The 109,251-nt window shown below is 38.6% G+C and overlaps 1 protein-coding gene and 2 pseudogenes across 4 annotated transcripts; 2 read left to right on the plus strand and 1 right to left on the minus strand.

Moving 5' to 3' along the window:
* The first annotated feature begins 12,960 nt into the window (after positions 1–12,960).
* Positions 12,961–87,482, plus strand: LOC309629581 (proline-rich protein 23A-like). 2 transcript variants are annotated; one of them, XM_082393705.1, is made up of 2 exons: positions 12,961–21,848; positions 26,268–34,301. In XM_082393705.1, the coding sequence occupies exon 2, from the start codon at positions 26,767–26,769 to the stop codon at positions 27,535–27,537; it is 771 nt and encodes a 256-aa protein (XP_082249831.1). In that variant the 5' UTR covers positions 12,961–21,848; positions 26,268–26,766; the 3' UTR covers positions 27,538–34,301. The 2 variants fall into 2 exon arrangements, 1 of the variants encoding a protein (XP_082249831.1); XR_014245117.1 differs by lacking the exon at positions 12,961–21,848 and adding an exon at positions 78,912–87,482 and having other exon boundaries at positions 24,855–28,432.
* On the minus strand, positions 54,656–58,375 carry LOC309629586 (histone H3.3A pseudogene; annotated as a pseudogene). The gene has a single exon. The product of its transcript is annotated as a histone H3.3A pseudogene (transcript).
* LOC309629578 (proline-rich protein 23C pseudogene) lies at positions 77,242–78,915 on the plus strand (annotated as a pseudogene). The gene has a single exon. The product of its transcript is annotated as a proline-rich protein 23C pseudogene (transcript).
* Positions 87,483–109,251: the final 21,769 nt, after the last annotated feature.

Consider the following 109,251-nt stretch of genomic DNA (forward strand, 5'->3'; position numbering starts at 1 on the left):
AGCAGAAATTCTGCAAGACAGAAGGGAGTGGCAGGACATATTTAAAGTGATGGAAGGGAAAGATATAGAGCCAAGATTACTCTACCTGGCAAGAATCTCTGTCAGATTCAATGAAGAAATAAAAAGTTTTAGAGACAAGAAAAAGCTATGAGAATTCAGCACCACCAAACCAGCTTTACAACAAATGCTAAAGGAACTTCTCTAGTCAGGAAACACAAGAGAAGAAAGACCCACAAAAACAAACCCAAATCAATTAAGAAAATGGTAATAGGAACATACATATCGATAATCACCTTGAATGCACATAGATTAAATGTTCCAACCAAAGACACAGACTGGCTGATTGATATAAAAAATAAGACCCTTATATATGCTGTCTACAAGAGACCCACTTCAGACCTAGAGACACATACAGACTGACAGTAAGGGGACAGAAAAGTTATTCCATGCAAACAGAAATCACAAGAAAGCTGAAGTAGCAATACTCATAACAGATAAAATAGACTTTAAAATAAAGACACTTATGAGACATAAGGAAGGACACTACATAATGATCAAAGGGTCAATCCAAGAAGAAAACATAACAATTATAAGTACTTATGCACCTAACATAGGAGCACCTTAATACATAGGCAAATCTTAACAGCCATAAAGGAGAAATCAACAGTAACACAAAAATAGTGGCGGATGTTAACACCCCACCTACATCAATAGACAGATCATCCAAACAGAAAATAAATAAGGAAACACAACCTTTAAATGACACAGTAGAACACATAGGTATAATTGATATTTACAGAACATTCCACCCAAAAGTGGCAGAATACACTTTCTACTCAAGTGCACATGGAACATTCTGCAATATACATCACATCTTGGGTCACAAATCAAGCCTTGGAAAATTTAAGAAAACTGAAATCATATCAAGCATCTTTTCCAACCACAAAGCCATGAGATTAGAAATCAATTACAGGGGAAAAAACACAGTAAAACACACAAATACAGGGAGGCTAAACATGTGCTGCTAAATAACCAAGAGATCACTGAAGAAATCAAAGAGGAAATAAAAAAATACCTAGAAACAAATGACAATGAAACAACGATGATTCAAAACCTATAGGATGCAGCAAAAGCAGTTCTAAGAGGGAAGTTCATAGCACTTCAAGTAACAAGAAAAATCTCAAATAAAAAAACCTCAAGGGGCTTCCCTGGTGGCGCAGTGGTTGAGAATCTGCCTGCCAATGCAGGGGACACGGGTTCGAGCCCTGGTCTGGGAAGATCCCACATGCCACGGAGCAACTAGGCCCGTGAGCCACAATTACTGAGCCTGCACGTCTGGAGCCTGTGCTCCGCAACAAGAGAGGCCGCGATAGTGAGAGGCCCGCGCACCGCAGTGAAGAGTGGCCCCTGCTCGCCGCAACTAGAGAAAGCCCTCGCACAGAAATGCAGACCCAACACAGCCATAAATAAATAAATAAATAAAAATTTTTAAAACCTCAAAATAAACCTTACACCTAAAGAAACTAGAAACAGAAGAACAAAGAGAACACAAACTTAGTAGAAGGAAAGAAATCATAAAGATCAGGGCAGAAAGAATTGAAACAGAAACAAAGAAAACAATAGCAAAGATCAATAAAACTAAAAGCTGGTTCTTTGAGAAGATAAACAAAAATTGATAAACCTTTAGCCAGACCCATAAAGAAAAAAAGGGAGAGGATGCAAATCAATAAAGTTAGAAAAGAAAAAGGAAAATCACAACTGACACTGCAGAAATACAAAAGATTAGAAGACACTAATACAAACAACAATATGCCAAAAAAATGAACAACCACGAAGAAATGGACAAATTCTTGGAAAGGTACAATTTTCCAACAGTGAACCAGGAAGAAATAGAAAATATAAACAGACCTATCACAAGTACGGAAATTGAAACCATAATTAAAATTCTTCCAACAAATAAAAGTCTAGCACCAGATGGTTTCACAGGCAAATTCTATCAAACAATTAGAGAATAGTTAACACCTATCCTTCTCAAACTCTTCCAAAAAATTACACATGGAGAAACACTCCCAAACTTGTTCAACGAGGCCACCATCACCCTGATACCAAAACCAGACAAAGATATCACAAAAAAAGAAAATTATAGACCAATATCACTGATGAACATAGACGCAAAAATCCTCAACAAAATACTATCAAACTGAATCCAACAACACATTAAAAGGGTCATAAAACATGATCAAATGGGATTTATCCCAGGGATGCAAGGATTCTTCAATATATGCAAAACAATCAATGTGACACACCATATTAACAAATTGAAGAATACAAACCATATGATAATCTCAATAGATGCAGAAAAAGCTTTTGACAAAATTCAATACCCATTTATGTTAAAAAAAACTCTCCAAAAAGTGGACATAGAGGGAACCTATCTCAATATAATAAAAGCCATATATGACAAACCCACAGCAAACATCATTCTCAATGGTGAAAAACTGAAAGCATTTCCTCTAAGATCAGGAACAAGACAAGGATGTACACTCTCACCACTCTTATTGAACATAGTATTGGAAGTGCTAGCCACAGCACTCAGAGAAGAAAAAGAAATAAAAGGAATACAAATTGGAAAAGAAGAAGTAAAACTGTCACTGTTTGCCGACGACATGATACTATACTAGAAAATCCTAATGATGCCACCAGAAAACTACTAGAAATAATCAATGAATCTGGTAAAGTTTCAGGATACAAAATGAACGCATAGAAATCTCTTACATTCCTATACACTAGCAACAAAGGTCAGAAACAGAAATTAAGGAAACAATCCCATTTACCATCGCAAGAAACAGAATAAATGCCTAGGAATAAACCTACCTAAGGAGAGAACAGACCTGTACTCAGAAAATTATAAAACACTGATGAAACAAATGAAAGATAACATAAATAGATGGAGAGATATACCATGCTCCTGGATTGGAAGAATCAATATTGTGAAAATGACTATACTAGGCAAAGCAATATGCAGGTTCAATGCAATCCCTATCAAGTTACCAATGGCATTTTTCACAGAACTAGAACAATAAATTTTACAATTTGTATGGAAACACAAAAGACCCCAAATAGCCAAAGCAGTCTTAAGAAAGAAAAAGGGAGCTGGAGGAATCAGGCTCCCTGACTTCAGACTATATTATGCAGCTACAGTAATCAAGACAGTATGGTACTGACACAGAAACAGAAATATAGATCAGTGGAAAAACACAGAAAGCCCAGAGATAAACCCACACACATATGGTCACCTTATCTTTGACAAAGGAGGCAAGAATATACAATGGAGGAAAGACAGCCTCTGTAATAAGTGGTGCTGGGGAAAAGGGACAGCTACATGTAAAAGAATGAAATTGGAACACATCCTAACACCATACACAAAAATAAACTCAAAATGGATTAAAGACCTAAATGTAAGCCAGACACTATAAAACTCTTAGAGGAAAACACAGGCAGAACACTATATGACATAAATCACAGCAAGATCCCTCTTGACCCACCTCCTAGAGTAAGGGAAATAAAAACAAAAATAAACAAATGGGACCTAATGAAACTTAAAAGCTTTTGCACAGCAAAGGAAACCATAAACAAGACAAAAAGACAACCCTCAGAATGGGAGAAAATATTTGCAAACGAAACAACTGACAGAGGCTTAATCTCCAAAATATACAAGCAGCACATGCAGCTCAATATCACAAAAACAAACAACCCAATCTAAAAATGGGCAGAAGACCTAAATAGACGTTTCTCCAAAGAAGACATACAGATGGCCAAGAAATACATGAAAGGATGCTCAACATCACTAATCACTAGAGAATTGCAAATCAAAACTACAATGAGGTATCACCTCACACTTGTCAGAACGGCCATCATCAAAAAATCTACAAACAATAAATGTTAGAGAGGGTGTGGAGAAAAGGGAACCCTCCTGCACTGTAGGTCGGAATTTAAATTGATAGAACCACTATGGAGAACAGTATGGAGGTTCCTTTAAAAACTAAAAATAGAATTACCATATGACCCAGCAATCCCATTGGTGAGCATATACCCTGAGAAAACGATAATTCAAAAAGAGTCATGTACCACAATGTTCATTGCAGCACTATTTACTATAGCCAGGACATGGAAGCAACCTAAATGTCCATCAACAGATGAATGGATAAAGAAGATGTGGCACATATATACAGTGGAATATTACTCAGCCATAAAAATAAACGAAATTGGGTTATTTGCAGTGAGGTGGATGGATCTAGAATCTGTCATACAGAGTGAAGTAAGTCAGAAAGAGAAAAACCAATACTGTATGCTAACAGATATATATGGAATTTTAAAAAGCAGTACTGGTGAACCTAGTGGCAGTGCATGAATAAAGACGCAGATGAAGAGAACGGACTTGAGGGCATGTGGGGGAAGGGGAAGCTGGGATGAAGTGAGAGTAGCATGGACATATATACGCTAACAAGCTGCTGCATAGCACAGGGAGATCAGCTCGGTGCTTTGTGACGACCTAAAGGGATGGGATAGGGCGGGTGGGAGGGAGGCTCAAGAGGGAGGGGATATGGGGATATATGTATATGTATAGCTGATTCACTTTGTTGTACAGCAGAAACTAGCACAATATTGTAAAGCATTTACACTCAAATAAAGATGTGGGGGGAAAAAAGAATAAATCTAACAAAACAAGCGTAAGGCTTATATACTGACAACAATAAAACATTGAGGAGATTAATTAAAGAAGATCTAAATATATGGGGAGACATTTATGATTCATGACTGAAATCATGCTCATGATTTAAAGATTCAATATTGTCAACACAGCAATTCTTCCCAAATTGGTCTGTACATTCAGCATAATCCTGAAAATAGAGCAGGCATTTGTCAGAAATTGACAAGCTGATCCTAAAATTCATACGAAATGTAAGGACCTAGAATTGCCATGATAATGTTTAAAAAGAACAAAGTTGAAGGACTTACACTACTCAGTTTCAAATCTTACTCAGAAGATACAATAATCAAGACAGTGCGGTATTGGCACAAGAACAGTCATATAACCAACCTATATATAGAAAACCGTAAAGACTCCACACAAAAACTACTAGAACTGATAAGTGAATTCAGCAAGGTAGCAGGATACAAGATTAAGCTATGGAAATCAGCTGTATTTCTTTACACTAACAATGAAATATCCACAAGGGAATGTAAAAAAACAATACTTTTCAAAATCGCACCAAAAAAATGCTAAACCTGAACAAGGAGGTGAAAAACTTACAGGCTGAAAACTATGAAACATTAATAAAGAAAATTAAAGATAATTCAAAGAAATGGAAAGCTATCTCATGTTCTAGTATTGGAAGAATTAATATTGTTAAAATGGCCATACTACAGAAAGCAATCTACAGATTTAATGCGATCCCTGTCAAATTTCCCAGGACATTTTTCACAGAACTAGAACAAATAATCCTAAAATTTTATGGAACCATAAAAGACCCAGAATTGCCAAAGCAGTCCTGAACAAAAAGAACAAAGAAGGAGGCATAAGCCTCCCAGACTTCGGACAATACTACAAAGCTACAGTAATCAAAACAGTGTGGTATTGACACAAAAACAAACATATGGATCAATGGAACAGAATAGAGAGCCCAGAAATAAACCCACACACCTATGGTCAATTAATCTTTGACAAAGGAGGCAAGAATATGCGATGGGAAAAAGACAGTCTCTTCAGCAAGTGGCTGGGTAAGTTGGACAGCTGCATGTAAATCAATGAAATTAGAACACTCACTCACTGTCAATGTTACTCTCTCATTTCGTTCCACTTTACACTTCCCCCTCCCCATGTCCTCAAGTCCATTCTCTACATCTGCGTCTTTATTCCTGTCTTGCCCCTAGGTTCATGAGAACATTTCTTTTTTCAGATTCCATATATATGTATTAGTATATGGTATTTGTTTTTCTCTTTCTGACTTACTTCACTCTATATTACAGACTCTAGATCCATACCCTCACTACAAATAATTCAATTTCCTTTCTTTTTATGGCTGAGTAATATTCCATTGTATATATTTGCCACATCTTCTTTACCCATTCAACTGTCGATGGACACTTAGGTTGCTTCCATGTCCTGGCTATTGTAAATAGTGCTGCAATGAACATTGTGGTACATTACTCTATTTCAATTATCGTTTTCTCAGGGTATATGCCCAGTAGTGGAATTGCTGGCGCATATGGTAATTCTAGTTTTCGTTTTTAAAGGAACCTCCATGCTGTTCTCCATAGTGGCTGTATCAATTTACATTCCCACCAACAGTGCAAGAGGGTTCCCTTTTCTCCACACCCTTTCCAGCATTTATTGTTTGTAGATTTTTTTATGACAGCCATTATGACCAGTGTGAGGTGATACCTCATTGTAGTTTTGATTTGCATTCCTCTAACGATTAGTGATGTTGAGCACCCTTTCATGTGGTTCTTGGCAATCTGTATATCTTCTTTGGAGAAATGTCTATTTAGATCTTCTGCCCTTTTTTGGATTGGATTGTTTTTTTTTGATATTGAGCTGCATGAACTGCTTGTATATTTTGGAGGTTAATCCTTTGTCAGTTGCTTCATTTGCAAATATATTCTCCCATTCTGAGGGTTGTATTTGTTTTTATTTCCATTTCCCTAGGAGGTGGGTCAAAAAGGATTTTGCTGTGATTTATGTCAAAAAGTGTTCTTCCTATGTTTTCCTCTAATAGTTTTATAGTATCAGGCCTTACATTTAGGTCTTTAATCCATTTTGAGTTTATTTTTGTATACAGTGTTAGGGAGTGTTCTAATTTGATTCTTTTACATGTAGATATCCAGTTCTCCCAGCACCACTTATTGAAGAGGCTGTCTTTTCTCCATTGTATTATCTTGTCTCCATTATTAAAGATAAGGTGACCATATGTGTGTGGGTTTATCTCTGGGCTTTCTATCCTGTTCCATTGATCAATATTTCTGTTTTTGTGCCAGTACCATACTGTCTTGATTACTGTAGCTTTGTAGTATGATATGAGGTCCAGTAGCCTGATTCCTCCAGCTCCGTTTTTCTTTCTCGAGGTTGCTTTGGCTAATTGGGGTCTTTTGTGTTTCAATACAAATTGTGAAATTTTTTGTTCTAGTTCTGTGAAAAATGCCATTGGTAGTTTGATAGGGATTGCACTGAATTTGTACATTGCTTTGGGTAGTATAGTCATTTTCACAATGTTGATTTTTCCAATCCAAGAACATGGTATATCTCTCAATCTGTTTGTAGCATCTTTAATTTCTTTCATCACTGCCTTATAGTTTTCTGCATACAGGTCTTTTTTCTCTTAGGCAGGTTTATTCTTAGGTATTTTATTCTTTTTGCTGCAATGGCAAATGGGAGTGTTTCCTTAATTTCTCTTTCAGATTTTTCATCATTAGTATACAGGAATGCAAGAGATTTCTGTGCATTAATTTTCTATCCTGCTACTCTAACAAATTCATTGATTAGCTCTAGTAGTTTTCTGGTAGCATCTTTAGGATTCTCTATGTATAGTATCATGTCATCTTCAAACAGTGACAGTTTTACTTCTTCTTTTCTGATTTAGATTCCTTTTATTTCTTTTTCTTCTCTGATTGCTGTGGCAAAAAATTCCAAAACTATGTTGAATAATAGAGGTGAGAGTGGGCATCCTTGTCTTGTTCCTGATTTTAGTGGAAATGGTTTCAGTTTTTCAGCATTGAGAATGATATTGGCTGTGGGTTTGTCATATATGGCCTTTATTATGTTGAGGTAAGTTCCCTTTATGCCTACTTTCTGGAGAGTTTTTATCATAAATGGGTGTTGAATTTTGTCAAAAGATTTTTCTGCGTTTAGTGAGATTATCATAAAAAAAATTGAAGAATTTTTTCCTTCAATTTGTTAATATGGTGTGTCACATTGATTGATTTGCATATATTGAAGAATCCTTGCATTCCTGGGATAAATCCCACTTGATCATGGTGTATGATCCTTTTAATGTGTTGTTGGATTCTGTTTGCTAGAATTTTGTTGAAGATTTTTGCATCTATATTCATCAGTGATATTGGCCTGTAATTTTCTTTTTTTGTGACAGCTTTGTCTGGTTTTGGTATCAGGGTGATGGTGGCCTCATAGAATGAGTTGGGGACTGTTCCTCCCTCTGCTATATTTAGGGAGAGGTTGATAATGATAGGTGTTTGCTCTTCTCTAAATGTTTGATAGAATTCGCCTGTGAAGCCATCTGGTGCTGGGCTTTTGTTTGTTGGAAGATTTTTTTTATCACATTTTCAATTTCTGTGCTTATGATTGGTTTGTTTACATTTTCTATTTCTTCCTGGTTCAGTCTCAGAAGGTTGTGCTTTTCTAAGAATTTTTTCATTTCTTCCAGGTTGTCCATTTTATTGGCATAGAGTTGCTTGTAGTAATTACTCATGATTCTTTTATTTCTGTAAGGTCAGTTGTTACTTTTCCTTTTTCATTTCAAATTCTGTTTGAGTCTTCTCCCTTTTTTTCTTGATGAGTCTGGCTAATGGTCTATCAATTTTGTTTATCTTCTCAAACAACCAGCTCTTAATTTTATTGATCTTTGCTATCATTTCCTTCATTTCTTTTTCAGTTATTTCTGATCTGATCTTTATGATTTCTTTCCTTCTGCTAACTTTGGAGTTTTTTTGTTCTTCTTTCTCTATTTGCTTTAGGTGTAAGGTTAGGTTGTTTATTTGAGATGTTTCTTGAGGTAGGATTGTATTGCTATAAACTTCCATCTTAGAACTGCTTTTGCTGCATCCCATAGGTTTTGGGTCACCGTGTTTTGTCATTTGTTTCTAGGTACTTTTTGGTTTCCTCTTTGATTTCTTCAGTGATCTCTTGGGTATATAGTAGAGTACTGTTCTGCCTCCATGTATTTGTATTTTTTACAGTTTTTCTTTCCTGTGATTGATATCTAGTCTCACAGCGTTGTGGTCGGAAAAGATACTAGATATGATTTCAATTTTCTTAAATTTACCAAAGCTTGAGTTGTGACCCAAGATATGGTCTACCCTGAAGAATGTTCATGAGCATTTGAGAAGAGAGGGTATTCTGTCGTTTTTGGATGGAATGTCCTATACATATCATTTAAGTCCATTTTCTTTAATGTATCATTGAAAGTCTGTGTTTCCTTATTTATTTTCATTTTGGATGATATGTCCATTGGTGAAAGTGGGGTGTTAAAGTCCCCTACTATGATTGCATTACTGTCGATTTCCCCTTTTATGGCTGTTGGCATTTGCCTTATGTCTTGAGGTGCTCCTATGTTGGGTGCATAAATATTTACAATTGTTATATCTTCTTCTTGGATTGATCCCTTGATCATTATGGAGTGTCCTTCTTTGTCACTTGTAATAGTCTTTATTTTAAAGTCTATTTTGTCTGATATGAGAATTGCTACTCCAGCTTTCTTTTGATTTCCATCTGCATGGAATATCTTTTTCCATCCCCTTCCTTTCAGTCTGTATGTGTCCCTAGGTCTGAAGTGGGTCTCTTTTAGACAGCATATATACAGGTCTTGTTTTTGTATCCATTCAGCCAGTCTATGTCTTTTGGTTGGAGCATTTAATCCATTTACATTTAAGGTAATTATCGATATGTATGTTCCTATTACCATTTTCTTAATTGTTTTGGGTTTGTTTTTCTGGTCTTTTCCTTCTCTTGTGTTTCCTGCCTAGAGAAGTTCCTTTATCATTTGTTGTAAAGCTGGTTTGGTGGTGCTGAATTCTCTTAACTTTCGCTTTTATGTAAAGGTTTAAATTTCTCCATCGAATCTGAAAGAGTTCTTTGCCAGGTAGAATAATCTTGGTTGTAAATTTTCCCCTTTCATCCCTTTAAATATGTCCTGCCACACCCTTCTGTCTTGTAGAGTTTCTGCTGAAAGATCAGCTGTTAACATTATGGGGATTCCCTTGTATGTTATTTGTTGCTTTTCCCTTGCTTTTAATATTTTTTCTTTGTATTTAATTTTTGATAGTTTAATATGTGTCTTGGTATGTTTCTCCTTGGATTTATCCTGTATGGGACTCTCTGTGCTTCCTGGACTTGATTGACTATTTCCTTTCCCATGTTAGGGAAGTTTTCAACTATAATCTCTTCAAATATTTTCTCAGTCCCTTTCTTTTTCTCTTGTTCTTCTTGGACCCCTAAAATTCGAATGTTGGTGTGTTTAATGTTGTCCCAGAGGTCTCTGAGACTGTCCTCAATTCTTTTCATTCTTTTTTCTTTATTCTGCTCTGTGGTAGTTATTTCCACTATTTTATCCTTAGGTCACTTATCCGTTCTTCTGCTTCAGTTATTCTGCTATTAATTCCTTCTAGAGAATTTTAAATTTCATTTATTGTGCTGTTCATCATTGTTTGTTTGCTCTTTAATTCTTCTAGGTCTTTGTTAAACGTTTTATGTATTTTCTCTATTCTATTTCCAAGATTTTGGATCATATTTACTTTCATTACTCTGAATTCTTTTTCAGGTAGACTGCCTATTTCCTTTTCATTTGTTTGGTCTTGTGGGTTTTTACCTTGCTCCTTCATTTGCTGCATATTTCTTTGTCTTCCCATTTTGCTTAACTTACTGTGTTTGAGGTCTCCTTTTTGCAGGCTGCAGGTTCACAGTTCCCTTTGTTTTTGGTGCCTTATCCTAGGGGTAAGGGTTCAGTGGCTTGTGTAGGCTTCCTGGTGGAGGGGACTAGTGCCTGTGTTCTGGTGGGTGGGGCTGGATCTTGTCTTTCTGGTGGGCAGGGCTGCGTCCATTGGTGTGTTTTGGGATGTCTGTGAACTTAGTATGATTTTAGGCAGCCTCTCTGCTAATTGGTGGGGTTGTGTTCCTGTCTTGCTAGTTGTTTGGCATGGGGCGTTCAGCACTGGAGCTTGCTGGCCACTGTGTGGAACTGGGTCTTAGTGTTGAGATGGAGATCTGGGAGAGCTCTCACCAATTGATATTACATGGGGCCAGGAGGTCTCTGGTGGTCCAATGTCCTGAGCTCAGCCCTCCCACCTCAGAGGCTCAAGCCTAACACCAGGCCAGAGCACCAAGACCGTGTCAGCACATGGCTCAGAAGAAAAGGGAGGAAAAAAAGGAATAAATAAATAATAAAAATAAAATAAAATAATTAAAATTTTAAAATAAAATATTATTAAAATAAAAAAATTTAAAAATAATAAAAAAAGAAGAGAGCAACCAAACCAATAAACAAATCCACCAGTGATAACAAGCACTAAAAACTATACTAAGATAAACAAAAAATCAGAAACAAGTCAGTCGCAGACAGCAAACCCGAAATCTACCATTGCTCCCAAAGTCCACTGCCTCAGTTTTGGGTTGATTCTTGGTCTATTCAGGTATTCCACAGATGCAGGGTACCTCAAGTTGACTGTGGGGATTTAATTTGCTGTTCCTGAGGCTGCACAGAGAAATTTCCCTTTCTCTTGTTTGTTTGCACATCTCGTGCACTTAAGGTTTGGTTTTGACCCCACCTCTGTGTGTAGGTTGCCCTCAGGCTTCTGTTCCTGCCCAGACAGGATGGCGTTAAAGCAGCAGCTGATTAGGGAGCTCTGGCTCACTCATGCCGGGGGGAGGGAGGGGTATGGTAGTTATAATTGAAATGCAGGGCAAGCCTGCAGCAGCAGAGGCCAACATGATGTTGCAACAGCCTGAGGAACGCCGTGTGTTCTCCTGGGGAAGTTGTCCCTGGATCATGGGACCCTGGCAGTGGCAGACTGCACAGGCTCCCGGGAGGGGAGCTGTGGATAGTGACCTGTGCTTGCACACAAGTTTCTTGGTGGCAGTGGCAGGAGCCTTAGCGTTTCATGCCTATCTCTGAGGTCTGAGCTGATAGCCAAGGCTCGTGCCCATCTCTGGAGCTCATTTAGGTAGTGTTCTGCCTTCTGTGGGCAGACAGGGAAGGAATCGCCTCTCCTCGTGCACCCCAAAACAATGGTCTCTTGCCTCTTAGGCAGGTCCAGACTTTTTCCTGGACTCCCTCCCGGCTAGCTGTGGCACACTAGCCCACTTCAGACTGTGTTCACGCAGCCAACCCCAGTCCTCTCCCTGGGATCTGACCTCTGAAGCCCGCACCTCAGCTCCCAGCCCCCACCCGTCCTGGTGGGAGAGCAGACAGGCCTCTCGGGCTAGTGAGTGCTGGCCAGCACTGATCCTCTGTGCAGGAATCTCTCCACCTTGCCCTCTGCACCCTTGTTGCTGCACTCTCCTCCATGGCCCCAAAGCTTCCCCTGACTCACCCCTGCCCCACCCCACCCCCGTCTCTGCCAGTGAAGGGGCTTCTTATTGTGTGGAAACTTTTCCTCCTTCACAAGTCCCTCCCAGCAGTGAAGGTCCTGTCCCTATTCTTTTCTCTGTTGTTTTTTTTTTTCTTTTACCCTACCCAGGTGCATGGGAATTTTCTTGCCTTTTGGGAAGTCCGAGGTCTTCTTCCAGCGTTCAGTAGGTGTTCTGTAGGAGTTGTTCCACATGTAGATGTATTTGTGGGGATGAAGGTGCTCTCCACGTCTTACTCCTCCACCGTCTTGAAGGTCCCCCCCCACTTCTATTTTTTAAAATTCCATTCACAATACCACTAAAAAGAATAAAATAGGAAGAAATTTAACAAAATAAGTGTAAGGCTTATAAACTGACAATAATAAAACATTGCAGAGATTAAATAAAGATGATCTAAATAAATAGGGAGATATTTATGATTCATGATTGAAGTCATGTTCATGATCGAAAGACTGAATATTGTCAAAATAGGAAGTCTTCCCAAATTGAGGTATACACGAATCCAGCAGGCATTAAACAGAAGTTGACAAACTGATACTAAAATTCATATGGAAATGCAAAGGACCTAGAATTGCAATGACAACGTTTAAAAAGAACAAAGTTGAAGGACTTACACTAATCAGTTTGAAATCTTATTCAGAAAAATACAATAATTAAGACAGTGTGGTATTGGCACATGAGTAGTCATACAACAGGTCAATAGAACTGAACTATGAGTCAAAAACAAATCTTTATATTTATGGTCAATTTATTTCTGACAAAAGTGCCAAGACAATTAAATATAAGAAGCATAGTCTTTTTAGCAATTGAATATATACATTCAAAAACTAAACTTAAACTATTAGTTCACACCATAGACCAAAAACTAACTCAAATTGGATCATAGACCTAGATATAAAAACTAAAACTATTAATTTATTTTAAAAAAGGGAGGGGGGAATATTTATGACCTTGGTTGAACAAAAGGTTCTTAGATTCAACACCAAAGTTACAATCCATGTTTTTATTTGATATTTTGAGGGTCATCAAAATGTAAATGCTTGCACATCAAAAGTCACCAATAAAAATTTTTTAAATACACCTAAAACTAATATGTCAATTATAACTTGATAAAACAAGGGAGGAGAGGTCATAAAATGAGATAAAATATGGGCAATTATATATCAGATAAAGGACTTGTATCCAGAACATATAAAGAACTTTTACAACTCAAAAATAAGGCAAATGAGAGAATTTAAAAATGGACAAAAGATTTGAATAGATACTTAACCATAAAAGATACACCACATAGGCTTAGCTAATACACTCATGAGAAGATATTCAACATCATTAGTCATTAGAGAAATGCAAGCTAAAGCCACAATGACACACCAAAACACACTCACTAGAATGGCTATAATCAAAATACCAAGTGCTGGTGAGAATGAGGAAAGACTGAAACCCACATGCATTGCTGGTGGGAATGTCAAACGGTACAGCCACTTTGGAAAACCATTCCATGGGTTTATTTTTAAGTGGAACATAAACTTGCCATTTGACTCAAGAATTCCACTCCTTGGAATCTATGCAAGAGACCTGAAAACATATGTCCCCACAAAGACATGTATAGGAGTGTTCATAGCAGCATTACTCATAATAGCCCCCAAATGGAAATAATCCAAATGTCCAAATAGTGATGAATGTACAAAAAAATGTGGTATTTCCATACAGTAGATACTATTCCTCAAGTAAAATGAAAGAACGACAGATACAACATGCTACAACATGGATAAAACATAGATAACAACTGCTACAGTAGGAATAAACTTCCAGAACAGTATACTAATTGAAAGAAGCCAGATGCAAAAGACTACACATTGAATGATTCATTTCTATGAAATATCTAGTAAAAAAGGCAAATTTATAGAGACAGAGGCAATCAGCAATTACCTTGATCTGCGGTTCTGAGGAAGGATTTAATTCAAATAGGCATAAGGGAACTTTCTGAGGTGATGATGTTCTAAAACTGGCTCTGATGATGGTTGCCCAACTCCATAACTTTACTGATAAGCGTTAAGTTGAAAAAAGAAAAATTAACATCACCTGTGAAGAAAAAATGTATATGATGTGTCTCCAGAGAAAGACACAGGATCACTTATTAGTGTTTAAGGCAAAAATACATAACTTTAATCTTATTATGAGGAAACATCAGAGAATCCCAAATTGAAAAACACTAAGAAATAACTACTTAAAATTTTCAAAAATATTAATGGCTTGAAAAACAACAAAAGGCTAAGGAACTGTTCCAGATAAAAGTTAACTATGGAGACATGACACCTGAAAGCAATACATGATCCTGACCAGCATCTTATAGGCAAAAAAAAGAGGGGGGGGGGCGGGGAACTGGATGAAAGTAGTCAAAAGGTACAAACTTTCAGTTATAAGATAAATAAGTACTAGGGATGTAATGTATAAGATGATAAACATAATTACACTACTGTATGTTATACATTAAAGTTGTTAAGAGTGTAAATCCAAAGTATTCTCCTCACAAGGAAAAAAATATTTTTTTCTACTTCCTTAATTTTGTATCTATAGGAGATGAACGACTTTCACTAAATTTACTGTGGTAATCATTTCATGATGTACATAAGTCAAATAATTATGCTGTACACCTTAAACAGTGCTATATGTCAACTATATCTCAATAAAGCTGAGGGAAAAATAATAATGAAATAAAAATTTTTTAAAGTAGATACAAAGATATATAGATTGAGATATATCATAAAGGACATTATTGGTGCAATTGACAAAATTGGAGAATGGACTGTGGATTAAATCATGGCATCAATGTTAAATATTTTTAATTTGATAAATGTTCTAAAGATATATAAGAGAATATTCTTGTTAGCAAGTATACACTGAACTAATCTGGGGTAAAGAGTCCTAATATATAAAACTTAATAATGATTCAAGGAAAATACATATATATATCACCATATACCTCCTGTGGTCTTTCTGAGAGACAGGAATAAAGAATAACAAAGCAAATGTGACAAAATGTTAAATGTTGATAAGGGATAAATGAGAGATCTTTATATTATTTTGGCAATGTTTCTGTAATTTTGGAAATATTTCAAAATAAAGCATTAAAAGTACAATAAAACAGCAAGAGATTAATACATCTTTTCTTAAACATCTTTATTGGAGTATAATTGCTTTACAATGTTGTGTTACTTTCTGCTGTATAACAAAGTGAATCAGCTATGTGCATACATATATCACCATATCCCCTCCCTCTTGCATCTCTCTCCCACCCTCCTTATCCCACCCCTCTAGGTGGTCATAAAGCACCAAGCTGATCTCCCTGTGCTATGTGGCTGCTTCCCACTAGCAATCTATTTTACATTTGGTAGTGTATATATGTCAATGTTACTCTCTCACTTTGTCCCAGCACACCCTTCCCCTTCCCCGTGTCTCAAGTCCATTCTCTACATTTGTGTCTTTATTCCTGTCCTGCCCCTAGGTTAATCAAAACCATTTTTTTATTCCATATACATGTGTAAGCATACAGTATTTGTTTTTCTCCTTCTGACTTACTTCACTCTGTATGACAGACTCTAGGTCCATCCACCTCACTACAAATAACTCAATTTCGTTTCTTTTTATGGCTGAGTAATATTCCATTGTATAAATGTGCCACATCTTCTTTATCCATTAATCTGTCAATGGACACTTAGGTTGCTTCCATGTCCTGGCTATTGTAAATAGTGCTGCAGTGAATATTGTGGCACATGACTCTCTTTCAATTATGGTTTTCTCCAGGTATATGCCCAGTAGTGGGATTGCTGGGTCATATGGTAGTTCTATTTTTAGTTTTTAAAGGAACCTCTATACTGCTCTCCATAGTGGCTGTATCAATTTACATTCCCACCAACAGTGCAAGAGGATTCCCTTTTCTCCACACCCTCTCCAACATTTATTGTTTGTAGATATTTTGATAATGGCCATTCTGACCAGTGTGAGGTGATACCTCATTGTAGTTTTGATCTGCATTTCTCTAATGATTAGTGATGTTGAGCATCTTTTCATGTGTTTTTTGGAAATCTGTAAATCTTCTTTGGAGAAACGTCTATTTAGGTCTTCTGCCCATTTTTGGATTGGATTGTTTGCTTTTTTGATATTGAACTCCATGAGCTGCTTGTATATATTGGAGATTAATCCTTTCTCAGTTGCTTCGTTTGCAAATATTTTCTCCCATTCTTAGGGCTGTCTTTTCGTCTTGTTTATGGTTTCTTTTGCTGTGCAAAAGCCTTTAAGTTTCATTAGGTCCCATTTGTTTCTTTTTCTTTTTCTTTCCATTTCTCTAGGAGGTGGGTCATAAAGGATCTTGCAGTAATTTATGTCAAACAGTGTTCTGCCTATGTTTTCCTCCAGGAGTTTTATAGTGTCTAGCCTTACATTTAGGTCTGTAATCCATTTTGACTTTATTTTTGTGTATGGTGTTAGGAAGTGTTCTAATTTCATTCTTTTACATGTAGCTGTCCAGTTGTCCCGGCACCACTTATTGAAGAGGCTGTCTTTTCTCTTGCCTCCTTTATCAAAGATAATGTGACCATATGTGCGTGGGTTTATCTCTGGGCTTTCTATCCTGTTCCATTGATCTATATTTCTGTTTTTGTGCCAGTACCATACTAATTTGGTTACTATAGCTTTGTAGTATAGTCTGAAGTCTGGGAGCCTGATTCCTCCAGCTCCGTGTTTCTTTCTCAAGATTGCTTTGGCTATTCGGGGCCTTTTGTGTTTCCATACAAATTGTGCAATTTTTTTGTTCTAGTTCTGTGAAAAATGCCATTGGTAGTTTCATAGGGATTGCACTGAGTCTGTAGGTTGCTTTGGGTAGTATAGTCATTTTCACAATGTTGATTTTTCCAATCCAAAAACATGGTATATCTCTCCACCTGTTTGTGTCATGTATAATTTCTTTCATCAGTGTCTTATAATTTTCTGCATACAGGTCTTTTGTCTCCTTAGGTAGGTTTATTCCTAAGTATTTTATTCTTTTTGTTGCAGTGGTAAATGGGATTGTTTCCTTAATTTCTCTTTTAGATTTTTCATCATTAGTGTATAGGAATGCAAGAGATTTCTGTGCATTAATTTTTTATCCTGCTACATTACCAAATTCATTGATTAGCTCTACAAGTTTTCTGGTAGCATCTTTAGATTCTCTATTTATAGTATCATGTCATCTGCAAACAGTGACAGCTTTAATTCTTCTTTTCCAATTTGGATTCCTTTTATTTCTTTTTCTTCTCTTATTGCTGTGGCTAAACCTTCCAAAACTATGTTGAATAACACTGGTGAGAGTGGGCAACCTTGTCTTGTTCCTGATCTTAGAGGAAATGGTTTCAGTTTTTCACCATTGAGAATGATCTTGGCTGTGAGTTTGTCATATATGGCCTTTATTATGTTGAGGTAGGTTCCCTCTATGCCCACTTTCTGGAGAGTTTTTATCATAAATAGGTGTTGAATTTTGTTGAAAGCTTTTTCTGCATCTATTGAGATGATCATATGATTTTTATCCTTCAATTTGTTAATATGGTGTATTACATTGATTGATTTGTGTATACTGAAGAATCCTTGCAATCCTGGGATAAAACTCACTTGATCATGGTGTATTATCCTTCTAATGTGCTGTTGGATTCTGTTTTCTATTATTTTGTTGAGGATTTTTGCATCTATGTTCATCACAGATATTGGCCTGTAGTTTTCTTTCTTTGTGACATCTTTGTGTGGTTTTAGTATCACGGTGCTGGTGGCCTTGTAGAATGAGTTTGGGAGTGTTCCTACCTCTGCTATATTTTGGAAGAGTTTAAGAAGGATAGGTGTTAGCTCTTCTCTAAATGTTTGTTAGAATTCGCCTGTGAAGCCATCTGGTGCTGGGCTTTTGTTTGTTGGAGGATTTTTTATCACAATCTCAACTTCTGTGCTTGTCATTGGTCTGTTTATATTTTCTATTTCTTCCTGGTTCAGTCTCAGAAGGTTGTGCTTTTCTAAGAATTTGTCCATTTCTTCCAGGTTGTCCATTTATTGGCATAGAGTTGCTTGTAATAATTCTTCATGATCCTTTGTATTTCTGCAGTGTCACTTGTTACTTCTCCTTTTTCATTTCTAATCCTGTTGATTTGAGTCTTCTCCCTTTTTTCTTGATGAGTCTGGCTAATGGTTTATCAATTTTATCTTCTCAAAGAACCAGCTTTTAGTTTTATTGATCTTTGCTATCGTTTCATTTCTTTTTCATTTATTTCTTTTCAGATCTTTATGATTTCTTTCCTTCTGCTAACTTTGGGTTTTTCTGTTCTTCTTTCTCTAATTGCCTTAGGTGTAAGGTTAGCTTGTTTATTTGAGATGTTTCTAATTTCTTGAGATAGGATTGTATTGCTATAAACTTCCCTCTTCGGACTGCTTTTGCTGCATCCCATAGGTTTTGGGTCATCGTGTTTTCATTTTCATTTGTTTGTAGGTATTTTTTGATTTCCTCTTTGATTTCTTCAGTGATCTCTTGGTTATTTAGTAGCATATTGTTTAGCCTCCATGTGTTAGTATTTTTTACAGTTTTTTTTCCTGTAATTGATATCTACTCTCATCGTGTTGTGGTCGGAAAAGATATTTGATATGATTTCAATTTTCTTAAGTTTACCAAGGCTTGATCTGTGACCCAAGATATAGTCTATCCTGCAGAATGTTCCATGAGCATTTGAGAAGAAAGTGTATTCTGTTGTTTTTGAATGGAATGTCCTAAAAATATCAATTAAGTCCATCTTGTTTAATTTGTCTTTTAAAGCTTGCATTTCCTTATTTATTTTCTGTCTGGATGATCTGTCCATTGGTGTAAGTGGGATGTTAACGTCCCCCACTATTATTGTGTTAATGTCAATTTCCCCTTTTATGGCTGTAAGCATTAGCCTTATGTATTGAGGTGCTCCTATGTTGGGTGCATAAGTATTTACAATTGTTATATCTTCTTCTTGGATTGATCCCTTGATCATTGTGTAGTGTCCTTCTTTGTCTCTTGTAATAGTGTTTATTTTAAAGTCTATTTTGTCTGATATGAGAATTGCTACTCCAGCTTTCTTCTGATTTCCATCTGCATGGAATATCTTTTTCCATCCCCTCCCTTTTAGTCTGTATGTGTTCCTAGGTCTGTAGTGGGTCTCTTGTAGACAGCATATATAAGGGTCTTGTTTTTGTATCCACTCAGCCATTCTATGTCTTTTGTTGGTGCATTTGGTGCATTTAATGCATTTACATTTAAGGTAATTATTGATATGTTTGTTCCTACTGCCATTTTCTTAATTGTTTTGGGTTTGTTTTTGTAGGTCTTTTCCTTCTCTTGTGTTCCTGACTAGAGAAGTTCCTTTAGCATTTGTTGTAAAGCTGTTTTGGTGGTGCTGAATTCTCTTAACTTTTGCTTATCTGTAAAGTTTTTAACTTTTCCATTAAATCTGAAAGAGATCCTTGCTGGGTAGGGTAATCTTGGTTGTAGGTTTTTCTCCTTCATCACTTTCAATATGTCCTGCCACTCCCTTCTGGCCTTCAGAGTTCCTGCTGAAAAATCAGCTGTTTAGCTTATGGGGATTCCCTTGTATGTTATTTGTTGCTTTTCCCTTGTTGCTTTTAATATTTTTTCTTTGTATTTAATTTGTGATAGTTTGATTAATATGTGTCTTGGCGTGTTTCTCTTTGGGTTTGTCTTGTATGGTACTCTCTGTGCTTCCTGGACTTGACTGACTATTTCCTTTCCATGTTAGGGAAGTTTTTGACTATAATCTTTTCAAATATTTTCTCAAACCCTTTCTTTTTCTCTTCTTCTTCTGGGACCCCTATAATTCGAATGTTGGTGTCTTTAATATTGTCCCAGAGGTCTCTGAGACTGTCCTCAATTCTTTTCATTCCTTTTTTTTTATTCTGTTCCCTGGCAGTTATTTCCACCATTTTATCTTCCAGCTCACTTATCCATTTTTCTGCCTCAGGTATTCTGCTATTGATTCCTTCTAGAGTATTTTTAATTTCAATAATTGTGTTGTTCATCACTGTTTATTTGCTCTTTAGTTCTTCTAGATCCTTGTTAAATGTTTCTTATATTTTCTCCATTCTCTTTCTGAAATTTTGGATCATCTTTACTATCATTACTCTGAATTCTTTTTCAGGTAGGTTGCCTATTTCATCTTCATTTATTTGGTCTTGTAGGTTTTCACCTTGCTCTTTTTTCTGTAACATATTTTTTTGTCGTTTCTTTTTTTTTTTATGTGTGGTGTTTTATTCCTGTCTTACTGGTTGTTTGTCCTGAGACATCCAGCATTGGAGTTTGCAGCCAGTTGGATCGAGCTGGGTCTTGGTGCTGAGATGAGGACCTCTGGGAGCACTACTCCAATTGATATTCCCTGGGGCCTGAGGTTCTCTGTTAGTCCAGCAGTTTGGACTCGGAGTTCCCACCACAGGAGCTCGGGCCTGACCTCCGGCTTGGGAACCAACATCCTGCAAGCTTCGTGGTTTGGTTAAAAAAAAAAAAAAGAAAAAGAGAAAAAAGAGCAGTACAATATCAAACAATAAAAAACAAAATAAAATTAGAAAGATAAAAAATATATTAAGAAAAATAAAACTATAATTGAAACAACTGCAACAAGGTAAACTAAAACCACAACAGAAAAAAGAATAAAAAAGGGGATGGGGGGAAACAAGCCAAAAGGAGAGAATAATAACAAAGTATAAAGAATAAAATAGGGCTTCCCTGGTGGTGCAGTTGTTAAGAATCCACCTGCCAATGCAGGGGACACGGGTTCGAGCCCTGGTCCGGGAAGATCCCACATGCCGCGGAGCAACTAAGCCCATGCACCACAACTACTGAGCCTGCGCTCTAGAGCCCGCGAGCCACAACTACTGAGCCCACATGCCACAACTACTGAAGCCCGTGCACCTAGAGCCTGTGCTCCGCAACGAGAAGCCACTGCAATGAGAAGCCCGCACACTGCAACGAGGAGTAGCCCCCGCTCGCTGCAACTAGAGAAAGCCCACCCGCAGCAATGAAGACGCAATGCAGCCAAAAATAAATAAATAAATAAAATTTTTAAATTAAAATTAAAAAAAGAATAAAATAAAATTAGAAAAATGAAAGATGTAATAGGAAAAAATAAAAATATTAAAATATCAACAACAATGAATCAAGAAGGTAAAACAGAACCCCAATCTAAAAGAAGAAAAAAAGAAAAAGAAAAAAAAAAGCCTTGGCTATGTGGGCAGAGTTTAGGTGGGGGTGGAACTTAGGCAGGGGCGGGGTTTAGGGTGGAGCAGGACCTAGGCGGGTGGGGGGGTGACGTTTGAGCGTGGGGCGGGGCCTAGGCGGGGCTACGTTCAAGCATGGGGCGGGGCCTCTGCTTAGGACCTGTGCGTAAGGGGAGAGGCAGCCCATCAAAAGGAGGGCCTCTGGAGTGTGGAGTTCCGGAGTTTGGAGGTAGGGCCCTGAGTGAGGGTGTGTGGGTGGGGTTTAGGCCCAGCACATTGGAGGGGGTCTCCGAGTGTAGAGGTGGGGCCCTGGGTGGGGGTGTAGGTGCGGGGCTTGGGCTCTGCAGGGCAGGAGGGAGGCTCCGTAGGCAGAGGATTAGGCCCAGGAGCCCAACAGGCTTCCCGGTGCCTAAGTGGACAGGGAAAGCACTGGCCGCATTCCCTTCCATTCCTTCGTGCCTCTCCCCCACCATCTCCCCCAGGGTCACTGCTGGACCCCTAACAGCGTGGGTGGGTCCCACTGGGTGTAGGAACTCCTCCCCTCCCCCAGCTGCCCCTCAGAGGTGCCAGTCCCATAGGCCCGGCCTTTACTTTTGCTCCCCCTTCCCTCCCTCCCACCCCCTCAGGACCCGCGTGGCTGGAGGGGACCTAGGTGGGCAGAGGATCAGGCCCGGGATCTCAGCAGGTTCCCGGGGGCCTGAGTGGGCTGGGGAAACCTGGCCACACTCCCGTTTGATCCTCTGCCCTCCCAATTGTTCCCCAATTTGCCCCTTCGGGTGTGGGATCCCTTCCTCTCCCCCAGCTGCCCGTCAGAGGTGCCAGTCCCATCTGGCCTCCACTTCTCCTCCCCCTTCACTCCCCCTATGCCCCACGTCCTACCCAGTCGCTGGGGGTTCCTCACGTCCCCTTAGGTGTCTGTGGTCCCCCACCAGTGCCTGGTAGGTGCCCTAGTTGTGAGGAGACACGAATTCCCCGTCCTCCTAGTAGGCCATCTTGACTCCACCCCCTGAGATTAATGCATCTTCGACATGACATTTATTTCTGAGCAACAGCCAGCATCATGCTGAATAGATAAACACTAGCACGAGTTCCACAAAAGTCTAGACTAGAAAAAGATGCCACTTTTCCACTAGTATTTGACATTGTACTGGAGATACTAGGCAACAAAATTAAATGAGAGAAAGGAATTAGATGTTTAAAGTTTTGAAAGGAGGGAAAATAAGACCATTTGCATACCATATGATTGTAAACCTGAAAAATAACAAAAAAAAAAGAAAAGAATTCCATAAGGAAGCTGAATACAAAATTAAGATACAGAAATCATTACCTTTCACTTATAACAGAAAAGCCCAAGTATTTGGTTAAAAACAAGCAAACGGCCATTTAGCCTCAGCTTCAGCCTCAGCCTTTAAAAGGCCAAATAACTACTTCAAGGACAGTTTTGTCATTCTTAAAATAGTAAGAGATTAATGATCTTGTGATCACATAGTCCATCATCATACCTAATCATTGGAATACTTCAGTAATAATAATGCCATTCAACCCTCAGTAATGTATTCAGGAAGTAAAGAAAGCACAACATAATATACCAGAATTAACCAGAATTACTGTGAGATAAGCAGAAAGTGAGTGAGCCACTATCATCTTTCTGCTTCAGGCAAAGAAAAGGTGTTGCTGTACAAGAGATATGTGAAGTTGCCTTTTCTTATACAACATTTTCATATAAAAGCCAGTATTGCACATTGGAAAAGTTCTCTCCAATAAAGATAGAAGAGATTATGTACTTTGTGGATGACAATACCAAAATAGTAATAAGCTCTAACGTATTGCAGAAAAAGACCCATAATACTTTGCCTTTCCAGGAAGAAAACAAATTGCCTGTGTTACGTGTGTAAATACATTGAAAATGATCTTGTCACATCAACACTGGACTAGGAGTTTGTGGGGAGTTGAAGGGAGCTACAGCTTTAACTATGCTGTTTACATTTTCTAAAATATGTATCCAGGTATTATTCCTAAAGTGAATAAAAATAAATAGGAATTTTAATAAGTTAGTTAGGCATTCATAGGGAATATCAGAATGGCCCTCATTAGAGCCAATGTCAAGAGTACTGTCAGGCCAGAGCCCTGGACCTCTGCCTCAGAGTCTCAAAGCATTCACTGTGCCCATATGCCCAACGCTGAGAAAACTCCTGAATCCCACTCAGTATGTCCATCTTGTGCCTGGCTTCCTATACCCAAGTTCCCTCACTTTTCTTCTCCCAATGGGACTGTCGGCAGCCATCTTGTACCCTACCCAGGACCAGGATTTATTTGTTAATTCAGGCCCCACAGTGGTTCAAGCAGTTCATGCTGATGGTTAGGCAATATTGATTGACCCAAGAAAGCCCAGTGTGTGGGCCTGATAATCTATCCTGACAGTCTTTGGGCATCTTAGAGTAAACAAAAATAAGGCAGAATAAAAGATATCTGATCTGGTGCCCAGCAAGCCATTCCTCAATTATATAGATGTTACGCCATGAAAATACCTGGGAAAGTACTTTCTAGCAGATCAGAACCCTTTTTAGGATGATGAGGATGATGAGGATATTGTTTACCATTCATTGGATGTCGGCTGCATCAAGCTGTCTTTAAGATGCTGAGAACAGGGCTGACGCTGTCAAGTGGGAAAGACAGGTTATAAACATTATAAACAGTGAATAGCTACTATTTACTAAGCACTTACCACATTCCAAGAACATTTTACATACATTATCTCACAACCCCCCTGCGCAGTAGATGGCATTCTCCCCACTTCACATATAAGGAAACTGAGGTTAGAGAAGGTGAAATGACTTGCCCATGATCACCCAATTACAAAGGGGCTGCCCTGAACAGGAAATCAGGTGTATCTACACCGGGCTTCCAGCAACTGCCTTTGTCTTGGGACAGGAACACATTCCCTTGGAAGCAGAGCTCACAGTGAGGATTCACAGAGCCCAGGACAACGATGAGCCCAGATGTGAAAGTGCTGAGGTCAGGAGAGCAGCAGACACAGGGTGGCACCAGCTAAGGACTGCCGCATCTGCGTTCAGAGCCCCAATACTTGTTATGCCAGGAGCCCTGAGCCCCACCCTGTGTCCTGGCCAGCTTTCAGCTGGTCCATCTGTCCCTTACAATGCAGAGCGTCCAGACACTCTCCTGAATGGAGCCCCCACTATTCCCCAACCATGGGGTGTCAAGGGTCATGGAAAGAATCCTCCAGGACCAAAGCAGTTTTTTCCTACAAATTCCCCCTCCTTCCCTCCCCGACCTCCCCACCCCACCCTCTAGCCAAACAAAAGTAGCACAGCAGACACTCCTAGCACGTGGTAACATAGAGGTAGGTGCCAGCAGCGTCCACCTGCGCCCCACAGGAACTCAGGAGGGCCCCCAACACCAGTGTAGAGCTGGCCCAGGTTCCACCAGCCAGTGCCCAGACCTAAGTCACCACCACAGGGGAATTTCTTGGCCTGTAGCCAGGAACACCGGAAATCCAGCCATAAAAGTGAATGCCAGCCAAAAGTGCAGAGAAAACCCCTGAACTCGGGCCCACGAAATTTGAGTTCCCTTTGCGACTTTGTCGCCAGCAAGCAGGGACCTGACCTCAAGTGCAAACCACCCTTGTACCTGAACCCCTCAACTGCTGAATGAAAACAAGTTCAGTGATCTTAAACTTTGGCGTAACACAGAATCTTTGTGGAGGTGCTTAAAGAGAATTCCTCTGCCCATGACTCCAGGAATTCTGCTCAGTGGTTCTGGGATGGGGCAAAGAATCTGCATTTTACTCTAATTGGCCAGAGAAGGCCAGTGTCTGCCAAGTCACACACCAGTAGTTTAAATGCCCATCAAGAGAGGCCTGATTTAAACGTAATTCTGTAAAAAGGAATGCTCCGAGGCCCTCAAAATGAGAGCATATAAACTATTTTGTAAAAAAAAAAAAAAAAAAAAAAGACAAAGTGAGCAATCAGGTGGTTAAAGGACAGAAGTGGAAGAATGTTTCACCTTCCTCTGAAACCAGATGAAAGTGTTACCTATTCCAAAATCATTAATGGATGTTTTCTCCCATTAATACTGGAGAAGCTGAGGCACACCTTCCCTTGGTCACCAGGATCCACCGCAAAGACTCACCTTTAAACTGACACTCAGATCAAAGGCGCTGCCGCCTGCCTCATCTTGAGGGGAGCCTGACATCTCAGACCCAGCTAGGCTAGTTTCCGGCTCCTGGGTAAATTGGTTCGTCCTTCAGCATGACGTTTTCATCATCAGTAAATTGGGCTACAACAGATACACCTCTCGGGTTAAGTCACATTAGAGAAAGTAAGCTCTTCGTTCAGTTGATGGAAGTGTAACGATGACCATCGTGGTGCTAAACTGATAGATATATAAGTTGATCAGGCAGCGGCTGCCATTAAGACACTCAACCTTAACATCGCTTTCCCTTTCAACACGCTGCAAGGATCTGACAGTCATTAACAACTTAGGCAAACAGAGGCTTACTATTGGACCAAAAGAAGATAAAAGGTCACTTCCAGGGCGAGGTCTCATGGGAAGAGGGAACTACATCTCACTGTTCCACTGGTGGGACTTGAAATTTAATCAGTTTTCCTGTTAAATTTCCGCATCTGAGGTCAAAACGAGGAAAGCCAGGAACTCGACCCAGGAAGCCTAGTCCTAGAGCGGCACGATTGCTCAGCCCCCTTGAGGCCTATGAAAGTATTTCTCTAGAGTAAACTACCCACCACAGCCAGGGCTACTGGGCGACACAGAGGCCTCCACTTCTAGGGGCGGAGCCTAGGAAGGGGCGGAGCTTAGCGTGAGAACGCTTTGCGACTCAGGTTCCGCCGGCGTCACTCACAACGTCCTTGGCCCACTCCTGCGCAAACCAGTCCACGTGAGGACCTGAAGATTCACACACGCAAAGCCGAGCCCAGCAGCTCCCCTAGAAGCCAGGACTGAGGGATCCCGAGAGGCGCCCCCAGAGCTCCGAAGGCTCCTCCCTCGTCCCGCAGTCCTGCGCCCCACCGCCCTGCGTCGGCCTCACCTGTCAAACCGATCTGTCACTGCCTGCAGGACCCAGCCCTTCCTCGCCTTCTGCCAGGCCCCAGGCCCGCGGCGACATTGAGAAGATGGGCAGCCGACCCCGCAGCCCCAGCGCCTCCCCTGCGGACCGGTGGGGACCGCAGCCCGGAGGACCGGGCCCTGCCAAGCGCCGGCGAATGGAGGAGCCCGCGGGCCACGAGTTCGAGGAGGCGTCCGACCCGGACAACGTGACAGGAACCCCGGCCACAGGCGCACTCACCTCCCTGGTGGTTCTGGCCGACGGCTGTGCCCTGCACGTGCCCCTGGACGACGTCGACCTGGTGCTGGAGCCCGAGCCAACGTCCGTGATGCAGGTGTCTCTCGGAGATCGCATCCTCATGCTGGTCCCTCGATCTCTCCTGGGCTCTGGCATTGAAATCCTGGGAGGGCAGGGCCACTCAGCTCTTGTCCTGGAACAGGGCAGTTTCCCGAGCGGTCTCAAGGAGTGCATCGCCCTCGAGCAGGGATTCTTCTATGAATCTGTCCCAGAGATCGCTGGCCAAGAAGAGGTCTACGGGGAGGACGCAGATGCCGAGTTCCTTTTGGCTGGGATGGATGCAGCAGCCAGCACAGTTACTGGGCTCCTCCTCTCTGCTGGAAGGGCGTCCGACCCCAAACTGTTGGGCCTAGTCCCAGAGCCCTCGCCTTGGGGCCCCAACACTAGTCCAGAGAGAGGCTCTCCTCACCACGACGACAACCTGGACCTCCACCTTCCGGAGCCCTTCCCCGACTCACCACTCCAACCTCTACCTCCCCCTCCTTGTCCAGGTCCTCACGAGCACCCCCAATGCCCGCTTGGTACTCCGTGCAAGGCCTAGAGATGCCTGTTCCAGGAATGAACTTCCTCCCACAATTCCTGGCCACCGGCTGCGGACCAGGACAGAGTCTTGCTAAGGGTTGTGTGTACACTGCACACCTGATAAGAATCACAACGGACAGATGCCTTTTGGATGCACGCTGCGTTTGAAAATTTTGCGTCCATGGCTGACTAAAACCCCGGGAAGAAAGCTCACCTGGGCAAAGAAAAGCCTCTTGAAATACAGTGTGCTTTCAGACAGCCCGGCAGCTGCTTAGATTTTCTCTAGGCAGGGCACCTTTAAGCAGTTCTATCCCCCCACCCCCTGTTTCCCTTCAAACCCAGGTGCCAGCACTTTTCTCTAAAGAGCCATCCTTTCCCGGGTACCCTACCACTGCCCCTTCCCCTCGTTTTCCCCCAACAGAGTAATTACTAGATTTATTTTGCTCAATGAATTTTTGACCCTAGTGTCCCCGGTACTTTATGACAACCCTCTACCCATTTTGAACTTTTCTGGATGGCAGCTCTAGCCCCTTTGGGGGATGTAGACAATAGGTGTATGTGGACAAATGTTTATTGGATACAAAACCCAGAATGAGGAACAATGATCTGTTTTTGAATGACTAGGTTGGCAAGTAGTTTTACCTCTATTGCTGGGTTTGTGGGGGTATTTTTCCAAAAGAACCAACTGTTTTCCATTCTTCTTACATGCTATTAATATAATTCTCATGTCCAGGGAAAATTTGTAATTCTAAAGATTCTGTGTTTTTATACTTCTAAGATCCAAATATGTTTTGTACATTGCTACTGGCATATAGAAAAAATTTGCTCTTATGTTGGCCTGGTATCCAGAAAAATTACTTAATTTCTGTAATCACTTATGTGTAAATTCTCTTGCTGGACTGATAAAGATAACAGTATCTCCAAATAATGAGAGTATGTCTCTTTTTTTATGACAAGCCTCTTAATCTTATTTTTCCTTAATTTTTTTTATTGGCTATTAACTTCAAATACAGATTGAACGGTATGGTTAATAGGGTCATCCCTGTCTTTTTTTGGAAGTATAGTTGATTTACACTATTAGTTTCAGATATACAACAAAACAATTCAGTAATTTTATGGATTATATTCCATTTAAAGTTATTACAAAATAATGAGCATACTTCCTTCTGCTGTACAATGTGCCCTTGTTGCGTATCTATTTTATACATAGGAGTTTGTATCTCTCTTTTTATTTATTTGTTTATTTATTTGTTTGTTTTTTGGCTGCATTGGGTCTTCTTTGCTGCACGCGGGCTTTCTCCAGCTGCGGTGCGTGGGCTTCTCATTGCAGTGGCTTCTCTTGTTACGGAGCACGGGCTCTAACCACGCCGTCTTCAGTGGTTGTGGCTCGTGGGCTCTAGAGCGCAGGCTCAGTAGTTGTGGCGCATGGGCTTAGTTGCTCTGCAGCATGTGGGATCTTCCCAGACCAGGGCTCGGACCCGTGTCCCCTGCATTGACAGGCAGATTCTTAACCACTGTGCCACCAGGGAGGTCCCAGTAGTTTGTATCTCTTAATCTCATACCCTGTCTTGCCCCTCTCCCCACTGGTAACCCCTAGTTTGTTCTTTACCTGTGTAAGTCTGTTTCTGTTTTATTATATACATTTATTTGTTTTATAGTTTTAGAGTCCACATATAAGTGATAACATAGAGTATATGTCTTTCTCTGTCTGACTTATTTTATTAAGCATAATACTCTCTAGGTCCATCCACGTTATTGCAAATGGCAGAACTTCATTCTCTTTATGGCTGAGTAACATTCTTACATCTTCTTTATTCATTCATCTGTAATGGTGAGATCACAGAATGACTCAGCCCTGAAACACTGGATGGAGACAACTGCGTAGATACACATGAATAACTTGAATCCCCAGATCTCTTTTAGTCCTCTTGGCCACAGAAGTGGCCCACCACTGTCTGTGAAAGCTTGCTCATCTACCTTGCTCTAAGATGCAGAAGCCTCTGCCTGGCAAAACAAAAGCACCAACCTCAAGATTTACCCCCATCTCCTCCCTTTGCCACCAGACAAGTAACTAAAGTTAAGTTTAATATAATTCAATAGAGGATCAAAAGGTTTAGAGCAATGGATATGGTACACTGGATATACTACCTAAAGCTGAATAATATATCAGCTAGTGGGAGTGTGCAAGGGCCGAAAGGCACTGGAGAGGCACCAGCATCATTGAGTTCAGTGGGCCAGGGTTGGCCAGTGATGGCAGGAGATGCCATTAAGAAATTAGACTCCTTGGTAGCCTTGGGGATAATAGGATCTGAGAGACTGAATATACATACTGACAATGGCCAGACCACTTATGACAACAGAATTCTGACCCACAAACTTTGCAGCAACCAGTCCAGAAACAAAGCCATAACCTCTGTGGTAACTGGCCCCAAATGATCAGGACTTGGTCAATAACTGCCAGCCTCCCTAATTTTCATCCCTACTTCCAACTCAGGACCAATTTAAGAAAGCCAAATATGCTATGCTTAAGACACAAAGTTCACAAATCAAATCAATTACATAGAATTCCCTGCTTCTAGTTAGCCTGCCTCTAGCTTTCCCCTGCCAACAACCTCCATTCAAACACACCTCAAGCCCTCCCTTTTTCCACTATAAACCTTTCCTAATCCCTTAGCTGCCTATGAGCTCTCAAATGCAAGAGATGGGGCTGACTCTCTTGCTATATAGCAAGCTGTGAGAATAGCCTCTGCTTGTTCTCCACTGAGCAACCTTAGTTTATTTTTAGTTTTACTGGAGGTCCCAGTGAGGCATACTCTCCACTGCCCATTGCCATAAATCTCAGCCTTGGACCAGGTGTGGTACCCATGGAGCACCTTGTGCCATAAGCTGCTCTCAGCTTATGGTGTCCACACCAGTATGTAAAGTCAACACCATGTCTAAACTCTCTCATTGCATTGAGTTCCTTAGCTATTTATTTCAGTTTGGTACCAGGTTTTGTTACTGATTCCATTTATTTGGCATCGTTGGTGGCATCCAGACATTCATTTTTATGCCCTTTTGTTCACTTTCATTATTCCATTTTCCGCTGTGCTGATTTAAAATCTTGCTTATCACAAGGAAGGGAATCACTGGGTAGCACACAAAATTATGTCCTGTAAGCCTGTTGTTCGAGTCAACCTCAGAGTCTTGTGAGTTTGCGGTTCTCATCAGATTGGCATCCATTTGCACACACTTTGCCATGGGTATTCAATAAAACCAAATGAGGTTTTCTTCTCCTGATTTTCTTTCGACCTGAAAGTTTGGCTTTAATCCAGAAAGAGTGTTCTCTTTGGTGTCAGGTGGTGGAGGCTCTGGAGTCTGCATTCAGAGAAGTCATGTTGGGGCCTAAGTCATGAGATGTACAAGCACCTCATTTACCCACCACTGCCAGCTCTTATGGGGTAGTTTAAGTGTAAAGCTTCTACTCTTCCAGGAAAGATGCCTGCTTCTTACATGTCATCTCATTCAACTCCTCATTCTTGTGCCTATCTCTTTAAATGACGTAGCTTCACTAAGGAGGATTTGGCTTGAACAATATTGTTCATTTGAGAGGCTCCTTCGATAAGAAGGGAAGAAGATTTCTCAGTTTCAATGGGCAGCATATTTTGATTTGGTATAAGGAGGCTTCCAAACAAAACTATGAACCAAAAGCTGCTTCATTAAAACATTCTCTGGCCAAAGCTAATGACCAATTTGAAAAACAACTAGACTTATTTCTCTATTAAGTCCTCCAGTTGCCTTTCCCAGATCTCCCTATGCCTCTTCTCCTGCCATTCTCTCTCCTTCTGAATTCCATTGACTCCTCTTTTAATTCCCCTTGTCCAGGTCCCCTGCCTTTGCCCAACAAACCTCCCAAGAACCCAAAATGCCAGCTGCCTCTGAAGATCCACCCCCATGCACCAGGTATTCAGACAACTTCAGAGCTTAAACCTTGGACCTGAGCTGAATTAAGAGCTATTTGTAAAAATGTCTCTAAATTCAGAGAAGACCAGCAAATATTCAGTGAAGAATTTAGCATTCTATTGGGTGCGTAAGCCCCAGAATTGCCTGACACAAATCACTCATACACATATTGGTCAGAACTGCCGATGATCATTTCTGGATGGCAAAGCAGACTGGACTGACCCAGGAAGGGACCTGCAGGATCTCTCTTACCACAATAAACCTAAGGGTTCAATAACAAGCCTGAAAAGTTGGGCAAAGTCTCCTAAAAACCATACCTGAAACATTTCCAATAAAAATCAGTACAACTGCTACTCTTTCTATATTAAACCCTGCCACCTTTGCTCAGCCTCTTCCTTGGTGTAAACATACCACACAGGTGATTAGTATTTCAAATAATTCACAGATTTTCCCTATCTTCCAGCCTTTATATGTAACTGTTGATCCCTTTGACTGGAAACATTCCTTCCTCTTCTGTGACAACACACCTGCAAATCTAAGAGGGTAGAAGTTTCATTACACAGAGAATTATTATATTAGAAGCACACCAGAGTTTGTTATATTGTTATATTAGAAGCACACTGTTTCTTGAAATTTCAGAAAACTTCTCTATCCATAAACAATTGTGTCTGTTTTGAATATACTTTCTCATTTCCCACTATGTTTGATACATACCCCTGATAAAGATCTTGACACCATACGTGCCCCTCTATGGGCTAGAAATTTCAGTGACATAGAAAAAATAATGGGAGCAGAACCTATTAAAGTTCAGATACATTTTACCAAACCATTACCCAAACTTCCCCCAATATCCCTTGAAGCCAAAGGAAGAGCTCAAAACTACAGTTGAATGCCTTATATACAAAGGTCTTCCCATACATCACCCTTGTAACACTCATCCTGCAAGAAAAGAAACCAAACAGACAAGGATATCAATTTGTTCAAGACCTTAAGGCCATCAACAAAATATGTATACCTCACTACCTGACAGAAATTAACCCAAATACCATTGTATCATCAATTCTACCTGAAGCCACTTGCTTCACTCTATTGAATCTTTATTCTGCCTTTTTTCAGTGTACCTCTAGACCAAGACAGTCAATACCTCTTTGTCTTCACATGGAGAGGACAACAACATACCTGGACAGTCATGCCCCTAGAGTATACTGGAGCCCCCTTCTATTTTGCCTTGGTCCTCAATCAAGACTTAAAAGATCTAAATTTCCCTTGTGATTCAGATTTTAACATGATGCATAGATAATCTCCTACTTTGTTCAAAGAACAAGGAAGCCTGTAAAAGGATTCCATTGACTCACCCCAGGCTTAGTAAAAAGGAGACATAATGTTTCAAATATAAGTTATAATTTTGCCAAAATACAGTCCATTATTTAGAGTATGGCTCATCTCAGGAGGGAAAAACATTCTCTCCTGATAGACTAAAGACTATCCAAACACATCCTAGACCCCTCACAAGAGACAACTGAGTGTATTTCTGCTTTTAACTGAGTACTGCAGACAACGGGTGCCAAGTTTTACCAAGAAAGAAACACCTCTTAATGAGCTGACTAAGCACCAAGTAAGAGACCCTCTCCTGGGGACCCCAATGTGAAGAGGCCTTCTGTAACCCAACGAAGGCTGTTTGACAGCCTCTTTCTCTAGTCATGTCTAACTACTAATAGCTCTTATGCCTATTTGTGCATAAGCAATCTAGACAAGCCCTTGAGATTTTTAACTCAACTTGATGAGAACTATCAAAAACCCATTGCTCCAAAAACTAGAAGCACCTAAAATGCCCCTCAACAGGCAGATGGATAGTTAAACTGGAGTATATGCATGTGATGGACTATTATTCAGAGACAAAAAAAAAGAAAAGAAATGAAATGAACTACCAAGACATGAAAGGATGGGAGGAAACTTAAATGCATATTGCTAAGCGAGTGAAGCCAGTCTGGAAAGTCTGTGTGAATCCAACTATATAACTTTCTGTAAAAGGTAAAAGGATCAGTGGTGCCAGGGGTTTAGAGGGAGAGTGGTGAGTAGGTGGAGCACAAGGGATTTGTAAGGTAGGGAAACTACTCTGTATGCTTCTATCTGGATGGATGACATTATGCATTTGTTAAAACCCATAGGACTATACAATACAGTGAACCTTAACGTAAACTATGGACTTCAGTCAATTATAATGTATCAATATTGATTTATCAACTGTAACATGTGTACCATTGTAATGCAAGATGTTAATAATAAGGGGAACTGTGTGGGAGAGGGGTAGTATATGGGGACTCTGTGGTATCTACTCAATTTTCTGCAAACATAAAGCTGTCTTAGAAATAAATATATTACTTTTTAAAGATAAGTAATAAAAATAAACCATTTGAGAAGTTAACTTCAGGGATACAATTCTTTTAAATGAGCATACATTAAAAAAACAGGTTGATATCCTCACAATATAAAGGAAAGGGGAAACTGCTTGATGTACAAAAAATGAGGATTTTGTTAGTAGAAGTCTGTCAGAGGCAATTTTTTATACATCACTAAAATGGCCAGTTCAGTGTTTATCTACTACCCCAACCTCTAAAAACAAAGAAACAACCAAAAACATCGCTTACTATACTCTCACCCTTGACCCTGTTGGAAGGGTTTATTGTCCTTGTCTTATGGCAATATCTGTCAGTGCAAAACTTGTTGATGCTTCTGCTGAACAGGTTCTAGCCTCCTCGCTTGATATCATGGCTTCTCATTCAGTACAGACTTTATTAATGACAGAACAGACACTTTTCAACCAGCTGATTAATATGAGAGTCTATTGAGACTTCTATTGAGAACCTGACCTGATATTATTTGTTGGTGCATCATATCTCAAAATTGAAACAGGAAGTTATCAACAGAATATACTATCAGTAATCTAAACTCTCCTTTAGAATATAGTCCTCCACCTGAGACACAATCATTTCAGATGGCAGAACTTATTGCACTTACTACAGCTTGTCAACAAGCCAAACCAAGAATTAAACATATGCATATAGCAGGTGTGCTTTTGGTGTAGTACGTGACTTTTGGCTGCTTTGGGTGCTCGCCTCTGCTGGTATCCTCTCAAAAATGGACAACTTAAGGAACTTTTAGATGCACTTCTACTTCATTGAGGTGGCTACAGGAAAGGTTGAGGGACTTCCCTGGTGGTCCAGTGGTTAAGGGTCTGCCTTCCAATGCAGGGGACATGGGTTCGATCCCTGGTCGGAGAACTAAGATCCCACATGCTGAGGGTCAACTAAGCCTGCCCACTCTAGAGCCCACGCACCACAACTAGACAGCCCTCCTGCTGCAACTACTGAGCTCACACGCCACAACTAAACATCCCACGTGCCGCAACTAAGACCCGATGCAGCCAAATAAATAAATAAGTATTTTAAAAAATAAAAGGAAAGGTCGAACTCCATGTAGAAGGAAACAATTTGGAAGATAAAGAAGATGCTGTAGCAGATCATTATGCCAAACAGGTACCCTTACCCAAAGTTATGTTGCTATAAATCTCTGGAAGGATTCGTAGATGCCATGATGTAACATCAATGATTAGCACCTGAAAAAAAAGAATGAAAACCAATCTGATTGCACCTTTCACTCAAATAATCTCTGGTGCTCTCAAGACAGTTGCTTGGTAGCACCAGATAATTTCAAATTGATATTAGCTGTATTTCTCAGTGAAACTACTCATAATGATACAGACAATTTGGTTACAATCTTAAGTCAACTTTGGTAGGGAGAACGTTTTAAAAATGAACTGATTACAATAACATCAAAAAGAATAAAATACTTAGTGGTAAGCTTAGTCAAGGAGACAAAGTCTTCTAAAAACTACAAAACATTGCTTAAAGAAATTAAAGACTGACAGATGGAAAGACATCCCATGTTCATGGGTTGGAAGACTCAATATTGTTCAGATGTCAATACTACTGAAAGCAATCTACAGATTTATTGCAACTCCTATTAAAATGCCAACAATGGGACAAGGGATCAAGATGATGGAGTAGGAAAACCCTGGGCTCACCTCCCCCCATGAAGACATCAAAACTACAACTACATATAGAACAACTCTCCCTGAAAATTATCTGAAGACTGGCAAATGGCTCTTCTACAACCAAGGCTATATAAAAATATACACACAAAATCTGGTAGGAGGAGAGGAGAAGCAATCTAGTTAGGACCCACACTTCTACCATGTGACCCAGAAAGGGAGAGAAATACCATAGGCTTGGGGAATCCTCCCTAAAGATAGTGGGGCTCCATCCCCATATTAGGCACCCCAGCTGTGGGGTCCAGCACCAGTGAGATGAGTCCCTTTAGCTGACTTGAAAACAAGTGGGCAAGGGATTAATCTCCAAAATATACAAACAGCTCATGCAGCTCAATATCAAAAAAACAAACAATCCAATCCAAATATGGACAGAAGATCTAAATAGACATTTCTCCAAAGAAGATATACAGATTGCCAAGAAACACATGAAAGGGTGCTCAACATCACTAATCATTAGAGAAATGCAAATCAAAACTACAATGAGGTATCACCTCACCCTGGTCATAATGGCCATCATCAAAAAATCTACAAACAAAAAATTCTGGAAAGGGTGTGGAGAAAAGGGAACCCTCTTGCACTGTTGGTGGGAATGTAAATTGATACAGCCACTATGGAGAACAACATGGAGGTTCCTTAAAAAACTAAAACTAGAATTACCATATGAGCCAGCAATCCCATTACTGGGCATATACCCTGAGAAAACGATAATTGAAAAAGAGTCATGTACCACAATGTTCATTGTAGCACTATTCACAATAGCCAGGACATGGAAGCAACCTAAATGTGCATCGACAGAGGAATGGATAAAGAAGATGTGGTACATATACACAATACAATATTACTCAGCCATAAAATGGAACGAAGTTTGGTCATTTGTAGAGATGTGGATGGACCTAGAGTCTGTCATATAGAGTGAAGTAAGTCAGAAAGAGAAAAACAAATATTGTATATTAATGCATATATGTGGAATCTAGAAAAATGGTCCAGAAGAACCTATTTGCAGGGCAGGAATAGAGATGCAGACATAGAGAACGGACGTGTGGACATGGGTGGGTGGGAAGGGGGTGGGATGAATTGGGAGATTGGGATTGACATATATACACTACCATGTGTAAAATAGATAGCTAGTGGGAACATGCTGTATAGCACAGGGAGCTCAGCTTGGTGCTCTGTGGTGACCTAGATGGGTGGGATGGGTGGGGGTGGGAGGGAGATCCAAGAGGGAGGGGATATATGTATACATATAGCTAATTCACTTCATTGTACAGGAGAAGCTAACATAACATTGTAAAGCAACTATACCCCAATTAAAAAATAAAATAAAATGTTCTATTAAAAAGAGAGAGAACATAGGTAGACAACTAAATGAAATCAAGATAACAATACATTAAAAAATTAGAAGCTGTAATAAAGAAATAGAAACCATAAAAAAAGATATAAACAGAAATCCTGGAGCTAAAGAATATGATGACTAACCTGAAAAATTCAATATAGAGCTTCACAGAAGATTCAATAATGTAGAAGAAATAATCAGAAAACTCAAAAAGAGGTCATTAAAATTATCCAGTTAGAGAAACAAAAAGAAAAAAAGTAAAATAAAGAGTGAAGAAAGCATATGAGACTTACGTGAAATCATCAAATGAAATAAGGTACGCTTAGCGGGAGTTCCAGAAGAAGAAAGGGGCAGAAAGCTTATTTAAAGAAATAATGGCTGAGAACATCCCAAATCTAGGGAGGGAAGTGGGTGTCTTGATTCTTGAAGCTGAAAAGTCCCCGATTGGTCTGTGCTGAGACACATTATAATTAAATTATCAAAAGGCAAATAGAGAATTTTAAAAGCAACTTGTCATGTACAAGGAAGCCCATCAGGGTTTTCTTCAGCAGAAACTTTATAGGCCAGGAAAGACTATGATGATTTATTCAAAGAAAAAAACTGCCAAACAAGAATAGTTTACCTGGCAAAACTGTCCTTTATAAATGAAACAAACAAAACCTGAGGGAGTTCATCACCACTAGACCTGCCCTACAAGAAGTGCTAAGGGAATTTCTTTAAGTTGAAATGAAAAAAATGCTAAGCCACACAAAAACATTTGAAAGTATACATCTCACCACTAAAGGTAAATACAAAGACAAACAGAATATTGTATAGAATAATAGTGGCACAGAAATAACTTTTAACAATAGTGTATAAATTAGAAAAAAACTGTAAGAATAACTATAATCACAGAAATTTGTTATGGAAAAGCAATATAGAAAAAAGTAGAATCTGCCATCAATTACATAAAGTGGAGGATGAGGTAAAGTATAGCGTCTCTGCAAGCAGTTGAACTTAAATTGGTATTAGCTTAAAACAGACTGCTATAATCATAAAATGTTCAATGCAAACCTCATGGTAACCAAACACCAAAAAAAAAAAAAAAAATTCAGTAGAAACACAAAAGATAAAGAGAAAAGAATCAAAGCACGTTGCTACAAAAAGTTTATCAGACCACAAAGAAAGATAACAAGACAAGAAGAGAAGAACAAGTGAACTACAAAAAGAAGATAGAAAATAATTAACAAAATGTCAATAGTAAGTTCTTACCTATCAATAATTACTTTAAATGTAAATGGACTAAACTTTCCAATTAAAAACAAAAGATGGAGTGGCTGAATGAATAAAAGAACAAGACCCAACTGTAGGCTGCCTACAAGAGACTCACTTTAGATTTAAGGAAATTTTAACAAAGATTGAAAGTAAAGGAGTAAGAAAGATATTTCATTCAAATGATAATCAAAAGACACAGAAGTAGCTATACATATGTCAGAAAAAAAATAGACTTTAGTCAAAAACTGTAATAAGAGACAAAGAAGGTCACTATATAATAATAAAAAGTCAACTGAACAGGAAGATATAACAATTATAAATGCATATGCACCCAACATCAAAGCATCTAAATATATAATGTAAACATTGACAGATCTGTTGGGAGAAATAGGTAACAAACAACAATAGTAAGAGACTTCAATATTTCACTCTCTATAATGAATAGACCAGCCAGTTAAAAAATTAATAAGGAAACAGCAAACATGGACAACACTATAGACCAAATGCCCTAATACACATATATAGAATTTTCCACTCAACAGCAGAAGAATATATATCCTTCTCAAGCACACATGGAACATTCTCTAGGATAAATGACACTTTAAGTCACAAAACAAGTCTTAACAAATTTAAGAAGATGAAAATCATTCCAACCACAAGGGAATAACACTAGAAATCAATAACAACAAGAAAGTGGGAAAATTTACAAATATGTCACAACAAAATTAAACACTCTTAAACAACCATGGGTCAAAGAGGAAATCAAAATGGAGTTTTAAAACTATCTCAAGACAAATGAAAGCAAAACCACAACATAACAAAACTTATGGAATGTAGCAAAAGCAGTACTCAGAAGTTTACAGCAATAAACACCTGCATCAAAAAGAAGAAAGATCTCAAAGAAATCATCCTAACTTTACACCTAACAAACTAGAAAAAGAAGAACAAAGCCCCTTGTTAGAAGAAGGAAGGAAATACTAAAGGTCAGAGCAAACATAAATCAAATAGAGAATAGAAAAACAATTTTAAAAATCAACAATACTCAGTTGTTTTTTCAAAAGATAAAATCAATAAACCCTGAGCTTGACTAAGAAAAAAGAGATACGATTCAGATAAATAAAATCATAAATGAAAGAGGAGACATTACACAGATACCTTAAAAATAAAAAAGAATCTTAGGGGTCTATAATGAACAACTATACACTAACAAATTGCATAATCTAGAAGAAATGAATAAATTCTTAGAAACATACAGCACACCAAAACTGAGTCAAGAAGAAATCAAAGGCCTGAACAGACCAATAACAAATAAGGAGATTGAATCAGTAATCAAAAACCTCCTAACAAGAAAAGCCCAGGTGTAGACGGCTTCACATGTGAATTCTACTGAACATTCAAATAATTATCACCAATTCTTCTTAGACTTTTTCAAAAAAAAGAAGATGAGGGAACACTTTCAAACTAACCTATGAGACTAGCGTCACCCTGATACCAAAACCAGACAAAGACACCACAAGAAAAGAAAATGACATGCCAATATCCCTGATGGACATAGATGCAAAGGTCCTCAATAAAATACTAGCAAATCAACTTCAACAACACATTCAAAGGATTATATACCATGACTAGTGAGATTTATCCCTCAGATGCAAAGATAGTTCAACACATCCAAATCAATCAATATGATACAACACATTAACAGAATGAAAGATAAAAACCATAGGACCATTTCAATAAATACAGAAAAGCATTTGAAAAAATTCAGCATCCATTCATGATTTTTTTTAATCTCAACAATGTAGATATGGAAGCAACTTACCTTACCACAGTAAAGACTATATATGAAAAGTGCACAGCTAACTTCATAGACAATGGAAGAAAACTGTTAAGTTTTTCTTGGAAGATCCCATACAAGACAAGGATGTCCACCCTCACCACTTCTATTCAACACAGTACTGTAAGCCCTAGCCAGAGTAATTAAGCTAGAAAAAGAAATAAAATGCATCCAATTCAGAAAAGAAGAAGTAAAATTATCTCTATTTGCATATGATTATATGGGTAGAAAATTCTAAACACTCAACAATAACAACAAAAATCCTGTTAGCACTAATAAACAAATTCACTAAAGTTGCAGGATACAAAATCAACGTATAAAAATCTTTGGATTTTCTAAACACAAATACCAATTTATCTGAAACTGAAATAAAGAAAACAATCCAATTAACAACAGAAACAAAAAGTATAAAATACTTCGGAATAAACTTAACCAGAGAGCTGATATATTTGTACAGTGAAAATTATAAAACATTGATGAAAGAAATTAAAGAACACAGATAAATGGAAAGATATCCCATGTTCATGTATTGGAAGAATTAATATTGTTTAAATAGCCATATTACCCAAAGTGATGTACAGAATTAAAATCCCAATGACATTCTTTACAGAAATAGAAAAAGCAATCCTAAAATTCATATGATGCCGAAAAGACCCCAAATAGCCAAAGAAATTTTGAGCTAACACAAAGCTGGAGTCATTGAAATTTTCTGATTTCAAAATATATTAAAAACCTACAGTAATCAAGACAATACTGACATAAGAACAGGCATATAGACCAATGGAATGGAATAGATAGTTCAGCAATAAACCCCACACATTTACAGTCAACCTATCTTCTACAAGGGTACCAAGAATATATGATAGGTGTTGGAAAACTGGATATCCACATATAGAAGAATGAATTTAGACCTGTATGTCACAATATATACAAAAGTCAACCCAAAGTCAACAAAACACCCCAAACAGTAAAACTACTAGAGAAAAACACAGGCAAAAAGCTTCTTGACACTGGTATGGGCAATGATTTTCTGGCTATGACATCAAAAGCACAGGCAACAAGAGCAAAAATAGTCAAGTGAGTTTGTAACAAACTAAAAAGCTTCTGCACAACAAAGGAAATAATCAAGAGAGTGAAAATGCAACCTACAGATGGGAGAAAATATTTGCAAACCATATATTTGATAAGAGGAAAACATAGGCAGAACACTCCCTGACATAAATCACAGCAATATCTTTTCTGATCCACCTCCTAGAGTAATGAAAATTAAAAAAATAAACAAATGGGACCTAATTAAACTCAAAATCTTTTGCACAGCAAAGGAAACCATAAACAAAATGAAAAGACAACCCACAGAATGGGAGAAAATATTTGCAAACAATGCAACCAACAAAGGATTAGTCTCCAAAATTTACAAACAGTTCATGAGCCTCAGTATCAAAGAAACAAACAACCCAATCAAAAAATGGGCAGAAGACCTAAATAGACATTTCTCCAAAGAAGACATACAGATGACCAAGAGGCACATGAAAATATGCTCAACATTGCTAATTATGAAAGAAATGCAAATCAAAACTACAATGAGATATCACATCACACCAGCCAGAATGGTCATCATCAAAAAATCTACAAATAGTAAATGCTGGAGAGGGTGTGGAGAAAAAGGAACCCTCTTGCACTGTTGGTGGGAATGTAAATTGCTACAGCTACTATGGAGAACAGTAGGGAGGTTCCTTAAAAAACTAAAATTAGAGCTACCATATGATCCAGCAATCCCACTCCTGGGCATATATATGGAGAAAAACATGGTTCAAAAGGATACATGCACCCCAATGTTCATTGTAGTGCTGTTTATAATAGTCAAGACCTGGAAGCAACCTAAATGTCCATCGACAGAGGTCCGAGAAGATCCCACGTGCCGCAGAGCAACTAAGCCCGTGCGCCACAACTACTGAGCCTCATCGACAGAGGAATGGATAATGAAGATATGGTACATATATACAATGGAATGTTAGCCATTAAAAAGAATGAAATAATGCTATTTGCGGCAACATGGATGGACATGGAGATTATCAGACTAAGTGAAGTAAGTCAGAAAGAGAAGGACAAATATCAAATGATATTGCTTATATGCTGAATCTTTAAAAATGATACAAATGAACTTATTCACAAAACAGAGACAGACTCACAGACTTAGAGAATGAACTTATGGTTACCAGGGGGGAAGGGGTAGGGGGAAGGGATAGTTAGGGAGTTTGGGATTGACAGGTACACTGCTATATTTAAAATGTATAACCTACAAGGACCTACTGTATAATACAGGGAGCTCTGCTCAATATTCTATAATAACCTAAATGGGAAAAGAATTTGGAAAAGAATAGATACATGTATATGTATAACTGAATCACTTTGCTATATACCTAAAACTAGCACAACATTGTTTATCAATTATACTCAGATACAAAATTTTAAAACTTTTAATATACACATTTAAATTGTATTTACAGAAACTAACAGTTCTTTTTTTTCTGTTTGTTTTTAACCTATGGAAATGTACTAATTTTTTTGAAGTATAGTTGATTTACAATATTATATTAGTTTCAGGGGGACAACATAGTAATTCAAATTTTTTATAGATTATACTCCATTTAAAGTTGTTATAAAATATTGGCTACATTCACCTTACTGTAAAATATGTCCTTGCAGTTTATCTTATACATAGTATTTTGTACCTCTTAATCCTCTACCACTATCTTGCCTGTAAGTCTTTCCCTAATCCCACTGGTAACCACTAGTTTGCTCTCATACATGTGAGTCTGTTTCTGTTTTGTAATATTTGTTCATTTGTTTTATTTTTTTAGATTCTACATATAAGCAATAACATACAGTATTTGTCTTTCTCTATCTGACTTATTTCACTAAGCACGATACATGCCAGGTCCATCCATGTTTTTGCAAATGGCAAAATTTCATTCTTTTTTTGACTGAGTAATATTCCATTATATTCCATTGTGTGTGTGTTTGTGTATGCACTTGTATGTGTGTGTGTGTATATATAGATATATGCATATCTTCTTTATCCATTCATCTGTTGATGGATACTTGGGTTGCTTCCAAACCTTGGCAATTGGTAAATAATGCTGCTATGAACACTGGGGGTGCATGTATCTTTTTGAATTAATATTTTCATTTTCTTCAGATACACACCCAGGAGTGGAACTGCTGAATCATATGGTAGCTCTATTTTCAGTTTTTTGAGGAAACTCCATACTGTTTTCCACAGTAACTGCACCAGTTTACATTCCCACCAACAGTGTACTTAGGGTTCTCTTTTCTCCACATTCTCATCAACATTTGTTATTTGTGGTCATTTTGATGAGGGCCATTCTGATACGTGTGAAGTAACATCTCATTGTGGTTTTGATTTGCATGTCCCTGGTGATTAGCAATGTTGAGCATCATTTCATGTGCCTGTTGGCTCATCTTGTATACATTAAATCACCTCTGGAATACGTATGGTACCTAACACAATGTAAATGCTATGTAAATAGTTGCAAGACCATGGCAAATTTAGGTTTTGCTTTTGTGAAATTTCTGGAATTTTTTTCAAATATTTTCAATTCCACATTTAGTCGAATCCAACTGTACTTGATTTAGTATGAGGGTGGCTCTAAAGTGTCCTCACACACACACACACACACGAAAGTAACTATGCGAGCAGATGTATATGTTGATTAGCTTGATTATGGTGACCATTTCGCCCTGTATACATATATCAAAACATCAAGTTGTACATCTTAAATATATACAATTTTTATTTGTCAATTATACCTGAATAAAGTTAAAAAAAAAAAGAAGCAGACTGCTGACCTAAGACTTTCAGAACAAGCAGATAACCTCAAATAGTCCACAGCTTCTGCCCAAGACATCAACCAAGACTCTTATCTAATTCCTGTTTTGTTTTGTATCTGCTTGCTTATAATCAATGTTTTTCTCATTTTCTATAAACCCCTGGTGTTATCTGCCAATAATGGCCCTTTTTCTCTTTGTTTCCCTCCTTACTATAATTGTTAGGTCAAAACGTACTCATTCAAACACCATTCTTAGATTATCCCAAACAATAGTCATTATCCTTAATCTTACTGATTGCTCTATATGCCATCCATCACCAGACTTCCATGACAAAAAATCTCTGAGAAATTTCAATCTTATCAAGTGAGACCATAGGAAACTACAGCTGAAGGGATTTCAACTTTCACCCAGATGGGCAAATTACATTGAACAAATCAACCTATGACTTTGCTAGTGTCTTTATTTCCATAAAAAGAACGAGTTTTTATAATCTACTGATCAGATCCCAGGTAATCCTAAATTTGAATTCAACAACCTTGGGCTATGGGTTGAATACCTGCTAACTGGAAGAGACTAATAGAAGGTCCAAATATGTAGGCTAATGTAAGGCCTTGGTTCTGACCTTGTGCTGTGAGCAACTCCTTTTTTCTTAACTCACCATGTGACCCTACAACATACTACTCCTGTGTGACCAGGATGCCTGATCCTGTTTGTCTCAAGCTAATCATCACACACTTTCGGAACATATTCCGACTCTTGTCTGTACACTGACACCTTAATTGTATAAACCACAGTGGCTGGAAATTCTGACTCACATGTAAACTCCAAAATGAGGCCACCTTTGATTATCAGGCATCCAACTTGGAAGAATTACTGACTAATAGTTTAGCAAACAATTTGAGGAATGCTCCCACTGGTGAGAATCAAATAGAAAATCCTGTAAGAAACTTAATCCCGGCAAAATTATTAATGATATCTCCTCTATCCTAGATGGAATACAGATTAGTCTCAACTTATTGGCATAAGTAGTGATGAAAAAGCACATTACCCTAGATTTCTTATTAGTTGGTCATTAAGGCATTTGTATTATTGCTAATATTTTTGCTGGACTTGTTGGATCAATGCAAGAGACAAGTTGGAACAGACCATCACCTTAAAGAAAAAGCTGCTTTACTCTCTAATGCTGATCCTTATGGCCTATGGGATTTGTTTGCTCGGCTTGAGTTGGGCAATTGGGGTCCCTGGTTCTGAAATAACTAATAAAGGGACTGTTAGTTGTTCTTGTTTTTGTCACAGTGATCATAATGCTGGCCTGTTGAGTTCTATCCACAGTCTTCAGTGCTTCTGCACAGCCATTCCCTCATCAGATGATAGCCAAGATGGTACAAAAAGATCAAAAAGATCTTGCAATACTATTGACTATGGAGATGAAGGAACAATCCCTAGGCAGTGAAGGTCAGGATCTCTACCCTTCCCTGAATTGATCTACCTCTTGCAAGCATGAGAATGATCAAAAGGCAGGGAGGGGGAGAGCCTGAGAGACTGAATAAACAAATGAACAATGACCAGATCATATATGATAATATGACACTGACCCATAGCCTCTGCAGCAACTTGCCCTGGAAGCCAAACCACAACCTCTACAGCAGCCAGCCCCAAATGGTCAGGACTTGGTCAATGACTGACAGACAGAGGGGCAGAATTTCAGCCCTCTCAAAGGAGCTGAAAGCCCAGCTGCCACCACATGTTTTGAGATTCAGTTCCTTGAGTGAACCCCAGTGTCACCTGTGCACTTAAAGTTTGAACTTTCACTACATTTTGGACATTGCAAAGTTGTTTAGCTATTCTGAAAACTGACATCTATGTTTATATTATCCCTGTCAATATTAACTGAAGGAAAGAGAGACTACTCCCTCCCCACAATGACTACCAGCTTGACCAAAATTCACACTCTCACACTGACACATACACTTCCACTATGCCATATTCCCTTCCATATGGTTCAGAATAAAGAATCAGCAGTTAATTAGCCTCAAGTCCCAGCCTAGGATGATGATTCTATTTCTGTAAATAGTGACTTCCATTTCTTCAGAGTATCACATTCTGTGATAAAGAGATAACTGAAGACTTCCATCTTGGACTAGCATGGTCAAAAAAACTTCATGAACAAAACATGTAAGAGTGCTGGATATGTTTTTTAAAACATCCTTTAAAATCAATAAATATCTGGCAAATAGAGGAAATACTGAGAGACCAAAAATTATTAGAAGTCCTTGGTGGCTTACAGATTTGGTTTCATAAACCAAACATGGGGATCAGGAGGCAAACCTAAGTGTACACACAGGATAGGAACACTCTTGCATTGGAGAACTCCTGCATAGATCTCAGACTCCCAAATATGACTCCACCAATAGATGAAGTAAAAGAACCCAGTCTTCAAAGGAAAATGGTACCAAATTTTGCCTATCTCAATATTGTCTCTAAAGGAAGGGGGAAATTAAGGCTCTTCTGCGAATTTCACACTGAGGGCATGGAAGTACACGTTTGGTACCGAGATAATCCTTTTTTTTCTTTTTACTGGAGTATAATTGTTTTACAATGTTGTGTTAGTTTCTACTGTACAATGAAGTGAATCAGCTATATGTGTACCTATATCCCCTCCCTCTTGGACCTCCCTCCCACACCCCCATCCCACACATCTAGGTCGTCACAGAGCACCAAACTGAGCTTCCTGTGCTTTATAGCATGTTCCCGCTAGCTATCTATTTTAAGCATGGTAGTGTATATATGTCTATCTTAATCTCCCAATTCGTCCCACCCTCCCCTTCCCGCCCTGTGTTCACATGTCTGTTCTCTATGTCTACATCTCTATTCCTGCCCTGCAAATAGGTTCATCTGTACCATTTTTCTAGATGCCACATATATGCGTTAATATACGATATTTGTTGTTCTCTTTCTGGCTTACTTCACTCTGTATGACAGACTCTAGGTCCATCCACATCTCTACAAATGACCCAATTTTGTTCCTTTTTATGGTTTACCAGGAGCTCATTCCCCTCAGGAATGAGGGTCTTGGTCACTTGACCAGGTAAGCCACTTAGACCAACGGAGGTACAAATCAAGGGTGGCCCTCATGGTATCTTGGTCTAGAACTCACTCTGTATGAATAAAAAAGAGGGAAGTAAGAAAAGGAGGAGAAAAAGAAGAAGGAAAAGTGAAGGGAAGGAAAGGAGAGGTAAAGGATGGCAATAGCCAGGACGGACAAAAGAGAGAGACAGACTAAGAACTGAGTGCAAAGGCTTCCCTCCCTGATGCTTCTGGGAACGTCCCAAAGCAACCCAAGTCCTCTCTGAGAGAATACCCCTTATCCCTAGGCCTCAAAGTCCTCTCAAAAAATAAAGTTCCAGCAAGCATAACCTCACAATCCAAAGCAGGGACTTAGGTAACAACCCAATGTAAATGAGAGACAGCTGAATGAAAAAAATAGTAAAATCAACTCCTCAAACAATGAAGATATTCACCAGATCCATACTATTTTAAAGGTATATAAATTATTCAGCAAAATAAAAGGAGGACAAAAGAAGCCTAAGGTAAAAGAAACTGTCATAAATTACATAACTGCTTTTTAAAAATTGATTAAAATGAACATCCAGAGCTATGCTATATAAACATTTTAAAAGGAATATAATTTATGCATTTAAACAGATTAGAAACAGCTGAAGAGTTAGAGAAACTACCTATAATTTATCGTAGAAGGGCATAGACACAAAAATAATAAAGAGAGAATAAGAGTTATCAGAGGAAAAGAAGTTCTAACATATGACTAGTGAAGTTTCAGAGGGCAGAAGTAGAGAAAATGAAATGGAGGGCAATATTTGAAGAGATTCATAATAAACGAGAACACTCATAATTGATGAAAGAAAAAAAATCATTCATTTATTCAATATATATCTTTGAGTGTCCACTACATAGCTGAGAGTGTTCCAAAATTGGGAATATATCAAAAGGCAAAACAGTTAAAAATCACTGCCATCATGAACTTATACTCTGGTGAAGAGAATACAGAGGGTAAGCAAGATAAATAAAGAAAATGAAAACCATGTTAAACACTCAAAATTGCTAAAGATTAAGGGGAGGTGGAGGGTTAGAGATTACCATTTCAGATGGTGTGCTCAGGGAAAGCCTCAGAGATGGTACCTTTTGAGTCATGGTCTGAAAGAAGTGAAGAACCATGCAGATAGATGGGTAGCAGAAAAACAATTACAAAATCTGTGAGTATGTCTGTCAATTTCTAGGAAAAGCACAGAGACCAGACAGCTGTAACAGAAGGAGCAAGGGGGAGAGTAATAGGAGGTGCAGTCTGATGTAATGGAGGTGGGATGTCCAGATTATAAAGAGCCCTGTAGGCCCATATAAAAACATGGGCTTTGACCCTGAGTGAAACTGGATATGTTTGAGCAGAGGAGTGACATGATCTGACTTATGGTTTAACAGAACCACTCTAGCTATTGCGTGGAGACTAGCCTGAAAAGAGACAAAGAAGAGAGGGGAGGAGACCACTTAGGAGTTTTCTATGGTAATTTACTAAAGGGATGATGGTGGAAGCAGGAGGGATGGTAAGAAGTGCTATGGTCCAGGATATCTAGATGGAATGGATGTGAAAGAAAGACTTTCAAGGACAATTCCAAGTTTTTGGCTTGAGCAACAAGAAGAAACTGCCAATTATTGTGATGGGGAACACTTTGAAAGGATTGGGTTTAGGGAAATATGAGGACTTCAAATTTGGACCTGAACTTTGTACTGCCTATTATTAGATTGACTTATATAAAGTGGATAATATTCAACCATTCTGACCTACAAAAATGAAAACTCTGTATGGTTCAACTTAACAGATATCCAGGAGAAAATGCTGACAAAGCTTTTGGATGCTCATGAGAAAGGTACAGAAGGTTGATAGAAAATAATAACATCAACATTAGTGTCCCAAGATATTCCAGTGTTCAGAATGAGGAGTAAACAACCAAGGAAACTGTGAAGGAGAAGCCAGAGACACACAGGGAGAGTGTGAGATCTTGGATGCCAAGGGGGAAAATGTTTAAAGGAGAGAGAGACTGACTGTGTCATATGATGTCCATGAAGACTGAGAATTAATCCCTGGATTTCATAATGTGGAGATCATTGGTGACCTAATAAGAGTGCTTACAGATGACTAGCATAGACAGAAGTCAGGTTGGAGTGGTTTCAAGAGATAGTGGGAGTAGGGAAATTAGAGAGTGCTGGTATAGTTGACTAATACAACAGTTTTGGTATATAAGAAAGTAGGAAATTGATGTAGAAATTGGAGGAGAAAGTCATGTCAAGAAAGTATTTGTTTAAAATGGAAGAGTTTACGTCTCAATTATATATTGAAGATACTGATTCACTAGAGGTAGCTAAAATGTGATGATGCTGGACAGAGATGGGAAAATTGCTAGAGTGATGTTCGTGAAGGGGCAAAATGAGATGAGATCACTTGCACAAATGGAGGGAGTGGCCTTTGCTAGGTTTCCACATGATCCAGCAATCCCATTCCTGGGCATATAGCCAAATGAAACTATAATTCAAAAAGATGCATGCACCCCTATGTTCATAGCAGCACTATTCACAGTAGCCAAGACACAGAAACAACCTAAATGTCCATCAACAGCTGAATGGATAAAGAAAATGTGGTACATATATACAGTGGAATACTACTCAGCCATAAAAAAGAATGAAATAATGCCATTGGCAGCAACATGGATGCAACAAGAGATTATCATACTAAGTGAAGTCAGAAAGAGAAATAAATACCATATGATATCACTTATATGTGGAATCTAAAATATGACACAAATGAACTTATCTATGAAACAGAAAAAGAATTGCGGACATAGAGAACAGACTGGTGGTTGCCAAGAGGGAGGGGGTTGGGAAGGTTGGGGTTAGCAGATGTAAGCTTTTATATACAGGATGGATAAACAACAAGGTCCTACTGTATAGCACAGAGAACTATATTCAATATCCTATGATACACCAGAATGGAAAGGAATATTTTTTTAAAAGAATGTATATATATGTATAACTGAGTCACTATTCTGTACAGCAGTAATTAACACAACATTGTAAATCAACTCTCCTTCAATAAAATTTTTACAAAAAAAAATTTTTTTTAATGATCCTCATATTTTATTATGCAGCTTCAATACATATCACTGTTTTGCCAATTTCATTCCATGTATTCTTCACACATGCTATTCTTGGGATATTTTAAAGCATAACTAGATATCATATTTTTAAAATCTGTGAACACTTCCATATGCATCTCTAACAGATAAGAAATATTTTTAATAATGTCTTGCCTTTATCACATTATAACAATAATTTCATGATATTTTATTATACCTAGTCTATAATTAAATTTCTCTGGTGATCTGTAAAAATGCCTTAGAGTTGCTTCTTTTTTGAATCAAGATCCTAACAAGATCTACATGTTACATTTGGTTGTTATGTCCCTTAACTCTCTTTTTTTTTTTTTAAACATCTTTATTGGAGTATAATTGCTTTACAATGGTGTGTTAGTTTCTGCTTTATAACAAAGTGAATCAGTTATACATATACATATGTTCCCATATCTCTTCCCTCTTGCATCTCCCTCCCTCCCACCCTCCCTATCCCACCCCTCTAGGTGGTCACAAAGCACCGAGCTGATCTCCCTGTGCTATGCGGCTGCTTCCCACTAGCTATCTATTTTACATTTGGTAGTGTATATATGTCCATGCCACTCTCTCACCCTGTCACATCTTACCCCTCCCCCTCCCTATATCCTCAAGTCCATTCTCTAGTAGGTCTGTGTCTTTACTCCCGTCTTGCCACTAGGTTCTTCATGACCTTTTTTTTCCCCTTAGTTTCCATATATATGTGTTAGCATACTGTATTTGTTTTTCTCTTTCTGACTTACTTCACTCTGTATGACAGACTCTAACTCTATCCACCTCACTACAAATACCTCCATTTCATTTCTTTTTATGGCTGAGTAATATTCCATTGTATATATGTGCCACATCTTCTTTATCCATTCATCTGATGATGGACACTTAGGTTGCTTCCATGTCCTGGCTATTGTAAATAGAGCTGCAATGAACATTTTGGTACATGACTCTTTTTGAACTATGGTTTTCTCAGGGTATATGCCCAGTAGTGGGATTGCTGGGTCGTATGGTAGTTCTATTTTTAGTTTTTTAAGGAACCTCCATACTGTTCTCCATAGTGGCTGTATCAATTTACATTCCCACCAACAGTGCAAGAGGGTTCCCTTTTCTCCACACCCTCTCCAGCATTTATTGTTTCTAGATTTTTTGATGATGGCCACTCTGACCGGTGTGAGATGATATCTCATTGTAGTTTTGATTTTCATTTCTCTAATGATTAACGATGTTGAGCATTCTTTCATGTATCTGTTGGCCATCTGTATATCTTCTTTGGAGAAATGTCTATTTAGGTCTTCTGCCCATTTTTGGATTGGGTTGTTTGTTTTTTTGTTATTGAGCTGCATGAGCTGCTTGTAAATCTTGGAGATTAATCCTTTGTCAGTTGCTTCATTTGCAAATATTTTCTCCCATTCTGAGGGTTGTCTTTTGGTCTTGTTTATGGTTTCCTTTGCTGTACAAAAGCTTTTAAGTTTCATTAGGTCCCATTTGTTTATTTGTGTTTTTATTTCCATTTCTCTAGGAGCTGGGTCAAAAAGGATCTTGCTGTGATTTATGTCATAGAGTGTTCTGCCTATGTTTTCCTGTAAGAGTTTGATAGTGTCTGGCCTTACACTTAGGTCTTTAATCCATTTTGAGTTTATTTTTTTGTATGGTGTAAGGGAGTGTTCTAATTTCATTAACACAACATTGTAAATCAACTCTCCTTCAATAAAATTTTTACAAAAATTTTTTTAAATAAAGGACTAAGCTAGGAAGTTAGGAAGTGATTCTCTGAAAATTAATGTTTGAAATTGTGATTATGGGAGGGGTCATAATTTGGAGTAATTGTTACCAAACCAAGTTTGCCCAATGTGCAGCAAGCCAAATGCTGAGACGCCGAGATTTGCAGCAGAGAAGGGGGTTATTCACGAGGCAGCCAAGCGAGGAAATGGGAGAACAAATCTCAAATCCGCTTCCCTGAAGGTGAGGGGCTCAGGATATTTATGGGATAAAGAAGTAGGGTGACCTGAGGCATGGGGAGCATGGGGAAAGGTGATTGAAAGTAAGAAAAAGGTGAGTTAACCATCATTCTGTGTGGGCACAACTCACTACCTTCCTCTTCATTGCATGCATGTTCAGAAAATGGTGGTGTAAGCATACCCTGAGGGTGGAATTTTTGGCCCTCTGACATCAAAAGGTCACTGACTGAACACTCATGCACGCTCAGCTTGAGGGCCAGCAGTCCCGATCAGCCTTAAAATGCTCAAGTTTGAACTAGACAATAACTGACTCCAAGTTTCTGAAAAACAACCTGAGCAAACACATTTACACTCCTATGTCAGAGATATTATCTATAGGTGTGGTGAAGGGGTCCTGTAACATTGTTTAGACTACGTAACACTTGGAGGATATGCAAGTTTTTGTTTAAAAAAAAGTGAGCTTGATCAGTGAAGGTAGGTTACAATTTATTATTTAGTAAGCAAAGTTTAGTTTAATGGATGTAACTGATAACTATCATCAGTTTCATGACAAAGTCTAGAGTATGAGTCGGTGAGGTAGGAGGAAGGACAAAACTGTTGAGGGGAAGAGAACCAAGAGTCTGAGATTTGGGGGCGGTGGCAGGAAATCCACAAGAATATTAAAATCACCACCAATTACAATAGAGGTGCAATGAGTGAGAATAACAGGGAATCAAGTGCTAAAGTCTTCAAAGACTGTGGTAGAGACATTTGCTACACGTACATTTCATAAATGACTGGCACGCAGTATGTCTGAACCTCATTTTTTTATTGAAGTATAGTTGACTTACAATATTGTATTAGTTTCAGGTGTACAGCAAAGTGATCCAAGGTTTGGTCAGATTATACTTCATTATAGGTTATTACAAGATATTGAATATAATTCCCTTTGCTATTCAGTATATCCTTGTTTCTTATCTATTTCATGTATAGTAGCTTGTGTCTGTTAATCCCATACTCCTAATTTGTCCCTCCTCTTCCCTCTCCCCTTTGGTAACCACAAGTTTGTTTTCTATTTCTGTGAGTCTGTCTCTGTGTTGTATATAGATTCATTTGTATTCTTTTTAGATTCCATATAAGTGATATCATATAGTAGTTGCCTTTCTCTGACTTACTTCTCTAAATATAATATTCTCTAGGTCCATCCATGTTGCTGCAAATGGAAATATCTCATTCGTTTGTTTTTAAGGCTGAGTAATATTCCATTGTATACATACACCACTTCTTCTTAAGCCAATTGTCTGTTGATGGACACTTAGGTTGTTTCCATGTCTTGGCTATTGTAAATAGTGTTGCTATGAACATTGAGGTGTGTGTATCATTTCAAATTAGAGTTTTAATTTTTTCTGGATATATACCCAGGAATGGAATTTCTGGATCATATAGTAGTTCTATTTTTAGTTTTTTAAAAAGGAAGCTCCATGCTGTTTTCTTTGGCTGCCCAATTTACATTCCCACCAACAGTGTAGGAGGGTTCCCTTTTCTCCACACCCTCTCCAGCATTTAATATTTGTAGACTTTTTAACGATGGCCATTCTGACTGGTGTCAAGTGATGCCTCGTGTTTTTGATTTGCATTTTTCTAATAATTAGTGATGTCCAGCATCTTTTCATGTGCCCATTGGCCATATGTATGTCTTCTTTGGAAAAATGTCTATTTAGATCTTCTGCCCGGTTTTTGATAGGTTTGTTTGTCTTTTCAATATTGTGTTGTATGAGCTGTTTGTATATTTTGGATATTAACACCTTGTTGGTCACATCATTTGCAAATATTTTCTCCCATTCCATAGGCTGTCTTTTCATTTTGTTGATGGTTTCTTTTGCTGTGCAAAAGCTTTTAAGTTTGATTAGGTCCCATTTGTTTATTTTTGCTTTTATTTCTTTTGACTAGAGAGACGAAACTAAGAAAATATTGCTACAATTTATGTCAGAGAATGTTTTGCCTATATTCTCTTCTAGGAGTTTTATGGTGTCATGTCTTATATTTAGGTCTTTAAACTATTTTGAGTTTATTTTTGTATGTGGTGTGACAGAGTGTTCTAATTTCATTGATTTACATGTAGTTGCCCAGCTTTCCTAACACCATTTGTTGAAGAGACTATCTTTTCTTCATTGCATATTCTTGCCTCCTTTGCAAGAGGAGGAAAGAATAGATTAATTGACAGTAGGTGCATAGATTTATTTCTGTGCTCTCTATTCTGGTCCATTGATCTATTTGTCTATTTTTGTGCCAATACCATGCTGTTTTGATTACTGTAGCTTTGTAGTATTGTCTGAAGTCTGGAAGGATTATGCCTCCAGGTTTGTTCTTTTTCCTCAGGATTCCTTTGGCAATTCTTGGCCTTTTGTGGTTCCATATAAATTTTAGGGTTATTTGTTCTAGTTCTGTGGAAAATGTCATGGGTATTTTGATAGGGATTGTCTTAAATCTGTAGTTTGCTTTGGGTAGGATGGCCATTTTAACAATATTAATCCTTCCAATCCAAGAGCATGGACTATCTTTCCATTTGTTTGAATCATGTTTTTTTCAATGTTTTATAGTTTTCAGCATATAGGTCTTCCACCTCCTTCGTTAAGTTTGTTTCTAGTTATTTTTGTTGACGTGATTTTAAATGGGATTTTTTTTTCACTCTCTGATATTTCATTATTTGTGTAAAGAAATGCAACAGATTTCTTTATATTAATCTTGTATCCTGCTGCATTGCTGAATGCATTTATTAGTTTTAATAGTTTCTGTGTGGAATCTTTAGAGTTCTCTACATACAGTATCATGTCATCTGCAAATAGTGACAGTTTTACCTCTTCCCTTCCAGTTTGGATATCTTTTATTTCTTTTTCTTGTCTGATTACTGTGGATAGGACTTCCAATAGTATGTTGAATAGAAGTGGTAAAAGAGGGCATCCTTGGCATGTTCCTGGATTTAGGGGGATGGCTTTCAGCTTTTAACCATTGAGTATTATGTTGGCTGTGAGTTTGTTGTAAATTGCTTTTATTGTTGAGATGTGTTCCCTCTGTACCCACTTTGGTGAGAGTTTTTATCATGAATGAATGTTGAATTTTGTCAAATGCTTTTTCTGCATCTGTTAAGATGATCATGTGGATTTATATCTTTCCATTCGTTAAAGTGGTGTATCACATTGATTGATTTGTGTGTGTGTTGAATCATCCTTTCAACCCTAGAATTAATCTACCTTGATCATGGTGTATGATCTTTTTTATGTATTGTTTGACTCAGTTTGCTAATATTTTCTTGAGGATTTCTGCATCTATATTCATCAAAGGTAATGACCTGTAATTTTCTTTTTTTTGGTATTGTCTTTGGTTTTCATATCAGGGTGATGTTGGCTGCATAGAATGAATTTGGGAGTGTTCCATTCTCTTCAGTTTTTTGGAATAGTTTGAGAAAGATAGGTATAAGTTCTTCTTTGTATGTTTGGTAGAATTCTCCAGTGAAGCCATCCAGTCCTGGACTTTTGTCTGAAGGGAGTTTTTAAATTACAGATTCTACTTTACTTCTAGTGATCGGTCTGTTCAAATTATCTGTTTCTTCTTGAATCAGTTTTGGCAGGCTGTATGTTTCTAGAAACTTGTCCATTTCTTCTAGGTTGTTCAATTTGTTGTCATATAACTGTTGATTGTGTTCTCTTATGACTTTTTGTACTTCTGTGGTATCAGTTGTTATTTCTCCTGTACCATTTCTTTTTTTTATAGTTTAATGTATTTTAATAGCAAACTTACAGGAACAGCACAGAAGACAGACAACATTAAAAACATGTACTTGCATATAGGACAACTCAGTTAGAAAAGTATAGTGAATGGATGGAATCTACTGTATGATAAAAATGCTACAAACACCATTTAGTTGCAGTCAATAAGAAATTTGCTTGTTTTAAAAAAAATCCAAATGCTGGCATTGTCCAGAAAAATTTAACAGGTTTATTTATAATTGTTATAAAGTTGAACTGCTGAAACTTGTTCACTGAAACATTTTGACTTGCATTAATGCTTTATGTCCCCACATTTATATTAAAAATTTATACACAAATGAAAATGGAAAAACTGCCAATACCTGATTTCTGTCACCCATTTTTCCACCTGCAATCATATACTTAGGTACCTTTTGACCCCACGGGGCAAAAAATAAATCTAACATTCAGAACTACCAATAACAGGAAGAGAATTTTTTTTTTTAAAGAATGAAATGTTTCCCATCATAGTGGATTCTTAAGCACGTTCTCCACGTATGTGGCGTGCTAGCTGGATGTCTTTTGGCATAATTGTTACACATTTGGCATGGATAGCACACAGGTTTGTGTCTTCAAAAAGGCCAACCAGATAGGCCTCACTTGCCTCCTGCAAAACACCAATAGCTGCACTCTGGAAGCGCAGATCTGTTTTGAAGTCCTGAGCAATTTCCCACACCAGACGCTGGAAGGGAAGTTTGCAAATCAGAAGTTCAGTGGACTTCTGATAACGTCTAATTTCACGGAGTGCCACAGTACCAGGCCTGTAACGATGAGGTTTCTTTAGAGGGAGCACTCTTGCGAGAGGCTTTTGTAGCCAGTTGCTTCCTCGGTGCTTTACCACCGGTCGATTTGCGGGCAGTCTGCTTTGTACGAGCCATGGTATAGAGACCTCCTTACTTACCTCCCTTCTCCTTCGGCTGGAGCTCAGCGAGCTAGAGGCAGCACTGGCGTTGGAGAGCGACAGTGGCGCGGTGGTGGCAGCGAACACAATTCCCTGTATCATTTCTTATTTTGTTTATTTGGTTCCTCTCCCTTTTCCTCTTGGTGAGTTTGTCTATAGGTTTGTCAATTTTTTTTTCCGAAAAACAGCTCTTGGTTTTATTGATTTCTTCTATTGTTTTTTTTTAATCTCTATTTTATTTATTTCCTCTCTGACCTTTATTTTTTCCTTCCTTCTGCTGACTTTGGGTTTTGTTTGTTCTTCTTTTTCTAATTATTTTATGTGGTAGGTTACATTGTTTACTTGATGTTTTTCTTTTTTCTTGAGGAAGGCCTGTATTGCTATGAACCTCTCTCTTAGAACAGCTTTTACTGGATTCCACAAATTTTGTAAGGTTGTGTTTTCATTTTTGTTTGTCTCGAGGTATTTTCTGATTTCTCTGATTTCATTGTTGACCCATTGGTTTTTTAGTAGCATGTTGTTTAGTCTCCATGTGTTCATTTCTTTTCCCATTTTTCTTTATGTGGTTGATTTCTAGTTTCATACTGTTGTGATCAGAAAAGATGCTTGAAATAATTTCTATCCTCTTAAATTTGTTGAGGCTTGATTTGTGGTCTATACTAGAGACCATGCCATGCGCTCTTGAAAAGAATGTGTATTCTGTTTTGGTGGGGTTTATTTTTGGCACGTTTTATATTATACCATAGATTTCATATGTTGCTTTTTTTCTTTTTTTTTCCATTTGTCTGATTGGGTGATTTCCATTACTCTATCTTCCAGATCACTTATTTGTTCTTCTGTGGCATTTAGTCTGCTATTCATCACTTCTAGATAGGTTTTTATCTCGGCAATTGAATTGTCTAGTTTTTACAGGTTCCTCTTTATAGTTTTTAGTTCCATGTTACAGTGATGTGTATTTATATTGATAATCTTTCTTCATTCATTTAGGGTTTTTTTAACATGTTTATTGGAGTATAATTGCTTTACAATGTTGTGTTCGTTTCTGCTATATAACAAAGTGAATCAGCTATATGTATACATATATCCCTATATCCCCTCCCTCTTGCATCTCCCTCCCATCCTCCCTATCCCACCCCTCTAGGTGATCACAAAGCACTGAGCTGATCTCCCTATGCGATGCAGCTGCTTCCACACTTACATTTGGTAGTGTATATACGTCAATGCTACTCTCTCACTTCGTCCCAGCTTACCCTTCCCCCTCCCCATGTCTTCAAGTCTTTTACACTATAAAACTCTTAGAGGAAAACATAGGAAGAACACTCTTTGACATAAATCACAGCAAGATCCTTTTTGACCTACCTCCTAGAGAAATGGAAATTTAAAAATTTAGTATTTTTTTATTACCTTCTTTTTGAACTTGGGGTCTAGGAGATTGGTGAGGTCTGTTTCATTATTGTTCTTTCAGGAGATTTCTCTTGTTCTTTCAATTGGGACTATTTCCTCTGCCTTTTCATTTTAATTAACTTTCTCTATCTCTATGAATTTAGGAGAAACAGTTATCCACTGTGGTCTTGAAGGGGTGTTTTTATGTGGGAGTGTCCCTGAAGAGACTGTGTGTGTCCAGTGGTTTTGGTGCAAGGGCTACTTTTGTTATAGATGCCAGCCACGTATCTCCTCAGGGTGTGCTGAACCTTATCCCCTTGATAGGATATGTGGTTGGTGTTGTACTATCTAGAGCCTATGATGGATATGAGGCAGGGTTTCCTCTCTGTTTCCTGGCTGTCACTACCCTGTCATGGGCATGGTCTGATCCCCAGTTGGAGTAGAAGCCCTGAGGGTTGGGTTTTATCAGGCTCTGTTGCTCTTGAATGTATGCCCTGCCCCAAAGGAGGTGATTGCTGAAGAAAGTGAGGCCTGTGTGGTCACAGAGGACCTATGTGATGCCTGTGTAGGCTTCCACAGTCCTACTCAGAAGCAGCCTAAACTTGTGTCCCTTTCTCTGTTGTTTGTCGCAGATCTAGTGCCAGGCTATGGTGTGGAATAGGCTGGGGTTGGCGATCGGGGCTTTGTGGCTGCAGGAATTGAGGTGGCTGCACTGCTTTCTGAGTTCTGGGCTGCCTCTGTGGCCAACTTCTCCCAGGACCTGTCTGCCCCAAATCTAGCGCTAAGCTGCAGTGTAGAGTAGGTGGAGCCAGGGTGCTCTCACTGGGAGACATACTGCATACTCCTGTGTGCTGCCAATCAAGTTGCTGCCCCACACACACCAGACCCCAGCCACCTCTGGGCTGTCTCTGCCTTGCTAGATGGGTCCTTTCCCAGGGACTGTCTGGTGAGATTCAGCACTTAGTTGCTGCTGCTCCTGTGGCACCCTGTGCTCAAGCTGACAACATCTGCTGCAGCTACAGCCACACCCCTGTGCAAGCCTTGACAATGGTCTCCAAGGCTCCACTCAGGTCACACACCAGGTGCCCAGATCTGTCTCTGCACAGCTAGACCAACTCTCTGCCCAGATCTCGCACCAGGCTGTGGTGTGGAGATAGTAGGGCCAGGGTGTTCACCCCTTCAGATTGGGAAGTGTGTTGAGGCAACAGCAACCAGTGAAAAGCTCTCTCTGCCCTGTCAGCAAGCCAGCACGTGTACACTCTTTGAGAGTAGAGCCTAGGTATCTCCAGCCCTTCTATCTGTCTGAGCAGATTTCCCAGCAGGCAAGGGGACTCATCTCCCCCACACAGGATCCCAGGACAGGGATGCCCAGATTGTGGTTTGACGCACTCACTCTCCAGGGTGAGGGTCAGCCTGTGTAGACCTTTTCCTCCTTACTGATCCCCGCAGTGTGCAGGTCCCGACCAATGTCTTTGCCATCCTACCCAGTTATGTGGAGATCTTTCTTACACCGCTGGTTGTGAAGGAGTTCTTCTGCCAGCTTCCAGTTAGTTTTCCATGAGAATTATTCCACCTGTGATTTTTTTTAATTTATTTATTTTTTGCTGCATTGGGTCTTCGTTGCTGCAGGTGGGCTTTCTCTAGTTGTGAAGAGAGGGGGCAACTCTTGGTTGCGGTGTGTGGACTTCTTATTGCGGTGGCCTCTCTTGCTGTGGGGCATGGGCTCTAGGTGCATGGGCTCAGTAGTTGTGGCTCGTGTGCTCCAGAGCACAGGCTCAGTAGTTGTGGCACACGGGCTTAGTTGTTCTGTGGCATGTGGGATCTTCCCAGACCAGGGCTTGAACCCGTGTCCCCTGCATTGGCAGGTGGATTCTTAACCACTGCGCCACCAGGGAAGCCCTGTGTGATGTATTTTTGATGTTTTTGTGTGGGCAGGTGAGCTCCACATCCTCCTACTTTGACATCTTGATCCACCTCTGGACCCCAACTTTTTAAAGCAACATTTTGTTTATTTACAGATTGGGATTATACGATAAAGGCCACAAAACGAGTGATGAAATAGAAATAAGTAGAGAACGTCATTTCAAATAAAGTGGTCAGCAATAGGCTTTTCTAGAAGGTGCTCTCTGAGTTGGTCTTTGAAGAAGGTACCAGCACTGCATAAAATTGGAGGAAGAGCTGAAACCCAATTTTTAAAGTATGAAAATAGAAGACAGGAACATTTCAAAGAAGATATAAGAATGACTAATAAGCATATGAAAAAAATGATATACCTTGATTGGCAATCAGGAAAGCAAAATGAAAACATAATGAGATACAATTTTACCACACCAGGTTGGAAAAGAATAAAGAATTTATCAATAAGAAATGTCTGCAGTAATGTAGTGAAATGCAACTCTGCTCACAGGAGTGTAAACTGTGAAAACATTTTGAAAAAAAGAGGAAGGTGTTAACTATTAATTCAAAAAGGGACACACAGGACCAATTAGCAATCCAGTCCTAGGTGTGTACAATAAATATATGAGTCAAGAGCCCATGATTTTTTTAAAGATATTTTTGATGTGGACCATTTTTAAAGACTTCACTGAATTTGTTACAACATTGCTTCTGTTTTATGCTTTGGTATTTTGGCTGCGAGGCATGCAGGATCCCAGCTCCCCAACAAGGGATTGAACCTGCACCCCCTGCATTGGAAGGTGAAGTCTCAACCACTGGACCACCAGGGAAGTCCCAAGAGCCCATGATTTAAAACCAGATAAATCCACGTCTGAGTCCTACATCTAATAGAAACTAGGAACATATTTAATTTTTGATAACTTCCTTGACCACTCTGAGCTTCAGGTGATGTGAAGACTAAAAAAGATAATTTTTTTTCATGAAGAAACTTTTTCAGGTCATAGATAGGTTTATGGCATTGACTGTGGTGATGGTTTCATGAGTGTATACTTATCTGCAAACTCAAGTTGTATACATTAAATATGTACAGCTTTTTGTATGTCAGGCATACCTCAACAAAGTGTTGGGCTTTTTTTTATTCTAAGAAAAAGATCGTTTTTAAAAAAGATGCTCAGTTGAATGCTGGCCATATAATAAATGCTCAGTAGAACAATTTAATTATACTAAGATTGTTTTAATTTTATAACAGCCTAAACTTTCAGGAAGAAACTGTTTTACTTTAGTGTTAAAACAAAAGTTATACTAAAGAGAAATCAGTATTTTCCATTTACTCCTGAAATGAAAGGCCAAACATTAAAAGAATTTCAGGGAGCATTATGGTGGCCCTGTTTTACGGTGGGGAAGAGGTGGTTTTTCTCTAGAATGCCTGAAATCAAAAGAAAACATTAGTCTTAAAGATGAGTAATACTTGAAGTTCTATTATCACTGCTCTTTTTTTTCTCTAAGAATGAGGTACACAAGTATTCTGCCCCTTGAGGGTTATAAAAGTATTTCCCTACTGTGACCTATCAACTACAGCCATGGCTATTGGGCAGCTGCAGATACTGCAATTTCTACCAAGTGGAGCCTCAGAGGGGGCAGAGCAAGCATGACATTTTATGACTCTGATGTCACCTGCAACATAACATCGTGGGCCGTCTGGTGAGCAGAAGAGTCCTCAAGAGGAGGTGAAGACTCAAATGTGCAAGTCCCAGCCCAGCGCCAGATACAGATCTGATAGAATCCTGGACTGCGGGACTTGAAGGAGGCACTGCCAGAGCTCCAAGGACTTAACCTGCATTGCTTGGTCCTGCATCCCACTGGCCCTGGCCGCCTCACCTGCCATCCAAATCTGTCACTGATGCAGGACCCAGCCTCTCCTCGTCTACTGCCAGCCCCTTGCACTGCAATCTGCAACTCTTTTGAGGTGATGGACAGCTGGACTTTCAGCCCCAGAGCCTACCCCTGCATCCTAGTGGGGACCCCAGCCCAGAGCTATTACACCCCTAAAACTAATATAATATTGTAAATCAACAATACTTCTGTTTTAAGAAGAGCAATCAAGGTGGTGAGGAGTAGGACGTAGAGCTCACCTCCTCCCACAAATACATCAGAAATACATCCACGTACAGAACAATTCTCACAGAACATCTACTGAATGCTGGGAGAAGATCTCAGACTTCTGAAAGAGCAAGAAAATCTCCACGTAACCAGGTAGGACAAAAGAAAAAAAAAAGAGTGAAAGGAATCAGGATGGAACCTGCATCCCTGGGAGGGAGCTGTGAAAGAGGAAATGTTCTCGCACCCTGGGAAGTCCCCTCACTAGCAGGGAGATCTCCCAGGACGGAGGCGGAGCTTCAGAGCCTTGGAGGAGAACACAGCAACTGGTTTGCAGAATGCAAAATGGAGAGAGACCTGCACAGATGGTCAATACAGCTACCCTGTGCTGCCCAGCACGAGACTCTAACCTGCTGGTGGTGGTGGGCAGGGGCTGGGTGCTGAAGCTCGGGCTTCAGAGGTCAGATGTGGGGAGAGGACTGGGGTTGGCTGCAGGGAGACAGCCTGAAGGGACTGCAGTGTGGTGCAGCTGCAACTGAGGGTGTACTTGGAGGAGGCTTAGGCCCACCAGAGAGGCAAGTTTCCATTGTTGGGGGCATGCAAGGGGAGAGGCGGGGGCCATCATAGGTGCTTCTTTCCCTGCACACGTGCTCTCAGGCAACAGGACACTACCTACACGAGCTCCAGGGTTGTGTGAGAGCCACCGCTGCAATCTTAGGCAGGGCCACCACTGCTGCTGAGAGACCCACGAGCAGGCACCAATCGCTGCCCCCACAGTCTTGGGGCCCATGAAGCACAATCGGGCTGCTGCATCTGCACACACCCCCATCAAGGGGATAACAGCCAGCACACACTGAGGAAAGAGGTGGAAGGCATCCATACTAAAAGCAGCCCTCACGCCAAGAATATTAAGCTCATGCAAGCTATGCAGGGATACTCCTGTATATAAATAGTCTTCCAAGACTACATTACATAATTGTTTCTCCTAAACTCACAGAGTAAGAGAAATATAAGTAAAATCAAGAAGCAAAGGAACCACTCCCAGTTAAAAGACCAAGTGAATTCCGCTTAAAGAAAAAACAATGAAATAGATTTCTTCAGTCTAATATACACTGAGTTCAAAAAGGAGGTAATGAAAATACTGAAGAAATTAAGAAAGACTATGGACAGAAATTCAGATTACTGTAAAAAGGAACTGGAAAATACAAGGAGCCAAGAAAAATTAGAAAATTTATTTGCAGAGATGAAAGCTGAGCTAAAGGGAATAAATAGCAGAATGAATAATGCAGAAGAACGAATGAGTGATCTGGAAGATAGAATAATGGAAATCACTCAATCAGAACAGCAGACAGAAAGCCAAATTGAAAAAAAAAATGAAAGCAATAAAAGAGATCTATGGGATAATATAAAGTGTGCCAATCTACACATAACAGGGATTCCAGAAGGAGAAGAAAGAGAAAAGGGGATTGAAAATGTATTTGAAGAAATTATGGCTGAAAACTTCCCAAATCTAAAGAAGGAAACAAATATTCAGATACAGGAAGCACAGAGGGCCCCAAACAAGATAAACCCAAACAGATCTACACCAAGACATACTATAATCAAAACAGCAAAAGTTAAAGAGAGAATTCTAAAGGCAGCAAGACAAAAACAAAGAGTTAATTACAAGGGAACCCCCAAAAGGCTATCAGCTGATTTCTGTACAGAAACACTGCAGGCCAGAAGGGAGTGGCAAAATATATTCACAGTCTTAAAAGGGAAAAAACTGCAACCTAGAATACTCTACCCAGCAAGATTATCATGTAGAATGGAAGAGGGACTTCCCTGGTGGTCCAGTGGTTAAGACTTTGCCTTCCAATGCAGGGAGTGTGAGTTCGATCCCTGGTCAGGGAGCTAAGATCCCACATGCGTTGAAGCCAAAACACCAAAGCATAAAACAGAGCAATATTGTAACAAATTCAATAAAAGACTTTGAAAATAGTCCACATTAAAATAAAAAAATCTTAAAAGAATAGAAGGAGAGATAAAGAATTTCTCAGACAAGCGAAAACTAAAAGAATACAGCAATACTAAACTTATCATAAAATAAATATTGAAAGGTCTTCTCTAAATAGAAAAGAAGCAAGAAGATATAGGAAAGAGGAAATCACAATTAGAAAGTAAATCACTTAGTTAAGCCAGCATAGAGATAAAAAAAATCTATTTGTGAAAGTGAGGATAAACACAAGTAACAGCAAAAGGATAAACATTAAGACATTAAGATGTAAAAGAGGACATCAAAATTATAAAATGTGGGGGAGAAGAGTAAGAAAATATAGATTCTTTTTCAAGAATGTGTTTGAGCCTATATGACTATCAGTCAAAAGCAAGCATATATAGGAAGGGGTTAACATACTTCAAAACCAGGGTAACAAAAAATCAAAAACATACAATAGATTCACAAAAACCAAAAAGAATAGAACACAACATAAAATACAGAAAATCATAAAACCACAGAAAGAAAAAGAAACAAAGAAGAAATACAGAATCAACTGGAAAACAAGGTTTAAAATGGCAATATATGCATATTTATCAATAATTACCTTAACTGTCAATGGACTAAATGCTCCAATCAAAAGACACAGAGTGGAAGACTGCATAAAAAATCAAGAGCCTACAACATGCTTCCTACAAGAGATTCACTTTAAGGCAAAGGCCACACATAGATTGAAAGTGAGGGGATGTAAAAAGATATTTCATGCAAACGGAAATGACAACAGAGTGGGGATCACAATACGCATGAGAAAAAGTAGACTTTAAAACAAAGCCTATAGAGAAAGATAAAGAAGGCAGTACATAATGATAAAAGGATCAGTACAAGGAGAGGATATTACACTCGTCAACATATGCACCCAGTATGGGAGCACCTAAATATATAAAACAAATACAGACATAAAGGGAGAAATTGACAGGAATACAATAATAGTAGGAGACCTGAACACCCCACTCACATCAATGGACAGATCTTCTAGACAGAAAATCAATAAGGCAATAGAGATCATAAATGATACAATAGAGCAGTTAGACTTAATTGATATCTTCAGGACAGTTTATTCAAAAAAAAACAGAATACACATCTTTTCAAGTGCACATGGAAGATTCTCTAGAATTAAGATTCATACTAGGGCACAAAACAAACCTCAACACATTTAAGAGTATAGAAATTATTTCAAGCATCTTCTCTGACCACAACAGTATGAAACTAGAAATCAACCAGAGGAAAAGAAATGAGAAAAAAAAATTACATGGAGACCAAACAACATGCTACTAAAAAAAGTGGGTCAATGAGGAAATCAAAAAGAAAATTTAAAAATACCTTGAGACAAATGACAATGAAAACACCATACAAAATCTATAGGATGCAACAAAAGCAGTTCTTAGAGGGAAGATCATAGTAATACAGGCCTTCCTCAAGAAGACAAGAAAAATCTCAAATAAACAATCTAACTCATGACCTAAAAGAATTAGAAAAAGAAGAACAAACAAAACCTAAAGTCAGCAGAAGGAAGGAAGTAATAAAGATCAGAGAGGAAGCAAATAAAATAGAGATTTTAAAAAAATAGAAAAAATCAATAAAACCAAGAGCTGATTCTTTGAAAGGATAAACAAAATTGACAAACATTTGGCCAGGTTCACCAAGAAGAAAAGAGAGAGAACCCAAATAAAGAAAATCAAAAAAGAAAAGGAGAAATATCAACCAATACTGCAGAAATACAAAAAACCATAAGAGAATACTATAAACAATTATATGCCAACAAATTCAACAACTTAGAAGAAATGAACAACTTTCTAGAAACATACAGTCCCCAAAATTGAATCAAGAAGAAATAGATAATTTGACCAGACTGATCACTAAAAGTGAAATAGAATCTGTAAAAAAAAAAAAGAGAGAGAGAGAGAGAGAGATGGTTCAAAGAAATAGAAAGATATCCCATGCTCTTGGATTGGAAGAATTAATATTGCTAAAATGGCCACACTACAGAAAGCAAACTACACACTTAATGTGATCCCTATCAAATTACCCATGACATTTTTCACAGAGCTAAAACAAATAATTCTAAAATGTATATGGAAATATAAAAGACCCAGAATTGTCAAAGCAATCCTGAAGAAAAGGAACAAAGCAGGAGGCATAACCCTCCCAGATTTCAGACAATACCACAAACCTACAGTAATCAAAACAGTGTGGTATTGGCACAAAAACAAACATATGGATCAATGGAACAGAATAGAGAGCCCAGAAATAAACCCACACACGTACGGTCAATTAAGCTTCAACAAAGGAGGCAAGAATATACAATGGGCAAAAGACAGTCTGTTCAGTAAGTGGTGCTGGGTAAGTTGGACAGCTGCATGTAAATCAATGAAGTTAGAACACACCCTCACACCATGCACAAAAATAAACTGAAAATGGCTTAAAGACTTAAAACTAAGACATGACACCATAAAGCTCCTAGAAGAGATCATAGACAAAACATTCTCTGACACAAATTTTACCAGTGTTTTCTTAGGTTAGTCTCCCAAGACAATAGAAATAAAAACAAAAATAAACAAATGGGACCTAATCAAACTTACAAGCTTTTGCACAGCAAAGAAAACCATAAACAAAACAAAAAGATAACCTACAGAATGGGAGAAAATATTTGCTAATGATGCAACTGACATGGGCTTAATTTCCAAAATATATAAACAGCTCATATAACTCAACAACAACAAAAATCAAGCAACCCAATCATAAAATGGGCAGAAGACCTAAACAGACGTTTCTCCAAAGAAGACATACAGATGACCAGAAGGCACATGAAAAGATGCTCAACATCGCTAATTATTAGAGAAATGCAAGCCAAAACTACAGTGAGGTACCACCTCACACCAGTCATCATTTAAAAATCTACAAATAACAAATGCTGGAGAGGGTATGGAGAAAAGGGAAACCTCCTACACTGTTGGTGGGAATGTAAATTGGTGCAGCCACTATGGAAAACAGTATGGAGGTTCCTCAAATAACTAAAAATAGAATTACTATATAATCCAGCAATCCCACTCCTGGGCATATATCCAGGCAAAACTGTAACTCAAAAATATACATGTACCCCTCTGTTCACAGTAGCACTATTCACAGTAGGCAAGACATGAAAACAACCTAAATGTCCAGCAACAGATGAACGGATAAAGAACATGTAGGACATATATACAATGGAATTCTACTCAGTCATAAAAAAGAATGAAATAATGCCACATGCCGCAGCATGGAGACAACTAGAGATTATCATACTAAGTGAAGTAAGTCAGAAAGAGAAAGACAAATACCATATGATATCACTTATATGTGGAATCTAAAATAAGACACAAATGAACCTATCTATGAAACAGAAACAGACTCACATAGAGAACAGACCTGTGGTTGGAAAAGGGGAGGGGCAGTGGGGAGGGATGGACTGGGAGTTTGGGGTTAGTAGATGCAAACTATTACATATAGAATGGATAAACAAAAAAGCCCTGCTGTATAGCACAGGGAACTATATTCAATATCCTGAGATAAAGCAAAATGGAAAAGAATGTATAGATATGTATAACTGAATCACTTTGCAGTACCACAGAAATTAACACATTGTAAATAAACTATACTTCAATAAAAATATATATATTTCTATTTTTAAAAATTTGATTCACAATACCACGAAAAAGAATAAAATACTTAAGAAGAAATTTAACAAAATAAGTGTAAGGCTTATAAATTGACAATAATAAAACACTGAGGAGATTAATTAAAGATGATCTAAATAAATAGGGAGACATTTATGATTCATGATTGAAGTCATGTTCATGAGTGAAAGACTGAATATTGTCAAAATAGCAATTATTCCCAAATTGAGCTATACGTGAATCCAGCAGGCGTTCATCAGAAATTGACAAACTGATACTAAAATTCATGGGGAAATGCAAAGGACCTAGAATTTAATGACAGCTTTTAAAAACAACAAAGTTGAACACTACTCCGTTACAAATCTTACTCAGAAGATACAATAATCAAGACAGTGTGCTATTGGCACATGAATAGTCATACAAGAGGTCAATGGAACACAATTATGAGTAAAAAAACAAATCTTTACACTTACGGTCAAATTATTTCTGACAAAAGTGCCAAGACAATTAAATGTAAAAAGCATAGTCTTCTTAACAATTGAATATTCACATTCAAAACGAAACTTAAACTATTACTTCACACTATACCCACACACAAAAACAAAAATTGGATCAAAGACCTAGATGTAAAAACTAAACTATTAATTTCTTCAAAACAAGGCAGGGGTGGGGGAGGATATCATAAGACCTTGGTTGGGCAGAAGGTTCTTAGATACCACACCAAATTTACAACCTTTTTTTAAACTTGGTATTTTGAAAGTCATCAAAATTTTAAACACATGCACATCAAAAGGCACCAATAAAAATTTTTTAAATACACCTAAAACTAATATAATGTTATATGTCAATTATATCTCAATGAAACAATGGAGGAAAGTTCATAAAATGGGAGAAAATATGTGCAATCACATATCAGATAAAGGACTTGTATCCAGAATATATAAAGAACTTTTACAACTCAAAAATAAGGCAAATGAGAGAATTTTTTAATGGACAGAAGATTTGAATAGATATTTAACCATAAAAAATACACAACATAGGCTTAGGTAATACACTCATGAGAAGACATTCAATGTCATTAGTCATTAGACAAATGCCAGTTAAAGCCACGATGACATACCAAAACACACTCACTAGAATGGCTATAATCAAAAAAGACAGACAATACCAAGTGCTAGTGAGAATGAGGAAAGAGTGAAACCCACATGCATTGCTGGTGAGAACGTCACACTGTACAGCCATCTTGGAAAACCATTCCATGGGTTTATTTTTAAGTGGAACATAAACTTGCCATTTGACCCAAGAATTCCATTCCTTGGAATCTGTGCAAGAGACCTGAAAACATATGTCCCCATAAAGACATTTATAGGAGTGTTCATAGCAGCATTACTCATAATAGCCCCCAAATGGAAATAATCCAAATGTCCAAATAGTGATGAATGTACAAACAAATGTGGTATTTCCATACAATAGATACTACTCCTCAAGTTAAATGAAAGAACATCATTTATGATAAAAACCCTCCAGAAAGTAGGCATAGAGGGAACTTTCCTCAACATAATAAAGGCCATATATGACAAACTCACAGCCAACATCATCCTCCATGGTGAAAAACTGAAACCATTTCCATGAAGATCAGGAACAAGACAAGGTTGCCCACTCTCACCACTATTATTCAACATAGGTTTGGAAGTTTTAGCCACAGCAATTAGAGAAGAAAAAGAAAAAAAAGGAATCCAAATTGGAAAAGAAGAAGTAAAGCTGTCACTATTTGCAGATGACATGATACTATACATAGAGAATCCTAAAGATGCTACCAGAAAATTACTAGAGCTAATCAATGAATTTGGTAAAGTAGCAGGACACAAAATTAATGCACAGAAATCTCTTGCATTCCTATACACTAATGATGAAAAATCTGAAAGAGAAGTTAAGGAAACACTCCCATTTACCACTGCAACAAAAAGAATAAAAAACCTAGGAATAAACCTACCTAAGGAGACAAAAGACCTATATGCAGAAAAGTATGACACTGATGAAAGAAATTACACATGATACAAACAGATGGAGAGATATACCATGTTCTTGGCTGGAAGAATCAACATTGTGAAAAATGACTATACCACCCAAAGAAACCTACAGATTCAATGCAATCCCTGTCAAACTACCAATGGCATTTTTCACAGAACTAGAACAAAAAACTTCAGAATTTGTATGGAAACACAAAAGACCCTGAATAGCCAAAGCAACCTTGAGAAAGAAAAACGGAGCTGGAGGAATCAGGCTCCCTGACTTCAGACTATACTACAAAGCTACAGTAACCAAGACAGTATGGTACTGGCATAAAAACAGAAACATAGATCAATGGAACAGGATAGAAAGCCCAGTGATAAACCCACGCAGATATGGTCACCTTATCGTTGATAAAGGAGGCAAGAATATACAGTGGAGAAAAGACAGCCTCTTCAATAAGTGGTGCTGGGAAAACTGGACAGCTACATGTAAAAGAATGAAATTAGAACACTCCCTAATACCATACAGAAAAATAAACTCAAAATGGATTAAAGACCTAAGTGTAAAGCCAGACACTATCAAACTCTTAGAGGAAAACATAGGCAGAACACTCTATGACATAAATCACAGCAAGATCCTTTTCGACCCACCTCCTAGAGAAATGGAAATAAAAACAAAAATAAACAAATGGGACCTAATGAAACTTAAAAGCTTTTGCACAGCAAAGGAAACCATAAAGAAGATGAAAAGACAACCCTCAGAATGGGAGAAAATATTTGCAAATGAAGCAACTGACAAAGGCTTAATCTCCAAAATTTACAAGCAACACATGCAGCTCAATATCAAAAAAACAAACAACCCAATCCAAAAATGGGCAGAAGACCTAAATAAACATTTCTCCAAAGAAGATATACAGATGGCCAACAAACACATGAAGAATGCTCAACATCATTAATCATCAGAGAAATGCAAATCAAAACTACAATGAGATATCATCTCACACCAGTCAGAATGGCCATCATCGAAAAATCTACAAACAATAAATTCTGGAGAGGGTGTGGAGAAAAGGGAACCCTCTTGCACAGTTGGGGGGAATGTAAATTGATACAGCCACTATGGAGAACAGTATGGAGGTTCCTTAAAAAACTAAAAATAGAGCTACCATATAACCCAGCAATTCCACTACTGGGCATATACCCTGAGAAAACCATAAGTCAAAAAGAGTCATGGGACTTCCCTGGTGGCGCCGTGGTTAAGAATCCGCCTGCCAATGCAGGGCACATGGATTCGATTCCTGGTCCGGGAAGATCCCACATGCCGTGGAGCAACTAAGCCCATGTGCCACAACTATTGAGTCCGCACTCTAGAGCCTGCGTGCCTAGAGCCCTTGCTCTGCAACAAGAAGTCACCGCAATGAGAAGCCTGTGCACCACAACAAAGAGTAGCCCCCGCTTGCCGCAACTAGAGAAAAGCCTCTGTGCAGCAACGAAGACCCAACGTAGCCAAAAATACATACATAAATAAATAAATTATATAAAAAAAAGAGTCATGTACCAAAATGTTCATTGCAGCTCTATTTACAACAGTCAGGACATGGAAGCAACCTAAGTGTCCATCAACAGACGAATAGATAAAGAAGATGTAGCACATATATACAATGGAATATTACTCAGCCATAAAAAAGAACAAAACTGAGTTATCTGTAGTGAGGTGGATGGACTTAGAGATGGTCATACAGAGTGAAGTAAGTCAGAAAGAGAAAAACAAATACCGTATGCTAACACATATATATGGAATCTAAAAAAGAAAAAAAAGTGGTAAGAAGAACCTAGGGGCAAGACGGGAATAAAGACACAGACCTACTAGAGTATGGACTTGAGGATACGGGGAGGGAGAAGGGTAAGCTGGGACAAATTGAGAGAGTGGCATGGACATATATATACTACCAAACGTAAAATAGATAGCTAGTGGGAAGCAGCCACATAGCACAGGGAGATCAGCTCGGTGCTTTGTAACCACCTAGAGGGGTGGGATAGGGAGGGTGGGAGGGAGGGAGATGCAAGAGGAAAGAGATATGGGGACATATGTATATGTATAACTGATTCACTTTGTTATAAAGCAGAAGCTAACACACCATTGTAAAGCAATTGTACTCTAATAAAGAGGTTTTAAAAAATTTTTAAATAAAAATTAAAAAAATTTTAACAATGAAAGAACAACATATACAACATGCTACAACATGGATAAAACATGGATAACAGCTGCTACAACAGGAATAAACTACCAAAACAGTATATTAAATGAAACAAGCCAGATACAAAAGACTACACATTGAATGATTCATTTCTATGACATATCCAGTAAAAAGGCAAATTTATAGAGACAGAGGCAATCAGCGATTATCTTGGTCTGGGGTTTTGAGAAAGGATTTAATGCAAATAGGCGTAAGAAAACTTTCTGAGGTAAAGAAGATGTTCTAAAACTGGCTGTGCTGATGATTACCCAAATCCGTAATTTTATTAATAAGCATTAAATTGAAAAAAGAAAAATTTACATCACCTGTAAGGAACAAATGGATATGATGTGTCTCCAGAGAAAGACACAGGATCATTTATTACTTTTCAAGGCAAAAATATTTATATAATTTTACTCTTATCATGAGGAAACATCAGAGAATCTCAAATTGAGGAACACTAAGAAATAACTACCTATAATTTTCAAAAATATTAATGGCTTGAAAACCAACAAAAGGCTAAGGAACTATTCCAGATAAAAGTTAACTAAGGAGACATGACACCTGAAAGAAATGCATGATCCTGACCTGCATCTAACAGGCAAAAAAAAGAAAAAGAAAAAGAAAAAGAAGAAGAAAAAAAGGGTGGTGGTTAATTGGATGAAAGTAGACCAAGGGTACAAACTTCCACTTATAAGATAAATAAGTACTAGGGATGTAATGTATAGCACACTAATTATAATTAACACTGCTGTATGTTATACATTAGAGTTAAGAGAATAAATCTAAAGAGTTCTCATCACAAGAAAACAATTTTTTTCTATTTCTTTAATTTTGTACCTGTAAGAGATGAGGGACTTTAACTAAACTTATTGTGGTAATCATTTCATGATATATGTAAGTCAAATCATTATGCTGTACACCTTAAACCAACAGTGCTGTATGTCAGTTATATCTCAATAAAGCTGGAAGGAAAAATAATACTAAATTTAAAATTTTTAAATAGATACAGAGATAGAGATATATAATGAAGGGTATTGTTAGTATAATTGACAAAATAGGAAAATGAACTATGGATTAAAGCATGGCAGCAATGTTAAATTTTTCTTAAATTGATAACTGTTCTAAAATATCTATGAGAGAATATTAGTGTTAGGAAATACACACTGAACAATTCTGGGGAAAAGAGTCTGAATATATACAACTTACTCTCTAATGATTCAAGGAACAAATATTTATGTATGTGTATTTTTATCTATCTATCTATCTATATATATATATAAACATACATATCCTGTGGTCTTTCTGAGAGACAGGAATAAAGAATGATACAGCAAATGTGGCAAAGTGTTAGAAGTTAATAGAGGATAAATGAGAAATCTTTATATTGTTTTTGCACTGTTTCTGTAAGTTTGGAAATATTTCAAAATAACACATTAAATATTCAATAAAACAGCAGGACATTGATAAGTCTTTGACATGACATTTATTTCTGAGCAATATGCTTAATAAGCAAACACTAGCAGGAGTCCCACCAAAGTCTAGAACAAGAAAAAATGCCACTCTTCCAATAATATTTGACATTGTACTGGCGATACTAGCCAACAAAATCAGACAAGAGAAAGAAATTAGATGTTTAAAATCTTAAAGGGAAGAAAAATAAGACCATTTGCAAACCATATGATTGTAAACCTAAAAAAAAACTGAAAAAAAATAAGAGAATTCCATAAGAAAGCTGAATTCAAAATTAAGATACAGAAATCATTGTCTGTCACTTATAACACAGAAGCTGAAGGCCTTGGTTAAAAAAAACAAAAAAAACCAAACTGCATTTGGCTTCAGCCTCAGCCTTTAAAAGGCCAAATAACTACTTCAATGACAGTTTTGTCATTCTTAAAATAGTAAAGGATTAATAATCGTGTGACAACACAGGCCATCATCGTATCAAATCATTGGGATAGCATCACTAATTCAATGCAATTCACCACTCAGTAACATGTTCCGGAAGTAAAGAAAGCACAACATAATATACCAGAATTACCAGTATTACTGTGAGGTAAGCAGAGAGTTAGTGGGCCAGTACCTCATTCTGCTTCAGGCAAAGACAAAGGTGTTGCTGTACAAGAGATGTTTGAAGCTGCCTTTTCTTATACAACATTTTCATGTACTAGCCTGTATTGCATTTTGGAAAAGGTCTCTCCAATTAAAGACAGAAGGAATAATGTACTTTGTGGATGACAATACCAAACAGCAATAAGATCCAACATATTGCAGAAAAAGACCCACAATACTTTGCCATTCGGGAAGAAAACAAATCCCCTGTGTTATGTTTGTAAGTCCATAGAAAAGGATCTTGTCACATCAATGCTGGATTGGGAGTTTGTGGGGAGTTGAAGGGAGCTCCAGCTTTAACTATGCTGTTTAGATATTCTAAAATATGTATTCAGGTATTATTCCCAAAGTGAATAAAAATAAGTAGGAATTTTTTAAAGCTAGTAATGTATTCTAGGGGGATAGCAGAATAGCCCTCATCAGATGGACGATCGGCAGCCATCTTGTAACCTATCCAGAACCGGGATTTATTTGCTAATTCAGCCCCCACAGTGGTTCAAGCAGTTCATGTTGATTGGATAGTCAGGTTGGAATGACACCAAGAAAGCCCAATGAGTGGGCCTGATAATCCAACCTGACAGTCTTTGGACATCTTAGAGTAAACAAAAATAAGGCAGAAGGAAAGATATCTGATCTGGTGCTCGGCAAGCCATTCCTCAATTATATAGATGTTATGCCATGAAAACACCTGGACCAGTACTTTCTAGCAGATCAGACCCCTTTTTAGGATGACGATGATGATATTGTTTACCATTCATTGGATGTCGGCTACATGCCAGGCACTGTTCAAGATGATGAGAACAGGGCTGACAATGTCAAGTGGGAAAGACAGATTATAAACATCATAAACAGTAAATAGTTACTATTTACTAAGCACTTATTGTGTTCCAAGAACATTTTACATACATTATCTCACAAGCCCCCTGCACAGTAGATGGCATTCTCCCCATTTCACATGTAAGGAAACTGAGGTTAGCGAAGGTGAAATGACTTGCCCGTGGCTGACCAAGGGCATTCCCTGGTGGTCCAGTGGTTAGAACTCCAAGCTTCCACTACAGAGGGGACGGGTTCAATCCCTGGTCCGGGAACTAAGATCCCAGCAGGCCTCACCGCACCGCCAATTAAAAAAAAAAAGAAAGAAAGAAAGAAAGGGGCTGACCAGAGGAGGAAATCGGGTGCGACTATGCCAGGCCCCCTGCCTTTGTCTCAGGACAGGACCACATTCCCTTGGGAGGGGAGCTCACAGTAAGGATTCACAGGGCCCAGGACAATGATGAGCCCAGATGTGAGACTACTGAGGTCAGGAGAGCCGTGGACAAGAGGTGGCACAGGCTGGGACAGGAGCCACCACGTTCAGGGCCCCCATCCCTGGCCAGGCCAACAGCCCCGAGCCCCACCCTGTGTCCTGGCCAAGTTTGGGTTCCTCCTTCTGGCCCTTAAAACACAGCATGTTCACACTCACTCTCCTGAATGGAGCCCCCATTGAACATTCCCTGACCATGGGATATTCAAGCTTCACCAACAGAATTCTCCAGGACAAAAGTAGTTCTTTCCTGCAAGCTCCCCAACATCTCCCCACTCCGCCCTCTGTCCAAACAACAGGCACACAGCAACGGCTCCCATCACCTGGGAACATAGAGGAAGGTGCCAGTGGCATCCACATTCACCCCACGAGAACTCAGGTTCCTGGCAGGGCCCCCTATGCCAGTGTACAGCTCCTGTAAGTTCCCCCAGCCAGCATCCTGACCTAAGCAGGGGAATTTCTTGGCCCGTGGCTGAAACACTGGAAATGCAGCCAGGAGAGCGGATGCAGGCCGGGAGTGTAGGGGAAACCCCTCAAGGCAGGCCCAGGAAGTTTGAGTTCCCTTCATGACTTTGTCACTAACAGGCTGGGATGTGACCTCAACCATAAACCGCCCTATTCCTGAACCCCTCAAATGTTGAATGAAAACAAATGCAGTGATCTTAAACTTTCGGACAAAACAAAATCTTTGTGGAGGTGCTTAAGGAGAATTCCTACGCCCATGACTCCAGGAATTCTGGGCAGTGGTTCTGGGATGCATCAAAGAATCTGCATTTTACACCAGTTGGCCAAAGAAGCCCAGTGACTGCCAATTCACAAATCACTAGTTTGAACGCCCATTGAGAGAAGCCTGATTTAAATGGAATTCAGTACAAAGGAATGCTATGTGGCCCTCAAAATGAGAACATATAAGCTATTTTGTAAAAAGGGACAAAGTGAGCAATCACGTGGTTAAAGGACAGGGAGGGAAATGTTTCACCTTCCTCTGAAACCATATGAAAGTATTACCTATGCCAGAATCATTCTTGGATGTTTTCTCCTATTAACACTGGTCAGGCCGTCGAGCCACACCTTCTCTTGGCAACCACCTTCAAGGATCTGACAGTCATTGACATCACAGGCAAGGAGAGGCTTAAGGATGTCATCCAAAAATTCACCTCACTGTTGGACCAAAAGAAGTTACAAGGTCACTTCCAGGGCGAGATCTCAGGGGACGAAAGAACTACATCTCACTGTCCTGGTGCAGCGCTCCACTGGTGGGACTTGAACTTGAATCAGTTTTCCGGTTAAGGTTTTCCGTATCTGAGGTCAACACAAGGAAAGCCAGGAACTCGACCCAGGAAGCCTAGTCCTAGAGCGGCACGATTGCTCAGCCCCCTTGAGGCCTATGAAAGTATTTCTCTAGAGTAAACTACCCACCACAGCCAGGGCTACTGGGCGACACAGAGGCCTCCACTTCTAGGGGCGGAGCCTAGGAAGGGGCGGAGCTTAGCGTGAGAACGCTTTGCGACTCAGGTTCCGCCGGCGTCACTCACAACGTCCTTGGCCCACTCCTGCGCAAACCAGTCCACGTGAGGACCTGAAGATTCACACACGCAAAGCCGAGCCCAGCAGCTCCCCTAGAAGCCAGGACTGAGGGATCCCGAGAGGCGCCCCCAGAGCTCCGAAGGCTCCTCCCTCGTCCCGCAGTCCTGCGCCCCACCGCCCTGCGTCGGCCTCACCTGTCAAACCGATCTGTCACTGCCTGCAGGATCCAGCCCTTCTGCCTTCTGCCAGGCCCCAGGCCCGCGGCGTCACTGAGAAGATGGGCAGCCGGCCCCGCAGCCCCAGCGCCTCCCCTGCGGACCGGTGGGGACCGCAGCCCGGAGGACCGGGCCCTGCCAAGCGCCGGCGAACGGAGGAGCCCGCGGGCCCCGAGTCCAAGTCCAAGGTGGCGCCCAGCCTGGACAACCTGACCTGGCCCCCGACCGCGGACACGCTCATCTTCGTGGTGGTCCTGCCCACCGGCTGTGCCCTGCACGTGTCCCTGGACGACGTCGACGTGCTGCTGGAGCCCGAGCCAGCGTCCGTGAGGCAAGTGTCTCTCGGAGATCGCATCCTCATGCTGGTCCCCGAGGCCCTCCTGGGCTCGGGAGTGGAAGGCCCGTGGGGACAGGGCCTGGGACGGGGCGCTTTCCTGAGCGCTCCCGGAGAGTACATGGCCCTGGAGCCGGGATTCTTGTGCCCAGCTGTCCCAGACATCGCCTGCCAAGAAGAGGTCAACGAGGAGGAGGCGGATGCTGACGCCGACTTCCTGCCGGCTGGGACGGATGCTGCTGCAGTCTCGGTCGCTGGGCTCCGCCCCTCGGCTGGATGTATGTCTGGCTTCGACCTGTTGGGCCTAGTCTCAGAGCCATCCCCGCGGGCCCCCAACACTAGTCCAGAGAGAGGCTCTCCTCACCACGACGACAACCTGGACTTGCACCTTCCGGAGCCCTTCCCCGACTCACCACTCCAACCTCTACCTCCCTCTCCAAGTCCAGGTCCTCACCAGCGTCCCCAACGCCCTCATGGTCCTCCACGCAAGGCCCGGAGATGCCTGTTCCCTGAATCAACTGCCTCCCACAATTCCTGGCCAACTGAACGGGCAGCAGGAGAGAGTCTTCTGATATTGGCTGTGTGTACCTTGCACACACCGTAAGAATCACAGGAACAGATGCTTTGTGGATGCAGGCTGCACTGCAGAGTTTTGATCAGTGACTGATTAAAACACCTGAAAGGAAGCTCACCCGGGCAAAGAAAAGCCGCTTGAAATACAGTGTGCTTTCCGACAGCCACACTGCTGCTTAGATTTCCTCTAGGGAGGGCACCCTTAAGCAGCTCTACCCCCCTCCCATTCGCTTCAAACCTAAGCGCCAGCACTTTTCTCTCAAAAGCCATCCTTTTCCGGGCACCCTACCACTGCCCATACCCCTGTTCCCCCCAACCCCCTTAATAGAGTAATTGCTAAATTTGTTTTGTTTACAGGGTTTTGGACTTAGTGTCCATACTAGTTTACAGCAACCCTCTACCCAGTTTGACCTTTTCTGGATGGCAGCTCTAGCCCGTTTGGGGGAATGTAGCCAGTAGTTGTATGTGGACAAGTCTTTGTTGGATACAGAACACAGAATGGGGAACAATGACCAGGCACCCTCCTCTTTTTGAATGAGCAGGTTGGCAAATGGTTTAACTTTATTGCTGGGTTTGGGGTGGTATTTTCTCAAAAGAGCCAGCTGTTTTCCATTCTTCTTATATGCTTTTAATATATTTCTCTTGTCCTGGAAAAGTTTGTAATTCTAAAGATTCTGTGTTTTACACTTCGAAGATCCCAAATATGTTTTGTACATTACTACTAGCATATAGAAATAATTTGCTCTTATATTGGTCTGACATCCAGCAAAATTACATAATTTCTGTAACCACTTCTCTGTAGATTCTCTTGCTTGACTGATAAAGATCTCTCCAAATAATGAGAGTATGTCTCTTTTTTTTTGACAAGCCTCTTACATCTTATTTTTCCTTAATCTTTTTTTTAAAATAAATTAATTAATTTATTTATTTTTATTCATTTATTTTTGGCTGCGTTGGGTCTTCGTTGCTGTGTGCAGGCTTTCTCTAGTTGCGACGAGCTGGGGCTGCTCTTCGTTGCGGTGCGCGGGCTTCTCACTGCAGTGGCTTCTCCTGTTGCGGAGCATGGGCTCTTGGCACACAGGCTTCAGTAGTTGTGGCACCCAGGCTTCAGTAGTTGTGGCTCGTGGGCTCCAGAGCACAGGCTCAGTAGTTGTGGTGCACGGGCTTAGCTTCTCCATGGCATGTGGGATCTTCCGGGACCAGGGCTCGAACCCGTGTCCCTTGCATTGGCAGATGGACTCTTAACCATTGCACCACCAGGGAAGTCCCTCCTTAATCTTTTTTATTGGCTATTACTTCAAATCCAGGTTGACTGGCATAGTCAATAGGGTCATCCCTTTCTTTTTCTTTTGAAGTATAGTTGATTTACAATATTAGTTTTTGGTGCACAACAAAATAATTCAATATTTTTATAGATTATATTCCAGTTAACGTTATTACAAAAAATGGGTATATTTTCCTCTGCTGTACAATATGTCCTTATTCCTTACTTACTTTATACACAGTATTTTAATCTCTCAGTCCTCTACCCTATCTTGTTCCTCCCTCCCCTCTCCCCCGTGACAACCACTACTTTGTTCCCATTATCTGTGAGTCTGTTTCTGTTTTATTCTATGCATTTATTTGTTTTATTTTTTAGCTTCCACATATGAGTGATAACATAGAGTATATGTCTTTCTCTGTCTGACTAATTTCATTAAGCAGAATACACTCTAGGTCCATCCACGTTGTTGCAAATGGCAGAACTCCATTCTCATCAGACTGGCATCCATTTGCACACACTTTGCAGTGGGTATTCAATAAAACCAAATGAGGTTTTCTTCTCCTGATTTTCTTTTGACCTGAAAGTTTGGCTTTAATCCAGAAAGAGTGTTCTCTTTGGTGTCAGGTGGTGGGGGCTCTAGAGTCTGAATTCAGAGAAGTCATGTTGGGGCCTAAGTCATGAGATGTACAAGCACCTCATTTACCCACCATTGCCAGCTCTTATGGGGTAGTTTAAGTGTAGAGCTTCTACTCTTCCAGGAAACATGCCTGCTTCTTATATGTCGTCTCATTCAACTCCTCATTCTTGTGCCTATCTCTCTAAATGACGTAGCTTCACTAAGGAGGATTTGACGTGAACAAAATTGTTCATTTGAGAGGCTCCTTCGATAAGAAGGGGAGAAGATTTCTCAGTTTCAATGGGCAGCATATTTTGATTTGGTATAAGGAGGCTTCCAAACAACACTCTGAATCAAAAGCTGCTTCATTAAAACATTCTCTGGCCAAAGCTAATGACCAATTTGAAAAACAACGAGACTTATTTCTCTATTAAGTCCTCCAGTTGCCTTTCCCAGATCTCCCTATGCCTCTTCTCCTGCCATTCTCTCTCCTTCTGAATTCCACTGACTCCTCTTTTAACTCCCCTTGTCCAGCTCCCCTGCCTTTGGCCAACAAACCTCCCAAGAACCCAAAATGCTAGCTGCCTCTGAAGATCCACCCCCATGCACCAGGTATTCAGACAACTTCAGAGTTTAAACCTTGGACCCAAGCTGAATTAAGAGCTATTTGTAAAAATGTCTCTAAATTCAGACAAGACCAGCAAATATTCAGAGAAGAATTTAGCGTTCTATTGGGTGCATAAGCCCCAGACTTGTCTTGACACAAATCACTCATACACATTTTGGTCAGAACTGCCGATGCTCATTTCTGGATGGCAAAGCAGATTGGACTGACCCAGGAAAGGACCTGCAGGATCTCTCTTACCACAATAAACCTAAGGGTTCAATAACAAGCCTGAAAAGTTGGGCAAAGTCTCCTAAAAATCATACCTGAAACATTTCCAATAAAAATCAATGCAACTGCTACTCTTTCTATAATAAACCCTGCCACCTTTGCTCAGCCTCTTCCTTGGCGTAAACGTCCCTCACACGTGATCAGTATTTCAAATAACGCACAGATTTTCCCTGTCTCCCAGCCTTTATATGTAACCCTTGAGCCCTCTGACTGGAAACATTCCTTCCTGCTCCGTGACAACACACCTGCCAATCTAACAGGGTAGAACTTAACTTTACACCTAGAATTTTTATATTAGAAGCACACCAGAGGGACTATTTCTTGAGTTTTCAGAGGACCTCTCTGTTCATAGCCAATTGAGTCTGTTCTGAATATACCTTTACATTCCCCATTATGTTTGATACATACTCCAGATAAATATCTTGACACAACATCTGACCTTTATGAGTTAGAAATTTCACTGATGTAGAAAAGATAATGGGAGCAGAACTTATTAAAGTTCAGATACATTCTACAAAACCATTACCCAAACTTCCCACAATATCCCTTGATGCCAAAAGAAGAGCTCAAACGTATAGTTGAATGCCTTCTACAAAGGTCTTCCCATGCACTGCCTTTGTAATACTCTCATCCAGCAAGAAATGAAGCCAAACAGACAAGGATATCGATTTGTTGAAGACCTTAAGGCCATCAGTAAAATAGGTATGCCTCATTTCCTGACAAAAATTAACCCAAAAACCATTTTATCATCAATTCCACATGAAGCCACTTGCTTCACTGTAATGAATCTCTGCTCTGCCTTTTTCAATGTGTTTCTAGACCAAGAAAGTCAATACCTTTTCGCCTTCACCTGAGGAGGACAATAATATACCTGGACAGTCATGCCCCTGGAGTACATTGGAGCCCCCTTCTATTTTTCCCTGGTTCTGGATCATGAATTAAAAGGTCTAAATTTCCCTTCTGATTCAGTTCTTAATACAATGTGTAAGATAATTTACTTTGTTCAAAGAACAAGGAAGCCTGTAAAAGGTTTCCATTGACTTGCCCCAGCCTTATCAAAAAGGAGGCATAAAATTTCAAATATAAGTTATAATTTTGCCAAAATACAGTCCATTATTTAGAGTGTACCCATTTCAGGAGAGAAAAAAGTTCTTTTCTGATAAAGACAATTCAAACGTATCCTAGATCCCTCACAAAAGACAACTGAGAGTATTTCTGGTTTTAACTGAATATTTGCAGGCAATGGGTGCAAGTTTTACTAGACAGAAACACCTCTTTATGAATTGACTATCCCCTCAGTAAGAGACCCTATCCTTGGGAACTCAAATGTGAAAAGGTTTTCTGCAACCTGAAGAAGACTGTTCAACAGCCTCTTTCTCTATTCAAGTCTAACTACTAAGAAATCTTGTGTCTATTTGTGAATAAGCTATCTGACAAGTCCTTGAGATTTTAACTCAGCTTGATGAGAACTATCAAAAACCCATTGCTCCTAAAACTGGAAGCAACTAAGATGTCTTTCAATAGGTGGAGAAATATCTGTGATTATACATAATCTATATATCTATATATATTATACAATACATATATATTGTATATATATAATATATGGAATATTATTCAGGTTAAGAAAAAAAGGAAATGAGCTACCAAGCCAAGCAATAAATAGAATAATCCTAAAGGCATATTGCTAAGTTACAGAAGTCAGTCTGAAAAGACCATATACTGTGTGAATCCAACTATATACATTCTGAAAAAGGCAAAACTATAGAGACAGTAAAAATATCAGTGGTTGCCAGGGGTTCAGAAGGAGCTGGGTAAATAGGTGGAGCACATGTGATTTGTAGGGTGGGTATCTACTCTCCATGATATTATATGGAGAGGTTCATATGGGAATTCTACCAAATACTTAAGGAAAAGTTATACCTATTCTTCACAAACTACTCCAAACAGTTGAAGTGGGGAGAACACTTTGAAACTATTCTACAAGGCCAGCATTACCCTGATACCAGAACCAGAAAAAGACACTAAAAAAAAGAAAATTACAGGCCAATATAATTGATAAACTACATGCAAAAATCCTCCACACAATATTAGCAAACTGAATTCACCAATACATAAAGAGGATCTTACACCACAATCTAGTGAGATTTATTCCATGGATTAAAGGATGAATTCATATTCACAAATCAAGTGATGTGATACAACACATTAACAAAACAAAGGATAAAAATTACATGGTCATCTCATGTATGCACAAAAAGAATTTGACAAAATTCAACATACATTCATGATAAAAACTCTCAACAAAATGGGTATAGAGGGAACATACCTCAACATAATAAAGGCCATACATGACTAAGCCATGCTCACATCATACTCATTGGCCAAAAAAACTGAAATCTTTTCCTCCAAGATCAGAGATAAGACAAGGATGCCCACTGTTGCCATTCCTATTTAACATAGTATCAGAAGTCCTAGTGACAGCAATCAGACAAGAAAAAGAAAAGGCATCCAAATTGGAAGGGAAGAAATAAAGCTGTCACTATTTACATATTACATGATACTATATATAAAAAACCCTAAAGACTTCACAAAAAAACCTATTAGAACTAATAAATGAATTCAGTAAAGTTGCAGGATACAAGATTAATATTTAGAAGTCTGCTGCCTTTCTATATACTGATAATAAACTATCAGAAATATAAATCAAGAAAACAATCCCATTTACAATTGCATCAAAAGGAATAAAACACCTAAGAGTAAATTTAGTCAAAGAGATGAAAGACCTATACTCTGAAAATTATAACACATTGATGAAGGCAATAGAAGTCAATATAAATAAATGGAAAGATAGCTCATGTTTATGGATTGGAAGAAATAATATTGTTAAAATGTCCCAACTACTCAAAACAATCTACAAATTTATTGCAATTCCTATCAATACACACACATTTTTCACATAACTAGAAAAATAATTCTAAAATTTATATGAAATCACAAAAGACCTCAAATAGTTAATCTTGAGAAAAAGAACAAAGCTGGAGGTATCATGCTCCCTGGCTTCAGGCTACACTAGAAAGCTAGAGTAATCCAAACAGTATGGTACTGCCACAAAAACAGATAAATAGGTCAATGGAACAGAATAGAAAGCCCAGAAATAAACTCATGCACACATGGTCAATTAATCCACAATGAAGGGGGCAAGAATATATAATGAGGAAAAGCCAGTCTCTGCAACAAAGGGTGTTGGGATAGTTGGAAAGCTACATGTAAAAGAACAAAATTAGAACATTTTCTCACACCATGTAGAAAAATAAACTCAAAATGGATTAAAGACCTAAATGTAAGAACCTGAAACTGTAAAACTCTTCAAAGAAAATATAGGTAGTATGCTTTTTGACATAGTTTTTAGCAGTTTTTTTTTAAATCTATCTCCTTAGGAATGGAAAACAAACAAACAAAAAAATGAATTACATCTAACTAAAAAGCTTCTGTAAAGTCAAAGAAACCATCAACAAAATGAAAAGCCCATCTACTGAATAAAGAAGATAGTCACAAACGATATATCCAACACAGGATTAATATTGAAAAATATATAAAGAACTAATACAACTCAATATAAAAAGAAAAAAACCACCTGATTATGAAATGGGGAGAGGATCCAAATAGACATTTTTCCAGAGAAGACATACAGATGGCCAACAGGCACATGAAAAAATGCTTAACACCTCTAATCATGAGGAATATGCAAATCAAAACCACAATGAGATACCACTTCACACCTGTCAGAATGGCTATCATCAAAAAGACAAGAAATAACAAGTGTTGGCAAGGACGTGGAGAAAAGGTTACACTAGTACACTGTTGGTGGGAATGTGAATTGGTGAGGCCACTATGGAAAACAGTACAAAGGTTCCTCAAAAAATTAAAAATAGAACAACCATATGATCCAGCATTTACACTCCTGGGTATATATCCAAAGAAAATGAAAACACTAATTTGAAAAGATATATGTACCCCAATGTTCACAGCAGAATGCCAAGATATGGAAGCAACGTGTCTATCAACAGTTGAATGGGTAAAGAAGATGTGGTATATATAAATATATATACATATATGTAATGGAATATTACTCAGACATAAAATACATATAATAGAATATTACTCAGCCATAAAAAAGAATAAAATTTTGCCTTTTGTGACAAAATGGATGGACCTAGAGTGTATTATGCTTAGTGAAATAAGTCGAACAAATACTTCATGTTTTCACTTATATGTGGAATCTAAAAAATAAAACAAATAAACAAATATTACAATTCAGAAATAGACTCACAGATGTAGAGAACAAACTGTTTGTTACCAGAGGAGAGAGGGTTGTGTGGGGAGAGACAATATAGGTAAAGGGAATTAGAAGGTACAAACTACTAGAAATAAAATAAATAAGTGACAAGGATGTAATGTACAGTACAGGTAATATGACCAATATTATATAATAACTTTACATGAAGTATAATCTATAGAAATATTGAATCACTATGTTGTATAGTTGAAACTAATATTGTAAGCCCACTATAGTTCAATATGAAACAGGCATAATTAATTAATTAATTTAAATGATGGGTAAAAATGCCAACAATTTTTTTGCATACATAGAAAAACCCACCTTAAATTCACATGGAATCTCAAAGAGCCCCAAATAGCCAAAACAATCTTGAAAAAGAAGAATAAAGTTAGAGTTCTCACATTTCCTGATTTCAAAATTTATTACATAGCTAGAGTAATCAAATCAGTGTGGTGCTGGCATAAAAACAGACAAATTGATTAGAATACATAGCCCAGAAACAAACTCTTGCATATATCGTATAATGAAATTCAGCAAGGGTGCCAAGTCTACTCAATGGGGAAAGGATAACCTTTTCAAACAATTTGGTTGGGGTGGTGGGAATTTTGAAATAAGTAAAGGGGATTAAGAGGTACAAACCTCCAGTTATAAAATAAACAAGCCATGGGGATATAATATACAGCATAAGGGATTTGGTCAATACTATTGTAATAATGTTGTATGGGAACAGATGATTACTAGACTTATCATGGTGATTATTTTTAAATGTATGCAAATGTCAAATCACTATTTAGTGCATCTGAAACGAACATAATATTGTTCTTCAATTATATTTCAATAAAAATTTTTTGTTGTTGGGAAAAACTAGATATCCACATGCAAATAATAAATGAAGTTGAACCCTTACCTCACACTGTATACAAAAATTAACTCAAAATGGGTCAAATACCTAAACGTAAGACTTAAAACTATAAAACTCTTACATGAAAACATAAGGGGAAAGCTTCATTATATTGAACTTGATTTCTTGGATATGACACCAAAAGACAGACAACAAAAGTAAAATATGGTAAATTGGATAAATAGGACTACCTCAAAATTTAAAACTTTTGTGCATAAAAGGACACAACTAATAGAGTGGAAAGGCAACCTATAGAATAGGAAAATATTTGCATATCTGCTATGTGATAAATATCCAGAATACATTAAGAACTACAACTCAACAGGGGAAAAAAATACCTGACATTTAAATGAGCAAAAGACTTGATAGTCATTTCTCCAAAGAAAATATACAAATATATATAAGCATACAGGAAGCATATGAAAAGATGTTCAACATCAATAATCATTAGAGAAATGCAAACTACCATGAGATGCCACCTCACACCTATTATGGGGTTTCCTATTAAAAGAAAAAGAAAAAAGAAAAAAACCAAGTGTTGCCAAGGATGTGGAAATTTTGAGACCATTGTACACTGTTGGTCAGAATGAAAATGGTGTAGCCTTTATGGGAAATAGTATGTCAGTTCCTCAAAGAATTAAAAATAGAACTACTGTATAATCCAGGAATTCTGACTATATATCCAAAAGAATTGAAAACAGGATCTCAAAGAGATATTTGTACACTCCTGTTGATAGCAACATTATTCACAATAACCAAAGGTGGAAGCAGCCCAAATGTCCATAAAAGGATGAATCGATAAACAAAATGTAGATGCATACAATGGAATATTACTTAGCCTTAAAAAGGAAGGAAATTCTGACACACACTACAACATGGGTGAATACTGAGGACATTATGCTAAGTGAAATAAACCAGTTACAAAAGATAAATACTGTATGATTTTACTTACATGAGGTATCTAGAGTAGTCAAACTCATAGAAACAAAAGTAGAATGGTGGTTTCCAGGGGCTGGAGAGAGGAGGCAATGGGGAGTTGTTTAAAGAGTACAGACTGGGGAGAGGAGAAGATGGCGGAAGAGTAAGACGCGGAGATCACCTTCCTCCCCACAGATACATTAGAAATACATCTACATGTGGAACTGCTCCTACAGAACACACACTGAACGCGGGCAGAAGACATCAGACTTCCCAAAAGGCAAGAAACTCCCCACGTACCTGAGTAGGGCAAAAGAAATAAGAAAAAACAGAGACAAAAGAATAGGGATGGGACCTGCACCAGTGGGAGGGAGCTGTGAAGGAGGAAAGGTTTCCACACACTAGGAGCCCCTTCGCGGGTGGAGACTGCGGGTGGCGGAGGGGGTAGCTTCAGAGCCACGGAGGAGAGAGCAGCCACAGGGGTGCGGAGGGCAAAGTGGAGAGATTCCCGCAAAGAGGAGCGGTGCCGACCAGCACTCACCAGCCGGAGAGGCTTGTCTGCTCAGCCGCCTGGGTGGGCGGGGCTGGGAGCTGAGGCTCGGGCTATGGTCGGATCGCAGGGAGAGGACTGGGGTTGGCGGCGTGAACACAGCCTGAAGGGGTTAGTGCACCACAGCTAGCCAGGAGGGAGTCCGGGAAAAGGTCTGGAGCTGCCAAACAGGCAAGAGACCTTTTCTTGCCTCTTTGTTTCCTGGTGCGCAAGGAGAGGGGATTAAGAGCGCTGCTTAAAGGAGCTCCAGAGACGGTCGCAAGCTGTGGCTATCAGAGCGGACCCCAGAGACGGGCATGAGACGCTAAGGCTGCTGCTGCTGCCACCAAGAAGCCTGTGTACGAGCGCAGGTCACTCTCCACACCGCCCCTCCTGGGAGCCTATGCAGCCCGCCACTGCCTGGGTCCCATGATCCAGGGACAACTTCCCCGGGAGAACACATGGTGCGCCTCAGGCTGCTGCAACGTCACGCCGGCCTCTGCCGCCACAGGCTTGCCCCGCATCTGTACCCCTCCCTCCCCCCGGCCTGAGTGAGCCAGAGCCCCCGAAGCAGCTGCTCCTTTAACCCCGTCCTGTCTGAGCAAAGAACAGATGCCCTCAGGCAACCTACACGCAGAGGCGGGGCCAAATCCAAAGCTGAACCCCGGGAGCTATGCAAACAAAGAAGAGAAAGGGAAATTCCTCCCAGCAGCCTCAGAAGCAGCGGATTAAAGCTCCTCATTCAACTTGATGTACCCTGCATCTGTGGAATACCTGAATAGACAACGAATCATCCCAAACTGAGGAGGTGGACTTTGGGAGCAAGATATATTATTTTTTACCCTTTTCCTCTTTTTGTGAATGTGTATGTGTATGCTTCTGTATGAGATTTTGTCTGTATAGATTTGCTTTCACCATTTGTCCTAGGGCTCTGTCCATCCGTTTTTTGTTTTTATTTACTTTAAAAAAATTTTTTTTCTTAATAACTATTTTTTATTTTAATAACTTTATCTTATTTTATCTGACTTTATTTTATTTTATTTTATCCTCTTTCTTTCTTTCTTTCTTTCTATTTTTTCTCCCTTTTATTCTGAGCCGTGTGGATAAAAGGCTCTTTGTGCTCCAGCCAGGCATCAGGGCTGTGCCTCTGAGGTGGGAGAGCCAACTTCAGGACACTGGTCCACAAAAGACCTCCCAGCTCCACGTAATACCAAACGGCGAAAATCTCCCAGAGATCTCCATCTCAACACCAAGACCCAGCTTCACTCAACGACCAGCAAGCTACAGTGCTGGACACACTATGCCAAACAACTAGCAAGACAGGTACACAGCCCCATCCATTAGCAGAGAGGCTGCCTAAAATCATAATAAGGCCACAGACACCCCAAAACACACCACCAGACGTGGACCTGCCCACCAGAAAGACAAGATCCAGCCTCATCCACCAGAACACAGGCACTAGTCCCCTCCACCAGGAAGCCTACACAACCCACTGAACCAACCTTAGCCACTGGGAACAGACACCAAAAACAACAGGAACCACGCACCTGCAGCCTGGGAAAAGGAGACCCCAAACACAGTAAGTTAAGCAAAATGAGAAGAAAGAAAAACACACAGCAGATGAAGGAGCAAGGTAAAAACACACCAGACCTAACAAATGAAGAGGAAATAGGCAGTCTACCTGAAAAAGAATTCATAATAATGATAGTAAAGATGATCCAAAATCTTGGAAATAGAACAGACAAAATGCAAGAAACATTTAACAAGGACCTAGGAGAACTAAGGAGTAAACAAGCAACAATGAACAACAAAATAAATGAAATTAAAAATACTCTAGAAGGAATCAATAGCAGAATAACTGAGGCAGAAGAACGGATAAGTGACCTGTAAGATAAAATAGTGGAAATAACTACTGCAGAGCAGAATAAAGAAAACAGAATGAAACGAACTGAGGACAGTCTCAGAGACCTCTGGGACAACATTAAACGCACCAACATTCGAGTTATAGGGGTCCCAGAAGAAGAAGAGAAAAAGAAAGGGACTGAGAAAATATTTAAAGAGATTATAGTTGAAAACTTCTCTAATATGGGAAAGGAAATAGTTAATCAAATCCTGGAAGCACAGAGAGTCCCATACAGGATAAATCCAAGGAGAAACACACCAAGACACATATTAATCAAACTATCAAAAATTAAATATAAAGAAAACATAGTAAAAGCAGCAAGGGAAAAACAACAAATAACACACAAGGGAATCCCCATAAGGTTAACAGCTGATCTTTCAGCAGAAACTCTGCAAGCCAGAAGGCAGTGGCAGGACATATTTAAAATGATGAAGGAGAAAAACCTACAACCAATATTACTCTACCCAGCAAGGATCTCATTCAGATTTGATGGAGAAACTAAAACCTTTACAGACAAGCAAAAGCTGAGAGAGTTCAGCACCACCAAACCAGCTTTACAACAAATGCTAAAGGAACTTCTCTAGGCAAGAAACACAAGAGAAGGAAAACATCTACAATAACAAACTGAAAACATTTACGAAAATGGGAATAGGAACATACATATCGACAATTACCTTAAATGTAAATGGATTAAATGCTCCCACCAAAAGACACAGACTGGCTGAATGGATACAAAAACAAGACCGGTATATATGCTGTCTACAAGAGACCCACTTCAGACATAGGGACACATACAGGCTGAAAGTGAGGGGATGGAAAAAGATATTCCATGCAAATGGAAATCAAAAGAAAGCTGGAGTAGCAATTCTCATATCAGACAAAATAGACTTTAAAATAAAGACTATTACAAGAGACAAAGAAGGACACTACATAATGATCAAGGGATCAATCCAAGAAGAAGATATAACAATTGTAAATATTTATGCACCCAACATAGGAGCACCTCAATACATAAGGCAAATACTAACAGCCATAAAAGGGGAAATAGACAGTAACACAATCATAGTAGGGGACTTTAACACCCCACTTTCACCAATGGACAGATCATCCAAAATGAAAATAAATAAGGAAACACAAGCTTTAAATGATACATTAAACAAGATGGACTTAATTGATATTTATAGGACATTCCACCCAAAACAACAGAATACACATTTTTCTCAAGTGCTCATGGAACATTCTCCAGGATAGATCATATCTTGGGTCACAAATCAAGCCCTGGTAAATTTAAGAAAATTGAAATCACATCAAGTATCTTTTCCAGCCACAGTGCTATGAGATTAGATATCAATGACAGGAAAATATCTGTAAAAAACACAAACACATGGAGGTTAAACAATACACTACTAAATAACCAAGAGATCACTGAAGAAATCAAAGGGGAAATAAAAATACCTAGAAACAAATGACAATGCAGACATGACGACCCAAAACCTATGGGATGCAGCAAAAGCAGTTCTAAGAGGGAAGTTTATAGCAATACAATCCTACCTTAAGAAACAGGAAACATCTCAAATAAACATCTACAGATTCAATGCAATCCCTATCAAAGTACCACTGGCATTTTTCACAGAACTAGAACAAAAAACTTCACAATTTGTATGGAAACACAAAAGACCCCGAATAGCCAAAGCAATCTTGAGAACGAAAAACGGAGCTGGAGGAATCAGGCTCCCTGACTTCAGACTATACTACAAAGCTACAGTAATCAAGACAGTATGGTACTGGCATAAAAACAGAAATATAGATCAATGGAACAGGATAGAAAGCCCAGAGATAAACCCACGCACATATGGTCACCTTATCTTTGATAAAGGAGGCAAGCATATACAGTGGAGAAAAGACAGCCTCTTCAATAAGTGGTGCTGGGAAAACTGGGCAGGTACCTGTGAAACTATGAAATTAGAACACTCCCTTACACCATACACAAAAATAAACTCAAAATGGATTAAAGACCTAAATGTAAGGCCAGACACTATCAAACTCTTAGAGGAAAACACAGGCAGAACACTCTATGACATAAGTCACAGCAAGATCCTTTTTGACCCAGCTCCTAGAGAAATGGAAATAAAAACATAAATAAACAAATGGGACCTAATGAAACTTAATAGCTTTTGCACAGTAAAGGAAACCATAAACCAGACCAAAAGACAACCCACAGAATGGGAGAAAATATTTGCAAATGAAGCAACTGACAAAGGATTAATCTCCAAGATTTACAAGCAGCTCATGCAGCTCAATAACAAAAAAACAAACAACCCAATCCAAAAATGGGCAGAAGACCTAAATAGACATTTCTCCAAAGAAGATATACAGATTGCCAACAAACACATGAAAGAATGCTCAACATCATTAATCATTAGAGAAATGCAAATCAAAACTACAAATGAGATATCATCTCACACCGGTCAGAATGGCCGTCATCAAAAAATCTAGAAACAATAAATGCTGGAGAGGGTGTGGAGAAAAGGGAACCCTCTTGCACTGTTGGTGGGAATGTAAATTGATACAGCCACTATGGAGAACAGTATGGAGGTTCCTTAAAAAACTACAAATAGAACTACCATACGACCCAGCAATCCCACTACTGGGCATATACCCTGAAAAAACCAGAATTCAAAAAGAGTCATGTACCAAAATGTTCATTGCAGCTCTATTTACAATAGCCAGGATATGGAAGCAAACTAAGTGTCCATCAACAGATGAATGGATAAAGAAGATGTGGCACATGTATACAATGGAATATTACTCAGCCATAAAAAGAAATGAAATTGAGTTATTTGTAGTGAGGTGGATGGACCTAGAGTCTGTCATACAGACTGAAGTAAGTCAGAAAGAGAAAAACAAATACAGTATGCTAACACATATATATGGAGTCTAAGGGGGAAAAAAAAGTCATGAAGAACCTAGTGGCAAGACGGGAATAAAGACACAGACCTACTACAGAATGGACTTGAGGATATGGGGAGGGGGAAGGGTAAGCTGTGACAAAGTGAGAGAGTGGCATGGACATATATACACTACCAAACTTAAAATAGATAGGTAGTGGGAAGCAACCGCATAGCACAGGGAGATCAGCTCTGTGCTTTGTGACCACCTAGAGGGGTGGGATAGGGAGGGTGGGAGGGAGGGAGATGCAAGAGGGAAGGCATATGGGAACATGTGTATATGTATAACTGATTCACTTTGTTATAAAGCAGAAACTAACACACCATTGTAAAGCAATTATACTCAAATAAGGATGTTAAAAAAAAAGAAAGAGAAAAACAAATACAGTATGCTAACACATATATATGGAATCTAAGGATGAAAAAAAAAAGGTTATGATGAACCTAGTGGCAAGACGGGAATAAAGACACAGACCTACTAGAGAATGGACTTGAGGATATGGGGAGGGGGAAGGGTAAACTGGGAGAAAGTAAGAGAGTGGCATGGACATATATACACTACCAAACGGAAAATAGATAGCTAGTGGGAGGCAACCGCATAGCACAGGGAGATCAGCTCAGTGCTTTGTGACCACCTGGATGGGTGGGATGGGGAGGGTGGGAGGGAGGGAGATGCAAGAGGGAAGAGATATGGGAACATATGTACATGTATAACTGATTCATTTTGTTATAAAGCAGAAACTAACACACCATTCTAAAGCAATTATACTCCAATAAAGATGTTAAAAATAAATAAATAAATAAATAGTACAGACTTAGTTTTGCAAGATAAAAAAGTTATGGAGACTGGTTACACAACAGTGCAAATATACTTAATACTACTAAACTGTATACTTAAAATGGGTATTTTATGTTATGTGTATTACCACAATTTTGTTTAAAACACATCTGAGGTTATTTCCAGGTCATATGTCATCTGTCAAAAACATGATCCTGGAAAAACTGTAAAAATGGGACATAGCCAAGAAAAATATTTCAAAGGCCCTTTGAACACCTTCAGATTGGTTTTTTCCCCAGCTTCCACTCTTCATGAGATTTGAACAGGTTTAAATCTATTTTAAGGATGAGTTAAATCATTTCCAGGTTGAACATCTACAGTCCTTACAGTTGCTAAAAAGCTGCTTGATATTGTGTTTCCAACCTGTATCATATCAGTGACCAAGGCACATACTTTACAGGAACCATCATAAAAGAGTTCTCTAAGGCATTGTCCCTTACTCATAAACTATACTGTCCTTACCAGCCTCAATCTCCTAGAGAGGTTAACAGCACCAATGGCATCCTTAAGTTAAAATTAGCAACATTTTAAGAAACTCTTGTGCTCCCTTGGCCAATTGTACTCCTGCTAGATCTTATGAAGCCATACTTTCCACTTCCTTGGGGACATATTGACTATCCCCCTATGAATTAGTAAAGCCCATGAATTTAGGGATTTCATCTCCAATTCTAGATTATACCCTATTGTATACAGACATGGCAAACTATTTCAGAAGACTCATATACATACCCAGTCCTATCACAAGCAGGTTAAGTCCACCTCTCAACCAAGTCTTCCTAAAATGCCTCTTTATGATCTTTAGCCAGGAATTTCATCTACTAGAAGAGATATTTTAAAAACCCTGCTCTTGAACCTCATTGGAAGAAACTTTATCAGTTACTATTAACAATAAACACAAACGGGAAACTCCAGGAAGTTAATACATTCACAACTAAAGAAACAATTCAGAGTTCCATAAAATTTAAAATGTATTCCACTAGGGGATATCAAATTGAGGCTTCTCAGAGTCCTCTAGAAGAAGCCAATCTTTAGAACCATAAAGCTAAAGAATGACATCAACCAGAAAGCAGAATAGGAAATCCCCAGCACCCTTCCCCCAGACAGAAACAATGATTTGACTGCCATCCATGGGTAAAAGTTCCTTTGTAGGAGCCTTGGGACTAGGTAGGAGGTTGTGAACTCCCAGTGGAACCCAAGACCAAGGAGGGTGCTTTGACAAGGAAGGCCCTAGTGGCAGGCCCACTGACTGGCGTGGTACCAGCTGTAGTTTCAAAAGCTGCCACATTCCTCTGTGGACTTGGCTCCATCCCCACTTGTCTGAGATCCTCCCACCAGCCCCATCCACCAAGGAACACAGGAGGAGCCACTCCATCAGCACCCTCAGTAACAGGCCACTGACCATGGACCCAAGTGCAGACCCTAAAAGCAGCCCTGTAATCCAGCTCCAGTCCTGTTTGACCACAGTCCCAGAGACAGTCCCATCATTCTGGAGATCCAGTAGGAGAAGCTTTTACTAGGCAAAACCAGTTCCTTAAAGATTGTAAGAGGTGTCTGCTCCTTCAGATGCACAGACATCAATGCAAAGCTACAAGGATCATGAAGAATTAGGCAAACATGACACCACCAAAATGAAAAAAATAAAGCTCTGTAACCAACCCTAAGGAACTGAAAATCTGTGAACTACTGGACAAAGTATTTAAAATAATCATCATAAGGAAATTCAATAAGCCACCAGAGAACATAGGTAGACAGCTAAATAAAATCAGGAAAACAATATGTAAACAAAATGAGAAGTTTTAATAAAGAAACAGCATTAAAAAAGAACCAAACATAAATCCTAGAGCTAAAGAATATGATGACTGAAGAGAAAAATTCAGGGTAGAACATAATGAAAGATTCAATCATGTAGAAGAAATAATCAGAAAACTCAAAAAGAGGTCATTTGAAATTATCCAGCTAGAGGGACAAAAAGAAAAAACAATTTAAAAGAGTGAAAAAAGTATATGAGACTTATGTGAAACCATCAAATGAAAAAATTACACATAATGAGAGTCCAGAAGGATAAGAAAAGGGCAGAAAGCTTATTTAAAGAAATAATGGCTGGAGAGACCTTCAAGATGCTGGAGGAGTAAGACGTGGAGATCACCTTCCTCCCCACAAATACATCAGAAATACATCTACATGTGGAACAACCCTTACAGAACACCCACTGAATGCTGGCAGAAGACCTTAGACTTCCCAAAAGAGATATATTTTTTTCCTTTTTCTCTTTTTGTGAGTGTGTATGTGTATGCTTCTTTGTGTCATTTTAATGTATAGTTTTGCTTTTACCATTTGTGCTAGGGTTCTGTGTGTCCGTTTTTTGGGGTTTTTTTTTAGCATACTTTTTAGCACTTGTTATCATTGGTGGATTTATTTATTGGTTTGGTTGCTCTCTTCTTTCTTTGTTTCTTTTTTTTATGATGTTTTAATTTTTTATTTTTAATAATACTTTTTATTCTAATAACTTTATTTTATTTTATTGTCTTTTTCTTTCTTTCTTTCTTCTTCTCCCTTTTCTTCCGAGCCGTGTGGCTGACAGGGTCTTGGTGCTCTGGCCGGGTGTCAGGCCTGTGCCTCTGAGGTGGGAGAGCCAAGTTCAGGACATTGGTCCACCAGAGACCTCCCACCTCTACATAATATCAAATGGCGAAAGTTTTCCCAGAGATCTCCATCTCAACGCTAAGACCCAGCTCCACTCAACAAACAGCAAGCTACAGTGCTGGACACACTATGCCAAACAACTAGCAAGACAGGAACACAACCCCACCCATTAGCAGAGAGGCTGCCTAAAATCATAATCAGGCCACAGACACCACAAAACACACCACCAGACGTGGACCTGCCCACCAGAAAGACAAGATCCAGCCTCATCCACCAAAACACAGGCACTACTCCCCTCCAATTGGAAGCCTACACAACCCACTGAACCAAACTAAGCCACTGGGGGCAGACACCAAAAACAACAGGAACTACAAACCTGCAGCCTGTGAAAATGATACCCAAACACAGTAAGTTAAGCAAAATGAGAAGACAGAGAAACACACAGCAGATGAAGGAGAAAGGTAAAAACCCACCAGACCAAACAAATTAAAAGAAAATAGGCAGTCTAACTGAAAAAAAAATCCGAGTAATGATAGTAAAGATGATCCAAAATCTTGGAAATAGAATGGAGAAAATAAAAGAAACGTTTAACAAGAACCTAGAAGAACTAAAGAGCGAACAACACCGTAAATGAAATTGAAAATTCTCTAGAAGGAATCAATTGCACAATAACTCAGGCAGAAGAACGGATAAGTGACCTAGAAGATAAAATAGTGGAAATAACTACCACAGACCTGAATAAAGAAAAAAAACAATGAAAAGAATTGAGGAGAGTTTCAGAGACTTCTGGGACAACATTAAACGCACCAGCATTCGAATTATAGGGGTCCCAGTAGAAGAAGAGAAAAAGAAAGGGACTGAGAAAATATTTGAAGAGATTATAGTTGAAAACTTCCCTAATATGGGAAAGGAAATAGTCAATCAAGTCCAGGAAACACAGAGAGTCCCATACAGGATAAATCCAAGGAGAAACACTCCAAGACACATATTAACCAAACTATCAAAAATTAAATACAAAGAAAAAATATCAAAAGCAGCAAGGGAGGGGCTTCCCTGGTGGCGCAGTAGTTGAGAATCTGCCTGCCAATGCAGGGGACACGTGTTTGAGCGCTGGTCTGGGAAGATACCACATGCCACGGAGCAACTAGGCCCATGAGCCACAATTGCTGAGCCTGCGCGTCTGGAGCCTGTGCTCTGCAACAAGAGAGGCCGCGACAGTGAGAGGCCCGCGCACCACGATGAAGAGTGGCCCCCACTCGCCGCAACTGGAGAAAGCCCTCGCACAGAAACGAAGACCCAACACAGCCAAAAATTAATTAATTAATTAATTAATATTTTTTTAAAAAGCAGCAAGGGAAAAAAACCAAATATATACAAGGGAATCCCCATAAGGTTAGCAGCTGATCTTTCAGCAGAAACTCTGCAAGCCAAAAGGAAGTGGCAGGAGATATTTAAAGTGATGAAAGAGAAAAACCTAAAACCAAGATTACTCTACCCAGCAAGGGTCTCATTCAGATTCGATGGAGAAATTAAAACCTTTACAGACAAGCAAAAACTAAAAGAATTCAGCACCACCAAACCAGCTTTACAACAAATGCTAAAGGAACTTCTCTAGTCAGGAAACACAAGAGAAGGGAAAAACCTACAATAACAAACCCAAATCAATTAAGAAAATGGTAATAGAAACATACATATCGATAACTACCTTAAATGTAAATGGATTAAATGCTCCAACCAAAAGACATAGACTGGCTGAATGGATACAAAAACAAGACCCATATATATGCTGTCTACAAGAGACCCACTTCAGACCTAGGGACACATACAGGCTGAAAGTGAGGGGATGGAAAAGGCTATTCCATACAAATGGAAATCAAAAGAAAGCTGGAGTAGCACTTTTTATATCAAAAAATAGACTTTAAAATAAAGACTATTACAAGAGACAAAGAAGGACACTACATAATGATCAAGGGATCAATCCAAGAAGAAGATATAACAATTGTAAATATTTATGCACCCAACATAGGAGCACCTCAAGACATAAGGCAAATGCTAACAGCCATAAAAGGGGACATCGACAGTAAGACAATCGTATCAGAGGACTTTAACACCCAACTTTCACCAATGGACAGATCATCCAAAATGAAAATAAATAAGGAAACACAAGCTTTAAATGATACATTAAACAAGATGGACTTAATTGATATTTATAGGACATTCCATCCAAAAACAACAGAATACACTTTCTTCTCAAGTGTCCATGGAACATTCTTCAGGATAGATCATATCTTGGGTCACAAATCAAGCTTTGGTAAATTTAAGAAAATTGAAATCACATCAAGTATCTTTTCCAGCCACAGTGCTATGAGATTAGATATCAATTACAGGAAAATATCTGTAAAAAATACAAACACATGGAGGTTAAACAATACACTACTAAATAACCAAGAGATCACTGAAGAAATCAAAGAAGAAATCAAAAAATACCTAGAACAAATGACAATGAAAACATGATGACCCAAAACCTATGGGATACAGCAAAAGCAGTTCTAAGAGGGAAGTTTATAGCAATACAATCCTACCTCAAGAAACAAGAAACATCTCAAATAAACAACCTAAGCTTACACCTAAAGCAATTAGAGAAAGAAGAACAAAAAAACCCCAAAGATAGCAGAAGGAAAGAAATCATAAAGATCAGATCAGAAATAAATGAAAAAGAAATGAAGAAAACAATAGCAAAGATCAATAAAACTAAAAGCTGATTCTTTGAGAAGATAAACAAAATTGGTAAACCATTAGCCAGACTCATGAAGGAAAAAAGGGAGAAGACTCAAATCAATAGAATTAGAAATGAAAAAGGAGAAGTAACAACTGACACTGCAGATATACAAAGGATCATGAGAGATTACTACAAGTAACTATATGCCAATAAACTGAACAACCTGGAAGAAATAGACAAATTCTTAGAAAAGCACAACCTTCCGAGACTGAACCAGGAAGAAATAGACAATATAAACAGACCAATCATAAGTACTGAACTTGAGACTGTGATTAAAAATCTTCCAACAAACAAAAGCCCAGGACCAGATGGCTTCACAGGTGAATTCTATCAAACATTTAGAGAAGAGCTAACTCCTATCCTTCTCAAACTCTTCCAAAATATAGCAGAGGGAGGAACACTCCCAAACTTATTCTACGGGGTCACCATCACCCTGATACCAAAACCAGACAAAGATGTCACAAACAAAGAAAATTAGAGGCCAATATCACTGATGAACATAGATGCAAAAATCCTCAACAAAATACCAGCAAACAGAATCCAACAGCACATTAAAAGGATCATACACCATGATGAAGTGGGGTTTATCCCAGGAATGCAAGGATTCTTCCAGTTATGCAAATCAATCAATGTGATACACCATATTAACAAATTGAAGGATAAAAACCATATGATCATCTCAATAGATGCAGAAAAAGCTTTTGACAAAATTCAACACCCATTTATGATAAAAAAAAAACCCTCTAGAAAGTAAAGCATAGAGGGAACTTACCTCAACATAATAAAGGTTATATATGGCCTTACAAACCCCCAGTCAACATCGTTCTCAGTGGTGAAAATTGAAACCATTTCCACTAAGATCAGGAACAAGACAAGGTTGTCCACTCTTACCACTATTGTTCAACATAGTTTTGGAAGTTTTAGCCACAGCAATCAGAGAAGAAAAAGAAGTAAAAGGAATCCAAATTGGAAAAGAATTAAAGCTGTCACTGTTTGCAAATGACATGTTACTATACATAGAGAATCCTAAAGATGCTACCAGAAAACTACTAGAGCTAATCAATGAATTTGGTAAAGTAGCGGGATACAAAATTAATGCACTGAAATCTCTTGCATTGTTATGCACTAATGATGAAAAATCTGACAGAGAAATTAATAAACACTCCCATTTACCATTGCAACAAAAAGAATCAAATACCTAGGAATAAACCTACTTAAGGAGACAAAAGACCTGAATGCAGAAAACTATAAGACACTGATGAAAGAAATTAAAGATGATACAAACAGATGGAGAGATTGACCATGTTCTTGTATTGGAAGAATCAACATTGTGAAAATGACTCTACTACTCAAAGCAATCTACCAATTCAGTGCAATACCTATCAAAATACCAATCGCATTTTTCACAGAACTAAAACAAAAAATTTTACAATTTGTATGGAAACACAAAAGACTCCGAATAGCCAAAGCAATCTTGAGAACGAAAATCGGAGCTGGAGGAATCAGGCTCCCTGACTTCAGACTATACTACAAAGCTACAGTAATCAAGACAGTATGGTACTGGCATAAAAACAGAAACATAGATCAACGGAACAGGATAGAAAGCCCAGAGATAAACCCATGCACATATGGTCACCTTATCTTTGTTAAAGGAGGTGAGAATATGCAGTGGAGAAAAGACAGCCTCTTCAATAAGTGGTGCTGGGAAAACTGGGCAGGTACCTGTAAAAGTATGAAATTAGAACACTCCCTTACACCATACACAAAAATAAACTCAAAATGGATTAAAGACCTAAATGTAAGGCCAGACACTATAAAAGTCTTAGAGGAAAACACAGGGTGAACACTCTATTACATAAATCACAGCAAGATCCTTTTTGACCCAGCTCCTAGAGAAATGGAAATAAAAATAAACAAATGGGACCTAATGAAACTTAAAAGCTTTTGCACAGCAAAGGAAACCATAAACAAGACCAAAAGACAACCCACAGAATGGGAGAAAATATTTGCAAATGAAGCAACTGACAAAGGATTAATCTCCAAAATTTACAAGCAACGCATGCAACTCAATATCAAAAAAACAAACATGGGCAGAAGACCTAAATAGACATTTCTCCAAAGACGATATACAGATTGCCAACAAACACATGAAAGGATGCTCAACATCACTAATCATTAGAGAAATGCAAATCAAAACTACAATGAGGTATCACCTCACACCAGTCAGAATGGCCATCATCAAAAAAATCTACAAACAATAAATGCTGGAGAGGGTGTGGAGAAAAGGGAACCCTCTTGCACTGTTGGTGGGAATGTAAATCAATACAGCCACTATGGAGAACAGTATGGAGGTTCCTTAAAAAACTGAACATAGAACTACCATACGACCCAGCAATCCCACTACTGGGCATATACCCTGAGAAAACCATAATGCACATTATTTCAAGCTGAAAACAATCAAAGCCCAAAAGACTCAGGAAAAAAAAAATGTGACCTTCCCCTTAACTGCCTAAAAGAATGTAAACAGAGAACCTGTTCCAGGAAAGGAACTATCACGATAGATAACTGTAGTAGGAACTAGATGTGTAGATAGGGTGGAACCTGGCAAAGTCTGTTACTTTCTGTGCCCCATGGTCTCTGCCTGGCCCAGCAAACATTTGTTTACCAATCATTTGCTTTTTCACCCTCATGTGTATTGTCTTCCTTCCACTTGAAGTCCCAAACCACTACCTCCAATATCCTCTTTTCTCTTTAGCTGAAGGTGATAGTTAAAATGAGTATTTGGCCATTTTGGCAAGTTACTCAGTTTTCCTGGGTCTCTCCCATGTATATATGTTATTAAAATTTTGTTTAATTTTCTCCTGTTCATGTGTCTCATGTCAACATAATTCTTAGACCAGCCAGAAGAATATAGGAGGGCAGAGGAAAATCTCTTCCTCCCCAACAGGTTTATATGTTTCATTTTCTTAGTAATTTCTCAATTATTTCCCACATAGAATGGCAATAATTTAGTTGGTTAAGGTAAGGCATATTAAAACTCTCATAACCTGGAACAGTGCTGTCCAAGAAAGTTTTCTTCAATGATGGAAACTCTTAATAACTGCATTGTCCATTGTGGTAGTCACTAACCGTGTGCAGCTATTGAGTGCTTGATATATGGCTAGTGTGACTGAGGGAGAACGTTTTATTTTATTTTAATTTATTTAAATATAAATTTAACTAGCCACAATGGGTAGCATCTACTATGTTGCACAGTTATATCGGGAGTAATATATGTATCTTCAAAGTCTTCTTTGTCATTTCAAAATAGATTGCACAGAGCCTTCAAAACTGGAGAGAGGAGGGAGAGAGGGGAGGGGGAAGCTTTTTCTGCTATTGTCAGTTAAAAAAAAATAATTCCGTACAATGCATGACCTAATGAAGTGTAGGTATAAAGTAGAAATGGAGAACAGTGGTATGTAAGATTAGGTGACTATAGCTTATAGAAATGTTTTGTCTTCACAGTGATTTATTTTAAAGACTTTGCATGGCTTTTTTGGGTGGGGGGACTGTGTTTGGCATTTGTTCTCCACTCTGCCCTTTCTCTCCCCATTTCCTGCCCTGGATAGATTCCCATGTTCATAATCGCAAATCTGGCCTCTATTACGATCTCTTTTAATTGAGCTTACCCTCCGTTAAAGAAAGGGTTTTTATCTTTTTATTTTAAAGGTATATTTATTTGAATTTAATATAACTAAAAATGACTTTATTTTTTTAAAAAAAGGCAAAGAGAGAATTTTGAAAGCAACTTGTAATGCACAAGGAAACCCATCAGGAGGTTTTCTCAGCAGAAACTTTGCAGGCCAGGAAACAGTGTAGTGATATATTCAAAGTAGTTAAAGAAAAAAACCTGCCAACCAGTTTTTACCTAGAAAAACTGTCCTTTAAGAATGAAGGATAGGTAAAGACTTTCCCAAGCAAAAAGTGAGGGAATTCATCACCACTAGACCTGCTTTACAAGAAGTGTTAAAAAAATTTCTTCAAGTTGAAATGAAAAAAATGCTAAACAACACAAAAGCTACGAAAGTATAAATTTCACTGCTAAAGGTAAATACAAAGACAAACAGAATATTGTCACAGAGTAATGGTGGCACATAAATCACTTTTAATAACAGTATACAAATTAGAAGACAAAAATTGTAAGAATAACTATAACCACAGAAATTTGTAATGGAAAAACATAGGAAAAAAGTAAAATCTTCCATCAATTACATAAAGTGAAAGAGTGGGTAAATATAAAGTTTCTGCAAGTGATTGAAGTTAAGTTGTTTTCAGCTTAAACTAAACTGCTAAAACTATAAAATGTTCAGTGCAAACCCCATGGTAACCACAAGCCAAAATGTATCTATAAATATTAGGAGACTTCAATATCTCACTCTATAATGGATAGACCATCCAGTCAGAAAATTAATAAGAAAATAGCATAAGTGAACAACACTATATACCAAATGGACCTACCAGACATATAAAGAACTTTCCACCCAACAGCAGAAGAATACATATCCTTCTCAAGCACACATGGAACATTCTCTGGGATAGATCACAGTTTAAGCCACAAAACAAGTCTTAACAAACTTAAGACTAAAATCATTCCAAGTTTCCCTTCAACCACAATGGATTGAAACTAGAAATCAATAACAATAAGAAAAAAATGGGAAAATTTAAAAATACATCAAAACAAAATTTAACCCTCTTAAACAGCCGTTGATTCAAAGAGGATATCAAAAAGTAAGTTTTAAATTATCTCAGGACCAATAAAAACAAAAACACAGCATACCAAATCATGAAATGTTGCAAGAGTGGTACTGAGAGAAGTTTATAGCAATAAACACCTGCATCAAAAAGAAGAAAGATCTCAAAGAAATCATCCTAACTTTACACCTAACGAACTAGAAAAAAGAACAAAGAGCAATGTTAGAAGAAGGAAGGAAATAATAAAGGTTAGAGCAAAAATAAATCAAATAGAGAATAGAAAAACAAATAAAAAATCAACAATACTCAGTTGTTTTCTCAAAAGATAAAATCAACAAACCCTGAGCTTGACTAAGAAAAAAGAGAGAAGACTCAGATAAATAAAATCATAAATAAAAGAGGAGATATTACAATAGATACCTTAGAAACAAAAGAGAATCTTAGGGGTCTATTATGAACTATTATACACCAACAACTTGCATAACCTAGAAAAAATTAATAAATTCCTAGAAACATGCAGCACAACAAAACTGAATCGAGAAGAAATCGAAGGCCTGAACAGACCAATAACAAATAAGGAGATTGAATCAGTAATCAAAACCTCCTAACAAAGAAAAGCCCAGGTGTAGACAGCTTCACATGAGAATTCTACTGAACATTCAAAGAATTATCACCAATCCTTCTTAGACTCTTTCAAAAAACAGAAGATGAGGGAACACTTTCAAACTAACCTATGAGACTAGCGTCACCCTGATACCAAGGCCAGACAAAGACACCACAAGAAAAGAAAATAACATGCCAATATCCCTGATGGACATAGATGCAAAGATCCTCAATAAAATACTAGTAAGCCAACTTCAACAACACATTCAAATGATTATATACGATGACTAGTGGGATTTATCCCTGGGATGCAAAGATAGTTCAACATATCCAAATCAATCAGTGTGATACATCATGTTAACAGAATGAAAGATAAAAACCATAGAACCATCTCAATAAATGCAGAAAAGCATTTGAAAAAGTTAAACATCCATTTATGATTTTAAAAATCTCAACATAATGCATATAGAAGAAACTTACTTCATTGCAATAAAGACTATATATGAAAAGCCCACAGCTAACATCATAGACAATGGAGGAAAACTGAAAGCTTTTCTTCAAAGATCCCATACAAACAAGAATGACCATCTTCACCACTTCTATTCAACATAGTACTGGAAGTTCTAGCCAGAGCAATCAAACTAGAAAAAGAAGTAAAATTTATCCAAATCAGAAAGAAGTAAAATTATCTCTACCTGTATATGCCCATACGGGTAGAAAACCCTAAAGACTCAACAACAACAAAACTGATAGCACTAATAAACAAATTCATTAAAGTTGCAGGATGCAAAATCAACATACAAAAACCAGTGGCATTTCTATATACAAATTACAAAGTATCTGAAAGGAAATTAAGAAAACAATCCCATTTACAATAGAAACAAAAAATAAAATACTTAGGAGTAAACTTAACCAAAGAGGTGAAAGACTTGTCCACTGAAAATTATAAAACATTGATGAAGGAAATTAAAGAACACAGATAAATGGCAAGTTATCCTATGTTCATGGATTGGAAGAATTAATATTGTTAAAATATCCATATGGCCCAAAGTGATCTACAGATTCAATGTCATCCCTATCAATATCTCAATGACATTCTTTATAGAAATAGAAAAAGCAATCCTAAAATTCCTATGAAACCACAAAAGACCCTAAATAACCAAAGCAATCTTGAGCAAACACAAAGCTGGAGGCATCACAATTTTCTGATTTCAAAATATATTAAAAATCTACAGTAATCAAAACAGTATGGTACTGGCATAAAAACAGGTATATAGATGAAAGGAAGAGAATAGATAGTTCAGCAATAAACCCATACATTTACAGTCAATTGATCTTCAGCAAGGGTGCCAAGAAGACATAATAGTCTGTTGCCTCCTTGATAAAGTTTATTCCTAAGTATTTTATTCTTTTTGATGCTGTTGTAATGAGTTGGGTTTTTAAAAAAGGTTTCTGTAGTAATGCTGATTTAAGATAGTAACCCATTTGTCTATATCATTATGAGTAGTTTCTTGCAGAAATTAGTTATATGCATTTGAAATCACTTGGTTCCAGCTAGTATCTCTCTTGAGAACACCACAGATTATCTAAATGAAAGGTACAACCAGATTTTTTTCCATTTTTCCTTTTCAGGGGCCAATCGTTAATATGATATAATAGCTGCTTTTGACCAACAAGGGATTAATCTCCAAAATTTACAAACAACCCATGCAGTTTAATATCATCAAAATAAACAACCCAATCAAAAAATGGGCAGAAGTCCTAAATAGACATTTCTCCAAAGAAGACATACAGATGGCCAAGAGGCGCATGAAAAGATGTTCAACATCGCTAATTATTAGAGAAATACAAATCAAAACTACAATGAGATATCACCTCACACCAGTCAAAATGGCTATCATCAAAAAATCCACAAACAATAAATGCTGGAGAGGGTGTAGAGAGAAGGGAACCCTCCTATTCTGTTGGCAGGAATGTAAATTGGTACAACCACTATGGAGAACAGTAGGGAGGTTCCTTAAAAAACTAAAAATAGAGCTACACTATGATCCAGCAATCCCACTCCTGGGCATATATCTGGAGAAAAACATGGTTCAAAATGATACATGCGCCCCAGTGTTCATCGCAGCACTGTTTACAATAGCCAAGACATAGAAGCAACCTAAATGTCCATCGACAGAGGAATGGATAAAGAAGATGTGGCACATATATACAATAGAATATTACCCAACCATTAAAAAGAATAAAATAATGCCATTTGCAGCAACATGGACAGACTTAGAGATTGTCATACTGAATGAAATAAGTCAGACAGAGAAAGAGAAATATCGTATGATATCACTTATAAGCAGAATCTAAAAAAAAAAATGATAAAAATGAACTTACAAAACAGAAACAGACTCACAGACTTAGAGAACAAACTTACGGTTACCGGGGGGAAGAATGGGGGGAAGGGATAGTTAGGGAGTTTGGGATTGACATGTACACACTGCTATATTTAAAATTGATAACCAATAAGGACCTACTGTATAGCACAGGGAACTCTACTCAATATTACATAACAACCTAAATGGGAAAATGATTTGAAAAAGAATAGATACATGTATATGTATAACTGAATCATTTTGCTGTACACCTGAAACTATCACAACATTGTTAATCAACTATACTCCAATATAAAATAAAAAGATTTTTTAAAATGCCTGCTTTGGATCACTTCAGAGATTTATAGAAACTTAACTTTGGGTAAGGTTACCTGTTTGACATAATGACCTGCTAGAGCATCTCTGTTAGCTTCCAAATTGTTTCTTTCTACATGGGGTTCAACCTTTCCTGTAGCCACCTCAAGGAAGTGGAACTGCATCAAAAAGTTCCTTAATTTGTCCACTTTTGAGGGGATACCAGCAGAGGCAAGAAAGTCCCTTTGTTTTCAATTCAGCCCAAAGTCATGTACTACACCAAAAGCACACCTGCTATATGCTTAATTCCCGGTCTGACTGGTTGACAGGCTATAGTAAGTGCAATATGTTCTGCTATTTGGGCTGATTTTACCTCAGGTAGAAGACTGTATACTAAAGGAAAGTTTAGATTACTGATAGAATGTCCTGCTTGATAACCTCCAGTTTCAGTTTTGAGGTATGATCCATCAACAGATAATATTAGGTCAGGGTCTCAGGAGGGGTCTCTAGTAAATCTGAGTGAGGTCAGAGAGTTTCCTAACTGAAGTAAGACAATCATGAGGCTCCCCTTCTTTTGGTAGAGCAGGGAGAGTGGCTGGATTAAGAGTGTTACACTAAAGAACAGTAATGTGACAGGGAGAGAGTAATAGTATCTCAGAAGATATTAATTGGCCGGTTGAAATGTGTCTGTTCAGTCATTAGTAATGTCTGTACTGAATGAGGAACTTTGAAATCAAGTGAGGAGGCTAGAACCTGTTCAGCAGAAGCATCAACAAGTTTTGCAGTAATAGCTATTGCTCTATGACAAGGGGGATAAACCTTTCCAACAGGGTCAAGGGTGAGAGTATAGAAAGCAATGTTTTTGGTTGTTTTTTGTTTTTAGAGATTGGGGAAGTAGGTAAACACTAAACTGGCCATTTTAGTGATGTATGCAACTTGCCTCTGACAGACTTCTCCTAACAAAATCCTCATTTTTTTACATCAATCAGGTTCTTCTTTCCTTTAGATCCTGAGGATATCAAACTTTTTAAAATGTATATTCATTTAAAAATCTTGAAGTTAAAATCTTGAAGTTAACTTCTCAAATGGATTGTTTTTCTTCCTTACCTTCTAAAAGTAATATATTTACTTCTAGGACAATTTTATGTTACTGAAAATTGAGCAAATAGCACACAGTTCAATATATCACACCTCTCCCACACACAGTTCCCCTATTATTAACATTTTGCATTACTATGGTACACTTCTTACAATTGCTAAGCCAATATTGATAATGTTATAATTAACTAAAGTTCATAGTTTACATTAAGGTTCATCCTTTGTGTTGTATAGTTCTATGGATTTTGTCAAATGGATGATGTCATACATACATATGTATCACAAAGGGTAGTTTCCTCACCCTACAAATCCCTTGTGCTCCACCTATGCACTCTCCTCCCTCTGAACTCCTAGCAAACACTGATCTTTTTATGGTCTCTATAGTTTTGCCTTTTTCAGAAATGTTATATACTTGGATTCACACAGTATGTAGTTTTTCACACTGGCTTCTTTCACTTAGCTATATGCATTTAAGGTTCCTCCATGTCTTTTCATGGCTTGGTAGTTCATTTTTTAAAATCACTGAAAAATGTTTCATCATATGTATAGACCACAGATTTTTTCCCTTTGTCTATAAAGATTTCTTAGTTCCTTACAGTTTTTGGAGCAATGGATTTTTTCTTATTTATTTTTGAACAACAGTTGATGTAAAATATTGTTAGTTTTAAGTGTACAACATACTGATCCAATGTTTTATCGATTATACTCTATTTGAAGTTATTATAAAATATTGTCTATATTCCCTGTACTGTAGAGTATATCCTTGCAGTATTTATGTTATACACAGTAGTTTGTATCTCTTACTACCCTACTCCTATCTTCCCCCTCCCCACTGATAACCATTAGTTTGTTCTCTATATCAGTAGTATGTTCCTCTTTTGTTATTTTCAATTCTGTTTCACTTTTTAAATTACACATACAAGTGATAACATACAGTATTTGTCTTTCTATTTCTGCCTTATTTCACTAAGCATAATGCCCTACAGGTCTATCCATATTGTTGAAAGGGGCAAAATTTCATTCTTTTTTATGTCTGAGTAAAATTCTGGAGCAAAGAGTTTTGGGTAGTTCTTATCAACTTGAGTTAAAATCCCAAGGGCTTGTCAGATTGCTTATGCACAAATAGACACAAGAGTTTTAGTAGTTAGACATGACTAGAGAAAGGCTGTTGAACAGCCTTATTCGGGATACAGAAGCCCTCTTCACATTTGGGTTCCCCAGGAGAGGGTCTCTGACTGAGGACTCAGTCAATTCATAAAGAGGTGTTTCAATCTCACAAAAACTTAGTACCCATTGTCTGCAATATCCAGTTAAAACCAGAAACACTCTCAGTTGTCTTTTGTTAAGGATGTAGGATATGTTTGGATGGTCTTTAGTCTATCAGGAAAGATTGTTTTCCCCTTCTGAAATGAGTCATGCTCTGAATAATGGACTGTATTTTGGCAAAATAGTAATTATATTTGAAATTTTATGTCTCCT

The sequence above is a fragment of the Balaenoptera borealis genome, assembly GCF_965194805.1.
Source record: "Balaenoptera borealis genome assembly, chromosome: 5".
NCBI lineage: Eukaryota > Metazoa > Chordata > Mammalia > Artiodactyla > Balaenopteridae > Balaenoptera > Balaenoptera borealis.

Excerpts from the sequence above, each read along its gene's own strand:
- LOC309629581 (XM_082393705.1), top strand. The coding sequence starts at position 26,767 with ATGGGCAGCCGACCCCGCAGCCCCAGCGCCTCCCCTGCGGACCGGTGG.